The 128,608-nt window shown below is 40.7% G+C and overlaps 1 protein-coding gene across 1 annotated transcript; it reads left to right on the top strand.

Annotated features, from left to right (window-relative positions):
• The first annotated feature begins 29,975 nt into the window (after positions 1 to 29,975).
• ENPEP (glutamyl aminopeptidase) lies at positions 29,976 to 91,261 on the top strand. The gene is made up of 20 exons (XM_087724214.1): positions 29,976 to 30,918; positions 41,767 to 41,908; positions 45,358 to 45,489; positions 50,177 to 50,297; positions 54,277 to 54,431; positions 56,055 to 56,168; positions 57,018 to 57,152; positions 59,873 to 59,938; positions 67,602 to 67,667; positions 68,259 to 68,413; positions 69,864 to 69,943; positions 75,640 to 75,779; positions 75,890 to 75,945; positions 77,142 to 77,292; positions 80,803 to 80,876; positions 83,409 to 83,510; positions 83,613 to 83,783; positions 86,382 to 86,522; positions 88,485 to 88,566; positions 90,703 to 91,261. The coding sequence occupies exons 1-20, from the start codon at positions 30,275 to 30,277 to the stop codon at positions 90,841 to 90,843; spliced, it is 2,868 nt and encodes a 955-aa protein (XP_087580340.1). The 5' UTR covers positions 29,976 to 30,274; the 3' UTR covers positions 90,844 to 91,261.
• The last annotated feature ends 37,347 nt before the right edge of the window (positions 91,262 to 128,608 follow it).

The raw sequence follows: 128,608 nt of genomic DNA on the forward strand, positions 1-128,608 counted from the left end.
GAATGATCTCGCCCAGCGGTTTCATGTATATGTTGAATAGCAGGGGGGACAGAACCGAGCCCTGCGGCACCCCATAGGTTAGGGGCCTCGGGGATGATCTCTCCCTCCCCACCAACACTGACTGCGACCTGTCCGAGAGGTAGGAGGAGAACCACTGTAAAACAGTGCCGCCCACCCCCACCTCCCGCAGTCGTCGCAGAAGGATACCATGGTCGATGGTATCGAAAGCCGCTGAGAGGTCAAGGAGAACCAGGATGGACGCATGGCCTCCATCTCTGGCTCTCCAGAGATCATCGGTCAATGCGACCAAAGCGGTTTCTGTGCTGTAGCCGGGCCTGAAGCCAGACTGGAAGGGGTCAAGATAGTTAGCTTCCTCCAAGGTACGCTGAAGCTGTAAGGCCACCACCTTCTCAACAATCTTCCCCACGAAGGGGAGGTTGGAGACTGGACGGTAGTTATTAAGAACTGCTGGATCCAAGGACGGTTTCTTCAGGAGGGGCCTCACCACCGCCGCCTTAAGCGTGGTGGGGAGGTGTCCCTCCCGAAGAGAGGCGGTAACAACCGCCTGGATCCAGCCTCGTGTCACCTCTCTGCTGTTGGCAACCAGCCAAGAGGGACACGGGTCCAGTATACAGGTGGAGGCACTCACAGCTCGCATAGCCTTGTCCACATCCCCGGAGGCAACATCCTGAAACTCAACCCAGAGATGGTCTGCCAAGTCATTCCCTTGTGTCTCGGCTGGATCTGCAAGAGTGGAGTCCAGTTCCGATCGAAACCGAGCAACTTTGTCCGCCAAGAACTGACCATACTCCTCAGCCTTACCCTGCAGGGGGTTCCCCGTCTCCCTCCTATTTAGGAGGGAGCGGGTTATCCTAAACAGGGCGGCTGGGCGGGACTCGGCGGACGCTACCAAGGAGGCAATGTGTGATCTTTTGGCAGTTCTCAATGCCCGAATATACTCCTTGGTGCAAGCTGTCAACAGTGCTCGGTTCGATACGGACCTATCGGACCTCCACAGGTGCTCTAGGCGTCTCCTCCGGCGCTTTATCTCGCGGAGCTCCTCGGTGAACCAAGGGGGCCTCCGCGAGCCGCTGACCCGGAGGGGCCGTAGTGGCGCAATTCGGTCCAGAGACTCTGATGCTGCCGAGTGCCAGGCCGCAGCAAGAGTCTCCGCCGAACTGTGGCCGAGAGCATCTGGAATAACCCCAAGCTCCGTCTGGAACCAACAGGGTCCATCAGTCGCCTGGGGCGGAACCACCTGGTCGGTTCCTCCTCCCCACGGTGGGGATTTGGCCTCCGGAAGTCTAACCTCAGTAGGTAGTGGTCTGACCACGACAGGGGAATGATCTCATTTCCCCTCGGACCAAGATCATAACTCCACTGCTCCGAGAGGAATACGAGGTCGAGTGTGTGCCCCGCTGAGTGGGTAGGGCCTCGAATTACCTGGGTCAGGCCCATGGCTGTCATGGAAGCCATGAACTCCTGCGCTCCATCAGAGTGTTCACCGAGCGAAGGCAGATTGAAGTCCCCCAGAACCATTAGTCTAGGGAACTCAATTGCTAGCTCGGCTACTGACTCGAGGAGCGAGGGGAGGGCTGCTGCAACGCAGTTGGGAGGCAGGTACGTTAGCAGCAAACCCACTTGACCCTTGAGGTCCAACTTCACTAGCAGGGACTCACACCCGGCAAACTCCAGAGCAGGGATCCTACGAGGAGCTAAAGACTCCCGGACTACAATAGCCACACCACCACCCTTTCCCTGGGCTCTCGGCTGATGAAGCACCTGAAACCCGTCTGGGCACATCTCTACGAGGGGGACTCCTCCCTCCGTGCCCAGCCATGTCTCAGTAATACATGCCAGGTCTGCCCCCTCGTCTACAATCAAGTCCCGGACGAGGGGAGCCTTATGAATAACAGACCTGGCATTTAGCGACAGCAGCCTGAGACCAGGGTCCTGATTGCTCACGCCATCTGACCTTGGAGTGGGACTCATAGGGCCGGAAGGAGGGATCTCTGCGATATAGCGAACCCTCCTTCCCCGGTAATGGCCAGCCCTAAAGTCCCCGCCGTATCTGCCTCTCCCTGTAATGACCGCAATGCTCCGACTCTCTCCCGTGGGTATACTTCCCCCAACCACCCCAATGGCCCCCGCATGCCCCTCCAGGTCCTCCGAATCAGGCATACTCAGACACTCACACAAACAGTCCCCACAGTATAATTAAAACACAAAAAGAATACAGCAGTAATAATACTAAAAGTGGGTCTTTCATACTAACACATTCAATCCCATACACTCAACATACCCGCTTAAAATTGCGCAACACAGAATTTAAATTATGAGTTCCAGAAGAGCCAGCCTCCCTTCCTCCAGTTCCAGGAAAATCCAAGGCCAAAGTCCAAGGTCCGTATTATGTAAAATGGTTGTAGATGGAGGGGGGGGGCAAAGCGCAAGCCCCAGGTATTAACAAGCACCAGCTTTGCGATGTCACACCCTCCAAGTCAAGATAAAGCGTGAAATAATCAACTATAACGGTCCATAGGAGATATAAAGGTAGTATGCAGGGGGGTATCTTGTCCTCCCCCTCTCCTAAAGTCCTGGAAAGGCCAGAGTCTAGATGTCTAAAGTCTACAAATGACTGGAACCAGTTGAAAGGGGGAAGGGGGAGGTGCCAGCTTGGTGCCCAGTTTTTAAAACGCCAAGTTCCTGTCCCTGAAGCTGCCATCCTCTATCACTCCTTTCCCCAAACCAAATGCACCATAAGTATGTACACCATAAGGTGTCAAATGTTAAACAGATGGTCGTTGTTCACATTGGGTGTTCCAGAGTAGCAGTGGTAGCAAGTGGTGGAGAAGGGTAGATTGTTCCAGGCCAATGCCGATGGTCGCAGGCCAGGCAGTAAAGCTCGTATTAAATAAGAACAGGTAGGCAGGCAAGCAAGGCTCCGCAGCAGCAGGGGCAGACAGGGAAAGAAATTGTCCGACACACGGGGGATAAAAGGAGAGGCTACAACGGTGAGAGAGGTAGGCACCAAGGTACAAGATAGGGGAAGGGCGGGCATTCAGGCGAGCTATGATGGTGGTGGCTAAATCGCCGCTTAATTCGCTCACTCAAGCCACGATAATTTCCCTCCTCTTTAACGCGATGGAGATGGTAGTGATAAAGATGGTAATTGCCAATTTCAAATCCCCAAGCTCACCGTTTCTTTTTTCTGAGCTGTAGGTGAAAGTCCAGGGTTCCTCTCCAAGCCCCACGCTGTTTAGGTCGAAGAAGAACAGCGGGGGAGACCCAATCGTGAGAGCGAAAAGCTCAGGCAGCCATTTTTCATCCAATTCCCGCTGCCGCCGTTCCGCTGCTCTGGGGCAACTTCCAGGACCAGGGCTCACCCGATCGGACAGGCGACCACCTGTCACCAGGGGCACCCAGGCATCCGAGATGTTAAAGGACGCCGACCGTCCGTGCGTCGCCACCGTCGCCGCCCTCGCGCAGCTAGATGGTTCAGCTGCTAGGCGCTGTGGAGGCTAAAACAAGCCTTCGGGAGCGATGTTTTCTGAAATTCCTTCCGGTCCTTCAATGCTGGAGGTCTTAAACTCACCCAGAGGCTCTTTCTGAAAACTTTGCGGACTGTTTGGAAGGCTACTCAGTACTTTTTCGCCAGATTACAGAGAGCGAAAAAGCCCGGCCGCCATTCCAAACCCGCACATGCAGGTTGAATTTGCTGAAGGTGTTCCAGAGTTATGCTGGAACATACACACACACATACAAACACAGCCATTTATATGAAAGTTGAGAGTTCAATCCTAGATAGCAGCAGACATTTCTCTCCTAGGGCTCAAAGAAACAAAAATCTGCTGCAAACTCCACGTGGTGCCAGGAAGGGCATCCAGCCAGTAAATGCTCAGCTCTATCCTGTCACCCCGACTTTACCCTGAGTTAAGAGGGTTGTAACCAGAGGTGGTATTCAGCCAGTTCCGACAGGTTCTGGAGAACCGGTAGCAGAAATTTTAAGTAGTTTGGAGAACTGGCAAATAGACTGGCCCCGCCCCTGCTGCCCCCCAGCTGATCTTCTTTTGTTGCCCTGAATAGGAGAATGGAGCTGGAAAGCAGGTTAGTGGGGTGGGAAGTAAATGGGGATTGCAATATCCTTCCCTTGCCATGCCTACAAAACCACACCCACAAAGCCATGCCACACCACAAAGCCATGCCCACAGAACCAGTAGTAAAAAAAATTGAATCCCACCACTGGCCATAACGCTATGAAAATGAAGACTCACATTTTCAAAAAAAAATCGAAACAAAAGTTTATTCAAAATACTGGCAAGTTCAGGATACAAGAACCACTTAGATTTCTGGAGAAAATCTTAATTACTAGTAGGGCAGTATAACAGAGTCATGAAAGCTTATCAACATCATTATCCCACACAATTAAGATAGTATTACTTTGAATCTCCTTCTCACACTTTATCCTTCCTTTGATTGGATGAGTAGAAATTACTGGAGGTATATTACACACACCCTCATTATCCTAGAATGGATTCATAGTTTCCTTGGGAGTCATAAACTTCCAAGCCACTTCCCATTTTTATACTAAAGAAGCCAAATTGACATTACCAAAAACTATAAGCCTGAGAAACTTCCCTGACATACTATTAGTGAGTGTGACAAGTTGCAGCATCCTAAGTCACAAGGAACCAACTTCATAAATAGAAAAGAAGTTGGCAGAAGCTGGGACAAGCAACGGGAGCTCACTCCATTACACTGCGTGAGGGATTTGAACTGCTGAACTGCCAACCTTTCTGATCCATCCTTAATCATGGATTAGGAAAGCCTTATTAAAGATTGAGTTTGCATTCGGTAGCAGTGCCTTTTGCTACTTTGACCACAACAAAAGGCCTTTCCAAAGCTAATCCCAACTAATAGCACTTTCAACAACCATCTTTGTAATGCCAACATCAATTAACAAACAATATTTGCCCAATAGCCACCTGAACTTACACCATATTCCTATTACTTTTTCTCTATTCCCACGGTCTTTTAGTAGTCAGTCACAATCAGATTGCATTTTCATATGCTGCATTTCTCTGTAAAAGCAGAGGACTGGAGTTCAAGTTTTATAGTCTCCCATTTGCTTCCACTAACTGAAGGATTGTCATCTAAATATATTCTTTGTATTCACATTATTCACAGAAACAAACAGCTTTTTGGCTGGATTGACATCAACAATGAATTATTTTATTGGAATTCTGGGGGTAGAGAATTACTACAGTCTACTTAGCTTAGTTGAACCTATCCAGGTAGATGTAAATAATTCAAGATCACGGATATTTCAATCTAAATATTATTTCAAGATGTAATATCCATATTTAACTCTTGGACACTTTTCAAGGTTAGAAACCAGAAGACCATGTATTCTAGTCCTGTTTTAGGCACAAATCCTGGTTGGTGACTTCAGGCAAGTCATTCTCTTTCTGCCTCCTAAACCCAAAAGTTTAAATAATTTAATTAATGTAATAAGCAGAACTTTTCATAGCTTGGAGTGGTTATTGAAAAAACAACAACCCCACAAAAGATATTGATAGATAGAGCTAGATGATAGAAAGACAGACAGACAGACAGACAGACAGATAGATAGATAAAATTGCACCATACCTTTTCCTGTTATAGATACAAATGTTATATTTCTACCTCTCTGTAAATAGTTTTCCATAGCAGTGTAAACAGACTTGATAGCTCAGATCTGACAAGTGTTGCAAAGATTGTAATTATGTAAATGCCATGAAGCGATGAAGGAAGTCAATAAATGTTCCAGGAAAGAAATGTTTAATTATAGTACACACAATTATTAACATCAGAGAGAGATGCACCATTAAATGCCACATTCAGAAAAAGGTGGGGGTATACACGATGAGGGAAGAAGAGAGGAAGGAAACTGCTGTGTTTCAGCTATAGATCTTCTGAACTTAATTATATGCATTGCTAGCCTTTGAATTTATATGGAGAAGGAACTCATTCACAGGTTTTCTAATTTCTGATTCACACATAGTTACTCATATTCATAAAAATGGATTCCTCGAAATGAATGAAAAATACATCTACTTGAGGTAAATAGTTCAAATTATATCTGGGTAGATGATTTATTTATAATTTATAATGGTATATTCTATATCCATGATGGCAAACCTATGGCATATGCGTGGCACAGGTGGCCTGCAGAGCCATTCTGTGGGCACGCCAGCTGTTGCCTCAGCCCAGCTCCACCACTTTCTTGCTAGATCCTAATCTCATTTTTCAAGGCCTGGTAAAAGAACTACGGCAATTTTTTTTGACAAGGTGTGCCTCAGCGCTTTCCACCAGAATTATTCTCTGACTAATATCTGAACCACTTCAAGATGCAGAAATTGTTATGGCGTCATTATGATCAATTTTTAATCCTTTCTGCTGTTCATAACAACCTGTAATTTTGAAAGAAAAGTGCTTTTCTGAATCTCTGGAAAAAGGAATCTATTGATTTCAGTGACTATTCTATTTTCAGATAGCATGCCTCATTCTTTTTTATATGCAAGATTTCCTAACTTTTATGACTTTCAAACTTTGTGGGATTTCAAGCTGAAAGAAGGAGTGTAAACTTGAAGGTAGGATGTGGTGCATATCAAATTAAATTTAAACAAGCATTGCTCTGGGACTGTGAGAAAGCAGCTGTTTTGAATGGATGAGATTTTCAGCTGGAGTTGCCATAAAATATGAACACTCTTCCAGTATTCTTAACAAAGCTATGAGTGCAAACTCCTATAAAGCAGAAGTGGTGAGCAACCATTTGCAGCCCAATTGGGGTGGGGTGGGATGAGCAATTAGACCTCTGTGGACAGGCATGCATAATAAGCCACACTGATATTAAAGTGACAATTTGTGTTTCATGGTATCATAGGCAACTGATGCAATTATGTACTTGTGTCTTAACATCATGACCCAACTGTTTTCATTGGCCTACCAGTCTGCTTCTATGAATCTTAAGGCCTTCAGGGGAATGTATCAGTAAAATGGGGCTGAAATGTTCATCCTATTTTTTATAAGGTGGGAGGCTAATGATGATGATAATGATGATGATTTATACCCAGTAGACAGAATTACTGTTTTGTTGGTGCTACCAGTCAGAGTAAGCCTCTAGTGAGTGAAGTATTTAAAATCGTTGGACAGGAGGCTGTCAGCCATCTCTATATGTTTTTCTTGTATTGATATGACCAAATTATCAAGAGCATCCAAATTTGCATCCCCTTGTCCCCAGAATATCAGCTATGTATAGGTTGAATAGTGTAGATGCCAGAGGTGGTATTCAGCAGGTTCTGACCAGTCTGGAGAACCGGCAGCAGAAATTTTGAGTAGTTCAGAGAACCGGTAAATACCACCTCTGACTGGCCCCGCCCCCAGTTGATCGGGAGGAAATGAGGATTTTGCAGTAAGCTTTCTTTCCCCTGCCATGCCCACCAAGCCATGGCCACCAAGCCATGCCCACAGAACCAGTAATAAAAATTTTTGAATCCCACTACTGGTAGATGCCATTACAAAGACTTCTGGGAGGCCATTGTTTAATCTTCTTATTTATGTTGTCCCCGCAAAAAAGATGTCAGGCTTTGAACTACAATGTTAGCAATGGACAATCCTGAATAGGATTTGCACCTCATATGGCATCTGCTGGGACTCTCTGTGTAAATGGGGTGTAGTATCCTCGTCTCAGTGGGACGGCGGGTCCCATGTCAAACTGTAGATCACATTGTGATTGGCTGTACGCTAAGGACATATACTATCAGTCCAGCCTCCTATTTTTTAAAATGTAAAGAATGCTGCCCTTAAGTGATTAGATGGCCCTAGACATTGGTATTTGAACATAGAACTTTTTAACATTTATATTTTGTTGGGCTCTACTAATCTAGTTAAAATGTCAATATATATTGTTAGTCCATGTATGATATGCCATACACTAAATAAATAAATAAACCCAATAGACATGTTAAGTCTATCACCATCACTGAAATGACAAATTCCATCAGAATACCTCAAATACTCAAAATCAGAGATCAGGCTAACTTCTTCTTATTGGTTTTCAAGAAGATGTTAAAAATAGAACCATCCTGGAAATAATTTGACTAGGTTCATGTACAATGTTATCTTCTTCTTCTTTTTAAATCCTTTACTTTTTCACTATTGTTCATTGCTTCTAAATATAAGTGTTTGGCAGCTTTTTGTAAGATTTAAAAAAATCTGAAAGACCTATTTAACAAAAAGATGACAACACTGGAAAAGAAATAGCTATATCCCAATGGACATCTAACTATCAAACATATCAGCCTATGTTGGCTCTTTGTACAACCCACAATCTGTCTGCAGGAAATTTGAAGAACTGTTTTCTTATCTGTTATCAGTTGATATAATAAATTTGGAACATAGAGAGAGCAATAAAATGCAACTTTATCAGCATTTATATCCTTTAATCAACTCCAGAACAGATGAAGACTGCAAGAACATTTATTACATTTATCTGTAACCTTTTTCGTAACACTAAGTACAACTTCACATTAGCTATAAAGCCATTCAAATCAATCAACTCATGTCCTGATGAAAGCTGTATTATCATTTTTAAATGTCACCATGGGAACTATATGCAATAAGTTGCCTTTAGAAAAGGTAAAAAAGGTTCATTTCAGGATTCAGCATAGAAAAGCTTTTTTCTGTATACCAAAAACTGATATATGTGAGGAATGGGAGACTTTATGTCTAGATTTTTGCATAAAATGGATTAAAGTTGAAACATGTTTTAAATTAACAGCAAAACATTTATATTCTAAGTTGCCAGTGTGGTGGAAAAGGATGGATACTGAATAATATTTATATATTGGTTACATAGTGAGAGGTGGTGGATCAGTGTCTCAGAGCTTGTCGACAGTTCAGAGGTTGGTTCGAATCCCTAGGGCTGTGTAATGGAGTGAGCTCCCGTTACTTGTCCCAGATTCTGCCAACCTAGCAGTTCGAAAGCATGTAAAAATGCAAGTAGAAAAATAGGAACCACCTTTGGTGAGAAGGTAATAGCATTCTGTTTGCCTGTGGTGTTGTGTCATGCCGGCCACATGACCATGGAGACATCTTCAGACAGTGCTGGCTCTTTGGCTTTGAAATGGAGATGAGCACCGCCCCCTAGAGTCGGGAACAACTAGCACAGCGATGGCGAACCTTTTTTGGCTCGCGTGCCATAAGTGGGGGGAGCGCAGGGAGATTGCGCACGGGCGTGCCACACCCATAATGCAATGCGCGACCCCTCCAGCGCGCACGCACAAACTACAGGCATGACCCCCATTTTTTATTCTTTTTTCATCCTCCTCAGGCTCCAGAAGGTTTCCCCCCACCCTGGAGGCTTCAGGGACCTTCAGGAGGCTTCCCTGAAGCCTTCCCTGGAACACTTAAAATGACGCTCCAAGCAAACCGGAAGTCCATTCCCGAACTTCGGGTTTGGCCATAGGGCCGTTTTTTTGCGCTCCGGAGGCTTCAGGGAAGCTCATGAAGCCTTCGGAGGGCCTCCAGCGGGGGGCTCTTTTCGCCCTCCCCAGGCTCCTATAAAGCCTCTGGAAAAATGGCTTTAAAAAGGGTGAACTCAGGGTGAATTCAGCTGGCCAGCACGTGCATGCCCTGACAAATGGCTCCATGTGCCACCTGTGGCACGCATGCCATAGGTTTGCCACCCCGGGACTAGCACATATGGGGAACCTTTACCTTTACAGATAGATAGATAGATAGATAGATAGATAGATAGATAGATAGATAGATAGATAGATAGATAGATAGATAGATAGATGATAGTACAGCTATGACTATGCAATTAAAAACTTTTATGACAATTGCAGTGTCCTGGGATTCTGGGATTAACTTTTATGACAAGCAAAATGTCAGTGTTCCAAGTAACCCATCCAAAGACATTAGAACTCCAAGGCAGGAACGTTCCTCAAAAAGCATGTTTATTGGACACAACATATTGGCACAGCCAGTGAAAACCAACAGTAACAGTTTCCTGCAGTTCCCACGTAATTAAAAGAGCAAAAGTTCTCTCCCCAGGTGTCACAGGTCATATTGTCCAATCAAACAGTTGGCGAGGTCCCTCGACCACTTCTGCCTCTTCCTATTGTCATCTGTTTTGATGACCTTGACTCCCATGGGAGAGCTCTTTATTCTGGCTATGAGATGGTGTAGCTGAGTGATGGCAAACCTTTTTGGCACCAAGTGCCGAAAAGGGAGCATGCACGCATGCACACAGCACCGAGTCCTGAAAAGGGAGCCATTCGCGCTCTCGTCTGGGCCACGACCAGGAAGAGAAGTAGCCCAGGGGGCATGCATGCACTGAAAAATGTACTTCCAGTTTCCAGAGTGTGCAAGCGTGTTGGCTGACAAGTCTTCCGGTTACTGCGCATGCGCCAATCAGCTGACCAGCGCACATGCCCACAGAACAGCTCTTTTGGTTTCCGGCACTGCCGCATGTACAAAGGCCAGCTGATCAGCATGTGCACATGTGTGCCAGAAACCTGGAAGAGGAATGGCTGACGCTGCGCATGCCAGACAATGTGACTCTCTGTGCCACTTCGGGCACACGTGCCATAGGTTCACCATCACGGGACTAGCTATTTGCCCCTCATCCTCCCCTCCCCATAGTGTGTGGCAACTATGAAGCAGCACAAGGTGGCTTCAGCCAGGTTCAATTCAGAGTTGACCCAAAGTCAATATGGAAGCCAGATTCACTTAACATCCATGTTACTAATTTGACAGCTACAATAATTCACTTAACAACCTGGCAAGAAAGGCCGCAAAATGGAGCAAAGCTCACTTAACAAATGTCTCACTTATTTGGGCTCAGTTGTGGTTATAAATTGAGGACTATCTGCACTCTGTCAAAGTTGGGGACATTTTAACCATTTATGGCAGGGAAATAAAAGAAATGTTTGCACACCTGAAGTGTGAAGCTTTACTTCAACCATATTTGTTTTTTTAAAATATGTTGATTCTGCAATTTTGAATGTTTCAGGATCTCTGACTTATAATCAGTCATTTAGTGACTTTGAAATTATGTACTTATAACCAGATTTTAAGTTTCGAAAGCTGATCCCCCACTTCCCCATGGTCACATGATTGCATTTTGGACAGTTGATAATCAGCCTGTATTTATGGCCATTTGCAATATGCTACAGTCATGTAACTGTAATACTTTACACCATTTTTGCCAGATACCCCTGCTTCCCTCGAGGATTCTGGGGAAAAAATTCTGGACAATAGATTACTTTAACAATCACAGTATTCACTTTATTACCAGCATGTTTATTTCATGTCTGCTGCAAAAAATGGTGTAAAATTAGATCAGTCATGTGGGTGTCTCGAATTATGACCATCTTGATATATGATGGAAACTCCAGGTTCCATTAGGGTGATAAGCCAAGGTCTACCTGGCATATATGGCAGTAGCCCCCAACCTTTATGACAGCAAATCGAGCTGCACGTGTGTGCATGCACTGGCCCACCACTTGCGCAAGTCAAGCTGCATGCATGCATGTGTGTGCCAGCCAGTCACTTCTGCAGCCCACTTCCTAACAGGCCATGGCCCGATAGTGGCCCCCAGCCAGGGGTTGGGGACTCCTATGATATGGGATATGCTAAAAAAGTATTTTTTGTCTTTCATTGGTTAAAGTAACTCTGGATATTTGCTCAAAATTGCACTGATATTGTAAAGACTTGTTTTAGCAAGTGAAATACCTTCGGTCTGTTACTATAACAGGCATTGTTCATAAAGTGTGGCATCACTGAGCACCTGCCTGGGCCCATTTGTTTGCAAAGGCTTCTAGACACACTTATTCTTCCTTTGCTGCTATTACCTGTACATCTTCTCTCTTTATTTTTTACAGAGAATAATGAGGAAGAACAAAAGAGAAGAGATGAGGAGATGCTCTAAGTATATACTAATAGTATTCCACCTCTCATGTGAAAGACCAAGACATAGTTTTCTTGTTTGTTTGTTTGTCAAACATATACAAGATAACAAGTATAGGTATTAACATACACATGAACAAAGGAAGTAAATATAGATAAATGGGGACAGTAAGACAGGGACGGTAGGCCTGCTGGTGCGCTTATCTTACCTCTTAAGAATGGGGTGAGGCGCACGGTAGACAGTTTGTGATTGAAGCTGCGAGGGTTTGAGCCTGTAATAACGGAGTCGGGTAGAGCATTCCAGGTGTTGACCACTCTGTTGCTGAAGTCGTATTTTCTGCAATCGAGTTTGAAGCAGTTTACTTTGAGTTTCTATTGATTGTTTGCCCATGTATTATTGTGGTTGAATCTGAAGAAGTCGTTGACAGGCAAGACATTGTAGCAGACTATTTTGTCTACTATGCTTAGATTGGACCACAGGTAGCACACTTCCGGATTGTCCAAGCCCAAAATTTCAAGCCTTGTGGCATAGAGAATTCTATTCTTATGGGGAACATGGTATTTCTTCTGCAGCTAAATTTGCCTAGATCCAATATAATTTTAACACGTGGTTTTCTTTTCCAGCCACACCTTTTTTTCTGCCGTGACCCGTCAAAACCGCACTCGACTAAACCGCGCCCGATTAAACCACGTCGCTGACATCATCAACAGGGCAACAACAGCCAGCGCGGAGAAAGAAGGGCGCTTTAAATAGCGCTTTGAAAGCAAGCCGATTCAACTTAAGGTAAGGGTTAGCTTTAGGGTTAGCTTTAGGGTTAGGTTAAGGGTTAGGATTAGGATTAGATTTAGGGTTAGGTTAAGGGTTAGGGTTAGGGTTAGGGTTAGGTTAAGGGTTAGGTTTAGGGTTAGGTTTAGGATTAGGTTTAGGGGGGTTAGGTTTAGGTTTAGGGGTTAATTTTAGATTTAGGGTTTACAGCGTGCTTCTGTCTCCGCGCTGTTGTTGCCCTGTTGATGACGTCAGCGACGCGGTTTAGTCGGGCGCGGTTTAGTCGAGCGCGGTTTTGTGGTGGAACCTTTTTCTGCCAGCATCTTCACCCACGTTCCTCCCACCTTTCCATAAGAGATCGTGCATATCTGTGTGCATCTTGTTCGTTATTCTCCCATTGTATCATCTCCAGGCATAACCTGCATGTCTGGGTTACCACATAATAGGATGGCAGACAATATTGACTTGTGCTATTCAATCCCACACAGAGAAAGAGAGAGATAAGTGTAAAATGGTACTCTATAGATTGATGCTCTTCTTAAAACCTGTACTTTATGACTACTGTGTAGAATATTGACTGGTTCATGTTTGCAGGTTCATATTTGTCCATATTTGGACAATCTTTATGATGTAGCAAGAGTTACTGCTCCCAGGGAGCCAATTTTGTGAGCTTTCCTGCTGTGCAACAGCAGTCTGGCACCCCCTCACCCAGATTTCACAGCAAGATGGTACATAAATGCTTACCACTATATTGACTTTTCACTTAATTTTATACCCAACCATGGCAAAGCTGCAATTCCACAGAGAAAGACAATTGCAGAGGTTTACAATAATAATGCATGCTTAAGGCCGAGTTCCTGGTAAACATTTTGGAACCATCTGATTAAAAGAGTCAAGGAGCTGATTACACGGAATACTCCATTTTATTCTTCCTGAGCCTTCATTACAGCTGAATGAAAGATAGTCCTGGGGAGTGATATTTATATCTACATTTGGAGCTGTGTCAAAAGGCGTGAAGCCACCATTCACCATAGTTATCTTATCTGTTGCCACATTTCATTTGCTAATGCCCTGAAACTTTGAGATAGTAGAGTCTTTCCTTGAACATTGCACATACTTTTCATCTGATTGAATAGATACTAAAGTAACAATGCAAAGGGTGTGGATTCATTGCCTTGCGGGGAAAAGCTTTTCCTGGTGCCCTTCAAGAGATCATGAACATTGTAAATAGTAATTGCTATTGGGTGCATAATTAATATCAGCAGCATATGTAGGCAGTACCAGAAAATGGTAAAGGACAGGAAGACTTGGAGGAATGTTGTCCATGGGGTCACAATGGGTCAGACATGACTTCAAAACTAACAACAACAAATGTAGGTAGGCCCAGTGGAAAGTGCAATGGCATTGGCTCCAATAATTAAACATGAGTACCAATAATTTATCTCTTCCCCCCCCCCCCCCACACACACACAAAAAAGGTGAGCCTTCAATTTACGTTGCAGGGTTGGGTCCTGTTTGAGACCTAATTCTGTTGATTTGGATCAATGTTGATTCAAATTCTCAGCTGATAGAAAACATACCCCTTCATTAGATTTAAAACAAGCCTGGTGTCAGCTGTGGCAAATCTCATTCTTCCATGTATTTCATTGGGCTATTCTTCAGGAAGGAGAACCCAAATATGTTGGCATAGTGATATTTACAATAGTGTGAGTACTGGCAAACTGAATAACAATGCAGGAATTTGCCCAAAAAAAGAAGAAGTGCTATTTGCAAAATGCAAGCTAGTGTTAAATACAGTTATTGAATATTCACTCATCTTAAATATAGTGGTTTGTTTATCAAATTTATATGGCCAGACATCTCACAAACAGTGGCACTGGGTGGCAGAGGTAAAGGTTCCCCTCGCACATATGTATTAGTCGTTCGTGACTCCAGAGGGCGGTACTCATCTCTGTTTCAAAGCCGAAGAGCCAGCGCTGTCCGAAGACGTCTCTGTGGTCATGTGGCCGGCATGACTAAATGCCAAAGGTGCATGGAACACTTACTTTCCCACCAAAGGTGGTTCCTATTTTTTCTACTTGCATTTTTACATGCTTTCAAACTGCTAGGTTGGCAGAAGCTGGGACAAGTAACGGGAGCTCACTCTGTTACACAGCACTAGGGATTCGAACCTCTGAACTGCCAACCTTTCTGATTGACAAGCTCAGCGTCTTAGCCACTGAGTCACTGCGTCCCCTAGGATGGCATACAACACTGAATTAAAAACAATAATTATATAAAACAATAATAATTGAAAATATAAAAAAGCAGAAGACCCAAGAGAGGATGAGTAACTTTCTTGTTATCTGCAATAAGGGAATCATGTGAAAATGTCACCATTTTTGACCTACTGACGACATAGCCAAGTCATGAAGAACTTGTGGAACATTAACAGGAATGAAGCCAACCTTACTACTGGCGGGGGGGGGGGGAAGGCTCAGTAAGACAGGAGCCATGGCACAGAAGGACTACCTGTGACCTGCCACATTAATTCCCTCACCGAAGGGACCAGCAACATACCTTCTCTACCAGATCTGATAGGGTGGGCAGATATCATTGAGGAGAGGTTGTCCTTCACATAACCTGGGTCCAAGTCATGGAGGGCTTTAAAAGTTAAAGCCAGCAACTGAAATTGAACCTGGAAGCTAAGTGACAACCAATGCTGCTCATGGAGTAGAGGTTGTAATGTCCTGCTCTAGAGATACATATAACTGCCTGTACCAGCTAAAGGTTCCAGATATTCTTCAAGGGCAGCCTCATTTAGAGTGCATTAAAGTAATTCAATCAGGAGGTTACTAGGGCATGAGTGACAGTGAACAGGTCACCCAAATCTAGGAATGGGCGCAACACAAAGTTGTGCAAAGGTTCTCCTAATCCTGACTGCCTCCACTCTTCAAGCAGAAATCATACGTTCAGGAGGACCCACACATTGTGCACCAGTCTTGAGTTAGAAAATGCAACCCCACCCAAGATTAAAGATAGTTAGGTTCTATACTGACCTGGCAATTAGAAGCAGCAGCCAAAAGCCAAGACGCTTAATGTATCCAGGCCCATCAAATCCCAAGAGCAGGAACCTCCTACTGTCCTCACCAATCAACTTTGGGAAGAGAACCAAGACACCCTAAGCCAGGTACCTTGAGCTCCATTAGTCTCAGGACTATCAGAGTACACAGCAAGCACCTTCCCACTTTTGTACAACACACACACACACACACACACATTCACAGATACCGTTCCCCTGCTGCTCCCACCAGCAAGCAGAGAGATCCCTTCAAATTCATCATTGACCAATTTTTCCTTAGGGCGTCACCCAGAGGAAGGAGAAAGAAGGAGGAATCAATCCTCATTCCGAATGGGAAATCCACAGTTCAACTCTCAGATAATTAATCGTTAGATGGAAACTGCAGCTTATTTCCTCCTTGGGGCTATAGGAGGAAAGACAAAAAGGTCTGTAGGAAGGAGAGTGTCCATAATAGTCTGCTACTTTACTATAACACCCCACCACTTGCCCATCCATTGCTCACACCATGACTGAGTTCACAGATGCAATCAAAATGGCAAACTCAGGAAAATAACAAAAACAGCCCATCCTCTGTGTGGCCCATCCTTTAGGCTGCTTTTCAGCCCATTCTGCCAGGAAACAGCCTGAAAGGTCCTATAGAGTGCCCTGAGCAGATCTTCCAAGCAGCAGATCCCTCAAGATCGGCTTAACTGGTCTGAAAAAGTAATTAAAAAAAAAAGACAAATCCACAGATGTGGAAAACATAGTCAGTTTTGTAAATGTGGCCAAGCCACAAGACAGCAAGCACAACATTTCCAGTTCACTCCCTGTGCCCAAATAAATCCAAATTATTCTGACAAATTCAAAAGCCTAGCTTTCATTTAGCTGACACCCCACCCCACCCCAAAAAAACCATCCCTCCAATACAGAGGATAGTAGCTCCATGGCTCCCACTCCTTCTGACCTTAGTTTCCTGATTCCCGGTGATCTCCTATTTAGTATATCATAATAACCCCAAAACAATGAAAAAGGGGTCATGATATCATGACATAAGCTATGCTTTTTCAAATTTACAATGTGATAGCAAATGCAAGTGCATAAGGGATGGAGCTTGCATTCACTATCTCTCTGCCATGGATGCCTATGGGTGAGATCACTATTAGGTAAGCTCCCCGTTGGGAGAGCGAGTATGTTCAGAGAAACGTTGCAAGAGTTGTGTTGGAGAACACACAAACCAGCATACAGAGACACTGCAGTTTAAGTAGGCTTTTACTCTCATGGAAAATAGAGCTATCAGAGTCCACAAACAGTCCAAGTCATACACAGTTAAGACAGTCAGTCATCAACGTCTTTCAGTTAAGGGATAATTCAAATACATAGTCCAGTATCATATAATCAGTTCAGTACTCAATGTTTGCTAACAGTTGCAAAACTTACAATAGCTCACGGCACTTTCACAGCTTCCAAAACACTCAGATCAGATCAGCCCAGGATCTAACAAACAGAGAACTAACAGTCATTCTGGCTCCCTCTTATGGCTGATTGAGGAAAACAGTAACCAATCACATTTTACAGTATGATTTAAAGAAACAGGTACAGCATTGCTATATGATTTATATATTTCCAACCCAACTGTTAGATTATATTCCTAATTCTTTTATTGTCCTAAGGATTGGATGGTGAAAGTTCATATAGTCGTCAGAAGCATATACGTCAAATTTGGGAGGTCCAAACTCAATAAATCTTCATTTACACAAATTTCAGTGGGGAAAAATGATACGCTGAAGCAACAGAAAGCCATTGTTTGAGGGGAGTTGGGTGTTGATTGAGAAAAGGATTACATTTTTTGCCTGTGGACTGCCATGGACTTTCAAGACATCAACATTCAGAATAAAAGAAATTCTTATTAGGGGGAGAGGGAGGCTTAATTGTTCCAAGTATTGTATATCTTAACCTACTACAAAACTTTTTTAATAATAGAATAAGTGCTTCAAGTTCAAGTAAGAGAATAAAATTAATGAAGACAAACTTTTCCTTTTCTTTTAACTCAATGTTAAAGTCTGCTATGAAACCTTCTGTGGAATGCAAGAACATTTGTAATGTTGTCAAGATTCATAGATACACCAGACACAATTATTCCTTGTGAATACTTCTTTTCCATCTGTATAAAACCCATTACTTTTCTACAATGTCCTAATCGAAATAATAGCAGTAATTAAAAAAACAAGAGTTCTTATCTCATTAACAGAGTATCACATAATACAAATAATCCAGAGAAAAGGTTGCATGATTGAAGGAATGAAGGAATCAATGGGCTGTGGGCAGGGGAAGAGGGAAGGAAAGGGGATACAGGCAGGCAGGAAGTTTTGCAATGCTCCCCACCAGTGGACCACAGGGAAACTCAATGGGGAAGCAGCAGGAAGTTGGAAATCATTCCAACTCCCACTGGTTTTGTTTTGTTTTTTTGCTGGCCAATATCTCTAAAGCAATGACCCAATGGAATGTAGGTTGTCTAGTAAGCATCTAACAATGCTTACTTATATCACTACAATTTCGAAGGAATCTTCAGAGGCTCATGTCTGCTTGTTTCACATGTTGGAGCAACATACTGGTTTTTATAGCTAAAGAATACACTACTCTGTTCCCCCCAAAATAAGACCTCCCCAGATAATAAGCCCAATCAGGCTTTTGAGTGCATATGCTAAAATAAGCCCTCCCCAAAAAATAAGCCTTCCCTGAAAATATTGGAACACAGCAGCAGCCATGAGGTGACCACACACACCACTTCCTGCACCTCAAAAATAATATTTGCTATTATTATTCCAAAATAAGGCCAAGGGCTTATTTTGGGGGGGTCAAAAGAAAATTAGACCGTTCTTATTTTCGGGGAAACACGGTAGTTGTTCATATGCAATCTGTTACTGAATAGCTGGATCTGTCATAGTTTCTGTGTTCTATAAATGTCTCCAAAACATCTGGCTGACCATCACTGGAAGAAAAATAAATGGATTAATTTTCCAATGCAGCGGAATCATCGCACTGTTAATTCAGTGAACTTCTTCAAACATAACGTAACTTTGTAAAATATATTGTGAAGATCAAGTTACAGCATAAATCAATTTGCAAGCTTTCAGTTGGAAAACTAGAGTGGCTTTCAGGACATGCATTTAGTTTAAAATCTTTCTATTTCCATAATAACACTGGTTACAAGTGAGAATGATGGCAAACACAACCTGTTAAATAATCCTGTGTTCTCCATAAGTCAGCAATGTTTACACTCTAGGCAGTTCTAAGGATTAATTATTGTTTGACAGCATTAGCAGTCAAGATGAAGAAGTCAGGGGTTCTTTATTTTCCTTCTATAGGAAATGAAGAGCCAGAAGAATATTTACTGTAATAATACTTTTGTCTTTTAATTTTTTTTCTGGATGATCAATCTACATTTCCTTTCCATCTTTACAGGTGTTTAGATGTTTTCCCGCATCACTGAAAAAAGTGAAATAGCCAATTAGTTAGGACACTTGCTATGTGTGTCTGGAAGTAACAGCAGAGGAGGTATTCAGCCAGTTCTGACAGGTTCTGGACAACCGGTAGTGGGCATTTTGAGTAGTTCGGATAACTGGCAAATGCCACCTCTGGTTGGCCCTGCCAGCATCTATTCGCTGTCTCCTGAATCCCAGCTGATCAGAATCCAAGCTGATCAGCTGGGTCTTCTTCTGTTGCCCTGCACAGGAGAACTGAGCTGGAAAACAGGTTAGTGGCATGGGGAGGGAATGGGGATTTTACAGTATCTTTGCCCTGGAGTGGGATGGAAATGGAGATTTTGCAGTATCCTTCCGCTGCCACGCCCACCAAGCCAAGCCACGCCCACTGAACCGGTAGTAAAAAATATTTGGACCCCACCACTGAATAACAGGTCTGAAATTCCTTATTGTTTGCATGTTTTGGAGCATATAAGCAAGGTCAACATTTCTTATGGTTAAGATCTATTTATGTCAAAAAAACCAAGCAGGTCTGGTTCATATAGAATCCAAAACTATAACAAAGTTCATTTGTTTTGTTTAATATATTATACTAGCCAAACCAATGAGGTTGATGGAATCCTTCAAAATAGATTCCACCATATCATGTACAGACAGAAATTCTATGGTTCTTGTCTCATAAATCTATGCCCTCCCCACCCAAAATGTTTATTTACTTTGTGTTACTTGTATACTATCTCTTCCTGAATACTCTAGACAGCAAGCAATTTTAGCATAAAATAATCTCCTTTCAAAAGACCCATATGTACTTTAAAGAGAATTATTTAAGAAAGATGAGACCAAACATCAGCATATATTTGAGAAAAGTAACCTTTAAAAAAGCATGTATAAATATACTTTCCACACTTACATATTAGAGATAAGGTGAAGTTTTCTTCAAGCTGAACTCAGTTCTTGGTGAATTCTTGGATATGTCTCCAGAGCTTCTTGGCAGCAATACAAAAATTATTTGCTTGGGATGTTTTTTGTGATTTCTCAGTTTAGCTTGCAACCTTTATATTCCCTGGATAAGTCCCAGCCACATATTATCCCTGTCTGACCAAGGTTTTTAAGCCCAGAGAAGGCCAGTTAGATGCTGCCACCCACAGAGTTCCATATTAAACTCAATATATTAGAGAAAGTTGCAAACAACAATAAAGAATGCTTACTCAGAAGTTAAAAATGCAAACATGTAAAAAAAAGGATAATAAAATTTACATCAGTTCCACAAATAGTCTCTTTTATTGGTACCAAAGTCATCCAGCTGGCTTTCATGACTAAGACAGAACTAGCATGTGGGCTTCTGCACTACTCAATTAGTGCTTTAATTGTTTGGCCACACTGATTCTCCTGACCGTGTATACTCAAAAATAAATTCTATTAGGTTCAATGGAGCTTGCTCCCAAATAGAAATGTGGTATTAAACCAGTTGAAACTAACATAATTTATTTTTGATTATAGATGTTCAAGTGAGTCAGTTTAGCCAAAAAGTTAAAGCATTAATTGAGAAGTGTAAAAACCCACGTGCTAATTCTTCTTCTTTTTTTTACATTTGTATTAGTTTATCAAAACTAATAAAACTAATATATCAAAATATGAAATATATAGAGAAATTCAAAAAAGGAATAGAAAATTAGGAGGGAAACAATAAAAGAAAAAAAATGGCGTAAAGAGGAAAAAGGAAAGAAAAAGGCACCGACTTCCAACTGCCTTTAGCACGGTAGAAAATAACATTACAACCTCGACTTCTTATTTTTACTTTTACACAATAATATGGTATATATTAACCATTTCTATAACAACAAACCTATCTCATTAGCAAAAACAAAATTTCATTTTTTTTCAATGCAATCACAAAATCCAAAAGCAATTTCCAGACAGATTTTTTTTTTAAGTATATTCTCTTCTTTGGATAAAACAATCAATAACCCATGGGCTAATTCTGTCTTAGTCATAAAAACCAGTTGGATGACTTTGGTATCAACAGAAGAGAATATTTGTAGCTCAGGGTGGAACGGTGAGGTCCTTTGTGCTCTCTGAGCTTGGTTGTTGTCTTACAGATGTTTCATTACATAACTAGGTAACATCATCAGTGCTAGAAAGGAAGGTTTGCTCTCTGTTTATATACATATGGTATATATTTTATATACAGAAGATGATTATGGGCCAGTCATTCTCTCTTGGCCCTAGAAATATGATAATGGTGAACTACTATCAAAAATATTGATAAGAAAACTAGTTGGATTTCTCTATATACTTACCAGATGTCATATCTGACTAGAAGGAACACACCAACAAAATTATATACTGATCTGCAGTGTACATTTGTCATAATCAGAAACTGTGCCAACATTTCAGCTATGTTGGCTGGGATTTCCCCTGCTCATGTTTTATATTTACATTTGAGTCTTTGAATACTTTCAACAATTCTTGTTCTCTTTAAGTATCCATCAAGGGAATGGTTGTATTGCCATTCTGCTTCCCAGCAGTACAAATCATCTAGCATTGTGATTCAGAGCTACTGGAAACTTCTACATTCTTCTTCCTGTTTGAGGTTAAAATGAAATGAAGGAAAATACATTCTAAGTCTTTTGTATTTGTTTATATGTGACAATAGCAATAGCAATAGCAGTTCGACTTATATACCGCTTCATAGGGCTTTCAGCCCGCTCTAAGCGGTTTACAGAGTCAGCATATTGCCCCCAACAACAATCCGGGTCCTCATTTTACCCACCTCGGAAGGATGGAAGGCTGAGTCAACCTTGAGCCGGTGAGATTTGAACCGCCAAACTGCAGCTAGCAGTCAGCTGAAGTGGCCTGCAGTACTGCACCCTAACCACTGCGCCACCTAGGCTCATTAGGGAACTATTGTCTCCAATCTTGGTCTCCAACCTTGGTCTCCAACCTTGGCAACTTTAAGACTTGTGGACTCCAACTCCCAGAGTTCCTCAGTCAGCAAAGCAAAGCTGGCTGAAGAACTCTGGGAGTTGAAGTCCACAAGTCTTAAAGTTGCCAAGGTTGGAGACCACTGTATTAAGGAATTAACAACAATTCTGCGTCAAAGACTAAAAATATTCCAATATTATACTGTAGGGGCAGTTCTTTTAGATTTTAGATTTTAAGTTTATTTATATGCCGCCCTTTTCCCTGGGGGGACTCAGGGCGGCTTACAACTTTAAAAGGGGGGGGGAGACAAACTTTTAACATATAAGACAAATACATAATTAAAACACAACATTCATACTATTCGGGCGGGTTGTAGTCTTAACCCCAGGCCTGACGGGATAGCCAGGTTCTGAGGGCTGTGCGGAAGGTCTGGAGGGTGGTGAGGGTACGAATTTCCATGGGGAGATCGTTCCACAGGGTCGGAGCTGCCACCGAGAAGGCTCTCCTCCGCGTAGTTGCCAGTCGACATTGACCGGCAGATGGGACTCGGAGGAGGCCTAACCGGTGAGATCTAATAGGTCGTGTGGAGGTAATTGGCAGTAGGCGGTCTCTCAAGTATCCAGATCCACTACCATGGAGGGCTTTATGGGTGGCAAGTAGCACCTTGAAGCGCACCCGGAGATCGACAGGTAGCCAGTGCAGCTCGCGGAGGATAGGTGTTATGTGGGTGAGACGAGGTGCACCCACAATCGCTCGCGCGGCCGCATTCTGGCAGCCCCATGAAGAGCACATTGCAGTATTCCAGCCTAGAGGTCACAAGGGCACGAGTGACTGTTGTGAGAGCCTCCCGGTTCAGGTAGGGGCGCAACTGGTGGACCAGGCGAACCTGGGCAAATGCCCCTCTGGTCACAGCTGACAAGTGATGTTCGAAAGTCAGCTGTGGGTCCAGGAGGACTCCCAAGTTGCAGACCCTGTCTGAGGGGTGTAGTTCTGCTTACAAATGCCAATTTCATCTATCAATATGGTCTTGACAAGTTAATTTTATTTGAAAGCTGCCTCCTAGAGAATAGGTTCTGTATGTAGTAGAATGCCCTAACACTTCTTTTTAGACAGTCCAAAAAACAACAACAACCCACTAATAATCTTCTGAATCCAAAATATATGCCAAATAATTGAAGGAGCAGTTGGATCTCTTCCAGTCTGTATTAGGCAAAAGCCTTCCACAGCAGTTGCTTAACCGTGAATATGGTTAACTCCAGAAGTTCTGGAGTAGGTGTAGATGTTGCTGATATAATTGCATCTTTGTTTTTGAAGGAGGATTGTCATTGCACATAGGCCTGACTTTACTCAAGCTTAGTTTCCCACACAATTTCTTGATGCCATAAATGCAGGGCCCTTTTGACTTTTTACTCAGTTTATTAAAGATTTCTATAGGTGCGTATTTAACTTATATGCAGAGAACAACATGAGAAAAGCGAGGCTAGATTAATCAAAAGTTGGAATTAAGATTGCTAGGAGAAATATCAACAACCTTAGATATGCATACGATACCACTCTAATGGCAGAAACTGAAGAGGAACTAAAGAGCCTCCTGATGTGGGTGAAGAAAAAGAGTGCAAAAGTTGGCTTGAAACTCAACATTAGGAAAATTAAGATCATGGCATCCAGCCTTTTCAATTCCTGGCAAATAGATGGAGAAGAAATGGAGGTAGTGACAGATTTTATTTTCCTGGGCCCAGATTTTACTTTCCTCCTGGGGAGGAAAGCTATGGCAAATCTAGACAACATACTAAAAAGCAGAGACATCACTCTGCCAACAAAAGTGCGTAGAGTCAAGGTTTTCACAGTTGTAATGTATGGCTGTGAAAGTTGGGCCATAAGGAAGGCTGAGCGCCAACGAATTGAGGCCTTTGAACTATGATGCTGGAGAAGACTCCTGCAAGTCCCTTGGACTGCAAGGTGATCAAACTAGTTAGTGCTAAAGGAGATCAACCCTGACTGCTCTTTAGAAGGCCAGATCCTGAGATGAAACTCAAATACTTTGGCCATCTAATGAGAAGGAAGGACTCACTGCTAGGATAGATTGAGGGCAAAAGAAGAAGGGGACGACAGAGAACGAGGTGGTTAGATGGAGTCACTGAAGCAGTAGGCATTAGCTTAAATGTACTCAAGAGGATGGTAGAGGACAGGAAGGCCTGGAGGAATGTTGTTCATAGGGTTTCGATGGGTTGGACATCACTTCGCAACTAACAACAACAATAGGTGCACTTGTATGGAGAAAGATAAAAAATGTAGTTTACATCTGCAGTCTGGAGTTCAGCCACATTAAAAGCTTTGTTAGTTGGCAGGCTATGACTCATCCTATTCTATGATTGTTACTGACCATAGAAAGTTCTGTGCCACTGATTTTATCTCTCTTGGAATGAACTTCAAAGGACTGGAACATAAGGAAATTACCTATGCCTAATGTGTCGCATTAGGACAAATGGTTCACACAGTACATCTTCTTGCTCAGTAGCAATTTTTGACATCTGTCAAAACTACAAAAACTCCCTCGGAGGATTGGGAGAGAGATCTTGAGGTTTCTGGTATGAGGTATTGTAGCTCTCTAGTTTGAGAGTGCATAAAGCATCCAAAATACTTTGTACAGTAAAAATCTCTCTGAATCATCAGCAAAATTAGAGAGTAAAATTATAGAATCAGAATAACGTCAGGAACAAAATTGGGACAATTTGGAAAATTCCAAACTTTTCTGGTCTAGTAGTTTTTCATAACAAAAATGTTTCAGAACAATTGTGATTGTTTGGTCATTTGCTTGGAATAAATTGGCTCAGTACCTATTTTAAATTAAGGAAGTTATTCTGTTTTTTTCTGCACATATGAGGATGCAGTATACCTTCTTGGCCTGTTTGTTTATTTATTGCTTGTAATTGGTTTCCTTTGTTTGATACTCAGGTTCACCGGCAAACATGGCATTTTGAAATGGGCATACTTACAAATTATTTAATTAATTTACTATAGAGAAATAAAAATCGCCTTTTTTGAAATTTTAGTCTGATAGTGGTCAGCGATGGATATAAATTCCTACCAGAACAGGTACAGTCTATTAAATTCTTTGAAATATTGAATTTGATGACAAGAAAACCAGGGATAGGAAATCCAGCTAAATGTTAAGAAAACTTTCTTAAATATTTTTTTTCTTTGGAATACAAAAAACAGAATAATTTTTATAGAACAATTGTAACAATTGCTAAGTATTTTCTAGTCACTAATTGCCAATATAACCAACTAAGTGCCAAAGGTTTTATCTATCAATGTAAATAGCTTTCTTGTCATAAATAAATACGTCTATTTTAGATGTGCTGTTTTTCACCTTCTTTCTTCCACTAGTTAATACTCATGATGAGCTGAGAAAGTTTAAGAGAAAAAGTGTGATGAAAAGTAATAGTTTGCACAGTACTTGGGTTGTGTCAATAGACATGCAGTGCTCAGCTTCTAAGATTCTCAGTCATTAGATTAAGTTATCACAATTACTAAGATGATTGAGTGTATTTTGGCACCACAAGTGGTTTTAAGGACTTACGTAATTCTGTATGCTTGCGTAATAGGAGTTTATTTTGTCTTTCTTTATTCTTCTTACTCGTTTTTCCCTGCTTAGAGAATCTGAGAAAAGGGAAACAAAATTCTTATCTATCACCAAAAGTCCTTACTAATAGCAAACTAACACTGCTAGAGACAATTGAATGACTTATCTGTACTATTCAGGTCCCTCTTGTTTGTTCTAGGGACTATGGGCTCTTGTTCACCATCAATTGCACTTCAACTGTTGCTTCCAAAGCATTAAATCCAAAGTGCAAAGGATTCAGTCATTTCTCCTCTTGGTACAATAAAGCCATCTCTCCCAGCTTTGGGGCTGTTGAGGTTAAATTTCTTAAGATTCCAAGAAAGTGTGGTCCAGTATATTTGGAGGAAACCAGATTGAAGAAGACAGTTCCGACGATCAGCTGGCCCAGCTCCCTGCCCCTACCCTATTCTGTCCTAGATTTCTTTCTTTCTGGCTCAATTGATTTGCATGACACTTTTCCACTGTTCTACTCACCAAGGCTGCCTTACAAGGTAAGCAGCTGAGCTTCAAATTGCTGTATTGTGAATGGTGTGCAAGTGTGTTAGGCGTCCACGCAAAGCGCATGATCACCAAATCGGTTGTTAAACTGGTTGCAGCCCACCCTTGATGTTAATGTGATTCTTGTCATTGTGTTTTTTAAATCTATATTTTTCCCTCTAGATTATTGTTAAAATATTACTATGAAAGCCACAAAATGAAAACAAGAACTCATTAAAAAATATAAAGTTATACGCATGAACTACCTATATCCTGGTTTGCAAAATTCATTGGTTACTTTATTGCTTCATATTTCTTGAGCTAAGGATGAAAAAAAGTTAAGGAAAACAAGTGATGAAATATATAAGAAGGTCCTTAATTCTTTGCACCATGCATTTAAATAAGTTTACATCAGAACGGGATTTTCCAGTTTAGCAAATGGATATCATATATGAGCAGTATATTAGCTGTTTACATTAAACTTGGCCAATAATAACAAGTGTAATCCTTTTTTAAAAAAATGATATTTGTCACTGGATTGGCACCAAGATAAGAGTACTTTTATATGCAGGGGAAGATTTTCCTGTATGTCTATGCTTGGGCAAGATAAAAATGCTTACTGTTTTCCAAATTTTACAGCTGTTTGTGCACTGCTATGAATGCATATCAGTTCCTGCGATGTCCCCTCCATATTAGACATGGAATTAATGAGAAAGTGAAGTTCATGTCAGTTTGGAAGCACCATCGAGTTGAATCAGTGGATTGTGTCACAAAGGCTAAGAGCCAGCCTCTGTCTGTTTCTGCTGCCTGTTACTCAATCTTTATAAAATGATAATGTTATTACAATAGTGTATAGTGTGGTTGCATCAGCATAATTTTAGCAGTCAAAGGAGGGGAGAGGAAAAGGGAAGTGGAAAATCTGGATATCCGTCTCAATTCAGCTTTAAACATTTAGTACTTTTTGAAATAAAAAAAATATTCTCCATAATTCTACTGTAATTCTTGCTTTTGGGTGCCCACTTTTGCAATTGGGCTATTTTATCTTAATTTGAAGAGCCTTTCTGGGACACTTTATGACTAGGGAATCCAAACTTTACCCATATTTTGATAGTTTGTCCCGAGGACTGTTGAAAGGCTTATTTCTGTTCAGGTTTTGTTGTGTACTATATAATAGAATGGCTTTTTTTTCAAATGCGTGTTAATAAGCTGTAGCCTCATCATTTCTTACTTGACTTTAAATTAATTCCCAGGACAATATTATACAGCTAGGTTTAGATATGTTTAGGTATACCCATCATGATATTTCTTTTCAGAGTAAGCATTGTTTGGAGAAGAAACAATAAGACAAAGAAATTAAATATTGTGACCTCATGGACAACTTTCCTCCAGGCCTTCATGTCCTCTACCATCCTCTGGAGTCCATTTAAACTCACACCAACTGCTTCAGTGACTCAATCCAGCCACATCATTCTCTGTCGTCCACTTCTTTTGCCCTCAATCTTTCCCAGGATCAGGCTCTTCTCAAGTGAGTCCTTCCTTTTCATTAGGTGGCCAAAGTATTTGAGTTTCATCTTCAGGATCTGGCCTTCTAAAGAGCAGTCAGGCTTGATCTCCTCTAGGACTGACCAGCTTGATTGCCTTGCAGTCCAAGAGTCTTCTCCAGCACCATAGTTCAAAAGCCTCAATTCTTTGGCGCTCAACCTTTCTTATGGTCCAACGGTCACAGCCATACATTGCACCTGGGAAAACCATAGCCTTGACTAAATATATGATATAATGAAATATATGATATAATAAAAGAGCTGAAACTTCTCACGCCAACACCATTAACTCTATTTTTAAACGGTCCTTGAACCCTTCTTTCTACCATGTGATTACACACCTTCACTCAGTGCCCTTTATTCTTTAAGCCTCTCTATTTCTATTTTTTTCAGGATCTAATCTTCCTCCTCCTGCCACAATTCAAAGGACTTGCTGTCAATCCATTACTCATTCATTTATACACTACTTCCCTGTTTACCACCCTGTAGTCCCTATTCAGATTAAAGTCAAGGCATGTGGATGGAGCCGAGCATTTACTGGCCAAATGCCCTTTCTGATGCCATGTGGAATTCACAGCAGGTACTTTATTTTTGCGCTCTAGGAGAGAAAAAACTGGCAATACCTAGGATTGGACTCTCAACCTTCTGAGTGTCTTTACCACTAGGCTACCCTGGCACTCTACTTCCTTCACACACTGTGAAAGTGTATGCACCATTTGTCAAGCTGGGCCTTTCAATGAACCCATAAGAGAACAACAGCTGACCTCTACATAGTACAGGCAGTCTTCAACTTACAACAGTTCATTTAGCAACCATTCAAAGCTACAACGGCACTGAAAAAAGTGACTTATGAACATTTTTCACACTTATGTCCGTTGCAGCATCTCCATGGACACATGATTTATATTCGGATGCTTGACAACTGACTCTTTATGACAGTTCCAGTGTTCCGAGGTCATCCCCTTTTGCGACCTTCTGACAAGCAAAGTCAACGGGGAAATCAGATTCACTTAACAACCGTGTTATTAATTTAACAACTGCAGTGATTCCATTAACAAACGTGGCAAGAAAAATCCTCAAATGGGGCAAAACTCACTTAACAAATTTCTCATTTAGCGATAAAAAAAATTGGGCTCAATTGTTGTAAGTAGAGGACTACCTGTCCTATTAAACATGACATCTTTCTGCAAAATTACTATTTATGAGCAGTGGTATACATTTCAAAGTGATCTCATTTAGTAACAAATTTCCAAGTCCATATTCCTGCAAAACCTTCTGGTTCAGACTCTGCCTCTCAATACAAAAAAGATGAACCTTAATGTGCAACCCAGCTGCCCCGCCCCTCTAATCCCGAGGTTATTCTTGGCACATTCGTTGGAATGCAAGAATAGGTTCTTGGAAATGCGTAGTTTTCAAAGATTGCAAAAACTATTCATGCCTGGGATAAGAATCATTTGCATGTCAAATTTATTTTTCATGCCTTTGCTCTGATGTTTGTAACGTGCAGACTAACCCACAGAAATCATCTTTGCTCTAAGTACCCAAATTATCTCTTTGAACAAACAGTGTGAACCACAAATAGCTAAATCAGACGTGTATGTCCACTGTTTGCTCGGTATGCAAATTAGAGTGGATTCTTGGGGATTACATTTGGCTTCCTGTGTGTAGGGGAAAAAAGAGAGAGAGAGAGAGCCGACATTTACTGTCTGAAACAGACGGTGAAAGAGAAAGAAGAAGAAAAGAAAAGAAGCTGCATTTGCAGCTTTAATGTTCTTTCTATAACCACATGGAATAACAGAGTGTAGGAGAACTGAAAGCAAAGCTCATCCACTTGGAAAACCCAGACAGAAACTTTTTAAGAAGTGGAAAGGACTTTTTTTTTTCAAAATCAAGAAAGTGGACTCCCCCCCCCAACCCCGAAATACGTGAGGTGGAAGTCCAAGGGGAATTCTGCTCATAAAAGAAACTGGATGAGAAAGGTAAAGGTAGTTACAAAAGCTGAGATTTTTGATCAGCGACACCTCTCGAGCAGTGCGCTGTCTTTTAGAAAGTTGCTGACGGAGCTTTGGCATTTGATCATCTCCAACTGCTGATTAACACAGCACTGTTTTATATTTAACTCTGACCAGAGCAGGAGGAGCTGGGGGTGGGGTTGTGCTGCTTATAAGGCAAATCGGGAGCAGCTACAAAGTTCTTCTGTATGCATTCCCTCTTTCTTCTCTCCTGAACCGACTTCTGCTTTCCAGTCATTTTCCTTTGGAAAAAATCAAAGTTTTTTTGGGGGGGTTAACTGTCTAAAAGGGAACCGAGGAGAGAGGCAAGCAAAAGCAGATGAGAAGGAAAGAGGAAGAGACTGCCTATTAAATCCAGCCCTTCAGCCAAAGAGAGAGAAGAGAGTGAGCAAGCCACCGCACTGTTGCTTAATGTGTCTGTTTTAAGTTTTAAGTTTGGTAAGCACAGTGGGAGATGCAAGGAATGGATATTGAAGACAAGTCATCCAAAATGTATTGTATGAGAGGCAAGCACGTGGCCATTATTTGTGGAGTGGTATCTGCTGTGGCCTTAATTTTGGGACTCGGATTAGGTTTAGGATTAAAACCTGAGGTCTGCTATCCTCCAGAAGACAATGGACAAGTGTCAACAAAACCACCCACCCACTCATCCACTACTCCACAAGTCACACCTCCTTCAGAGCCCAGTGTCTTTTGCAGTGCCAAAAATGATGAAAATGGACCCTGGATTAATTTTAGGCTGCCAAACTATGTTCAGCCAGTTCATTACGATTTGGACTTGACTCCTGAGATGGAAGCTGAGGTGTACACCGGAATGGTAAATATCTCCATCAGCTTGAAAGAACAGACAACAAGGCATTTGTGGCTTCACCTGAGAGAAACAAAGATCACGGAAATACCTGAGCTCAGGACATCCTCGGGCCAGGTCATTGCGATAAAGCGTTGTTTTGGATATGAACCGTATGAATATGTGGTGATAGAGGCCGAAGAAGACTTACGTCCTAGCAACTATGTCCTGAGTATGAAGTTCAAAGGCTATTTGAATGGTTCCCTGGTTGGATTTTATAGAACAAGCTATGAGGAGAATGGAAAGACCAAGTAAATCTCTCTTTTAACATTTTTGCACTATTATTTTTCACACAAGGCTCTTCTCTTTCTCTCTCCACCTTACACCTTCTCTTTCCTCACCACAAAACTGTGATCTTTCTTGTGTGTGTATATAACGAATATTAAGGAACCCAATAATGGGATAATGATAAGATACAATGAGGAGAGAGATGGTGGTTGTGGGAATATGGTTTAGTTTTGCTTATGAATTTACCACATATTTACAGAATGCAAGGGCAACAAAATAAGCACGTATCTCTTGGGCTTTTGTTCTATAACTTTCTTTATCTTATTCTTAATCATACTTTTATATTGTTAGACAGATGTTCCAAGACTGGAAACATATGCCTGGTAGTTTAATTTAAATTATTATGATATTATAAATGAAATTCATTATTTATACAATGATGGCCTTGTTTTCGTAGAAAATACATCCAGGAAGCCTTACTTCTCTCCCCCGCCCCCCCCCCACTTTTAATGCACAATTTCATCCGTTTGTTGCCTGTAAGGTATGTTTATGTATAATTGTTTGGCAGCATCCAGATTAAGAACTGACTACTGTTAGGTATGTAGAAATGTATCAGTGGAAGGTGAGATAGGAATCTGGTTAATGCTTCCCAATCTCTTAATCACAATTTCAAAGTGTTGTTGTTTTTGAAACGGGAGTTTGGTAGTGAGGGGTGTCCATCAGAGACATTTCAACATCTGAGTCCATATATGGAAATCATATATATTGGTTTTAAAATAATAACAAAAAGAGGGAAAAAGGAACAAAATGCAAAAACATTTATCATAGAAATAAATATATTGTCACAGAAAAAAATACATAAAACAATAGCTTGTAAGATTTTTGGAAACAATGTTCTCTACGCTGTAAATTTCTACAGCTATTGCTTTCTAAAAAGTAAAAAAAAAATACAACAAAGGAAAAAGAAAAAAAAACATAATATGATATGATATATCATGACAGCAAGCAGTTACGATTCTATACAGGTAGTCCTCTACTTACCACTATAATTGAGCCCAAAATTTCTGTTGCTAAGTGAGAGAGTTGTTAAATGAGTTTTGCCCATTTTACAACCTTTCTTGACACAGTTTTTAAGTGAATCACTGCAGTTAGTAATACGGTTGTTACATGAATCTGGCTTCCCCATTGACTTTGCTTGTCTGAAGGTCACAAAAGGTGATAACATGACCCTGGGGCACTGCAATGGTCATTGATATGAGTCAGCTGACAAGCACCTGAATTTTGATCATGTGACTATGGGGATGCTGCAAAGGTTATAAGTGTGAAAAATAGAAACAGCACTTAGACTTACATACTGTTTCACAGTATTTTACAGCCCTCTCTAAGCGGTTTGCAGACTCAGCATATTGCCCCCAACAATTTTGGTCCTCATTTTACCAACCTCAGAAGGATGGAAGGCTGAGTCAACCTTGAGCCTGGTGAGATTTGAATTGCCAAATTGCAGGCAGCTGGCAGGCAGCAGAAGTAGCCTGCAGTAGTGCATTCTAACCCCTGTGCCACCACAGCTCTTGTCATAGTCATAAGTCATTTTTTCAGTGCTGTTGTGACTGTGAATGGTCACTAAATGAACTGTTATAAATAGAGGACTACATGTACTTATCTAGTACAAATATCATTCAAATATTCATATATTTCTAATACATTTATCTAACTGTCATGTTTTTAACCTACTGTATTTTGTAAAAACAAGTCCCATGTTTAATTATACTTGTCCGTACAAAGTCTTATAGGCACTCCATTCATAGATGGCAAATACAATCAGGTCTTCCATCCATTGAATATATGAGGCCCTGAGTTTATCTTTCCAATGCCACAGTAGCAGCCTTTTGGACATAATAAGGGCACAGACAATCCATTTAAGCCCCATTTTCAATCCAACTATTACCTGGCTGGCAAATTCCATATACTAGGTATGTAGCTTAAGAGAATATTATTCTCTGAATATTTTTAGCACTTGTTTCTCTGCTCAAGTTATTAATGCTTTGATAAATAATCAGATTTCAAAATAGGCTTACTTTTTGCTGCTCCAGAGGCAGTGGTGGGTTTCAAAATTTTTTAGAACCTCTTCTGTAGGCGTGGCCTGCTTTGTGGGAGTGGCTTACTGGCCATGTGACCGGGTGGGAGTGGCTTGCCAGCCATGTGACCGGGTGGGATGGCTTGTCAATCATGTGACTGGGTGGGCATGGCCAACTTGTAAAATGTGGTGAAACTCACTTAACAACGCTCTTGCTTAGCAACCAAAATGTTGGCTCAGAAACTCTGGCATTTGAAGCACGTAAGTCTTAAAGCGGTCAAGTTACAAGACCCTTGCACCCCTAAACCTTTAGAAAAAAAACCCCAGGGACGTTCAAACTTGACAGCTTTAAGACTTTAAGGTTTAGATAAGACTCTTAGGGCGGGGAAATTGGTGAGCCAGCCAATCAATGAGCGACAGGCGGGGCAAGTGTGGTGTGGACCATGCCATGGTGTGGACCAGGCGGGGGGAGGGAGCCGGAACCAGTTCTAAATGGCATGGTAGATTTGTGGAACCTCTTCTATAGAAGAGGTTAGAACTGGCAGGAACCCACTCCTGTCCAGAAGGCTCAGCTAGAATCGATGAGTGGAAATTGCAACATTAGGGAAATTTCAAGCAGGAGCTGTTAGATGATGGAAGAGAGCACTCTGGGGAGGACCTATTAAGCAAAAGCTGAACAGCCATATGTTAAGGATGCTGTGGTTGCAAGTTCCCTGCAGTGAACATAATTCTATCTTGCAGGCTTTCATAACAGGCTGCATTTATGGTAGAAGTTTACAGCATAGAGAGCATTGTTTCTGAAAATCTTACAAGCTATTGTTCAATTGGAAATTCATTTCATCACAGTGAATGTTCCCATATTAAACCAAAGGTTTGGAATTCTTCCGTGCCTAGTCCAGCCTTTCCCAATCTCATGGTTTCCAGATGTATGACTACAACTCGCATTATCCAATGCCATTTGGATATATTGCCTGGAAGAGTGACAGTCTGAGTGAGTTTCATCCTTCATTCCCATGTTTAGTCATAATTGTAAATAGGAAACTGGGGATTGATGAAGCAATGTTAGTACTGACATAGTATTAATCATTATTTGTATCTAAAACCTAGAACAAATAATTTTCCACAGACTGATTCAGATATACACAATATGTATTGTTTTGTTTGGCCATGTTTGTACTGAAATGCTTGTGGAGACTTCAAAATTAGAAATTTGTTTTCTTAATAAAATGAAATTTAATGAAGTATTCAGAAGAATAGGTCAGGCTGAAAATTGTGTAAGTCATGTGGTGCCACAAGCTCTACAAAGACCCTGTTGTGGATTGTATTCTGATTTCTGAAATGCTGTAGAAATGCCTTAAATTGTAGTCTTAATTATTATGTTTCTAAGGTAGTTAGTTAGCACTATCTGATTCCATCCATGAACTCTTTCAACTTCTAGTACGAACCATAAACCCCAGTCTGTATTTTGTTCAATGGACAGAGATTTGAAAATCAGAAGAAACTCTGAACTCTACGACTGCAAGAAGAAATTTAGAGTAAATGAAGATGTGAGGCAGGATTGTGAGCACAGAATCGGTAAAGCAGAATGTTAACTAAAAAAAAAAAAAGCAAGATTGCTCTCATTATACACACGCAGGGTATGTGTGGCCAAGTCCCTCCTGCATGTGACAATTAATGGACTACATAGAGACTGTAGAAGAGGGAACATCTGTTTTATGGTAATCTGCTAAATAGACGAAAAGGAGTTGAAAGGGAAGCCTTATCCATTTGTTGATCTTAGTCTTCCTTTCAAAACCATTAAGGGATATGTACTCAGTAACAGCACCAGTAAAGAATCCTTTTCCCCTAACAAAGCTGTCATACACTTGACAGTTAAGTAATGTAAAAACGTGCTTTCACCACATTTTGGTATGTACTAATGGGTACTTTGGAACATAATTCTAATTTTGTCTACATCAGCCTTCTCTAACCTAGCACCCATCAAATGTATTGAGGCTACAGCTTTCATTATCTTCTTGCTGGGAATTCTAGGAGTTGTAGGGTAAGGAAAGCCTGGACAATATTATTTGGGCGGGATGGTTTAGAACTGTAGGTTTTCCCCAAACCAACTAAGACAAACTACTTACCTATTTAAATGTAGCTACGCTGTTTCCCTGAAAATAAGACCTTCCAGGATAATAAGCCCAATCAAGCTTTTGAGTGCATGCACTAAAATAAGCCCTCCCCTGAAAATAAGCTCTTCCTGAAAATATTGCAACACAGCAACGCTCGCCACCTCCTGCACCTCAAAAATAATAAGACCTCCCTGAAAATATGGCCAAGTGGTATTTTGGGTGTCAAAAGAAAATAAGACCCTGTCTTATTTTTGAGGAAACACGTTACTTGGGACTTGAAAAGAATGTACAGCCTCATATATTTCTTCCATATTCAAAATATCTATTTGTCTTCAGTATTGTGTGTGACTTAATTCATATGTACACATGGAAAGGAATAAATTGAAAAGTATGATTGATGTGACAGAAGGAATCAGTAACAAGGACATGGAAATTATTTGAAACAGAATGAAAACAATGGCATTATAGAGAGCCTGAAAAGTGTGTGGAATTGTACTAATAGGAAGCCTGAAAAAGAATGATTTTTGGAATGATGAAGTGAAAGAGGCTGTGGATGATGAAAAATTTCATATAGCAATAGCACTTAGACTTATATACCACTTCATAGTGCTTTATATCCCTCTCAAAATAGTTTAAGAGAATGATTGCTGACTAAAAAAATAAGAATGAGAAATAGGTTTGGAAAGCAATCACCATTTTTCAGAGCAAGACCTTTCCAATATCAACAGCATTATTATGACTTTGGAAATGGCATAGCATTTTATGAGCTGTCTCTGCTATGGTTATTTACTCCAAATGTAGTTTCTAATTCATTTTCTAACAGGTCATCATTGTTGGGACAATAGTGATAGAGCTAGAGGTCAAATTGGTGCCTGAATTTCAAAATACATTTTTGTATTTTATCAGTAAATGATGAAAATCCTAGCTACATGTTCTAATCAAAGTTTTAAGTCCAGTTTTTAAATTTTAAAGAATTTAAAGAACTGAAGGATCAAGTCAGGGACCCTGACAAGTTGTTTCTTAATGAAAACTTATAAAGCTTCAGAGAAATTATAGTCTATTATTTTTCTTCTTCTTTATTATTTTTTCTGTATTTCTTAGGACCTTCCTTACTTTTATACAGTTGACAGTATTTCTAAACATGTGGTTGAAAAATTAACCAACACTTTGAATTAATTTAAGAGACAAATCTGGTTGCATGTTCTCATCAATCAATTGCTACAATTGGAAATTGTGCACAATATACACAATGCTTTTAATAAACCATAATTCATCTCTATGTGAAAATGTTTAATATTAATTTTGGAAACAGTTTTAGTAGCAGTTTACCTTAGTAACTTAAATTATCTACACATAAATTAATATAAGAAACATCATTATACCAACTTGTTTTAGTAGGTTTCTGGGTGAACATCTGCAGCTCAATATTCCAGATTATTCAAGAATGCTGTTAGATTGCATTTCTTGAGCAATAGACAAAGTTAGACAGGATACTCAAATTGATGAATGATATTATTATGAAATACTAGTTCCTGGCTGTTTTGACAAGTTGTTAAAACTTATTCTAAATACACACAAATACACACAAACATTGAAGGCACTTGAAAGCCCTTAGCAACCTGGTTTTTGATTGCAATCTTGTTTGTTATATGTGTTGATCAATCAATCTGTCTCTCCAACCATCCATCCATTCTCCAACTATTAGAACCAATACGTGTTGAAAGTTTAGCAATATTACTTTTATAGAATTAATTCTTTGTCTAATTTGGACATGGGACATAGGTATCTGATATCCATTTTTTATTCAGATGAAATAAGTAAGCATTAGAGCCAAGGTGGCGCAGTGGTTAAATGCAGCACTGCAGGCTACTTCAGCTGACTACAGTTCTGCAGTTCAGCTGTTCAAATCTCACCGGCTCAGAGTTGACTCAGCCTTCCATCCTTCTGAGGTGGGTAAAATGAGGACCCGGATTGTTGTTGGGGGCAATATGCTGACTCTGTATTTATTTATTTATTTATTTTATTGAAAATTTATATGCCGCCCTTTTCCCTGAGGGGACTCAGGGCGGCTTACAACAGTGAAGGGAAGGGAGTGCAAGACAAGACTTAAAAAGAAAAAAAAAATCGTGATTAAAAGAAAATTGATCATAAAAACACAACATTCACTCAACATTCGGGCGGGGTGAGAGTAATCCTATCCCCAGGCCTGACGGGATAGCCAGTTCTTAAGGGCTGTGCGGAAGGCCTGGACTGTGGTGAGGGTACGGATCTCCACGGGGAGGTTGTTCCATAATGTCGGAGCAGCAACTGAGAAGGCTCTCCTCCGCGTAGTCGCCAGTTGGCACTGACTGGCGGATGGAATTCGGAGGAGGCCTACTCTGTGCGATCTGATGGGACGCAGGGAGGTGATTGGCAGGAGGCGGTCTCTCAAATAGTCAGATCCACTACCATGGAGCGCTTTATAGGTGGTAAGTAAAACCTTGAAGTGCACCCGACGATCAACAGGTAGCCAGCGCAGCTCACGGAGGATTGGTGTTATATGGGCGAACCGTGGTGCGCCCATGATCACTCGCGCGGCCGCGTTCTGGACTAGCTGAAGTCGCCGGATGCTCTTCAAGGGCAGCCCCATGTAGAGCACATTGCAGTATTCCAGCCTAGAGATCACAAGGGCTCGAGTGACTGTTGTGAGAGCCTCCCGGTTCAGGTAGGGCCGCAACTGGCGCACCAGGCGAACCTGGGCAAATGCCCCCCTGGTCACAGCCGACAAGTGGTGGTCAAAACTCAGCTGTGGATCCAGGAGGACTCCCAAGTTGCGGACCCTATCTGAGGGGAATAAATGTTGCCCCCCCAGCCTGATTGGTGGAACGTTAGCCAAATTTTTGGGAGGAAAACACAACAGCCACTCGGTCTTTTCCGGGTTGAGTACCAGTTTGTTAGCTCTCATCCAGTCTTTAACAGCCTCAAGGCCCCGGTTCATCACGTCCACCGCTTCATTGAGTTGGCACGGGGCGGACAGATACAACTGAGTATCGTCCGCATACTGGTGGTATTTTATCCCGTGCCTTCGAATGATCTCGCCCAGCGGTTTCATGTATATGTTAAATAGCAGGGGGGACAGAACCGAACCCTGCGGCACCCCATAGGTTAGGGGCCTCGGGGACGATCTCTCCCTCCCCACCAACACCGACTGCGACCTGTCCGAGAGGTAGGAGGAGAACCACTGTAAAACAGTGCCGCCCACCCCCACCTCCCGCAGTCGTCGCAGAAGGATACCATGGTCGATGGTATCGAAAGCCGCTGAGAGGTCGAGGAGAACCAGGATGGACGCATAGCCTCCATCTCTGGCTCTCCAGAGATCATCGGTCAATGCGACCAAAGCGGTTTCAGTGCTGTAACCGGGCCTGAAGCCAGACTGGAAGGGGTCAAGGTAGTTAGCTTCCTCCAAGGTACGCTGAAGCTGTAAGGCCACCACCTTCTCAACAACCTTCCCCAGAAAGGGGAGGTTGGAGACTGGACGATAGTTGTTAAGAACTGCTGGATCCAAGGACGGTTTCTTCAGGAGGGGCCTCACCACCGCCGCCTTAAGCGCGGTGGGGAGGTGTCCCTCCCGAAGAGAGGCGGTAACAACCGCCTGGATCCAGCCTCGTGTCACCTCTCTGCTGTTGGCAGTCAGCCAAGAGGGACACGGGTCCAGTATGCAGGTGGAGGAACTCACAGCTCGCATAGCCTTGTCCACATCCCCGGAGGCAACATCCTGAAACTCAACCCAGAGATGGTCTACCAAGTTATTCCCCTGTGTCCCAGCTGGATCTGCAGGGGTGGAGTCCAGTTCCGATCGAAACCGAGCAATTTTGTCCGCCAAGAACTGACTATATTCCTCAGCCTTACCCTGCAGGGGGTTCCCCGTCTCCCTCCTATTTAGGAGGGAGCGGGTTATCCTGAACAGGGCGGCTGGGCGAGACTCGGCGGACGCTACCAAGGAGGCAATGTGTGATCTTTTGGCGGTTCTCAATGCCCAAATATACTCCTTGGTGCAAGCTGTCAACAGTGCTCGGTTCGATACGGACCTGTCGGATCTCCACCGGTGCTCTAGGCGTCTCCTCCGGCGCTTTATCTCGCGGAGCTCCTCGGTGAACCAAGGGGGTCTCCGCGAGCCGCTGACCCGGAGGGGCCGTAGTGGCGCAATTCGGTCTAGAGACTCTGATGCCGCCGAGTGCCAGGCCGCAGCAACAGTCTCCGCCGAACTGTGGGCGAGAGCATCTGGAATGACCCCAAGCTCCGTCTGGAACCTAACAGGGTCCATCAGTCGCCTGGGGCGGAACCACCTGGTCGGTTCCTCCTCCCTACGGTGGGGGTTTGGCCTCCGGAAGTCTAGCCTCAGTAGGTAGTGGTCTGACCACGACAGGGGAATGATCTCATTTCCCCTCAGACCAAGATCATAACTCCACTGCTCCGAGAGGAATACGAGGTCGAGTGTATGTCCTGCCAAGTGGGTAGGGCCTCGAATTACCTGGGTCAGGCCCATGGCTGTCATGGAGGCCATGAACTCCTGCGCTCCATCAGAGTGTTCACCGAGCGAAGGCAAATTGAAGTCCCCCAGAACCATTAGTCTAGGGAACTCAATTGCTAGCTCGGCTATTGACTCGAGGAGCGCAGGGAGGGCCGCTGCAACGCAGTTGGGAGGCAGGTACGTTAGCAGCAAACCCGCTTGACCCTTGAGGTCCAACTTCACTAGCAGGGACTCACACCCGACAAGCTCCGGAGCAGGGATCCTACGAGGAGCTAAAGACTCCCGGACTACAATAGCCACACCGCCACCCCTTCCCTGGGCTCTCGGCTGATGAAGCACCTGAAACCCGTCTGGGCACAGCTCTACGAGGGGGACTCCTCCCTCCGTGCCCAGCCATGTTTCAGTAATACATGCCAGGTCTGCCCCCTCGTCTACAATCAAGTCCCGGACGAGGGGAGCCTTATGGATAACAGACCTGGCATTTAGCGACAGCAGCCTGAGACCAGGGTCCTGATCGCTCACGCCATCTGACCTTGGAGTGGGACTCATAGGGCCGGAAGGAGGGATCTCTGCAATATAGCGAGCCCTCCTTCCCCTATAATGGCCAGCCCTAAAGTCCCCGCCATATCTGCCTCTCCCTGTTATGACCGCAATGCTCCGACTCTCTCCCGTGGGCATAATTCCCCCAACCACCCCAATGGCCCCCGCTTGCCCCGCCAGGTCCTCCGAATCATTCATACTCAAACTCTCACACAAGCAGTCCTCACTGATAGAATTAAAACACAAATACAGCTAAATAAAAATAAAAGTGAGATCATTCATACAACCAGACAATCCCATGCACTCAACATACCAGTTAAAATTAGAAAATGATAGGGTTGCGCAGGTTCAAGATAGTATTAAGTTCGTAATAGTCCAACGTAATAATCCACCCTCTCCTGAGGGGGGGGGTCACACCCTAATGGGGGGCTCCACTCTTCTCCTTCTGCTATGCCCCAAAGAAAAGTCCACAACCGGAAGGTCAAAGTTCGATAGTATACAAGGCAGTCGTGTGTAATAAAGGGGAGGCAAAAATGCCTGATGTTTATAAGCAAGAATTGTTCAGTCTTATTCCCCTTAAAGTCCCAGAGAGAATCAGCGGACCACATAGGAGAAAGTCTCTTTCCTAGGGTTATATAATGTCCATAGTCTGGTGGGCCAAGATCTAAAGCTGGCCCCAGCTGCTCAAGGCAAAGGCAAAGGCAAAAGGGGGGAAAGCGATGGTTTTCTTGATACCCAAACCTTGTCCCTACTGCTGCCATCATCTGTTGTTCCCAATATTCCTAATCAACAGTAACAAAGGAATAATCTTAAGGCAGCTGCGATGGTAAATGGGACAAGGCTGGGGGGAGGGAGGGGCGTCCGGACTTTCTTCCTCCTCAGATCGAAATGTCCTATTCAGGGCTCCGTCTTCCGTCCTCCGTTCAGTCCCCTAGCCAAACAAGCAAACGGCCCAGGGACCCTAGGAGTGGACAGGCAGCTGGCAGCAAAGTCAGCCAGATAAAACGGGAGGGGGATGTCCGAGGGGGGGGGGCTACGAGATGGTAAACGCAGGCAATCACCCCAACCACCCCAGCCACAACTCCCAATGGTCTTTAGCAAGTTAATCTTCGCCTTCAAGATGGTAAGATGGTAAAATAGCTAATTGAGCCCCCCAAGCTCTCCGTACCAATCCAAGTCTGTCCCGACCAGCAGGGAGGGGGGGGAGCGCCGAAAAGTTGCAGAGCGCTGAAGTTATCAGCGCGGCGTCGCCTTCACGATGTTAGAAAGATGGTAAGAAGATGGTAAGAATTAATTAATTGAGCCCCCCAGCTCTCCACACCATTCCAAGCCTGTCACGACCAGCAGGGAGGGGGGGAGAGCCGAGAAGTTGCAAACGCTGAGGTTATCAGCGCGGCGTCGCCATCTTCTCTCCCGCGCCGCAGTCGCCGAACCAAGCCGCCGCAGTTCGTTACTCAGGGGGACAGCCACAAGCAAACCGCTTGTAAACCGCTTAGAGAGGGCTGAAAGCCCTATGAAGCAGTATATAAGTCTAACTGCTATTGCTATTGCTATTGTCCCCATTCTTCTAGTAAATTATTCCAAATATCCACGAGTAATGATTTAATACAATCATTTTCATTCTTTTCCAAAGATACATAGCAGCAACAGATCATGAGCCAACTGATGCACGAAAATCATTTCCTTGCTTTGATGAACCTAACAAAAAAGCAACATATACAATATCTATTACTCATGAACGTGACTATGAAGCCCTATCAAATATGCCAGTGGAGGTATGTATATAGACTGTTTCTTGTTTCTATCTATCTATCTATCTATCTATCTATCTATCTATCTATCTATCTATCTATCTATCTATCTATCATCTATCTATCTATCTATCTATCATCTATCTATCTATCTATCTATCTATCTATCTATCTATCTATCTATCTATCTACCTACCTACCTACCTACCTACCTACCTACCTACCTACCTACCCACCCACCCACCCACCCACCCATCCATCTCCTGTCTGCCTGTTAATATATCCTGCAACTTGGATCAATGAGTTAGCATACCCTTGCCCAATCTGGCACATATATGTGTATGTATGCACTTTTCCCAAGGAACTAATCAGACTATGTGCATATCAGTGGTGGGTTGCAGGCAGTATGCCCCGGTACGGGTGTACCGGAGCCTGTCCGGAGCACTGGATACCATTCCGGTACGGTGCTCCGGAGGGCCCACCCGCTCGCCTGAGCTCCTTACCAGTCTTTTAAATCTTTGGCACTTCTGCGCACGTGCACGCTGCACTTGACAATGTGGACGCTGCCTGGCCCGTTCCAACCCTACCGATTGGAATGGGATCCGGAACCCACCACTGGTGCATACCTGCTGTTTGCATGTGGGTGTGGGTGTGGGTATGTGTGTGGTTCTAATCATAAGTGCTGTGTCTCTGTGAGTGCATTTATGCTTTTCTTCTGTTGTATTTCTGTACTTATGTATCAGGGGTGGATTGCTGCTGGGGTCACTCCCAGTTTGCTGTGCGTGCATGCACAATTGCCTGTAAATTGTTCTGCACATGTGGAAAATGCTAAAAAAGGACTAAAACACATGCCGGCAACAGCATGGGTGACTGGGGAACTGATTCAGGGGTGTGGCCAGCCAGCCGTCTCTACCGGTTCGGCAACCCAGTCGCAATTTCCACTACCTATTCACCCAAACCAACATGAACCAGTAGCAACCCACCTCTGTTATGTATATACATTTAACAATAAGAAGTAGACTGCATATTATACATTTTTACTATGCTTCATGAGACCTGGGTATTTTAGAGGGGAAGAGTTGGCAGCATTCTGAACCATTGCCCGCTTGCCTTTCCCAGAGACATTTTGGAAGAAATTTTATCCAAAACATTTTTTTTCTCTGGATTCCCTAGTGCAATGTTTCTCAAACTTGGGGAATTCTGGGTGTTGAAGTCCATACATCTTAAAGGTGGCCAGCTTGAGAATTGCTGCTCTAGCTATTTTGGATCCAATGGCCACTTTCAAACTTGATATTTCTTTTCTTGGCTTTTCCCACAGCCAAATTTGGCCCCTCTGTGTACCGTTTTTGAAGAATTGTCCCACTGGTGGAGACAGTTCTGATCCATAAAAAGAATGACACAATATCTTTTTCATATTAGTACAATTTTCTTTGAATAACCCAAAGTCTGGAAATGCCATAGTGTAAAAGGATAGGATCCAATAGACAACTGTGTGTGATTATATGTAGTTTCAATTATATTGTTTCAGTTATGCTTATGTGTACAGATTATGTGTTGCATTGTGGCCAATTCACACTTGCTATATAACTTCCAGATTTCCCCTTCTGAATATCAATAAGTAACAAGGGGTATTTCTGGTATAATCTTCTATGAATAGTGAACTGATGAAGAGTATTTTTTCCTCTTTCTCACACACAAACACTCCTATTCAATATCATCAAAAGAGTATAATAGGGGCTGACTTTAATGCCTTGAGTGTATTTACCTGGAAATAAGGGCATTTGAGCTCAGTGGGATCTGCTTATCAGCAGGCATCCTTAAGTAATTGTAGTTGGGTTCCATAACCTATTTCTAGAAAAAAAGTTTGCAAATAGAACTTTTTTTGGGGGGGGGGAATTGAAATGAAGTTACTTTGAAGACTTGATGAAATTTCTGGTAAGGTGGACATTTCCTAACCGCTTTTGGAAATTGCTTATTAACCATCTCAAAGATTAGAGATCTTTGAAATGGTAAGTTTCAAAAGTCTTCATCCGGTGAGCTTATCTGCAATTCTGAACAAAAGAAAGATAAGACATAAAGCTTGTAAAGAGTTAAGTTTAAATTTTGAAATAAACAGCAAAACGCTAAGTGAGATTTTGATCTAAAAGCGTTGTAAGAGGATTAAGAGTTAATATATTTTTAATATTTATTTTTCATATAAGATTTTAGAATTAACTTTAAAAAACAAACAACTTGCCGTGGGAAACAGTTTTGTTTTGGCTATCCTGGCTATTGCAAGTCATAACACAAGATAAGTGATGACATCAGAAACTAGATCCTAGAGAGTACTTAAGATTTAAGCAGGATAAAAAAATGCAAGCCTGTTCGTGATGTTAGTTGATGATAGAGCTTATAATATGACGCAAAATGTTATAATGTTGGAAATATTAATGGGGATCAAAACAGGAATTAGTAATTATAATATTGATACTGTTAGTCTGCTTTTGAGGATAGACTATGCCTAATAGACATAATGAAGGAACGGGAGAAGTGGAACCTCAAATGATAAGCCAAGAGAATGTTTTGGATAGGATACTTTACTGGATATGCAAAAGAAAGAGGTTGAAGGTTTTACTGGATTTACAAAAGAGGTTGTTAAAACCTTGACGAAACCCACGTGGCAGAATAAAGACAAGTAAAATTCTACATGAATATTTGATTGAATTAAAGTTTCCATCTGTTGAAGCAAACTGTTTATAGTAAAGGAAAGGATATACAGATGGGTTAATGATCAAGGTTAAAATAAGATTCTCTCCCTCTGTCTGTCTGTCTGTCTATCTGTCTTTCTCTCTCTTTGTCTCTGTCTCTCTGTCTCTCTTGCTCGGTTCTGGGAATCATTTATGACCCTATGATTGAAAACTTTATGTTTTGTGGATGTGCTTATAGATAAGAAATGAGACACATGATGAAGAGATATCTGTTTAACCGTATAGTGAGTGAAGAGTTATTAAATTTGCTTTGTACTTGTGATGAAGATTGTAAGTCATTTCTTTATTTTTTTCTTTTTTTTCTTTTTTTTGTGCACTTTTTATTCTTACCTTCCATTCTTTTTCTTTTTCTCAAAGTTTAGCATGCATTGGTTTCAACTATTGTAATTAAATTCCTTAATAAAAATATATTTAGAAGAAAAAATGTATTGCAAGATAGTAAGAGCAATCAAGTAGGAAAATTCTGCTCAGCAATATTCCAGCAACAAAGAAGAGATAATTTTGGCTCACCTTAAATCCAGAGGACAACAAGATGACAACAAAGAGCTACAGAAAACTGAATTAGATGCATGAATTCATATAGTCCAAGAACATTAACAATGAAAAATATTGAGTTTCTGGATTTCATTCTGTACATAAAAGAATCATAACAGGCAATTGTTTTTTTTACAGAAATGCTTCATCTGTAAGCATTTCGCTTATTTTTTCCATATTTTTATTCCCCAGAAAACAGTTCCAATAGATGACAAATGGACAAAGACAATATTCAGGAAATCTGTGAAAATGAGTACTTACTTGGTGGCCTGGGCTGTGCACCAGTTTAAACACGAAGAGAGAAAATCATCTCGTGGAATTCCAGTAAGTTCTACGTTGGTTATTTTTGCAATCTTTCTCAAGGATGAATGAAAAGCAAACTAGAGCTTTTACCAAAAGTCATATCGTAAGTAATTTTCCCGTGGTTGGGTTTCTCTGTCTGCAAAAAGAGACCATATCATTTTCTGCTCCATTGTGCTATTTCACAAAGTTCTCTTATATCACGTTCTAAAGATTTAGTAAAGACGTTTATAATTTTGAAGCCTGCTTGGCTTTCTTCTAATTATGCAATTATGCTACATTCTGAGAAGATACTTGAAACTATACTTTTATCTAAGATCTGAATGAAACCATGTATTCAGAGTAAGTGTGAAATAAAACCTCAGCTAAATAGAATACATTGTGCAGAATGTCCTAATACTCATCCACCAGCCTTGAGAAGCCACTCCCCTCGGTGAACCACCAAACTACACGACAACCTACCAGCTATGTGTGGTGGTTTGACGAAGCAGATGGCAGCATTTAGCCAAGTTTTGCTGATCAGCACCCCCACACCCTCACCCCCATACCCCACTTTTACTAAGCAGTAAAAGACTCTTCCCTGCTTATTTGGATGGAGAAAGCAATAAGAAAGTCAAGGCTGGGTTGTAAAATTGAGAAATATTTTAGACGAAGGCAAACCATTCTTATATTGACAATAAATATACACACAAATATTGAGCTCTACTCTATTTATTTTAAATGCTTTGCATCTTTTCCAAGGGGAACCATTCCAAGTCCTCATTTTAAGTTTTGTATGACTGAGGTCCAGATATTTTCATGACCCCTATCTTGAGAAACACAGCTTAATACAATACAATAATACAATAGCAGAGTTGGAAGGGAACTTGGAGGTCTTCTAGTCCAACCCCCTTCCTATGCAGGAAACCCTATACCATTTCAGACAAATGGCTATCCAACATCTTCTTAAAGACTTCCAGTGTTGGGGCATTCACAACTTCTGGAGGCAAGCTGTTCCACTGATTAATTGTTCTAACCGCCAGGAAATTTCTCCTCAGTTCTAAGTTGCTTCTCTCCTTGATTAGTTTCCACCCATTGCTTCTTGTTCTACCCTCAGGTGCTTTGGAGAATAGTTTGACTCCCTCTTCTTTGTGGCAACCCCTGAGATATTGGAACACTGCTATCATGTCTCCCCTTCTTTCTATTAAACTAGACATACCCAGTTCCTGCAACCGTTCTTCATATGTTTTAGTCTCCAGTCTCCTAATCCTCTTTGTTGCGTTGCACTCTTTCTAGAGTCTCCACATCTTTTCTACATTGTGGTGACAAAACTGAATGCAGTATTCCAAGTGTGGCCTTACCAAGGCATTATAAAGTGGTATTAACACTTCACGTGATTCTTCTCCCTAATTGCACTTACTCCTGCAGCTTTCCAGAAAGGAACTGCAGTGGAACTCTTTGATGGGGTCTTGAAGTTATTGTTTGCCTCCATGTAGATTAAGCTTGATTACAATAATAAGGTTATTGTTACTGATGTTTTATTATCTTATTAATATTGTGGTTGGTTGGTTTTCTTTAGAATAGAATATAGAATATTCTTTATCAGCCAAGTATGATTGGACACAAAAGGAGTTTGTCTCCAGTGCATAAGCTCTTAGTGTACATATAAACAACAAAGTGGTAAATCAAAATTATCATGAATAATAAGATACAAACAACAAAGTGACAAATCATAAGATACCAATAGGAGAAGGTAATTCAGCCATAATAGCTGCTGGGGAATTCTGGGAGCTGAGGTCCACACACCATCAACTTGCCAAGGTTGAGAAACACTGATAGACTGATAGGAACTTTTACATTGGATATTTTTTACTTTTGGTTTTATTTATTGTGTTGTAGGCTACCACAAATTAGTATGAATTGGTAGCATACTATTTGCTATTTCTAGCATAATTTGTCAAGCCTATGATAGGCTAACATCTGAATGAAAAAATACCATATTTTTCAGAGTATAAGATGCACCAAGATTTTGAAGAGGCAAATTAAAAAAAATTTTTTGCACTCTTCAGACCTCCCAAAAATGGCCCATTTTTCACAAAATGGGCCCATTTTTCACAAAATGGGCCCTTTTTGTCAAAAAAAAGGGCATACATAGCCTTTAGGAGGCTTCTAGAGTGCTCCTGGAGGCTGGGGGGGGGGGAATTGAGCAAAAAATGGCCATTTGTTTGCTCATTTCTGTGCTCCCCAGCCCCCGGGAACACTCTGAAAGCCTCCTAAAGGCTCTGCATGGCCATTTTGGTGAAGGGAGTGGCGTTTCAGAAGTCAAAAAATGCTTTATTCAGTGTATAAGATGCACCCAGATTTTCAGGCTCTTTTTTGAGGGAAAAAGGTGCATCTTATACTCCAAAAAATACGGTAAATAATAACTTCCCTTTCAAATCAAATTTGATTCCATACGACCTCATGGTATTGCTTATATCTGGACCTTGATATCTCCTAATAGATATGTGTATAAGTGATGCATAATGGTCATAGAAAAATTATAGAATAAGAGAGTTGGAAGAGACCTTGGAGCAGGAGACCCTATGCCATTTCAGACAAATGGCTGTCCAATCTCTTCTTTTAAAAAAAGCACCCACAACTTCTGGAGGCAAGCCATTCCACTGATTAATTGTTCTCACCATCAGAAAATGTCTCCCTAATACTAGGCGGGATTTCTCTTTAATAACCTTTCACCTGTTACTAATTCTCCTGCTTTCAGGTAGTTGGAGAATTGGTCAACCCCCTCTTCTCTGTGACAGCCCCGCAAGTATTGGATATCATGTCATCCCTAATATTTCTCTTTGCTAGTCTAGACATACCTAGTTCTTCCATACTCTTTTTCCTTTTCATGAGGCAGTTGAAAAATTGGCTGGAAATTTCAATGAAATAATAGGATAAACCAGTGGTGAAATTCATTTTTTTTTTACTACTGGTTCTGTGGACATGGCTTGGTGGGCGTGGCAAGGGAAGGATACGGCAAAGTTCCGCCCCCCACTCCTGGGGGAAGGATATTGCAAAATTTATATTCCCACCCCCCTCTGGGGCCATCCAGAGGTGGTATTTGCCAGTTCTCTGAACTACTCAAAATTTCTGCTACCGGTTCTCCAGAACCTGTCAGAACCTGTTGAATTTTACCCCTGGGAGAAACTCTTTAATATGTGACTCTGCTTTGGAAGTTCTTTCAATATTAAAATAGAGACTTACATATAGAATGAATCAGATGAGATGACCTTCACAATCCTGTGATTCTTTATTCAAGACTATAATGAACAAACATTTGCTACCTGATACTATGTTTTCAATTCAGATTCACAATTTCTGAAATCAAATAAGACAGAGACCCAAAGTTGTATTTTAACAGGATCCTATTCAAGTAGATTGCTCCAGTGCTTTGATATTGTATCTTACCAAATGTTGGCTTTTTTCTGTTAATGAAGATTACATTAACAAAAAAAGGAGAAAGAATTATATTGTACCTGAAAGCATAAAAAGAACTTTCATAATATCCAAAACATTTTGGACTTTGCATGGAATGATATATTATCTATATGGTTATCTTGATATATTTTATGCTTGTACTAAATTCAAGATGCTGAGAACATAAGTTAATAAATAATTCACAGAGATAATCCTTTATGAAAGGATTGTTTTGTGTCTGTGTGTGTGTCTGTGTGTAGGACATTATTAACCAAGGATACTAACAATATCAATAAACCTGTCAAAATATGCAATTTTACTAATAAAATTGTTTGAAAAAAATTATGACTTATCCATAACTTAATACAAGTAATCCCTGGGTTATGAGCATTCCCTTAGCGAAGGTTCAAAGTTACATGATCAGCGCCCCCTAGTGTTTCCGAATGAGACCCGAAACTACAAATCTTGCAGTACCATGGCAGTTGTTCGCCCTTACAAACAACTACAAAGGGTCTGCAACATTCATCCGGCATTTTGCCGTCCGAAATGGAGCTTCTGAGTGGCTAATCCACCACTCAGAAGATCTGATTGGCCATTCAGAGGCCTCCTCTGGCTCGTTGCAGGCCGAAGTGGAGCCTCTAGGGTGCTAGATAGAGCCAGTGGTTGGAGTCAAATAATTTAACAATAGGTTCTCAGCCCTAATGATTTCTTGCAACAACCAGTTCACCGAACTGCTCAGAAACTTAACCGGTTCTCCCAAAGTGGTGAGAACTGGCTGAATCCCACCACTGGATACGGCCCTCTGAGGCTCTGTTCAGCCTTCTACGGGCTTCCCCCGGCCTGTTCGTCACTCCAATGAATCCTCAAGTTACAAATAGAATGGGCAGGTTCCATTCCATTTGTAATTCAAAGAATACCTGTAACTCCACTTAATAGCAATAGCACTTAAGAGTTATACATTGCTTCATAGTGCTTTACAGCACACTCATAGTGCCTTATAGCACTCTCTAAGCAGTTTACAGAGCCAGCATGTTGCCCCCAACAATCTGGGTCCTCATTTTACTGACCTCAGAAAGATGGAAGACTGAGTCAACCTTGAGCCAGTGGGAAATCAAACTGCTAAACCACTGACTGTCAGCAGTCAGCAAAAGTAGCCTGCAATACCACATTTCAAATGATATCAGGAAGGTTAGCTTTTAGAAGAAGAAGTAACTGAAGAAATATAGTATCAAAGTGGAATTTCTCTGGTAATATCTTCTATATTGTTTTACAGCTTCGCATTTATGCCCAACCACTCCAGCTAAAAACAGCCAGCTATGCAGCAGACGTAACCAAAGTTGTATTTGATTACTTTGAAGACTATTTCAGCATGAACTATTCGCTTCCAAAACTGGGTAAATTTCTGTTTTTCATTTTTAATGAATGTTAAAATTTTGTTTTCAGTTTATATGTTCTCTGAAAATTGTATCTAAGATTAAGTTGAAATAATTGGCTTTTTGTTGTTCACAGTTGTGTTTTATAGGCATATGATTATTGGCCCACAGCAACAAGTATAATCTACTCAGATTGGCAACAGATTTCTCTTTTCAAGCAGTTTTAATCTCATTTCTCAACTAGGGGGAAAGTACGTCAAGCTGAACAAAGTGCAAATAGTGGAAACAATTTTAAAACAGAATCTTTATCTCAGAATAGGCTCAAAGGACCACAGAACATATACACAAACCATATACATTACATTAAACTACATATTTGGCTTCCAAGCAATGTGTATTCAATCGCTGTTGACTCTTCTGCCTTAACTTGGGTATTTTCTGGGTGTGGATCATACATATTGTATATCATTGCCATGTTTTGGAAAATAATTTAACATTGTAGTGCCAACAAGTAATTGAGAAAAATTAACATATCTCAATTGAATTGGATAGAATCCACTTTAAGCAAGTATTTTATGCATTTATATACCTATTTTTATTTATAATTTTGTGACCACTCAATAAAGCACACTTTAGAAGTACTTTCAGTAAATAAAATGGTTACTGTGAGGATGAAATAAGTGTTATCAAATTCTGAGTTAACTGTGATAGATATAAGTATAAAGGAAGTAGAAATTAATATTAGCTACCAGTCAGTGGTGGGTTCGTACTGGTTCAGACTGGTTCGGCTGAACCGGTAATAGCTTGGCAGCCTGGGTCGCTAGAATTGGCAGCGACCCAGGCCTGCAACGCCCCTGAACTGGTTCTCCCGGTGGTGCCATAGGCGCCGTCATCTTGTTTTTTGCTTCTGCACATGCGCAGAATAATTTTAGCTATACTGTGCATGCGTGCGTCCCTGAACAAACCGGCAGTAGTCTCTGCTGGAACCCACCACTACTATCAGTCAAGAAACCCATGTTGAAAAAAATAAAGAAAGAAGATATGGGGATTTTTGAATCCAAAATTCTTGCATGAAGCTTTTCCATCTGAGAAACAAATTGACTTCTAAGCTGGTGGCAATATTGTAGGCCCTCCTCCAAGGATTGTTCTTTTTTTTTAAATTTAAAGTTTTTATTTTTTAAACAAACATAGACAAACAAGATATGTAACATAAAAAGCATCCTCTATTGCGTACAGTGTGTCGATTCGTTACAAGGTTTTTGTGCATCCTTTCCATAGCCATCACTTAAATTTTATATAAAGTTACATATTGTCAATCAAATATATTTATATACATTATTATTATGAGCCAAGGTGGCGCAGTGGGTAGAGTGCAGTACTGCATGCCACTTCAGCTGACTGCTATCTGCAGTTCGGCGGTTCAAATCTCACCGGCTCAAGGTTGACTCAGCCTTCCATCCTTCCGAGGTGGGTAAAATGAGGACCCACACTGTGGGGGCGATATGCTGACTCTGTAAACCGCTTAGAGAGGGCTGAAAGCCCTATGAAGTGGTATATAAGTCTAACTGCTATTGCTATTGCTATTGCTATTGCTATTGCTATTGCTATTATAGTACTTCATTTGTTTGACTATCACTATCATTTTAAATGATAATATGGGTTCATTTATGTTATAATAATTCATTACATCATCTTCAATATATCCAATAATAAAATATTTTTGTATCCTATTCTAAATCATTCTATTATTTTAGTGTTGGTAACATTCTCTAGTAATTTTCAATTTCATTTTTTTTTAATCTGACCACTGATAAAATAAATCCCATATCCTATAAAAAAAATTTATCTTCTTGTTCTCTAATCCTTTTTACATCCTTTTTATGTGAAGTATACTAAATTTAAAGTAAATTTATATTTTGGCATTTCATCACATCATCCTGAAATCATCCAATGGTAATACATCTTTATATTCTGTTCTATATAGAATTGTTTATCTTTTATAACAAAACTTTTCAACATCATCTCCATAGTCCTCACTTACAGTTTATATAAAATTTCATATTATCAATCTAGTGTATATAAATGCATTATTATCATTGTTAATCATTTATTTGACTATAACTATTATTACTTTGTCTTATACATAATACTCAAAATTTAACTAAGTTTAGCTTAATTTTTATTGTGACATTTCATTTCATCATCCTGTATCCTTCCAGTAGAAGTGCAGTCCAATATCTCTTGCCATTTGTAAAATCTGCATTCTAATTGTTTTCTTAATAAGTCTGATGTCGACTTCTCTTGGCAGCTTGTTGTTCATTGCATATCTTGTAAAGACTCAAAACCCTCCATCTGTTCCTTCCATCAGCTTGCCTTTGATTATCACTGGTGCTTCAGCCAAAATTACTCTCATTGTTTCTGCCAGATTTTCTCTCTTTTCTTCTTCCATGTTTTGAAGTCTGAGATAGAGTTCCAGTTCGTCAATCTCTCCTTTCGATATTCCACATGTATCATTTCCCTCCACTCTCAGTTTGCTGTCAATGTCAACAATTTTCTTATCATTTTGTTCATGTTTTTCTGCAATTTTTTGAATATCCTCAAATTTCATCATCGTTTTGTAAATATTCTCAACTCTTCCCTCCATTATTTCTGTTCTTTGTTCTATAATCTCAAGTCCCTTTCCAATATTCTCTGTACTTTTTGAATTTCTAGCATAATTATTTTCAATATTAATTCCTTTAATATTAATTTTATCCTGGAATAAAATTAGAGAAAAACATTACATGAAAATACTGACATGGCTTTCCACTATGGAAGCCATGACACATCCCAATACACTAGATCTATCAAAAATGGTTAGATATAGTGAAATTTTAGACAGCCAAGGGATAGACAGCCAAGGGAATTTGAAAACAAATCCAGAATTAAAGGAGCAAAATATAAATATAGATTGGTGGCCATATCTCCAATCGAGATACAAAAAAGATGTAAAAGAATATGGAATATACACAGAATTACAACTAATAGATAAAATTTTAATTGGCCCAGAAAATAAATTCATAATAAAAATTTACAAATATTTATTAGAAATAACATTAGAAGAAGAAAAAGTTAAAGGTTGCATGATAGCGTGGGCCAAAAACTTTGGCATAGATCTAGTGGATTGTGAAAGAATTTGGAACACAAATTATAAACTAACACGATCAGCAGCACTTAAAGAAAATATGTACAAAATGTTTTATCATTGGCATTTACCACCAACAAGATTGGCTAAAATGTACCCAAATGTGAAGCCAACCTGCTGGAAGCGTAAAAAAGTACAAGGGATTTTTTTATCCCATATGGTGGACCTGCCCAGAAACACAAAAATATTGGACAAAAATTTGGAAATGGTGCAAGAAATTACAGGAGAACATATAAAATACAAACTCAAAATCTTTCTGCTTTCATCATTATTATATATAAATTGTTACAATAATTATCTTCTTTTATTGCCTCTTAAGATAGTTTCTCATGCTCTCTCTATTCCTGTTGAACCCATTCTACTTAAAATTCATTCAGTGGCTAAGAAAATGGACAGACTGGGGGACACATTCATGACGCCATACTTGATATATCAGTTGCAATCTTTCAATTATGTTTTCACTCTTAAATCTAAAGGTTTCCTTGAATGATATGGAGGGTTGTGTCTAAGTTCACTTGGTAGAAAGATAAAATGGAATTCATAGGTATTATCCTGTCATACCCAACTATGAGTTTCTGTATTGGAAGCACAGAACAGGCATTGTCAAATTGTTGAGAGGCAGATGTGCTGTGAAGCAGGCCTGTCAAACTGGCGGCCCACGGGCCGGATGCGTCACATGCAGACCACACCCACCCCACATCCGCAAAGGCAAAAAACATTGTGATAAGTCATGATACATCATGTGATGTGATCAAGTTTGACACTAGAGGGAAATGAAAGAGTTTGAATGCTAAACATGTCTCTTGTTCCATTTAGACAAAATAGCAATTCCAGATTTTGGCACGGGGGCCATGGAAAACTGGGGGCTGATCACTTACAGAGAAACTAATCTCCTTTACGATTCACAAGAATCTGCTGCTTCAAACAAGCAAAGAGTGGCAGCTGTGGTTGCCCATGAACTTGTCCATCAGGTATAGTTTGTTTATTTATTTATTTATTAAATGTATATGCCACCCCTCTCACTATGCAAAGCGCCTCTGGAGATTTACTGAATATTGTTGTCAACATGAAACTAAAGTACATTATTATATTTAAGGAAATTATAATGTGCTTAACCTACAAATCATTTTTGACAGGAATTTTATCTGTTTCCTTCTGAGTTATAAAATAATTAGGTTAATTTGATGTTTCGGATACATATTTCACAAACAGGTTTTACCTCATCCTTTATCAATATTTTATTTTTAGATGGGGTTTACTGTTGGCAGCTGCTATAGCATAAAGCTGTAGCTATTCTTCAGTCTCTGTATTATTCAGCATATATAAATCATGCTAAATTGTAAGTGTTGTGCTATTTATAAGGACTCTTTTCTCTTGGCCTCTCTTCTCACAAAGGAAGGGAAAAGAAAAATGTGTGAAAAAATGACACTGATTTCAAAATCTCAACTTAGCAGCAGAATTTCTTCATCAAGATTGGTTGAAAGACAATGGCTTCCCAACAATATTTACAATACAAGCACTCATTAAAATTGCATCAAAATTAAAGTAAATTCTTATGTTTAACATATTCCATTTTCAGATAAATGTGCTCTGAGAGATCTCATCAGACTTTTAAAGGATAACATTTATGATCCAGTAACAAACATTGTGTTTTCAAAATTACAGTCTCTTTTAATACTGAAATATTTCTATCCACCTTTTGACAAAAGGCTTTCAAAGTAGGATATTTCAGCTAAGGGTTTTATTATCATTTTTAAATGGAAATGCATTTCAAAAGAGTGAATTGAGATGTCATTAAATCACTGAAAAGGAATCATTTCCCAAACTGTTCAACCTGATGATATCTTGAGTACGGTAGTTCCCTTGCTTTGAGTTCTGACTGTGTTTTTTCAAATAAACCATTATTATAAATAGAGCTGTCAAGTTTCACTTGGTAATATGTATCTTCAATATATACCTGTATATACAAGTATTATTGTATTATTGTAAGATTAGAGAATTATGATTAATGTAACCAATATTGTAAACCTTGATTGTAATACCTATATAATATATATACTGCAAATATATTGAAAATGGAAACGAAAAAACCTAGGGCTGCTTATAGTTATATTTATTTAAACAAGATGTTCACAAAGATGGAAGACGAATATGTTGATTCCCATATGATAAATATTTATGCAAAGGCAATCAATATTTAACAAAACTAGCTGGAATCAGGCAAACATAAAGCTTCAATAATAAAGCACCATAATTATAGCTGCTCAACATATGGGCAAGTTACAACAGTTTAGATTAGTATTTGACAAGAGAAAGAGGACATTTTCATTTCAAATGATAGAGTTTTGCCACCCAAAATGTCCAGTTCTCAGTTATTATATATCTAAATGCAAAACGGAAACTCTTGGTGGGGGGGGGGGGGACTGGATTTTTTGAGCTGCGGTTTGTGTTGCCTTTGTGTTATTTTCCAGCAAAATGAGAAAATCTCTTGCACAATATGTAAATAGCTCATTTATGAATGATACATTTCTCTTCTAATTCATTTTCTTTTGTAATGCTGTTTGCTTATTTTTTATTTTTTTTACTTATTACAGTGGTTTGGAAATATTGTGACCATGGATTGGTGGGATGACTTATGGCTCAATGAAGGATTTGCCAGTTTCTTTGAATTTATGGGTGTAAATGCTACAGAAGCAAATTGGCAAATGGTAAGAATTTCTCATCTTGGTATAATTATAAAATATGAACAAAGGAACCCCTGCTAAACATTAAGTATGGCTGCTCAACAGGCGATAGCTATTAGCTGACCTTATTTGAGTTATTTGAGTTCAAAAGCAAGACAACATAAGGTTTGGTTAGTGATTGAGAAATATTCAGGATCTCAGGGCTGTAGGCTAAATGAAACATCCTGGGGAAAAATAGTGTTGAATTGCTGCCAAATAAAGTGAATGTTTTTTTAAAAAAAAACAGGAATTCAGCTTCACTGAGGTATTTTTATTTTTAGTGGGATAGCTTTAATTAAGTTACTTAGCTCTGACATATGAAATTTATAACCGAGGTATCCAACTTTGGCAATGTTAAGGCTTGTGGACTTCAACTTCCAGAATTCCCTGGCCAGCCTTTCTAGCTGGTGAATTCTGGGAGTTGAAGTCTACAAGACTTAAAATGGCCCCTGATTTAGAAGCTTCAATCTATAAATTTTCCTCCTTGAGTTATCAAACTTGATGGTAGAAAACATCTTGACCAAATATTAGCTATTTTATAATATGTAATGATGATACATATGATAGATATATTTATATAATCTTTAGGTAAAATTCTAGAGAATCAAGAAAGTGAGCAACACTAACTATCTCTTTTTGACTATTTCTTTGCTCTCTATGCTGATAATTGGCTATCAATCCAAAACTCCTTTTATCCCATGATAGGTGAAATTGACATGTGGCATGATTTTAGTTATGCTCATTGTTTATCATGCATTAGCCTGCTTTTAGCTAATTAAGTAAATCATTTTGGGGAATAATAACTTTTCCCATCAACTCTTTTTTTCTCCACAGCTGGACCAAATTTTAATTGATGACCTACTCCCAGTGCTGAAGGATGATTCTTTGGTTTCATCTCATCCTATTACCGTGAATGTGTCTTCTCCTGATGAAATAACTTCTGTGTTTGATGGCATATCCTATAGCAAAGTAAGAGCTTAAGTTTCCCCACATAACTGGGACAAAAGAAGATAAACATATTTAGTGTTTGAGCTTTTTTTTTTTTGATCTTGGGGAAAAAAAACATGAGATGAATGTTGTGGGATATGTATATTTTACACTTCTGTTATATGTGTACAGTATATCTGCACTTTATGGTGTTACAGTTCAGAGGCAGGAAAGATAGAGAACTTGGTTTCCTTGAATAGCAGAGAACAGAATACAGCAAGTAGTCCACAACTTGCAACCCAACCAATTGGGACCAAAATTTCTGGATGCCAAGGCCCAAATTTTGATCACATGACCATGTGGATACCGTGACAATTGTAAATTCAAGTACTTACTTGAATTGCAACTCACTTTTTTCAGCACCATTGTAACTATATAGAGAGTGTTTGGGTCGATAATTAGATAACCGTGATACACTACACTGTAATTTTCACCACTTAGTGGTTTGCAAGAGTACAGCTGCCCAAGTCAGTATAAATTATATGAAGTGACGACACACAGGAAATGGCAAAGGTTAGGCAAATTAATCATTATCTTTGTCCTGGTAATGACTTGTGGATATTGTTCCTACCTGCTGATATTTTTTTATAGTGTACTCTCTGGGTCTCTCTATAGCAGGGCTGTCAAACTCGCGGCCCGGATGTGTCACACGCTGGCCACACCCATGCGTCCGGTTTAGCAAAGGGGAAAAAGTCATGATATGTCACATAACGATGCTGTAACAATGCGAGTTTGACACTCCTGCTCTACATTGTATCGATAATGAATGATACTTAGATGAAAATGGCCTTGCCTTTTTGCAATAGCCATGTGTTCCGATCACTACTGGCTTCTATAATTCAGGGAAAGTGGCTATTTAAATGGATGTTCACTTTTATAGTCAGCCTCTTGAATGTGTATTTAGGACTTTCATAGTCAAGGTATGAAAAGAAAAGAAAGAATGGTCTGAAATTTACAACTGATAATGGGATTCTCAGGTATGAAATGTATGTGATACAACCTTCACTTTTGCTTGCACAGGGGTACTGTTGTGGTCCAAATCATATAAGATTTACTCATGACCAGGCATGAATCACCAAGTATGTTTGCTGGACCAAGGCTGAAATCACATGTCTGGATTGAATTGTGGAAAACAAAGTTTGCTTGCAATCTGTTTATAAATGAGGAAGATGTCTTATATCAAATTAGAGTGTTACTCTACTTCTGTCAATGTTGTCTAGGTTGATTATGAACAGATCTCCAGACTCTCCAACTTAGCAATGCCAGTGATTGAATTTGGAACCATCAGTATGCAAAGCATATATTTGCTACTGAACTCTGACACTTTTCTCACGGGATTGCCTCAAGTTGGAATGGGAATGGGGAAACAAAGCCACTGACCATAAGAAATATGTACGTCGGCACAAATGACATGAATGGGCATGCCAAATGGAGCTGGCTCACATTTATCAGATGATATCTTCATTTGGTGCTGATAAATCTTCAATTTTCCAGATGTTTTTTTCCTGTTTCTGTTTTCTGCACCTTTCTGTCCCTCTTGTTCTTTAGAACAGAACAGAATTGAATTGAATTCTTTATTGGCCAAGTGTGATTGGAAACACAAGGAATTCATCTTTGGCGCATATACTCTCAGTATACATAAAGAAAAATAAAATAGAATACATTCATCAAGAATCATAAGATGCAACACTTAGTGATAATTATAGGTTACTAATAAGGAACCAAATTATGCAAGGAAATACATAAAACAATTTAAATTTTAAAGATACAAGCAACATGGTTATAGTCATAAGTGGAAAGAGATAGGTATTAGGAAAGAAGTAGGAGTGTTTAGTTAGAAAGAGATAGGAGTGTCTAGTTTCTTTTTGTGGTTGTGAGGTATCAAGAAGGATACTTCTGTTATTTTCTGTTCCTTCTGTGATCCTGAATTTCCCTTGGCTATCTCCATTTCCCAAACTTCTAAAGTTCCATAGAAGTATGTTCCTAACCTTATCTGAGGTTTAATTGAAACGTTGAAAGTCAGGGAACTTGTGTATGGTTTGAAAGGTTATTGTACCAATGAAAGACAAGTCATTAATCTGTCCACAGACATATGCTCACTTGGTTATAATAATTCTGTCCATCAGTGAGATTTGTATTAAAGTGTTATCCTTGGAACTGAAGTCCAAGTTGACGTGATCTTCATCACAGTATTAATATGCACAAGTAACTGTGGGAAATGTTTCTGAACAACACTATGTGTGTATGTGCTGCCTTTTACCAGCATTTATATAGTGAAGTCTGGAAACTAGAAACTTCAACAGACCAGAATTTTTAGATATGTTGGTTTTTATCAATATTCCCCAAAATGTTTTTTTAAAAAAATCAATATGAAGCCACAAAAATCCAACAAGGGCTTGAGTTCAGTAATTTGGGACTGAATGGTTTTATATATCTGCTTATGTAAAGATAAGATTTCAACAAATGGGTAGGCATTGTTTATTAGTTTTGCTAGTTCTTGGTTATAAGGAGTTTACTACAATATAAAGAATAACTCATACTATGCTTGTATTTCTGGATTGCACAGAAATAGGGAGAGTATACATTATCATTGTGTCTTATTAAGGCAAGCTGGAACAGTTTGTTTACTTTTTGAATACCATGAATACAAATTGGTATATGAAATACTATTTATCAATATTATCAAATCTCTGTCTATCTAGGGAGCATCAATTCTCAGAATGCTTGAAGATTGGATCTCACCAGAAAACTTCAGAGCTGGATGTCAGGTATACTTTCTGATGAAATTAAACTCCAAATGATTAATCATTTGAGCTGTATATATTTTTCTGGGGAAAAAATATTGGATTTTAGTTGTGAATTCATAGACTTTGAGGAATGTGTGTGAATTAGGGGTTAGGACAATCTTCTCTAACCTAGTGCCTTTCACTTGAGTTTGGTTTAAAGGGCCCTGAATTCTTTTTTTAAATGTTGATTTTATTTACAATGTCCTCCCTCCTTCCATTAACATCGCCACAATTCCTGAAGAGGTGATAAGAGCAACTTCCCCCTGAACCCAATTTTGGTCAGAATTAAATTAGTTAAAAATGTTTTCCCTGTGCCCCCAGAAGTGTCAAGAAAAATGATACCACCGTGTTCTTTTCCTAGCTGATCCAAAATCATATGGTATGCTTTTTTCTGATCTTGACTTAGAAGTGGCTTCTTGTCCATGATAACTGCACTAAGCTGTTCGACATTGTAGTTCTTTTCTCATATATAATCTGTGTGAAGTACATCTTGTCAGTTTTGTAGTGGTGCTGGCAGGCCGAGTTGCAGTAATGTTTTATTGATCATGGCCATACATTTGTCCTCAATAATAATGAAAGCCTTGTTGAAAACGTTGGGACCAAACATAATTTCTAATGTTGGATTTTCTCTCTTACCAGGGAGAGCCCCCTTGTGGAGTACTGTGAAGCCATTACCATGGCAACTCCACTGCGTTGTACAGTAGAAACCATTTTAAGACAGTACAGTAGAAGCCATTTTAAGGCACAACAGGCTGTAATACACACCCCAAGGGTTGTTAGGGATTTCTTACACCCACAGTATTGTTTTTCCATAGAGTAAGTCATCTGTGTACCACATTTAGTTGAAATTGTTTGAGGCGTTCCGAATTATACTGGAACACTCTCCCTCTCCCTCCCTCTCTCCCTCCCTCTCTTTCTCCCTCTCTCTCTCTCACACACACACACATTTAGATAGATAGATAGATAGATAGATAGATAGATAGATAGATGATAGATAGATATAGATATAGATATAGAGATAGAGATAGAGATAGAGATAGAGATAGAGATAGAGATAGAGATAGAGATAGAGATATATAGATAAAATGTGCCCCACAAGACTGTAAACATCTAACATTATTATGTGATTTATATACATTAACTATATTATATGGAGCACAAGTAAATTCCTCTTCACTCAAAGCAGCCTAGGCAAGGCAAAAGGTTGGGCAACAATGTTTTAATCCCTTTCAGCACTTCATACTTCTGTCATCTTATGGTCTTCTAAAAACTTCATGGTTCCCTTCTTAGCACAGTCAACCAATCAGTTTCCTTAACAAATTGAAATGTTCTTCTTTCCTATGGACATAACTGATTATTTAATTCAAATATGTCTTTTAAATACTTTACATGAGGTGATATTCCAAACTTTAGTCCATTGTTTTAACTTTCTTATTCTAAAAACTCAGTAAGCTTTTTGCATTCAATTCTTTTTAAATCTTTGTAATTGCTTCCTTCTTTTTATTTAATCTGTCCTAGATTGAAAATACATTAACTCAGATAACTTTTGGATGCTTGTTACACTTTAAATATGTTCCATTTAAACATGCTTTAGGAATTGGATCAGGCAGACCCAATGCCATTTTAACGTACTTCCTGCATGGCTGTGAAAATGGTGTCTTCTTCTGTGGCTCCTGGTACTCTATTCACAGGTCACCCTCAGGCAAGGGTGAGATTCAAAAAAAAATTAGCAAATGGTTCTTTGCCTGGTTGCTAGGTAGGAGTGGCCGTGGTGGGTGTGGCCTACTCAGCCTCCTGCACCATAGCAGGGGTGGGTGGGTGCGTTTTCATCCTTCCCAGGCTCCAGAGGCTTTCCTCGAGCCTCAGGGAGAGACTCTGGAGGCTGGACTTCCAGAACTTCCAGGTGATCTGTTTTTCACCCTCCCAGACCCTCCATGCGGGCCCTACATTTACCTGGCATTCAAATCAGGCCTTGTGGAGATTTCTGGGAGGGGAAAGGTGGGTGGGGTCAACCAGTCTTTGCAACTACCGGTTCAGCAAATCAGATGTAAAACTAGTTTCTGGTTTGCCCAAACCAATCCAAACTGGCTTAATTCCACCCCTGCACTCAGGGTCCCTCTGTACTCTGTGGACTTCCTCCTGTGCCCCCTCCCCAGAACACATGTGGGCAATCTCATGAGTTTTCTTTTTCTAAAGAAACTACCGCATTTTTCGAAGTATAGAACGGACCTTTTTCCCTCAAAAAAGAGGCTGAAAATCTGGGTGCGCCTTATACACTGAATACAGCATTTCTTGCCGCCCAAAACTCCGCCCCTTCACCAAAATGGCCGTGCATACTCTTATGGAGGCTTTCAGAGAGCTCCTGGGGGCTGAAGAGGGGAGAAATGAGGGGGGAAAGGTCCATTTCCCCCCCCCCCCAGCAGCATTCAACAGCACTCTATAAGCTTCCTGAAGGCTATACATGCCCTTTTTTTGACAAAAAATGGGCCTGTTTTCACAAAAAACAGGCCATTTTTTGCTCGTTTTTGACCCCCCCCCAAGAGCACTCTACAACCCTCCTAAGGGCTATTCATGCTCTTTTTGTGGGGCGGGGGAAACGGGCCCATTTTTGCGAAAAATGGGCCATTTTGGGGAGGTTTGCAGAGTGCAAACCTTTTTTTAAAATTTTCCTCTTCAAAACCTTGCTGCGTCTTATACTCTGGTGCGTCTTTTACTTTCAAAAATATGGTTCAGTAGCTCAGGTATTTTATCCAGCTGTCAGTCTCTGTCTCTGCATTATCCCCACTGTTCATAGACATGTGATAGTCTGCCATGTTTCCACCCTGAGGTCCCTGTTCATCTTTATCTAAAAAAAAAAAAACATTTTGAGGTTTGTGTGTGTGTGTGTTTATTCGTAGGTGTAGGTATGCTGGTCTTGTTATATTTGGGTCTTTTCCCGTGTAAGTTACATACATACATACATACATACATACATACATACATACACACACACACACACACACACACACAATACATACATACATACACTTTATCACGAGGGGTCGGACACAGCTTCCCAAATAACAACAATTTATCTCAATATACAGCGTGCACACATACGCACACACACACATACACACCTCTTTCTGCCTTAAGAGTGCTGGTTGAATAAAAACTTTGTTTAAAAGGAAGAACACACATCATGGTGCTACATGCTGCCTACCTTATAAAAAGGGCACCTATTACATAGAGCTGGAACTGAGATCAAAGCAGTTTAAGGTTCAGAGCCTATAATAATATTGCTCATAATTACTGGTTGAGAAATAATGATTGTGCAAGCAGCTGTCTACCTTCTACACTTGATCAAGATGCAATTGGGTAGCATATTTGATCTGTACTTCTGATTCAAGTTAGGAATAAATTCATGAACGCGTCGAAGTGCTGAGTGAGACAAACAGTGCCATCTATTGGTCTAATGCAGAACATTCAAATATGCAGGAAGAGCCAAGAAAAATATGATTTACTTCCAAGGTATCAAACCAAGAGACGACTTCTGGGGCACATGTAACAACTACAACTATAACTACAATTATACAACTACACACACACACACACACACACACACTTAAGGAAGGAATTTTCTGAAACTTCCTCATTGTATATGTACATAGATACAAAAAATTTTCATCTTCACGTCAACTTCCACGTTGCTGCTATGAACACATTCTTAGAAACTGTGTCCATGGTTGATTTCCATCAGAAGAAATCCAACTGCTCCTGTTTTTCCCACCACATCCTCCACACCTTCTGAGATAGGTTACGCTGAGGAACAGTGACTAACCCAAAATTGTTAATGAGCTTCTGCGCGTGAGAAATTTTTACTCTTTCTTCTCTATCATCTTATCCACTAAACCATATGAGCTCCGACAAAGGGAAATATATAACTTTCAATGTCAGCCATGACCATTCACACCACAACTGTTGCAACTTTCAATAACAGCACAACCGAGATAGTGTCTTATCAAGTCTAATTGTGGGAAGAAATGTCCATCTGGGTTCAATTCCAAGTGGGGATAAAGACACTGGAAACATGGAGACTGTTTGGAAAGATGGTTTAATGGTGGACAGGACCACATGGATTTGAAGTCCTGGGCAATTGAGCCCATGGGTGTGTGTGGGTGTGTAAGAGAGAGAGGGGGGGAGGGAGGGGGGAGGGGGAGAGGGAGAGAGAGAGAGAGAGGGAGGGAGGGAGAGAGATTGATTTATACCCTCTCTTGGGCTTTGAATCTTGGTTGAATCTTGCTGGGTGATGAAAATGAAGGGGCTTTGGGCAAGTCCTATTATGGCTTAATGGCATTGTCTGGTTTGGATCTTGAGTGAGGGGTAATCCTATCACTCTGGAGCTGAAGGTCTTTTGTCTTGTAGATAAGCCAGCATCAAAATATCTGCTGAGGCTGCGTTTCTGTGTCCCTTAAGATTTCTATTTCTCTTTTAGGGGAAATACTCTGCCTTTTTCATATTTCCTAGAATATTTCATTTTTCTAGGAGAAGGGTTGGTGCTAACTTTCTACAATACAACGTTCTTCATGTCTCTGTGGGACGCATTGGAATAGCCATGTCCTCCATCCAACCCACAAAGTGAAGAGAAACTTGTCCCAAAGGTTCATTTTTTCCAAAAGACCTCTGGACTTTTATTGGCTTAGAATCGAACATAGAAGAACTGAATAAGCATCTTGGATGTGAGAAGTGAAACCTTTTCAGAGGAACAAAGCCCAAGAAAGTCCAGTTGCCATTTGAAAAAAAAAACACAACCACAACCTGGATGATTGAGAATCTCCATAGACAAGGAAAGAGGAAGGTTTTACTGATTTTCTTGCACTCGGTTATTAATCTGAAGAAGAAATAGAGGTAGTCCTCGACTTACGACCACAACTGAGGCCGAAGTTTCGGTTGCTCAGTGAGTTTTGCCCCATTTTACTGCCTTTTTTGCCACAGTTGTTAAGTGAATCACTGCACTTGTTAAGTTAGCAACTTGGTTGTTAAGTGAATCTGGCTTCCCCATTTACTTTGCTTGTCAGAAGGTCGCAGAAGGGGATCGCATGACACTCTCCCCCCCCCCCCGGGACAATGCAACTGGTCATAAACAGTTGCCAAACGTCTGAATTTTGATCAAGTAAAGGTTGTAAATGCAAAAAAAAAAAATGGTCCTAAGTAACTTTTTTCAGTAGTGTTGTAACTTCGAGCAGTCCCTGGACAAGTTGTCATAAGCCAAGCAGGGATGGGCTGCTGGGGGTTTGCAGGGGTTCGGGAGAACCTCTAGCTTTGATTCTGTGCAGTTTGGAGAACCTCCAAATCCCACTCCTCGCTGGCCCTGCTCACCCCACCCCTGCCCTCCCAGGAATCCCTAGGCAACCCTTTTTGGATGCAGGTAAGTGCAGGGCACACCAGGAGGCTTGGGGAGGGCAAAAAATGGGCCTATTACAAGTTTGGGCCTCCAGATGGCCTCCGGAGCCTGGGAAAGCCATTTTCGCCTTTCTGGAAGCTCGAGGAAAGCCTTGGGAGGGCAACCTTCAACCCTACCATAGTGCAGGCAGCTGATTAGGCCATGGCCACACCAGGGGTGGGTTTCTCGCCCCGTTCCAACCGGTTCGGTTGGAACGAGGCCGGCGGTGTCCTCGCGCATGCGCACGCTGCGCGCATGCACGCACGCACCACGTGCATGCGTACTAGCGTCTGTGCGATGCTCCAGCTGCTCCTGGAGGATTGCGCAGGCGCTGTATGCGTCCTGCGCATGCGTGGAAGCGCAGAATTCGGCAAAACGGGGTAAGGAGTGGGCGCAGGCGGGCGCGCGGGCGCGGGTGGGGGGCCTTCGCCGTTCCCAGAAGTTACTTACTTCCGGGTTCGGCGACCAACCGGATCGCAGGGACCTCCGCGAACCGGTTGAAACCCACCCCTGGGCCACACCCACCCAGCAACCAGACAGAGAACCCCTTGCTAAAATTTTTGAAGCCTGCCCCTGAAGACCAGGACTATCTGAAGCTGTAGAATCTTCTTTGCCACTTTTTGCTTGTGGCCCTGTGGATAAAAACTGATGAAATATGTACCTTTAATCAACCTATCCATTTTTTTTAGTAAGCCAGGCCCGGTGCATCCATAAAGAGCATCCCATACAGCAGACGGTATCCTCACACACAGTTCTTTTTCAAGCTCACCTCTTTTGTTTAAAAGCTGACCTCAGGTAGAAATTTAACAAGAAGGGGGGGAAAAATAAGTTTGAAACAAAAGTGCTGGGTTAGGGTGTTGTGTGTAGAGAGGAGGTAGAGAACACTTAAAAGACAATTCAGCAAAAACACAGCTGTTCCCTGACAATAAAATCCACACTCCAAATCTTGCATGTCTGCAGCATCGGCTCGTTGGTCCCTGAAAGCAAGTTTCAATGCTTTTGAAAGGACAAATCTATTCTTTATCCAGCAGTGACATTGAGAGTCAGCAGTTTTTAGCCGGACAAATGTATTGGGCTGTACATTAGGGCAAAGAGCTGAGAAAGAACGAGAGAGAATTCTAGTTGTGTTCTTTTTTTCTCCTTTTTTTCGGTTGTTTGTTTACTGAAACCTACGCAGTGTGCTTAGATTATAAATTCCTGTCTTGTTTAATGGATGAGGGACTTATTTTAAGATGTGTGTTCTTGAATAATTGAAATAGAAGGTGAAGCAGAGTATTACGAGAGCAATCCCACTTTACCTAAATAGCTTTCACTTGGCGAAATAATTAAGGTCAACGAAAGTAACATTTCTAACTAGGTTTAAATCAAGGGCATTTTTAAAATTCAGTTGTTGTTTTTTGTTCCTCTTGGGGAAAAAAGTATAGACGTAAATTATTTATTTCTGCTTCCTTAATAAATAATTAAAAATTATTCATTTTTAAAACCTCAGCATTGCACACCCATATCCTCAGTGGTGGGATTCAGCCGGTTTGCACCTATTTGGGAGAACCAGTGGTTAACTTTCTTAGCAGTTCAGAGAACCGATTGTTGGAAGAAATTTCATTTTGGTTTTTTCCACTTTACAGGGCTAATCCTGTAAGGAAGGCAGGAAGGAAACATTCTGGTTTTTTTCTAGCCTCATCTTTATTGCCCTACTTACAGAAACTGCCTCTTCGGTTAACCCTTACTACATTATAACAGCTAAGGTGAAGCGTCCATCAATGTGAGAGATGTTGAGTTGGCCACGCCCACCCAGTCACATGAACACTGAGCCACACCTACTCAGCCAGTCATTAGGGCAGAGAACCGGTTGTTAAATTATTTGAATCCCACCACTGCATATCCTATATATCAGAGTGGAATCTTGCAGCCCTCTGGATCTTCTTGGGTGTTTAGTGGGATATGATGAATTGTCCTGAAACATTAAAATCACAACTGGAATTGTTTAGAAAACAATTGAGCACTAGCTACTTGTTTGCCTCCTCCGTGTCATGCTTTATCTGTGTATTGGATGGAGTTTGTCCACTTCACTAAGCCATGTACCATGATCAAAAGTGATCTGGAGGATGACAAGTTATAGAAAGATGTTCTAATAACAATCAATATAACTTGTTAGAAATGTTATGGCAAATGCTAAAGTTCAGAATTTGCAACCTCATGTAATAACTTTGTTTTCCCCCACAGAAATACCTAACAGACCATGAATTTAACAATGCAAAAACAGACGATTTCTGGAAAGCAATGGAAGAGGTATGTTCTCTTTCTTTCCAATAAGTTCATACTTTTCACTAATACCAACTGAGCTTGCATCAGAGAAGAAATAATAATTTAGCATTAATCATGCTTTTCATGTTGTTGTGATGACACAATTAGGAAAAGACAAGGAGAGCACCAATGAATTAAAGAACTATGAATTAATGGTATGCTAATAGAAATTTGAGGCTAATAGCAATTTGCAGCTTTTTGTGTGTGTACTTATCTTCCAACTGCCAAAATTTGCTGGCTAGATTTGTAAAGTAAACAAACTGAAGTAGCCAAGCAAGACTCAAAGAAAAAGTACCAAAGATTGAGCCTCAATTATGTTGTACCCATTAGGCTGGGGTACTAACCAAATACAAAGTTTGATTGGCAGACCAAATGATTATGTTAAAAGTGCTCTGAGAAACCAATCAAAAGAAAAAAAAATGTGCATTAGCACAAGATGTGCCACCAAAACTCCAGCTACAATTTAATATCTGTCGCAAATAAATGAATTGCTCAAACACCTCCTGGACAATTGATACCATCTCTACTTATGATGCTGAACACTCTCCCAGCATGATCATCTATTGTTGTTTTTAGGTAAGTGGAAAACCTGTCAAAGAAGTGATGGACACATGGACCAGGCAGATGGGTTATCCTGTGCTGAAAGTCAATAATTCAAAGTCAACAGTTACACAGCAACGTTTTCTATTGGATCCCAAAGCAGATCCTTCCAAGCCATCTTCTCCATTTAGGTATCTTCTGTTTAACAGTTTGATATGATATTGCTAGACTGGGGAAGTTTGTTTTCTCAATAGTCTTTACCAAGTTCTTCTCACATAGATAATTGATATTGTAATAAAATAGTTTAGTTGACTTTTATTTTAGAACTGGAGAACCTATCAACTTTCTGATGTAGTTGTGGTATAATTTCCATTTTTATGCCAACTGGTAACTGGAATTAATGGAATTTGGAGCCCAGCATTTTCAGAACAAATTGCCAATCTTTGCCTTAGTTAATTGCAGTAACACTATTTTTCTCCCAAATCAACCATGATTCTACAAATCAGTGAAATTGAACCGTGGTGGCGCAGTGGTTAAATGCAGTACTGCAGCCTACTTCTGCTGACTGACTGCTGACTGCAGTTTGGCAGTTCGAATCTCACCAGGCTCAAGGTTGACTCAGCCTTCCATCCTTCCAAGGTCGGTAAAATGAGGACCCAGACTGTTGGGGGCAATATTCTGAGTCTGCAAACCGCTTAGAGAGGGCTGTAAAGCACTGTACCAAAGGTACTTTGTCAAGAGGCAACTGGACTTTCTGGTTTTTCTTGGAAGATGTTTCGCTTCCCATCCAAGAAGCTTTTTCAGCTCTGAAACAGCTCTGGAACAGAGCTGAAGAAAATTCTTGGATGAGAAACAAAATGTATTCAAAGAATAACCAGAAAGTCCAGTTGCCTCTTGAAAAAGCAACTATGGGACAACCATGACCTGGACGTGTGAGAATCTCCATAGCCATGATGAAGCGGTATATAAGTCTAAGTGCTATTGCTATTGATCAATTCATTTCAATAGCTTGATTAGTCATTGCTTTGCTGGAGATTCATTGATTCCTCACTGACAGAGTATCTGTTTGCATTCAAAAGGTCTCTGAAGGAAAGCAGCGGCCCAGTAAGTTTGAGTAAAACTAAATTTGATGGGCAGACAGGTTAGCATGGTAAAGGCAGCCTACATTGTTGGAACTGTTGCTAATTCCTATAGCTGAGCTACAGGTAGTTCTCAACTTACAATCACAATTGACCCAAACTTTATGATACTAAGCAAGATAGTTGTTAAGTGACTTTTGCCCCATTTATGACTTTTCTGGCCACAGATGTTAAGTGAATCACTACAGTTGTTAAGTCAGTAGCACGATTGTAAAGTGAAACTGGCTTCCTCATTTTGCTTTAGTTGGCAGAAGGTTACAAAAGGTGATCACATGACTCCAGGATATTACAATTGTCATAAATACGAATCAATTGCCAAGTGTCCAAATTTTGATCATGTGACCATGGGAATTCAGCAATGGTCGTGTGAAAAAATGGGTATATTGAAGCAAATATTCTAACCAGCAAAACCACAGATGTTTTAATAATATCTTTCAAAAATGGTGGCATTCATTCACTATAAAAATTCTTTTAAAAATATGTCTCCTTTCTGAATTTTCAGTTACAAGTGGAATATTCCGGTGAAGTGGGAAGAGGGGAAAACATCAAATATAGCATTCTACAATAAATCAGCATCAGCAGGTAATCAAACCTAATGGATAGTAACCATCCACAAAGTAAAGATTTTCTTGAATCACATCCATGGAGGGCTAATACCAAAGTGGTTTGAAAATTGCTTTCCTCCACTGAACTGTTTTCTCAAGTTCCAGTCTCTCCTATAGGGTGGAATTCTTTGATGATGTCCCATTTAAGTAGATCCAGGCCAAATCCAACTTGGCTTCCAAGCCTAGAAAAATCAGAGTAAGTGGCACTAACGTGATAGGAGTTTCTTTTGAAAGCACAAGGTTGGCCAAGAGAATTCACCACTTTGAATTCCAAAGAAGAATGATTCTTCTTTTCACAGTTCCTTCTCAGGTGGTAGCAATGCCCCAACTCTAGAGCCTTTCAAATCTTTGATTGAAAGTTTTTGAGATATTACTGATAGCTGTCTGTGCAGGCAGATACCCTATCCATCTCTCTATGAATTGCTTTGCAGTACATAGGATAACCAGTTAAGGTGACTCCAAATCACTCCAAAACTCAAAACAGCAGGGACTCACCTTAGGTATAATGAAGGACTATAGAAGGTAGTCATACCATAATCATTGTCTATGCTGGCCTGTAGCCTCAGTTGGCTATTCATTATTCTTGGTAGAGCTAACAATTTCTTACATTTCTTAATAATGTCATGTGCCTTATATAGGGCAGAATAAAGTAGAGTAGAGTAGAGTAGAATAGAATAGAATAGAATAGAATTCTTTATTGGCCAAGTGTGATTGGACACACAGGGAATTTGTCTTTGGTGCATATGCTCTCAGGGTACATAAAGAAAAATAAAATAAATACATTCATCAAGAATCATAAGATACAACCCTTAGTGATAGTCATACGTTACTAATAAGCAATAAAATTATACTAGGACACAAATAAAACAATATAAATTTTAACGATACAAGCAACATGGTTATAGTCATAAGTGGTAAGAGATAGGTACTAGGAAGGAAGAGAAGAATAATAGTAATACAGTCTTAGTACATAGTTTGACAGAGTTGTGGGAATTAGTTGTTTAGCAGAGTGATGGCATTCGGGGGGAAACTGTCCTTGTGTCTAGTTGTTCTGGTGTGCAGTGCCCTATAGCGTTGTTTTGAGGGTAGAAGTTGAAACAATTTATGTCCAGGATGTGAGTTATTTTCACAGCCCTCTTTTTGACTCATGCAGTATTATACAGGTCTTCAATGGAAGGCAGGTTGGTAGAAATTGTTTTTTCTGCAGTTCTAATTATCCGTTGAAGTCTGCATTATGTATGTAGTAGTTTGAAAATTTCAGTGAATACAGAACAGCACAACTCTCCTGAATATGGAATACAGAATTTAGCAGCCATGCTAGTCTCCAAATAGTGCTAGAAATACTACACAGATTAATCATTTATTTATGGAAGGATTACAGAGCTCTGTTTATAATCCTTAAGATCCTATATGGCTTGGATCTAGGCTACTGGGTTGCTTGTTGTTAATGATTATTCTTTATGCAACAAGATTATATGAGAAAAGTCACTGTATAATGGTGTTTGGCCTGATAAGATAAAGGGCTGAAATCCTCTGGGTTTACACAATAAATTTCTTACTTCGGGGAGTCACCATGGTGACTATTGATCTTCCATGAAGCATCTTGCTTGTCCCCTTCCCCTAATTATGGTCTGTGATACAAATAGGCCCTACACTGAGTTTAGAGTTTAGAGTTTTATTTCATTTGTATGCCGCCCTTTTCCCCAAGGGGACTCGCGGCGGCTCACAACTCAAGCAAGGGAAGGGGGATACAGACAGTTTAACAACAACACAAAACAATACATAGTTAAAAGCGCAACAATCATACCATTCGAGATAGGGGCAACGATTCTTTAGCCCCAGGCCTGTCGGAACAGTCAGGTTTTAAGGGCTATGCGGAAGGCCTGGAGGGTGGTGAGGGTTCGAATCTCCACGGGGAGTTCGTTCCAGAGGGTCGGAGCAGCCACAGAGAAGGCTCTCCTCCTGGTAGTCGCCAGTCGACACTGGCCGGCGGATGGAATTCGGAGGAGGCCTAGTCTGTGGGATCTAATTGGTCTAGTGGAGGTAATTGGCACTGCCTGTCCTTACAGAAGTAATCAATGCAGTTTTTATTAAAAAATAAAATGATAAAACACAAAACGCATTTATAATTCAAATATTAATGCCATGTTGTCTCTTAAAAAGGGAAAGGGAGGGATGGCTTGGTAAAACAGATACTTCCAAAATGCTTAAATGCCAGGGAAGGTGAAGGAGGGGTTACAAAACATGATGCATGTTCCAGTGACACCACAAGATGGCGCTGATCTGTTACAAACGGCTAGTCTAGTACTCAGATCAATCTTGCACTGTTCCAAATTTAACATGGGAAAATAAAGTCATGTTCATCAACTTTCTTCAAAATATATAGCTGGAAAACGTATGTACTAATCCACATTTGGACAGATTTCCTGTGTAAAAATTTTACCTATTTCTGCAGAAACAAACTGAATTTTGATGCCAAGTCCTTCCCTTCCTTTCCCTTTCCCTTTCCCTTTCCTTGCTTTTCGTTTCATCTGTCTGCTGTCTGTCTTGAAATTATATGCATGCCCTACTCACAAGCGCCTCCTGGTGACTACAACAATTATCAGTCAGTCAATCAACCAGAATAGAGTGAAAGGGACCTTGGAGGTCTTCTAGTCCAACCCCTGCTCAAGCAGAAGACTCAATACGATTTCAGACAAATAGCTACCTGGTCTCTTCTTAAAACCTCCAGTGATGAATCACCCACAATTTCTGAAAGCCAGCTGTTCCACTGATTAATTCTCCTTGCTGCTTCTCCTTAATTCTAGGTTGCTTCTCTCCTTGATTAGTTTCCATCCATTGTTACTTGTCCTGCCCTCTGGTGCTTTGGAAAATAAGTTGACCACCCCTCTCTTCTTTACAGCAGACCCTCAAATATTGCAATACTGCTTTCGTGACCAGCCTAGCCCTTCTTTTCTCTAGACTGGCCATACCCAATTCCTGCAACTGCTCTCTGCTATTTTTCCCTGTTCAGATGAAGCAGCTTCTTTTTCTCTCTTTATTCTCTCTTTGGATTCAAAATCCTCCTAAAATATAGCAGAGGGAGAGAAATTGGGGCACATAAGTGACAGAAAAAAATACCTCCCCCAATGCTGATTCTGCTTAACATGAAAAATGTGTATTCCCAGTCTGGCAAGCTAGGAATGCAGGCTGGCATAACAACATGCTTATAGTATTCATTTATCTCTTTATAGCTGCTTCAAAAACCTTACTCCAAAAAGACACTTAGAAAAAAACGATTGCTTTTACTGTTTGATTTTATCTGTGGTTCTGACTTTGTTTTTGCTGAGAATGGGGGGAAAGGGCACAACTGTTTTCACGTCTACATGGTCATAGAGTGGAAAAACAACAACGATTACCCCCACCCTAAATTGGGTAGCTCAACTCCATGACCCGTCAAAACCGAGGTCCACAAAAGCGCGATCGGCGAAAGCACGCATTTGACGTCATCACAGCGCGACGAAAAAAATAAAAAATTGAAATAAAAATAAAATTAAAGCAAGCCAATTCACATAAAGGTAAGGGTTAGGTTTAGGGTTAGGGTTAGGGTTAGGTTAAGGGTTAGGGTTAGGTTTAGAGCATTAGGGTTACGTTTAGCGTTATGTTAAAGGTTAGCGTTAGGTTTAGCGTTAGGTTAAGGGTTAGGTTTAGGGTTAGATTTAGGCTTAGGTTAAGGGTTGGGTTAGGGTTAGGGTTAGGTTTGGGGGGGTTAGGGTAAGGATTTCGCTTTATTTTTACATTTTTCGATCACAGCGCGATGTTTTCGTCGCGCTGTGATGACGTCAAATGCGCGCTTTCGTCGACCGCGATTTTGTCCTCCGCGGTTTTGTGCTGGAACCGCTCAACTCTATCCACTCAAATGCCTTTCTGATGCAACAAAAGAGGGAGAATCTTTCCTTGCATTCTATGCAATAGGAAAAGTACAGGTCAATGCTTTTCATAGACTAGGAAGGTGGTTGTACCTGTTTCTCCATCACTGAGTTGCTGGGTTCAGGGGTGGAATTCCCTTCCCTTCCCCTGATAGAATATAGTCCACCCTGTCCGTGTGTGAATGTGCTCAAAGCATAATATGATTTTTAGTCCAACTTGGTCTCTGCAGGAGGTGTTGCAAAATAATCTCTGATTTCTGCCTACGAAGATGGCAAATCTGAAACTCAGAAATTACTGATGTACGAGCAGATTGATTTGTAGATGAATTACAGACTTTCTGACTTAAAATGAACTCATTCTGGTCGTTATTCTTTATTAGAATAAACCACATCAGCCACACCATGTTCAAATTTATTTAAACTATGGTAATCATAAAAATTTAGCCCTTTTCTTTCCAGCCGTATTTTAGGCTAATTTAACATGCTATTCAATGCCTAAACAGTGATGGCTCAATTTGTACAACATGCAAAAAACACGGGCTGAATTCTTATAAAGAACAATAGCTATCCAAGACTTCTTTAGTGTAGACTAGTAGATTATATGAACCCAGTCTAAAGAAAGCACTTCCTTAGCATTGTTTGAATGCTGTACACCAGGGGTGTCAAATTCAAAGACTGAGGGCCAGATCCGGTGCGTGGGGTACTTAGATCTGGCCCAAGGGGGCACCCTGGAAATAGCGAAGGACCTCTACAGTGCCTCTGCCAGCAAAAACAGAGCTCAGTGGGGCTGCACACAGCCTCCTCAGGCTTCATTTTTGCTGGCAGAGGGCTAACCAAACAGACTAAAATCAAAACTAAACAAACAGAAAAATATTTCCCCTTTTGCATTCAACATGCAAAAAGGGACAGGAAAGGAGAAAGGGAAAGGGGAAAGACAAAGAAAAAGAAGGAAAGATGAGAAGAGAGCAGGGAAGGAAAAAGAAGGAAAGAGGGGAAGGAAGAAGAAAGGATAATAAAGATGAAAGGAAAACAAAGGATTTTGAGGAGGGAGGAAGAAAGGAAGGAAGGAAGGGAGGAGATTATAATGAGGGAGGGAGGGCCTGGGTGTGCTTCCTTGGCACTTGGGCCACCCTAGGTGCCCCTGACACGAGTAACATTGATCTGGCTATGCCCCACGCTGGCCCGTCTCCTCCCCAGTCAATCAGAACCCTGATGCGGCCCTCAATACTCTACATAGTACAGATAGAGTAGGGTTGGAGGCAACTGCATTGCAGTTCTGCTAAAAAAATGTTAGAGGACAAACAATATCCAGATGTGGTTGCTAATTCTGAGGAAACTCCCATAAATCTCCACTATTGATTTGATCAGCTGCCCACATCCAGAGACTCAAAATAGATGAGATGTGAAATGAATGTTGTAGAGGCTGAATAAGTAGGTGCTTGTAAATTATTAGATATATTGCAAGAGGATTTTAGCTTTTTCACTTTTGCTGAGATCCTGGTGAGAATTGTCTAAGGGTAGAAGATTTTTCTCTCTCCTCTTGTTTCCCGCTATTGGAAAGGAAATGGTGAAGTCAGCAAAAATGTTAAATTCCTCCCCATAATAATTCTCTCTGGGTATCTCCCTGTCTGCATTTTTAAAAAGTAGTCCTTTTAAATAAAGTCAGTGTTGTATCAGTTTTGGCTTTTCCTAATGTTTGTCTTTTGTAACTGCAACATATTTGTAACTTTATTCCCTACTTTTTTTGTTGTTGATACCACCACAGGAATTACTATTCCACGACCCAGTAATCCTCCTCCCGATTCTTTCTTGAAAGTAAACAAGGATCATGTTGGTTTTTATCGTGTAAATTATGAACCCCACGTCTGGCGTGATGTAGCTGATATTATGAGAAAGGACCATCAGGTCAGTCTGCTCAAATTAAACGCTGGTTCAGTTTTGGAGATGATTATTCACTGCATTTTAATTTTACCCATCTGATGTCAATTGCTTCTCTCTTTTTTTTTCCTTTTTAGAAGTTTAGTCTAGCTGATCGCGCCGGTTTTATAGACGATGCCTTTGCATTGGCCAGGTAGGTCTCGTAATTAAAGTAAGTAAATGAATGAAATACAATTTGTTTGATGCTATATTACAAGTTAGCTGTTTAACATAATATTACCTCAAGAAACATATGTGAATGGACACCTGCAAATATATTACAATTCATTTTCTTGTTGCTAAGGTTGCAATCCTTTACTTTGCAATAATATCCAGGGAACATAGAGGAACTTACTGCAGAGTAATTACAAATGTCCTTTCATTCCTTGAGGTTTATTCTCTTACTGTCATACTTAGTTCCCAAGAAACTCTTTTTTTGGGGGGGGAGAAAACAGAAGCCATCATTCATCGTTGGATTTTGCAATATAGATATTCCATTAGTTCTAGAATCAGTGAATCTGGAAAGTCTGTACTGTATTTTTTGGAATATAAGACACACCTTTTTTCCTCAAAAAGGAGGCTGAAAATCTGCGTTTTATACACTGAATACAGCATTTTTTTGCCTCCTGAAATCCCGCCCCCTTCACCAAAATAGCCGGGCTGGGGAGGGCAGAAATGAGTGAAAAATGGACGATTTTTTTGTTAAATTTGCTCCCCCCCAGCCCCCAGGAGCACTCTACAAGCCTCCTAAAGGCTATTCATGCAATTTTTTTGACAAAAAGGGGGCAGTTTTCATGAAAAATGGGCCGTTTTTTGCTCGTTTTGGGGGGGGGGCACCCCCCAGGATCACTCTACAAGCTTCCTAAAGGCTATTCATGCCTCTTTTTGAAAATAATGGGCCTGTTTTTCCGAAAAACAGGCCGTTTTTGGGAGGTCTGCAGGGTGCAAAAACTTTTTTAAAAAAATTTGCCTCTTCAAAACCTTGGTGCGTCTTATACTACGGTGCGTCTTATATTCCATAAAATATGGCACTTACTGAATTTGCAATTTGGAATGCTGTTAGTCAGATCTTTAAAGTTTTATGAGGCTGCTCTCCGTACAAACATACTAAAATGTATAGTACATACTGCAAGCTACATGTGATTTTATTCTTATTGCAGTTCCCTTAATCTGTTTTATATAAACTGACGATTAGATCATCAAACACTATGTGCTCATTTATGGATAGAATAACTCCTAACAGATAACAGCAATAATAACTAAATAACTAATTAATAAATAAGTGATAGTCCATTGGATTTAATTCCTAATAGGTTTCTTCATTTTCCTTGCTTTTTATTTCCCCATTAGAGCTGGCCTTCTGAAGTATGCTGATGCATTGAACCTTACAAAGTATCTGCTTGACGAGAAAGAATATATACCATGGCAAAGGGCTGTAGTAGCGGTATCCTATATTGGACACATGATTGAAGATGATACGATACTCTATCCCAAATTTCAGGTAAAGTTCCCTGTGAAATTGAATATACCATGAAAACAACAATAAAAATCTCTAGTCCTCACATTAATTTTCCTTCTGCAATAATGCTGAAGAACTGACTTCATGAATCTGTAGTCATTTTTTTTAAAAAAAAAAAAGAGTCCTACTGCATTTCTGAAATGTATTTGTTGTTAGTTCCGAAGTCATGTTTGACCCATCGTGACCCTATGGACAACGTTCCTCCAGGCCTTCCTGTCCTCTACCATCCTCTGGAGTCCATTTAAGCTTACACCTACTGCTTCGGTGATTCCATCCAGCCACCTGATTCTCTGTCGTCCCGTTCTTCTTTTGCCCTCAGTCTTTCCCAGCATTAGGCTCTTCTCTAGTGAGTCCTTCCTTCTCATTAGGTGGCCAAAGTATTTGAGTTTCATCTTCAAGTTCTGGCCTTCTAAAGAGCAGTCAGGGTTGATCTCCTCTAGGACTGACCAGTTTGATTGCCTTGCAGTCCAAGGGACTCACAGGAGTCTCCGCCAGCACCATAGTTCAAAGGCCTCAATTCTTTGGTACTCAGCCTTTCTTATGGTTAAATATTACAATTTAATCTTATGATTTTTATAATTCATAATTTAATGTATCATTATAATTATATATTATAATTTATTATATTACATATATTTTAATTTAATCTTATGGTCAAATATTATATGACAAGTTAAATAAAGTGTCATGCTATGGAAGGTTCCTGTTCAGAAGGTCTACCTGTCCCAAATTTTTCAAATTTTAGAAGTGTTTGTGGTACTTATACCAATCGAGACAGTCCTACTAAACCCACCAGGTTTTCTCTCTTATGGATGATTGTATAATTGTGAAGTGTGAATACTTGGAATGCGAAAGGCAAGGAAGTAAGATTAGCTTTATGTTGTCTCCCCACCACCATCACTTCCATACGTCCCACAAAAAAAAGTTATATTACCCCACATCAAAATCACAAAACAGCATGTAAGCTTCTGAATTCTGAAGACTTTTGGAGAGCTCTTCATCAGCAGGAAGACGAAAGAGAATTTGCTTCTGTTTTAAACTATGTGCCTGCATGTAGATTTAATCTGGGGCAGAGCAGGACTAGGTGGCCAAAGAATAAATTGGTTTATATGAAATAATTTCAAATTTGCATTTACAAATTTACAAAGGCACTCCGAAATGGGTGATATTAATGATCGTGATAGAAATAGAGAAAGAAGAGGATGTGGAGACTCTAGAAAGTGCAGAGAAGAGCAACAAAGATGATTAGGGGACTGGAAACTAAAACATATGAAGAACGGTTGCAGGAACTGGGTATGTCTAGTTTAGTGAAAAGAAGGACTAGGGGAGACATGATAGCAGTGTTTCAATATCTCAGGGGTTGCCACAAAGAAGAGGGAGTCAAACTATTCTCCAGGGGACCTGAGGTTAGAACAAGAAGCAATGGGTGGAAACTAATCAATGAGAGAAGCAAATTAGAACTGAGGAGAAATTTCCTGACAGTTAGAACAATTAATCAGTGGAACAGCTTGCCTCCAGAAGTTGTGAATGCCCCAACATTGGAAGTCTTTAAGAAGATGTTGGATAGCCATTTGTCTGAAATGGCATATGGTTTCCTGCCTAGGAACTAGAAGTTGGACTAGAAGACCTCCAAGTTCCCTTCCAACTCTGCTATTGTATTGTATTTCCCATTAAAAAAATAAATTCATGGCCTTGATATTTGAAAGCATAAATAGAAAGAAGATGGACAATTGAACTAGGAATATTTTACAGGAGAGAGGGAAGGAGGGAGGGAGGGGAGGAAGAAAGGAAGGAAGGAATGGGGAGGGAGAGAGGGAGGGTGGGAGGGAGGGAAAGAAGGAAGGAAGGATATTTTATTGAAAATATAAAAACCTAAGCTAATTTGTGGAAAATATAAAAATTTGTATGCTATTCTGTAATTTTAGACTTAAGAATGAGATAATTACTTAAGTTTGGGGAATTCTAGAACTTTGTCTTTTCTGTGATACAATGAAAAAGGTCATTCACACATATAAACAACCAGTTGTTAGAGAGATTTAATATCAGCTCCTCTCAAGGAAACAGAGATCTTGTACTATTTCATTGGAACAATGTTGTTTACCCAAGAGAATGCAGACGTTTGGGACAATAGTAGTGCAATTGAAACGTATCCAGTGGGAAAGCTATCTGACTAGACACAATGACAGCAGGATAAGCAGTAACCTGTTTTGCTTCCTGACGCCTGATCTCTTCTAGTGACTTTGCAGTCAGTGTCAAAAGTCCACTTAATGCAAAGTCTCTTGTTTTATGGCCTCAGATTAGCCCTAAAAAAGACCATGTTTTAACTATATCCATTCCCATCTATTCAAAAGGAAGTTCGTTTTTATGAACTGCCATTGGGGTAAGAGAAACTCATCCATATCAATCATAATCAAATTCCTACTGTAATGTTTAATATACTGTAGAGAGTACTAATGTTGATAGTTAGCATAGAAATTGTAATCAACTGTTTTCTCTTGATGTTCTGCTTAATGCTGATGACCTCTAGAGGTTTCCTGAAATTAACACAAATTTATCGCCACGGTGTTGGAAATACAATGCTGCACTAGTGACCTTCTACCATATGTGGTGGGAGTGCACGAAAGCTACGGTTTTTTGGCACCAGATAAAAAAGTATTTGGAAGAGATGCTAAATCAATGGATGGAGTTGAGACCAGAATTATTTCTACTAGGGATCACAAAAGAAAAACATGGCAAAGGTGGACTATATTTAATGCTGCATATTTTAACAGCGGCAAGACTGGTTCTTGTTCTCTCGGAACAAGAAATAATAAATAATATACTGACGTGTGCAGAAATGGACAGGCTGACTCTAGAACTCAAAGACAAGGGTGAGACGGAATATCACGAAATCTGGGACAAATGGTACTGATGGTTAGAAATGAGGGGAAAAGACAGAAAAACACAGACAAGTTAAAAATATTGGTATTAAGAATGTGTAATTGGATATGTATTTGTATGATTAGTAATTAGGGTCAACGGACAGGTAATCTGACTAACTACACACCCCTGTGTAATGGATATAAAATGTAATTGTGGTAATAGCAATAGCAATAGCAATAGCAGTAGACTTATATACCGCTTCATAGGGCTTTCAGCCCTCTCTAAGCGGTTTACAGAGAGTCAGCATATTGCCCCCAACAATCCGGGTCCTCATTTTACCCACCTCGGAAGGATGGAAGGCTGAGTCAACCCTGAGCCGGTGAGATTTGAACCGCTGAACTGCTGATCTAGCAGTAGCCTGCAGTGCTGCATTTAACCACTACAAGATCTAATCACTACATGGAAACATTTAACCAGAAATGTCACACTGTGTCCAATGTTTTTAATGTTTAAGTAATAAAAAAAATTTTTTTTTTAAAAAAAAGGAGGTCTCCTGAGTGTAATTAGACTATTTAAATCTGATTTCTATATAGAGATTCCAACATGAACCCTTATTGCTTCTGTTTTCAGAGTTATTTTGGCAGCCTGGTCAAGCCCATCGCAACTGAACTGAAATGGGAGACTGATGGTGACCATATCAAGAGGTGAAGCATTTGTTTCAACTGCATTATATGCAAACTTGCTTTGGAGCATTGTATGTTGTGTATTATCTTTCAAATGACCCTTAGACGTCCCGCTGATGTTTATCAGCCCTTTATTTGTAGGATCAAAGTTACAGACAAATGAAACCTTGTGCATAATGAGATTTAATCATCCTATTTATGTTAGAGGAAGACCTTGTTAGTTGTTAAACAGAACAACCCTAAACAGCTGTACTAACCAGCCTTTTAATCTGCATATACATGAGACAGAGAGAAAGAATGTGGTGGCGGTGGGGGAAGGTTTGAAGATAGTCTTAAAGCTTAGTGCTCCCAGATAAGGCGCACTATGTTTTTAAAATATGTGGAATTACCTTGTCATATATGGACACTGTTTCTTTCATTGATAAATTTCTTGGGTTTTCTAGTGTTGTTTCTGCATCTTTTCACTGTAAAAAAGAGTGCAGCGCAATTGGTGTAACTATACAATTCTCGTTGACTGATAGTTCTTTCCACCTTCCCTCGCTCTTAATTTCATCATCAACATTGACCCAAGCCTGCCTCCCTAAGCTTTTGATCTACCCTGGGACAATACGATAGGGCATGCAGTAATCTAACATTTCTCTAGAAGGAATATGATGCGATAATCAAATCAATATCCTCCAGTGTCAAAAGTTTCTTTACGTGACAAATGTTTTGTTCATTTTCCAAAGTAGCTGCATGATCAGATGAATCACACAGCAAATATTGGGTTTTTTTCAAGCTTTCCATTCCACAGAATTGGCTTCTATTTCCGTTTCTTTCTCGTCTTGACCTTCATATGACCTGAAGGAGATCTGTAACTGGAATCTGACTTTTTGGTTACTTAAATGGGTGTGCAGCAGTGGTGGGTTGCAAGTGGTACACCCCAGTATGGGCATACCGGAGCCTGCCTAGAGCACTGGGTACTGTTCTGGTATGGTGCACCGGAGGGCCCCCTGCCTGCCAAGCTCCTTACCCGTCCTTTAAGCCTTTGGTGCTTCTGTGCACGTGCATGGTGCGCACAGGCCCTGCCAAGCAGCTGGAGCATTGCGGAGGCTTGCGGAGGCATCACAGGCAGGTACGATGCATGCACGCACTGTGCGCATGTTTGCACGTGCTGCGCCCGTCCATGTGGATGGCGCCAGGCCCGTTCCAGCCAAACCAGTTGGAATGGGATTTGGAACCCACCATTGGTGTGCAACTCTCAATGGGTGTCAAACCTTTATTCAGGTCCTGGAGTGCATACGCTGGTTTATTTACAGGTAGTTCTCGACTTAACAACAGCTCATTCAGTGACTGTTCAAAGTTACAATGGCACTGAAAAAAGTGACTTATGGCCGTGTTTCAAATGTATGATCATTGCAGTACCCCCAGGGCGACGTGATTTACATTTGGATGCTTGACAACTAGTTCATATTTGTGACGCTTATAGTATCCCAGGGTCATGCGATCTCCTTAACAACCATGTTACTAACTTAACAACTATAGTGATTCATTTAACAGATGTGTCAAGAAAAGTCGTAAAATGGGGCAAAGGTCACTTAACAAATTTCTCAGCGGCATAAATTTTGGGCTCAATTGTGGCCGTAAGTCGAGGGCTACCTGTATATTCAATCTAATTGAATATACCTTCCCTTTAAAACTCCTGCAGAAGAAATAATTAGCTTGAATGCATGAAGAAAGCTTCTATAAGTACTGTATAGAATCTAGAGCAGGGTTCAGCATTCTTAAACACTCAAAGAGCCATAAAGCCCCCTGTTCAATTCTGGAGCTGATCAGAAGTCTGGTTCTTCCACCATAAAGTCTCCTCTTAGCACTGTGTCCATTTTTCCCTGCCAACCAGAAGTCCAGTTCCCCCACCATAGAGTCTCCTCCTAGTACTGTGTCGCACCTACCAAGGTGGCGCAGTGGTTAAATGCAGCACTGCAGGCTACTGCTAGATCAGCAGTTCAGCGGTTCAAATCTCACCGGCTCAGGGTTGACTCAGCCTTCCATCCTTCCGAGGTGGGTAAAATGAGGACCCAGATTGTTGGGGGCAATATGCTGACTCTCTGTAAACCGCTTAGAGAGGCCTGAAAGGCCTATGAAGCGGTATATAAGTCTACTGCTATTGCTATTGCTATTGCTATTTTCCCCTGCCGACTAGAAGTCCAATTCCTCTAAGTCTCCTCTTAGAATGCCGTCCTTTTTCCTTTTACCAACTGGTGACAGGGAGACACAGAGAAGGATGAAAGAGCCACATGCAGCTCCAGAGCCGCGGGTTGCTGACCCCTAATCTAGAGGAACAAAGACCATATGGGGTTTCCCCTCCCTCCTACAACAGTTCCTGTTTCAAACTCCACTCTTTCAGACCCCACCCCTCTTTTTCAGAAATGAACTGCCATGTGTCCTTTAGTACTGCCCTTTGAAAGTTGAATGTGTGTAGGTTTAATATGTTTGCATATATGTAGTTTAATACATAAACTACAGCATATTCCAAGCAAATAAAACTTAGTTTTCCTTCGTCCTTTTCTCCAGCCTCCTTCGTACAACTGTTTTGGAATTCGCATGCAATATGAATGACCCACAGGCTTTGGCGAATGCCTCTTCACAGTTTGAGACTTGGATGAATGGAACAAGGTGACTATACATATTTATGTGCAGATGCAGAGGGTGTCCATGAGCAAAGTGGCATGGAAGATAGGCCTCTTTCGCTAACAGTATCATTCTCTCTCATGTTAGGCTAGATGTAAACATCCGCCTCCTGGTGTACCGTTATGGGATGCAGCAGTCAGGTGACGAGGAAGCCTGGAATTATATGTTTCATCAGTACACAACTGCAACATTAGCTCAAGAAAAGGAGAAGCTTCTCTATGGCCTGGCATCAGTGAAAAACATAACCCTGCTGAACAGGTTTCTTTAAATTACCTTTAACTTTCTGTATGAGAGGTATCTGTTTGCTGTTCTTAAACCCTAGTTCCCAAAACCACAAAAAAGGATTGGTGCAGAAAGACAAAGCAGAAACTCTGAGCATTCTTAGTAGGCATAAAAGTTTAGCAGGAAGCAAGTGGTTCTTAAAAAAATCTGTGATTAATCTTCCAATAGATATAATGCTATCTTTCTAACAAGTTTTTCACCAATGTTTTTATACTGGGGACATGAGTTATGGCTTCACATACACAGGGTTGCCTAAAACAATAGTTTGCCTATCCATTTTGTTGTTGTTGTTGTTATTATTATTATTATTATTATTATTATTATTATTAACATTATTATTAACATTATTATTATCATTATTACTGCGTGGTTAATCTTTGGTGAGATTCACAGCCTCTGGGGCTGGTTGGTAGCTCAACAGCTCGAGTCCTAACAAAGGACCTAGGAACTGTTAAAGTAACATCAGAGGATATAAGTGGTTCCTATTATTGTTGTTGTTGTTGTTGTTGTTGTTATTATTATTAAACATCCATCTTGGGTGTGTACATGGTTGGTTCTAGTTATCATTCATATTCATCCAATTCACAGTAACAATATTAGTAATATCTATCACATTTATCAAATTTAAGTAATCCTCACTATATTGTTACCAACAAAAAATGCCTAACTTCTCATCCTTATCTATATCTTCAACTCTATCTTTCTTGTTCAATCTAAACATTTCTCTATTGCGTATGAACAAAATTGGTTCTGGGTATCATTCATATTCATCCAATTCATGGTAACAATAATCTCTGTCACATTTATCGCATTTAAGTAATCCCCATTATATTGTTTAAACATACATTTTTTTAAAAAATGCCAAACATCTGTAAACTAATCTTTCTATCTATTATTTTTATTTATTCTATAAAACTTATGTTCTAATATTTCCCCTATCTCATTTTATTTCTGTCTCTTTCAAGTTTATAATCAAGCTGCTAATGCAGTAGTTTTGAACCAATTTCATTGTATTTAAGTACAATGACAATAAAGATTATACTTATACTGTGTTTTGCTGCCTGTGAAGCAAAGTTCCTTGAAATTGATCAGGTGATTCTTTAATCAACAAGAAAAATAATGGACATCTTCCCTAAATCACCATAAGCACCATAATCTTGCAAACTGAACAGAAAGGGAGTTGTGTTTTGTCCAAACAACCAAGAGGCACAAGTGACTTAGGACAGTGCCTGAATCATAACCAGGGATGAAATGCTACCGGTTTGGATTGGTTCGCCTGAACTGGTAGTAAAACATGCTACTGGTTCGGGCGAACTGGTATTTCCGATGACCAGCTGAGTGACGATCACCTGTGACGTGTAATTTATATTAGCTAGAATCGTCAGATTTCTTGTTTTCTAGCTAATCTAAATCGCGTGGCACAGCGGATTCCCCCCCCCCCACTCCATGCTGTTCTACTTGCCTTTGCAGACTTGGAAGCCTTCAAAATGTTCCTTTTTTAGCACTGCCAAGGTGGCGCAGTGGTTAAATGCAGCACTGCAGGCTACTGCTAGATCAGCAGTTCAGCGGTTCAAATCTCACCGGCTCAGGGTTGACTCAGCCTTCCATCCTTCCGAGGTGGGTAAAATGAGGACCCAGATTGTTGGGGGCAATATGCTGACTCTCTGTAAACCGCTTAGAGAGGGCTGAAAGCCCTATGAAGCGGTATATAAGTCCACTGCTATTACTATTGCTATTGCACGGGCCTGCCTCAGGTGCGCATGCACTAGGGGTGGATTCCTGCCAGTTCTAACTTCTTCTATAGAAGAGGTTCCACAAATCTACAGTGCCATTTAGAACCGGTTCCAGCTCCCTCCTCCCGCCCATCCGGACATCATCAAGATGAAGAGCAAGAGGAGGAATTCTGGGAGTTGAAGTCCACAAGTCCACAAGCTGCCAAATTTGAACACCCCTGGGTTTTTTTTTCTAAAGGGTTAGGGGTGCAAGGGTCTTGTAACTTGACAGCTTTAAGACTTGTGTGCTTCAAATGCCAGAGTTTCTGAGCCAACACTCTGGTTGCTAAGCAAGAGCGTTATTAAGTGAGTTTCACCACATTTTACAAGTTGGTCATGCCCACCCAGTCACATGACTGCCAAGCCACTCCCACTTGGTCACATGGCCGACAAGCCACTCCCACCCAGTAACATGGCTGGCAAGCCACTCCCACAAAGCAGGCCACACCTACAGAAGAGGTTCTAAAAAATTTTGAAACCCACCACTGGCATGCACCCAAATTGCACACTCGGTAGCAGACTCACCGAACCGGTAGCAGACTTCAGAGGATTTCACCGCTGATCATAACCAATGCCCTATTATTCAGAAATATATCAGGAAGGTCTAGTCTAAAGGTTCCTATTCAACATGCTCCTTTCATCTTTCTTGATAGAAGTCTGGAGAATTCTGATATTTGGTGTTTTTTTTAAAAAAATTCTTATGTCATGTAAATTAGGTCAAGAAAAGCAGTTTAAATATCATTTTCTATACTATCCTAATGAAGTGCAAATCATCAGATACAATTGCTTGTTTCGTTTCTAGATTCTTAAATTGCATCAAAAATACCACTCTCATAAGAAGTCAAGATGTCTTCACAGTCTTGAGATACATCTCCTTAAATAGTTATGGCAAAACCATGGCATGGGACTGGGTACGCCTCAACTGGGAGTATTTGGTCAAACGGTAAGTGCTGGCTCCCTAGACACTTCACTCTCTTTTGGAAGTCACCTTGATTTTTGTTGAAAAATAACCCCCCTAAATAGAAGGATATCAGATTTTAACATCTCCACATGCTATCCAAGCTGGAAGATAAATTCCCTTCATTTAGTTGTTTTCTGTTTTATGAAAACAGAACATCTTTAGATTGTTGTTTGCATAATTTAGAAATACCATATTTTTGGAGTATAAGATACACCAAGATTTTGAAGGGGCAATTTTTTTTAAAAAAAAATTGCACTCTGCAGACCTCCCAAAAATGGCCCGTTTTTCGTGAAAACAGGCCTGGTTTTTTTTTTCAAAAAAAGGGCATGAATAGCCTTTAGGAGGCTTATAGAGTGCGACTGGGGGGGGGTCAAAAGTTAGCAAAAAAATGGCCCGTTTTTCACTCATTTCTGCCCTCCCCAGCCCCCAGGAGCACTCTGAAAGCCTCCTAAAGGCTATGCACGGCCATTTTGGTGAAGGGGGCATAGTTTCAGGAGGCAAAAAAATGCTGTATTCAGTGTATAAGACGCACCCAGATTTTCAGCCTCTTTTTTGAGGGAAAAATGTGCATCTTATACTCCAAAAAATATGGTAATGTTTATGTCAGACCTGAAAGCCATCTTTTACATTTGGGCCTTTAGGCCTGCCATATTTTCTACTGTGAGAAACTGTGTTACTTGGAATGCTGACAGTTTAAACAGAACTTTCTCAAGACATTTGGTGCCTCTTCTCGCATCACATGACGAAGAAAGAAATGCATAGCTGCAGATGAAGCTGAAAGAGTATTAAACCTCCAGGGCCTGATATTTGTGATGAGCCATGCTAGAAAAGGGAATTGAACAAGTCAATAGGTCGTAAGTCCCCTATTCAGATTCTGGCTTAAAAAAACAGAATGAGCTATTTCTATGATTGGAATAACCTCTGGATTCTCCTACTCAGATAGTCTATGGAAATATAAAAGGTGAATTAAAACGAAGGACAGAAAAGGTCAATCAAAGCAGGATCAAGCCAGAGTATTTTGTGGCAGCAAATCTTTGGAAGAAATTGTTGGTTGCATCCCAGGTTCTGGCTTGAAGGAGACTCTTCCATTGGTCCTGTGAAAATAAGACGCCCCTGCCAATCACATCATTTCTCCTCGGAATGAAAAAAAAAATGTGTTTTTTGCTCTTCAGTAGCAAGAGGGAAAGAGAAAGATTGAGTTTATTACAGTCAATGACTAATCTATAAGGCATATCACGTACAATTAACTAATAGTTAGTTTAGATAAAGATGCTAATCAAACTACTGTACATTTTACAACAAAATTTGACAAAACTTTTAAAAAACCACATTGCCTGAGTATATCTCCTCTATGGAAACCACAAAATATCTTGGGCTAGCCGCTAGTGCTGTATATGGACTATGCCCGTGATTGCTAACCTTTTTGTTGCTGTGTGCTGAAAGTGAGTGCATGCACACATCCATAATGCAATGCACGTTCAACCCCCCGCGTAACCCTGCCAACCGTGCATGAACATGTGACCCCCCCTGTGTGTGCCCCACCCCTGTGAATACAGATGCAATCTCCCTGCATGAACACGCCTTATCAAGTGGCCATTAGCTGAGAGATGATGATGATGATTCTGTTTCCACTAATTATTTTATCTTGAAAGCCAATATGTAGTAGCCACCACGTTTTGCATGTATAAGGAGTCGCGGTGGCACAGTGGTTAGAAAGCAGTATTGCAGGCTAATTTTGCCAAATGCCAGCAGTTCAATTCTGACCGTCTCAAGGTTGATGCAGAATTCCATCCTTCTGATGTCAGTAAAATGAGGACCCAGATTGTTGGGTGCAATATGCTGACTCTGTAAACCACTTAGAGAGGGCTGTAAAGCACCATGAAGCGGTATATAAGTCTAAGTGCTATTGCTATTGCCAAATATGAATATCTTCTTTTTTCACAGATACACTCTTAATGATAGAAATCTTGGTCGCCTAATATCAAGAATATCAGGCACATTTAACACAGAGCTCCAGCTTTGGCAGGTAAGACACAACGTGGTTTGCTACTGTGCAGCTATCCAATTTTCTAAATATGAAAACTGCCAAGGGACTATTCCTCATTCCTCTTCTAGGTGCACCTATTTAATGAGATGGATATTGATAGGGGCAAGCGATTTCTTGATTGTTGCACTGGCAACTCATAAAAGTTTGCCGAGTTCTGATTGTATAGTCTCCTGACACTTCAAAATAAAACAGTTTTATTGGGCATGTATATAAGCATTAACTAGAATGATAAAACCAGAACAAGAACTTGGTAATGGAAATCTAATAGGAATATTGCTCCTGCCATTTTTTGTGGCAAACAAAATACTACAATACATACAGCAGTACCGGTCAGCTCAAAGCTAGCACAGAAGGCCACTGTTCCCCAAAGGACTACCTGTACAATATAAGCCAATCAACTCTAACTCCCTTCCTCCTCCACAAAACAAAGTAAAATAAAACAATAACAAATCAAGGGAAAAATTTCATATCCAGCCACAAGCCTCAAGTTTGTTGCAACCCTCAAAAGATAGAAAAAGAAAAAGAAAAGAAAAAGAATTTGCAGTCCTTGCTGGCAATAAAGTTTCCTAATCCATCCTAAATGTATTTATTTTCAGGACTTATATGGCCACCTAGCTCATGTGTCATCTTTCTTTGTTTTCCCCATTTGTCAGAAAGTCTTGTTCTTTTCCACTCTTTCTAGTTTTCCTGTAAATAGTCTCTGAAAGTTGTGTGACTCACTCAGTTTAAGGTGGGGAATAATTTAATGTACATGGAAACCAAGAGTAGGGCCTGTACATACCCCAGTACCAGTGGTGAAATTCAATTTTTTTTACTACCAGTTCTGTGGGCGTAGCATGGTGGGCGTAGCAGGGGAAGCACACTGCAAAATCTCCATTCCCACCCCACTCTGTGACCAGCCAGAGGTGGTATTTCCCAGTTCTCCGAACTACTCAAAATTTTCACTACCGGTTCCTCAGAACTTGTCAGAATCTGCTGAATTTCATCCCTGCCCAGTACTAACACATTCCAAACCAAGCAACTCATTAGATATTATTAAGGAAGAAAAGAAATATGGGAAGTTATAACCAAGAATGTTTACAGTCTGTGAATAATCTAACATCTGTGGGGGACATTTCCTAGTTCAGACATAATTATTCTTTAAAATGAAAAGAGGAACGTTAGCAAGTAAGTAACTCTTTTTTTAAAGAAAAAATCAGAACAAAATATAAGTTTAAGAAAAGCTAGACCACTAAAGGAGATGAGTCAATTGCAAGGACTTTCAAGTTTTGCTACTTAAAAAAAGTTTTAAATTCTATAAGGTCCTTGCTGTGTGGGGAGATTTTGCAGAAAAATGGCACTTTCATGAAGAATATCTTGGGGACTGTAAAACAGCTATATAGCAGAGGAGTTAATGATGGTAACATTTGATCATGCACATCTTGTGCATCTGACGTTCAAAATCATCAGAAATCTAAAAGATTGGCTCATTGGTCTTTTTCTATCAGCTAGTTAAGATAACACATCAAACACAGTCACGCAATGATGGGTGAAAGTCTAGTAAAAAAATCAGATGGTGTGAATGGTAAAACAAAAGTTATCTTTGGCTTCAAGAATTCTCCAGATTCCTGCTGATAGGATGACATGAGTCACTTGAACCAGAGTGATTGGAAGGGTCACTTTGAGTTGAGGTGTACATCTTGGTCACTATTTAAGAATGACTTGGTCTCCTCCTTCTCCCCACCCTGGTATTTCTTTCAACCAGTAAATTTTAGCATGACAACCATAATGCACCAAAATTCCAGTACAACAAATCAAGAGTGAAGTTTGAAATCAAAATCAGGTGTGATAAAAAGTGTTCACTCTATGTTGTGTAAATTATAATCTGTTTTGAATTACTCTGATCTGCTTCAGAATTCAGGCTTCATTCCAAAGCCGATGCATAGTGTTAAACTTAGATGCATAACGACCCATCAGGTATAACCAAGCTCAAAGCCTATTTACAAAATATATTTGATAATTATTGACTTGTAGATCTATGAAAAATTCTGCAAACTGGAGATACACGAAACTGTTTGGTCTTCTGAGAAACCAGTTCCATGTTGTTAATATTTGCACATGTTTTATCTTCTTTAGATGGAAAATTTCTTTGAGAGATATCCTGATGCTGGAGCAGGAGAAGCCTCAAGAAAGCAAGCTTTGGAAACTACAAAGAGCAACATCGAATGGCTAAAACTATACCGAGATGACATAGCAACCTGGCTTAAAGATTTATAACAGCCAAACTTTGTATAATTTTGTCTCAGTCCTCATGAAAATTCTTAGGATTTTTTTTTTAAATCGCACCAGCATGTAATTTGCAGAAATACTACTTTTCGATTTTGACAGATCTGTCAACTTTGAAATATCTTAATTTATTGAAATACATATTGAAAATAGCCAAGTCATTCTTAAATATTCCTATAAATGTTTCTAATCTCTTAGAACATTTGTTCACATTTTAATTGGACAAAATGTAAATTGTCATTTGCACAAACATAATTATAGGATCTCCATTACCTTTACGAGCATTACTGATGTTTGTACTTAACCACATATTCGCCACGCTGAAAACGAAACTTTTATACAAAAATATTTATTATTCCATGTGTTCAGGAGGCCCTTCCAAATAAAACTTCAGAGAATCCATTCCAAAGGGAGGGCTTTGCCTCTATTCAGAAAAAAAGATAATGTGTATATATTCTGTTAAAAAATAAAAGCACAATCCAATGTTGGCAGGGAGGAGGGAAGAAATCAGAAAACTTTGAGAGACAGACAGACAGAATAAAGTGATTAGTCTAAAGCAAGGGTGTCAAACTCGATTTCATTGAGGGCCACATCAGGGATTTGATTGACCTGAAGGAGGCAAGATGACTGTGGCCGAGGTAGTCATGGACAGCTCGAGATCACTCATGTCGGGGTGCCTGTGGTGGCCTGAGCACTCTGCCAACAAAATGAGCTCCATTTTTGGCTGTAACAGCCTCCTGCAACCCTCTGCCAGCGAAAGCATAGCTTGGGAGGTGTGCCCACAGCCCAAGGGAGATCTGTTTTCGCTAGCAGAGGCACCGCAGGCCAGTCTGCTGTTTCCAGGGCAATCCCGCAGGCCAGATCTAAGCAACCGGGTCCCCGGATCCTTGAGTTTGACACCTCTGTTTTAAAGTGATTTTGAGAAACCCATAGCTTTGTTAAAGATTATATCTCTGGCAAGAGAAAAATGCATATTCCGAAATTTCAGGTAAAGAATCTTTGGTAGCAGGCTTGATCTAAAAATTCTCATCTTGAACCCTGAAAAGCTGTTATCACTCAAAAGAGGAGCCAGCAACATTTTAATTGGTGGGTACTGCTTCTTTGGCCTTTTTAAATTTTTTAAATTTATTTTTTAACGTCCGGCTCTCACCTCCATGTATCATATAATCTTATATGCAAACACTAAAATCTCTCTCACATTTTAACAATCTTGAAAAAAATTCAGCCATCGGAGATTGGATTTTAACAATGAAAAAGGCTACTATACAATTTTATAAACAAAATAATTTACTCTTTCTGAAATGGGCACTTTATACAGCAGCTGAGCCCTGCTGAGAAAAACAGCTAGGAATTAATTAGTCCAAAACCAAGGGACATGTCTGATATGAAACAATCATCCAGTAGAGCAAATTAAGACCTTGAAATATCTGGATATTGTTTTCCATGTGGCAGGCAACCATAAATCCCATGCCAGCTTTAAGTCCCATTATGTCAGCTTAAATGCACAAAAACAGCATCAACTTTACAATCTTTCCACTTCTCCAAAGGAGCTGAAATATACCTGCAGCATTTTTTTTTTCTCAGCTGAGATCTGAGCCCAGCGTCTCTTTTGAGTTCAGGTTATTTCTTTCTCTTGAAAGAGTTCAGTTCTAGCTTCTGAGATCTAAAGGTAAAGGTAAAGGTTCCCCTTGCGCATATGTGTTAGTCGTTCCCGACCTCTAATGACTAAACCCAATGACTAAATGCCAAAGGCGCACGGAACGCTGCTACCTTTCCACCAAGGTGGTCCCTATTTTTCTACTTGCATTTTTATGTGCTTTTGAACTGCTAGGTTGATGGAAGCTGGGACAAGTAACAGGAGCTCACGCCGTTGGCACTAGGGATTCAAACCGCCAAACTGCTGACCTTACTGATCAACAAACTCAGCATCTTAGCCACTGAGCCATTACTTCATTCCAAATGGGATATTTTGCCTTGAAGCCAGCCTACTTAAAATAGAAAACTCCCCCTCCCCCCAATTTGACCCCTTTAATCATGACTTTCACTTTTCCTGGTGCCAGACAATACTTACTCAACTGCAATGCTATGGCTTTACATGGGCAGCTCTTACCCTGAAGGGCTGTGAATTGCATCAGCAGATCTTAAACAATGGGCTATCGATCAGAGCTGCAATCAGATTCATCAGTTCCACACAGAAAAATATTTTTGAGCTACAATATTTTGCATATTTTCTCTGACCAGTCAGATACCTAAGTTTCATAACGGTTCAAAATTTAGAAAGGCTTATCTAACTAAAGGGATGTGGTGGCTCAGTGGCTAAGATGCTGAGCTTGTCAATCAGAAATGACAGCAGTTACACAGTTCGAATCCCTAGTGCCGCGTAACGGAATGAGCTCTCGTTATTTGTCCCAGCTTCTGCCAACCTAGCAGTTTGAAATGCAAATAGAAAATGTAAAAAATGCAAATAGACTTGGGAATGACTAGCACATATGTGCGAGGGGAACCTTTATTTTATCCTTGACTAAATTTAATGCCCTGCTCCTAAGAAGATCTAAAACATCCTTTTGTATCCATGAGGTGGAGGAATAGTTAAGGTAATGGAACATGTTCTCTTATATTGTCCCTTCTATGCAGGAATTATCTCCATTCTTCACTTGGTTGTTTTATCATTTTTAAGTTCTCACTATCTGATTTAACTTCACTGACCACAGCCAAGAACTCTTCTATAGTTGGTATGGTCCACTGTAGTATCTCCTCTCTTCTTTTACATATTTCAGAATGTTATGTCTTCCTCTTTTACTTTAATTAATTATGATGTTTTGTTTTATTTGCTGTTCTGTGACTGAATAAATATTGATTAATTGATAATAAATATTGATTGATAATTTAATCTGAAGTTTTTATGCTTTTATATAATTGCAGTAATACGCTTGAGAGGTTGTATTTCCAGTCCCTGAAATAATCAGTAGTGTAGCAAAACTATCATCCCCACAAGATAGATCAGACCAGGAAAAAACCAGCTGCAGAAGAAGACTAAACTAGACTGACTAGACTAGATTAGATTAACAGAGTTGCAAGGGACCTTGTAGGTCATCTAGTCCAACCCCATACCCAAGCAGAAAACCCTACCTATACCATTTCTGACAAATGGCAATCCAATCTCTTCTTGAAAGCCAGATGATTTTTTAAAAAAATTACAGTAAAGGCAAGCATATTTAATAACAGAAACTGATTGTTCCTGATCCCCCTCCTCCTTATGACCAATGAATTGGAGAGAAGTTTTCCTGAGTTGCTTCCAAATACTACCTTGCTTTCGGAGACTTAAATCATGTTTTAGCCCCCTTTGCTTATGTATCAGTTCTTGCGTATTTCTATCAAAGTCACCTCTCTTACTCTCAAGTAGACTAGTAATCTAAATCATTGTAATATAGCTTGATATCTGCAGATGTAGGAGAGGATAATCTGGCTACAGTGCCACACACACACACACACAGACACACACAGAGACACACACACACAAAAACACATTTTTCTCTCCTAAAGAAAGCTTTGGGTTGTACAGCCATGTTTTTTCCATTCTCTTCATTACATCACACTGGATCATGGAAAAAGGATGGGCTTCTCTCCTGTGGTGTTCATCGTGCATGGCTTCAGGTGCAAACTGGTACCTAGAATCAATATGGGGAATATGTAGGCATGAATATGTCTGCTCAGTTTATTAGTTACCCAGTTTTAAATTTATTTCATCTTATGTTTTCATTTTGTTTGCAATTCTCAGTATCCTTATGCTGTTTTGGACAATTAGTCTTCTAAGAGACATAATTGTGTGTGCCCTTTTTCCAATATAGGGATAAATACAATCTTCACAACTGTAAGTGCATGATTTTTTGTTATTTTAATGAGCATAGATTAAATCTATTGCATAGATTTGTATACATGCTTTGGACAATCACAATGAGTGTAAAAAACCTCAGAATATCAAAAAGATTATTGCAATTAGTTGAGGCTACATTTAAATGTAGACATAATACATTTTACAAAGAAAAAATGTATTTATTCCTACTTTTTATTCCACACTTGCTGGAAAAACAAACAGATTAAGTAGTTCTAATATTACAAATCAAAATAGTAAATTTCATTAATACTGTTGCAGGTATACAAACTTACATTTTATCATTATGTATTAATAGCAGCCTCTATTGGCAAAAAGAGTCATTGCAAACAATTAACATTTTAAGCTGCCTTATTGTTTAAGGCATAAGAACATTTGGCACATATTGGGAGACATGACTTCCTTGAGATTAGGGACCACACTTAAAAAATGAGCACAGTTCAGAAAAACAAATAAAAATAGTGATGTCTTATATTGTGTATTTCATAATTTCAATGTCACATTAAAAATACAATTTGATTTTTAATGCTTAAAGGGACCCTGGGTGCTACATAAAAGATTTTTTTGGGGGGTGGGTGGGCAAATAGCCTTGAAGTTGTAAGTTACAAAGACTTAGTTTAAATAAACATTCTTTGCAGTATTATGGTATTTACTATAGTTTCATTTTGCTGTTCCTAACTTCAGAAGATCATTATCACAGGCTAATTTTATTTATTAGCATTTTATCCATGAGTAATAAAAACTGGATGTGGTGGCTCAGTAGCTAAGACGCTGAACTTGTCAATCAGAAAGATCGGAAGTTCGGCAGTTCGAATCCCTAGTGCCGCGTAATGGAGTGAGCTCCCATTACTTGTCCCAACTTCTCCCAACCTAGCAGTTTGAAAGCACATAAAAATGCAAGTAGAAAAATAGGAACCACCTTTGGTGGGAAGGTAACAGCGTTCCGTGCACATTCGGCATTTAGTCACGATGGCTACATGACCATGGAGATGTCTTCGGACAGCGCTGGCTCTTCGGCTTTGAAACGGAGATGAGCACCACCCCCTAGAGTCAGAAATGACTAGCACATATGTGCAAGGGGAACCTTTACCTTTACCTAATAAAAACTGAAAACAATGAATAATCAAGTGTTTCCTGTTTAGAGGATTCAGTCTCCTTTTGTGATTGGTTTCAAAGTTCAGCTGCTTATCTCCCAAGTCTGCAACAGTAAGTAGAACAGCAAGGGGCAGAAATCAGCTGTGCTGCACCATTGAGATGAGCTAGAAAGCAGGAAATAAAGGACAGGATAGGGCAGGGAAGGTGGGCAGAGCCAATTGATCGTGGGTGCTACCAGTTTGCCTGGACCGGTCCAAACTGGCTGAATACCACCTCTGCTTGCGATGCTATCTTGAAGAAAAGTTGCCTTTTTGTTTTATTTTTCTACTTAGGATTCTCCCCCATAAGGCGACATAAGTAAGAGCATGAAGTAAATGATTTGTATGTTATTTCCTCTTGCATTCTGCCACTAAAATATTTGGGGAGAGAGTCTGTGACGCATTTTATTTTACCTGGAATAAAGATGTGGACAAATACAAACCAACCTAATTTATAATTTGCAAATTGGAAAACTTGCAGGAGTTTCCCAAATGTTGTCATGCAGTTTCTTGACTTTGGAAAAAAAAGAAATGAGGTGAAATTGCCCATAAGAAAATACAGATTTTTCGTTTTTAGGCTAAATTAATGGAGGTCGAGTTGAGGCCGCTGACATTCTAATGCCCTTCTTCACATGACCATCTTCCTTCCATAAACTCCATAAATTAGATAAACCGCTCCAAGTGGTCCCTAATTTTGCCTCTCATCCAGCAGCCATTCTGTCAAACAGCAACAACAAAAAATATTGAATGGCTGGAGTGGGAGTCGGGATGAGGAAAGGCGAGGAACTGGGTTAAACTCGGTTAATAACATCAATTTACCATGTGCTGTTTAATTGCATTGCAAGTTATCATTGAGTTGTAAGCCTTTAGAGCAGGCCTGTCAAACTGGCGGCCCATGGACCAGATATGTCACCAGATATGTCACACTCAGGTCACACCCAACTTTGCTCCGCAAAAACAAAAAACATCATGGTACATTATGATCCAGCCTGTGCCACGATCAAGTTTGACACCCATGCTCTAGAGGTTACTCCCAAACGTATGTAGGGCTTCTGCAGCCTTGGGACACGAAGTATGACCGGAAAAGGCAAGATGGTTTCTGTGGTACCTGTTTATCATTTGCAACACATATACAAACAGGTGGAGCTTGAACCACAACAATGTGGGAACCATCTTGGTTTTTTTTAAAGACTAATTGTGACCATCCCTACGCGCCCTAGGGTACCATATTTGGGCTGCAAAATTCCTGTCAGTCAGTAAATATTTATTGTTTACTGTATCTCTTTGCTGCCATCTTGTGCCCGCCTGAATATTTTTTTTAGACTCAATATGGTAATCTAGAAAATAAACAATGAATAATAATCCATCGCTAAGGATTGAAATGTTGACATGCACTTTATGGGCTTTGAAAGAAATGAGGAATTGTTAACTGCAATGGAACATGTAGAGTTTTCTGCTGCGTTGTCTAAGATACTACATTGTTAATGCAGTTATTATACTTGTTACAAGAAACCGGTAACTATAAAGAGGCAAAAAATGGCCCTTTCTAGATATTAAAAGTAATTCCTTCCAACAAGTATAGCAGCAAGAAAGACAAATGCTTTACAAATATCATAATGCTGGATAATTGTGTAATTTGTCTGCAAAGGTATCAAATGATTCTTACCAATGCTTCAGATGTAACTTTAAAAAAAAAAAGGAAAAAAAGCCTTAAGCAACAGAGCTAGGATGTCTTTTAATTAAAAAAGAAAAGAAAAAAAAAACTACAGCTGAACTTGTCTAATGAAAAATGCCCTAAAGATTCTATGATTCATGTAATGGTATTTTTTTACTTCAACTAACAACCAATTAAATTGTTTAATATAATTAAGTCAACCCATGAAAGTTTTCTTGCAAAACCAAATCATACGTGATATATATCATGCACAATGGCCAAATTGATTAGTATAAATGCAGATATCTCTTCAATGGTAGGTTTTACACTCTGACGATGTTAGCAGAGGCTAACGAAAGCTAAGTGGGTAATATATTTTAAGTTCCAGAGACTGCAATATCTGTCTCTTCTTCTCTGTGTGTGTCTGTATAGTTTTTTTCTTTTTGTCAAAGCACCTGGTGTGCCCAAATATGGAAGGAAGCATATTGCTTCCCTTTCGCCTTTCAGTCCCACTCCAGGAGCCTTCTAGCAGTCGCTTACATGACAAACTATTTTGTGTTACATTTTTGTTGATAAATAAATGAAGGGAGACTAGTATAGATCTATTTAAGCTATTTAGCTCTCATCAGCTAGCCTTCCCCTTACTGGGATTCAAACTTGGGCTATTTTTACATATTAGGTAGTTGTGTTAAACTCTAAGCCACAAGCTCTCCTTCCTTATCAGCTGAGCCAGGGGACTAATTTAATGTTTTTTTTTCTTTTTGCCAAAGCACCGGGTGTGCCCTGGTGGGGGGGGGGCTCTGGAGCACCGTACTGGAACGGTACCCGGTGTTCTGGGCAGGCTCCAATATGTCCGTACCAGGGCGTACAGCCTGCAACCTACCACTGCTACATTTCCTTCCATAGAAGACCAAGTTCAGATCAAGCAATGGTATGGCTAGCTGATGAGAGCTAAATAGCTTAAATAGATCTATAGTAGTCTCCCTTCATTTATTTATCAGCAAAAATGTTTCTGTGTGTGTGTGTGTGTGTGTGTGTGTGTGTGTGTGTGTGTGTGTGTGCATCAAGCATGGCTGCCATCATCTAAATGCTAGCAAGTGACCCAAATGATAAAGAAGTAAAACAATAGTAACATGTGAACATCATAATCCTCTCAGAGGTGCCTATTGTAAAAACCACTAGCACTGTGAAGCTTCAAAGGTAATCTTCACTTTGACAAAAGTTCAAATGAAGCACCATCTGCAAAGCAATGCACACTCCAAGGTTCTAAGAGACTATGAAAGCCACCAGATTGGCCTCATCTACCTCTGCTTCATGGCTTCAGCAGGTACGGGGAGATTGCTCATGTTTGTGTCAAAGTGGTCTAGCATGACGCAACCCAGAGGTCCACCAAATATTTTCCACTCTCTTTGGAATTGGCAAAGAGGCAAACAGCATGCTCTCTCTGTGGTAAGGAGAAGTGAGTGATCAGGAGGAAGTAAGTTGGAAATCTTCTACAACGTTAGCCAAGGGAGAAGACAAACAGTCCATGCAAACACCCTGCATCTTCTTTGGTAAGCACTGCAGAGCAAGGCTTACTCCAGATGTCTCTCCAATAGTTTTACGCACTGAAGGACTTCAAGGCTGGATGATTTGAGGGCATATTGTGGGTCATCCCAAAGTTAGCAAACCTGGAAGTATTTGAACCAGCACTGGAAGAAAAGGTTCAGACAAATTCTCGCCTGTAGCATTGGCCTGAAGGGTGTTCAGGGCCACTGAATATATTGAGTCAAATCAGATAGGCCCTTACTTTAAACAATGTGAATAGTGTCACTACAGTTCAGTGGTGGGTTCCGGATCCCATTGCAACCGATACAGTTGCAACAGGGTCCAGCGTCCTCCACATGAATTTTTGCAGCACATGTGCACACACGTGCAGCGCGCACATGCATCTTACACTCCAGCGACACTCCACGAGGCTCCACAACTCTCCAGCTGCTAGGTGGAGCATTGCACAGGCACTGTATGCGCCATGCATGTGCACGGAAATGCCGAAGAGTGAGTTTAAAGACAGGTAAGGAGCGCGGGCGGGAGGTAGGTCTTCTGGAGCACCGTACCGGAACGATACCCGGTGTTCTGGGCAGGCTCTGATATGTCCGTACTGGGGCATACTGCCTGCAACCTACCACTGCTACATTTCCTTCCATAGAATCTTTATGCTGAAGCAATTGTAAGTCACTTCACACAGACTTAACACTCCAGTAGACAAACCATGGTATAATCCAGGGGTGTCAAACTCGAGGCCCACGGACTGGATGTGTCACGTGCTGGCCACCCCACTCCCATTTTAGTGAAAGAGAAAAAAGTTGTGATACGTGACGACATGAGTTTGACACCACTGCTATAATCAATATGTGTTTTTCTTACAAGACACAAACACTAGTTTTGAAAAATCCTCTCCGTTTTAAAAATGCTTTGTGGGAGAAGATATTGATATTGATATGAATGATATTTGAAAAAAAGAAAACTAAAGCCGTCTTCAGTTTATCAGGCTCAGGAAATGATAAGGTAGAGGTAAAGCTTCCCCTTGCACATATGTGCTAGTCATTCCTGACTCTATGGGGTAGTGCTCATCTCCATTTCAAAGCCAAAGAGCCAGCACTGTCCAAAGATGTCTCCTTAGTCATGTGGCCGGCATGATTAAATGCCAAAGGCACACAGAACGCTGCTACCTTTCCACCAAAGGTGGTTCCTATTTTTCTACTTGCATTTTTACATGCTTTTGAACTGCTAAGTTGGCAGGAGCTGGGAAAAGTAATGGGAGCTCACTCTGTTATATGGCACTAGGGATTCAACTGCCGAACTGCTGATCTTTCTGATTGACAAGCTCAGCGTGTTAGCCACTGAGTCACCGCATCCCTGTGAATGATAGGTTCTGCCTAAAACAGGTAAATTTAAAGTGCGGTACCTAAAGCTCTATTCATGCCAATGAAAGTATTAGGCCACCGCAATAAAGCAAATATTGCAAATCATATAGACCTCGACTCACAACTGGAATTGAACCCAGAATTATGGTTGTACATCAGACATTAAGTGGGTTGCCATATGATTGCACCTGATTTTATTACCTTTCATGAAGCAACCACTGCAGTCATTCAGAGAACACTGTAGTTGTTAAGTCAATCCATTGTCCGCAATGAACGTTTTTGGAAGTAAAAGTTGATTTCTGGCAAAAAAAAAAAAAAAAAGTAATAAATTGTGGTCATGTGATCACAGAACCCTGGAAAAAAGCCATTAATGCAGGCCAACTGCTGACTGCCCAAATTTCTATCATGTGACCACAGGAGGGCAGCTGTTCCAACTTCAAACCCAGGTCATAAGTAGCTTTGGAAAGGTCTGTTGTAATTTCAAATACTCGCTAAGTGATTGGTGATAAGTTGAAGATTACCTATGAAATGAATCACACAAACTTTTAGTTTTCCAATGCATATAAAAGTTATGTTTACACTACACTATATAGTCTATCGAATGTGCAATAGCATTGTGTCCTTAAAAATGTATATACTTTAATTTAAAAAGACTTCACAGTATTGCTTAAAAAAAATGCTAAGCCTCACCTGAGCCTTCAGTGAGTTGCAATATTTTTGCTGGTGGAGAACTCTTGACAAAAGATGCAATATCTATGAAATGCAATAAAGCAAAGGACGATAAAATGAGGTACATCTCTAATATATGCTGAACTCTTAAATTAAGACACAATTCAATGGCAGTGTTACACCTGAAGATGTCAGTTCTAGTATGACATCACTAGAGGGAGCAATTCCTTCTGAAATATTAGAACTAGTTTAGTTTATAGGAAAGCTTTCAGGACTTACAATTTAAAAAAAATATTATTGAAATAGAGATCTGGGAATGGAAAGAGAGAGAACAAAGATGACAGAAAAAAGTGTGGCACCACAGTATTTAAAAATAAATGCAACGACATGTATTCATGAAGGACTGAAAATGTCCAGTCCTGAAAAAAATTGATTTTGAAGCTGAAATATTTTATGCTATTATACACTTTTGTTTTTCTGGATATGCTGACTGTTGGATTTCATTTCTCAATAGGTTTGTCTGAAGGACCTTGTTCTGACTGGAACTATATTTTAAACTTAATTTTAAGAGAGCTGTATCTTAGTAACATTATGGGGCAGCTTTGTATGAAAGGGTTGATTAAATAAAAATAGCCCACCTTGGAAAACAAAATAAATTCCAAATATCTGACCTTTTTAGCCAACAATAGACTGAAAGTAAGTCAACATTTGCTTTCTAGCCTCTATTCAAATGTGAGGCATTTATGACTACTGTAAACATTCATTTAGGACTGTGGGTGAAGAGACAAGGCCGCAGCTGAGGTAATATGTTGGTTTTACTGTTCAAAATCTTAAATGACTGCTTGTTTTGAGGCAACATTTTCAAGGCTAATAGTCCAACTAACAAGCCTGTTCTGGTAAAGTTTGAGTCTTAAGGTAATTTAATCACATCAAAGACAACTAAAACTAAATTGTCTGAATCTTGAATTTCCCATAAAGAGGGTGATTCTGTGCACTATATTTCCTGAAATTTTCAGAAACAACCAATGTTAAGGTGATATTTTCCATTTAGACCTGACTTGCCCTCACAAATGGATCTGAAAATATTTACATGGGCTAAAACCATTAAGGAGCTACATGTAACTAATCGTATATGCCCACATTTTCTATACAAGGTAACATATTAAAATCTTATGCATGTAGAAAACAGCAAGCGAATTCTTATTTCTTATTTTCTTTTTTATTTCAGAAATAAGAGCCATGAAGTACTGGTATGATCCAGTGGTGGGTTTCAAAAAAAATTTGAACCTACTCTGTGGATGTGGCATCCTTTGTGGGAGTGGCTTGCCGGCCATGTGACCTAGTGGGAGTGGCTTGCCGGCCATGTATTTTCTTTCTTTCTTTCTTTCTCTCTCTCTCTCTCTCTCTCTCTCTCTCTCTCTCTCTCTCTCTCTTTCCTTCCTTTTGTCTCTCTGTCCCTTTTTCCTTTTTTTCTTTCATCTCTCTCTCAATTTTTCTTTCTTTTTTTCTTTCTTCTTTCTTCCTTTCTTTCTCTTTCTCTCTCTGTGTGAGTCTGTCTGTCTGTCTGTCTGTCTGTCTGTCTGTCTGTCTGTGTGTCAGTGGTGGGTTTCAAAAATTTTGGGAACCTCTTCTGTAGGTGTGGCCTGCTTTCCGGGTCCACTGGTGGAACCTCTTCTAACCGGTTCGGTAGATCTGACGAACCAGTTCTACCGAACTGGTGCGAACTGGCAGGAACCCACCTCTAGTATGATCTATCACACTGCAAAGAACAAGAGAAAGGATTTGTCAGGGAAAGAAATAAAGCAGATACTTTTGGGGGAGGAAAGAAAATTAACCATGTTAAAGTTTTGGTTGAAATGAGCTGCTCCTTCTCTAGCAATCTCTTACGTGAAAAGAAAGTCATTTTTCTGGAGTGTTAGGTCTGTGTGAAGTGACTTACAATTTTCATTTTTCTACATAGAGTAGCAATAAAGAGGAGGTGGAAGAGAAAATGGTAGCATTAACACAAAAAAGGGCAACAGAAAGAAGGTGGGAAGATTTGCCATTTGCAAATTCCACCCTCAACAACAGCAGCAAGAAGCTCTTTGTTGGCATTACCTTGATTTGGGAATAGCTCTAAGACTTTTCTATATAGTAGTGGGACCTGTTTACAAAATGAGCAGCTAAAAATAAATTAGGAACATAAAATGTTGCTACAAACAATACTGATCCAGAAAAATCAGTCGCTTGATTAAAAGCAAGGCTGTTTCTTAGGTTCACAACTTTCTTATGTTGATGCTCTTGCTAGGGTAGTCTATAAATCTAAGGTGACAGAGGAGGAAAATTAATATATGACAATTTGCTTTTTTGTTTTTCCCTTCAGGCAAGAAAGAATAACAACTAAAGATTCAAGGATTATGATGAAGAACATGCAAACTGTATGGCTGAATAAAGTCAAACAAAAGATGGGTCTTTAGAGTACTAAAAACATCCAAGCAGTAAAAAGTCACTGTATATGTATATACACACATACATATGGAGTGTGTATGTATGCATGTATGTGTGTGTGTGTATGTATATGTATATGTATATGTATGTATGTATGTATGTATGTATGTATGTATGTATTATGTGTATATATATAAATAAATATATATGACATGTATATAAATATATGACTTTGATATAATATATGACAGCTGATAAGGAGGAGACCTGTGGCTTGATGGCTAAGACGTTTGCCTAAGATGCAATACAGCCCAGGTTCGAATCCCAGTAAGGGTATGGCTAGCTGATGAGAGCTAAATAGCTTGAAATAGATCTATACTAGTCTCCCTTTATTTATTTATCAGCACAAATAAAAAGACAGACAGACAGACAGACAGACAGACAGACAGACAGACAGACAGACAGACATACATACATACATACATACATACATACATACATACATACATATATATATATATATATATATATATATATATATATATATATATATAAAGTCACAACCCCTGGTATGCCCAAATATGGGAGGAAGTTCACTACTTCCATTCTCTGTCCATCAGCTCGTCACAAGAGACCATCCAGACAGAAACCCAATATTTTTACTGTTGCCTTTGGTGTGTGTGTGTGTGTGTGTGTGTGTGTGTGTGTGTGTGTGTGTGAATGTATGCATGTATGTATGTATCTGTGTGTGTGTGTATGTATTGAGGGAAATGTCTTGGATTAAAAACTCTTTTTACCCATGAAGGCTAGGAAAGCTTAAGACCCTTGGTCTTTGTGGGATTTCATAATGGGTCACCCATGAAGAAAGTTGAAGTTGGCAGCTACAGTATGCCATTACAGTCCAATCTTTTTTTAAAAAAAAATTTTTTAAAAAATATTTCTACAGGATTCCCAATGAAAATCCAAATAGACATGAAAGTGACTGTTCTGGTTGATAAGATCTAGAAGAGGGCTAAGGCATACATTATGGGGTTACATTCTTTAAAAAATTGAGAATTTCCTTTGTGCTCTCTGAGCTTGGTTGTTTTCTTGCAGACATCTCTTTATCCAAACTAGATAACAAAATCAGTGCTAGTAAGGAATGGGATTTGTAGTCAGAGGTGGTATTCAGCAGTTCGGACTGGTTCACCTGAACCGGTAACCCCTGCTCCATGCCCTCCTATTTAGGCACATTTTTGAGGCTGAGTGTATGCGTGGAAGGCGCACGCATGCGAACCAGTGGTAACTAAATGTGCAACCCACTGCTGGGTTTACTCTCAATTTATATTCTTGCCCTGTCAATGTTGGGGCAAGTGGCCTTGGGAGTTCTTTGGGCTGTTTACTGTTAGCTTGTTTGGCAGCTCCTGGATTGGGGTATTGTTTACTTCTTGGTTGCTAGTTTGATTTTAATCTTGTTGTTAATCTATGCTCATCTGGGTGCTTGATTTCTGGTGAGGAGGTGTTTTGGTCTTTTTGCTCCTTTTTTTGGCTTGTTGATTGTCTCTTGAACATTAGGCGGATATTGTTTATGTCTATGTGTCTACTGATACCAATTTGTCAGGCTACCAGGAATATTTGAGCATTTTTGGTCTTCTGTCTGCTAGTTGCTGTTCATGGATGTGTTCTGCTAGTTTTTAAAAGATTGGAATTACAAATTTCATTTTGTCCAATTGGCCAGTTCCAGTCAGCTTCTTTAATGATACAATTGTTCTTAACAATTTAGATGGATATAAAGAGAAAGGTGGATTGCTCTCAGGATTGGGGTCAAAGTCAGAAGAAATCACCCACAAATATGGGTGAAACAAAATAGGTGCCTTTTACTTCCAGTAGTGAACCAGTGACACCTGTAAAATGGACAGATAGAGAGAGCTAGAGTCTCTTAAAGAGATAGGATCATATACCCATGGGCCTTGACTCAGCAGCGTGGAAAACAATCTAATTTGCTTTTGAATTATTCAGAGCCATCCCAGCTCAAGTTAGTTTGAGGTTGAAATGATATCAACAAGCCACCCATTAATAGTAACTAATTTCTAGTGAGAGAACTGTGGCACATAGAGGAATAGTAATTTTTATAAGATGATCCTTGCCAAACATTGTGATGGCTTAAAGCATAGAAATGCAAACATTTTAGAAGGACTACTACAGCATTTTGGTTATTTTTCTATTTTTTTTAAAAAAAAACATATTTTAAAGAAGAGGGAAGTTCTTGGTTTAAATAAACAGTTTCTAAGAGCAATATTGTCAGGCAATTGAGTAAATCTTGGGTTGCTGCACCAAAGCAAGACTCGGCAGGACCGTAAAAAGTGAAGTGCAGTGGAAGATCTTTCCCCAAGGCGGTGCTGATCCCAGGCTAAGATACGAAGCCTGACAAAAAGTTCTGAAAAGTTGACAAATGTTGGAGTGAAGACAAATGAACTTGGCTGAGAAACAAGCTACAAGGCTGAAGTACCAATCATTGTCCATACCTAAGTCATGCTTGGAAGGTTTTAAATAAGCAGACCAGATCAGAAGAACTGTTGATGGTGGGGATACTCTGGGTCTTCCTTCCTTCACTTTGTGGTATTCAGTGATTTGGTGATTTGGGGGTTTCCAGAAAATCAGAAGAGTGCTTGAACCTTAAACTCTCTTCATTTGTTAATGACAGTGATGATGGTTACTAATACCGCTGTTGACTTTACATTGCTATAAAAATTATTCTGCTATATTTTATTAAATATATTACTAGACCATTTGATTCAGAATATTTTTCCCTTGTTTTCTTCTTCTAAAACCTAGGTATGTCTTATAGTCAGGTGCATCTTATACTCCAAAAAATACGATAATCTGTGTAACAATGCCACTGGTATTCAACAGTGGCCCTTGCATAAAGCTTTGAACCTCTAGAAATAGGTTCTCATTTTTAGTGTCTGGTTCAAAATCTGAGATCTAAGTAGTTTCTGCTTCCAAAGCCATTCTGGAATCCATCACCTCATCATCTAGAGAAGGTGACATATTTGAACTGCTATTCTCATTCCCTGCCACCCCTCTATTTTAGTAAGGAGTTTAACCAGATTAAAAGTTTAACCAGTTTGAAATACAATGTTACAGCTCCAGGAAAAGAACCAGAAAGTGGTTGTTCAAATGAAAAATAATCCTCATTTGATAACCATTCGTTTAGCAACTGTTTGAAGTTGTAATGGTACTGAAAAAGTGACCATTCCTCACACTTACAACAGTGGTGGATTAAAAAAAATACTACTGGTTCTGTGGGCATGGCTTGGTGGGCATGGCTTGCTAGGCCTGACAGGGGAAGGTTATTGCAAAATCCCCATTCCCTCCCGATCAGCTGAGACTCAGGAGGCAGAGAATAGATGGGGTGGGGCCAGTCAGAGGTGGTATTTGCCAAACTACTCAAAATTTCCACTACTGGTTCTCCAGAACTGGTCAGAACCTGCTGAATACCACCTCTGCTGGCAACCATTGCAGCATCCTCATGTTCAAAATTTGGGCACTTAGCAACCAGCATGTATTTATCAGTGTGATGAATCCTCCGGATGCTTCCCCAGATACCTCTCCAGATGTCAGTTCAGGGGAGGATGAACCAGTTCCTGGCACATCAGGAGGATAGTTGGTCAATGGCTCCAAGCAGCTGTCTGTGAGGGATATGGCTGAAGCACAACAGCAGCAGGACAGCCCTGAGGCATCAGAAGGGGAAAGCATGTACCTGCAGCCGATCAGGGATGAAGAGGAGGAACTGCCTTCTGCAATTGATCCAAGAACACATAGGGCAGAGAAAAGGCAGGAGCACAAAAGGTCATCCAGATTACTCGCAGGGAGAAAGCTTTCTCCTTCTTGATGGGCTGCTGTTTAGTAAAGCAGACAGGTGGAGGCGATGCTGGGAACAATGTGTTCTTTTCTCAGCTGTGTGTTTTCTGGTCGTTGTGATTCATGCCTTGCTTTGGATTGGCATCCTGCCTTGACTTGGAGCATGCCTTGTGATCCCTGGACTTTTCTTGCCTCAGGAACTCTTTCGTATTGTGGATTTAATTTTGCATCTTGGGTTTATTTTGAGTGAGAAATTTTCAAGTGCCTTGTGGACTCATTGGCCAAATAGTATATAAGTCTAAGTGACATTGCTATTTCTCTCTGGACCAGCATTGGTCTTCTCGTGGCTGGACTGAATTGGATCAGTTCTGGGTTTTTGGTGAAGGGAATTTCTGGGGAATATTAATACAGCCACTAAACCATAGTTATGTGTGTGAGTGAGTGAGCAGGACAGCACAATGACGATTGTTCCTGCATCCTGGGGTCAAACAATTACCATTTGTGACCTTCCCATCTAGCTTCCGATAAACAAAGTCAACAGGGGAAGAAAGATTCACTTAACAACATCATTATTCATTTAACAACTGTAGTGATTTGCTTTATTGCGGCAAAAAATTGTTAAAATGGGACACAATTCACTTAGCAACCACATTGCTTAGCAATGGAAATTTTGGTCCATTGTGGACATACGTTGAGAACTACCTGTTTGTGTAAGTGTAAATGTGTAATGTGTAAAGGCATTCAGTTATAGCAATTATGCGCTCTGCTTTTATTCAGCTTCTCTATCCCAATTCTACATCTGCAAATTTGAATAATTGGTTCAACATACCAGTTTTATTGGTTTGGGAATGAACCATATCCTAGGTATATGCATTTTGCTTTTTTATCTTCAATCACTATTTTTTTAATGCCTTCCAAATTGGTGTACTTAAATCGCATCTAGGGAGACTGGTTATAATGAAAATGGAATTCTATAAAATTATGATAGCTTTGCAGCTGAAAAATCACAGAGATTTCAACCATGGCTGCTGAACATCTGTCATGGGTTTGAAGTGGCTTTTGAATGCTTTCAAACTCCCGAATAATATGAATAATATAATGTGTATGAATGAGTAATTTGGACCAGCCTTTCCAGTTTGGTCCCTACAACGGCTAGCTAGAAAATTTGTTGTTGTTCACATATGGCGGAAGAGCCGCATTATGTTTAATCAGATGCCAATTATACTGTATAAATCCCTTCACTGACTTCTATCAGCCACACATGGAAGACTACTGTCCTGCCAAAAGGGTGCAAAAAGACGGCAGAGAAGAGCTTTTTCAAAATGATGGGATCCAAAGATGTGTTTGATCATTTCCAAGGAGGTTCAGAGGTTGGTGGTGGCCATGACTGAGCCACTGAAGTTCTGTTTCTGTTTTTTTAGGTGTGTGGCATGTGTCCAGGTCCCACGTATACTTTCCACACCCCTGATTTTTTTAAACATTCTCTGATCAAAATGCTTTGGAACAGTGTTTCCGCCTTTGGCTAAAGAGCAGAACATCTTGTTCTCCATGCCGTTTATGTGACAACTCTGACGTCTAGCTTTTCCTCCCTGGATCCCATCCTCCAACATAACTCTCGATGCCAGAACTGGATGCAAATCACTCTGACTCCTGGGCTGGAGTAGGTTCCTCCCATTGGACTTAAAATCACAGATACAATGACAAGCAGGAAAAAATATGTTGGTTCAAATTCACAAAATGACAAGTATATTGATGTGATATGTTTAAATGTAAGTGTCTTAATTCTAAGAATGTTGACATGGAGATTTTACTAATATAAGTAGGCACCAGGGTTTTCAAGAATTTGGTTTGGAGAGGAAGAGAGAAGAAACAAAGTTGGTGTGTAATATAAGATAAGATAGCTAAGATAACCTTTATTGTAATTTTTTTACAGTGTAAACAAACTGGCACACTTTAAAAATGAAATTCTGTTGCCTGCTCTAAAAAGAATATATACATATGCACATGCTATATATACATACACACAGCACGCTCACATTTGCAAACCAATAGCAAAGTGAATCCCATTACTCATATATATATATGTATATATGTGTGTGTGTGTGTGTGTGTGTATGCATACATATATATGCATGCATATATACATATACAGTACACATATATACATACATACATGTCCACTTCGAATACACAGCAGAAGGAAACTTGACAGTTCATAAGGTTAATACTACATGGAACAAAGCTGTAACTGAATCTACATGTTGTGCTCAGTGGTGAAATTCAAACTTTTTTACTACCGGTTCTGTGGGCGTGGCTTGGTGGGTGTGGCAGGGGAAGGATATTGCAAAATCCCCATTCCCACCCCACACTGGGGCCGGCCAGAGGTGGTATTTGTCGGTTCTCCGAACTACTCAAAATTTTCATTAACAGGTCTCCAGAACCTGTCAGAACCTGCTGGATTTCACCCCCAGTTCTGCTTCAGACTGTGCAATGCACTGCAAATATACAGTGATTACAATATATCACCACAATCTGCCTGCAAACACTCAGCCTGACTGTTATAGCACCATAGGATGTGTGCGTGCACTTTTATTACTGTACCTGATTCACGTTGTACAAAAATAGACATTTGTTTTGATCATAAATTGTTCAACAAGCTATAATACTTTCTTAACTCAAAATAGAAACCTCCCTGTCCCTGAAAACATGGATGAAGATGCACCGTTTTCCTTCCTCACTACTATGAGCAGAAGATGGGGCTACCGAATGGGTGGTGAAAAGCTGCGTGTCAAATATAGCCGTCATATTTGAGATGACAATTGTGAACTTTGCAAAGAGCCTGAAAGTAACTAATTTTAGCACCATCATTACTGTTAATCTTACTACTTCAGCACTGCAGGGAAATGTGCATTTTTAATGTATTGTTGTTCAGATTTTCAGTAAAAATGAGTCGCCGACATAAAGACTCTTGAAAGTTTTTTTAAAAAAAGAAGTTAAGTAAATGTTGCATTATGTCACTGCCACTCAGAATTTGAACGAGCTATTGCAGATCACTAAGTTTTTTTCCCTTCCTTTTCTTTCTTCCTTTCTTTTTTCTTTTTGATGGCTTACACCCCAGTGCCTATAAGACTGCAGGCCAGTACGTGAGTGGTCATTAGGAGGCACTACTTATGAAAACAATCCAGAGTTCCCTTTTAATATGCTGGCTACATACCTTCTAAAGTTTGTTTGCTTTGCAGAGGGGGTTGCCAATAGCATTGTTTGCTTAAATCCCAGACCATTTTAAGAACTGCACACTATAGCAACAAAGATTAGCAATAATGAAAAAGATGTTTCTGCATTAGGTGAATGAAGTATTATAGATAACCCACATTTAGACAGTGCATATTAACCAAAAGGTCTATGCTTTGGAAAGTTTCCCTGAAGGGTAAATCACCCCATATTAAGACCTCAAATAAAATATACTTAATGCGGATTAAATGAACCTGCTTGGTATTGAGCCAGTCTTAACCTTGTTTGAAGAAGAGTTAAATATAACATGTTCGTGGCACTTTTGATCAGTGTCAAACTGACTGAATATAATCTTAAAATGGAATGGCTAATTTAGATTAGTACGGATTAAATGCTTTAATAAGGGAGCAGTAACCTTCCCAATAGACAAATAATTAAATTACCGAATGTGCATTAAATATCTGTTGTTTAACCCACCAGCGCTAATTAACCTGGTAAAAAAAATATACATTTAACTCCCCCACCCCACCCCCAAGTCTACAGTAAGTAGGCAAGAAACAGCTATGGTAATTCATACTTCAGCAGAAATGTTCTTCTGACATAACAATAAAACAAAGGCTGCTTTCATTCTCACTCTTACTAAGAGTGAGAATGAAACTAATCCTCCTGATTTGCTACCTGTGGGTGGTCATTAGCAAATGACTGCTATGTATTTCAAAGCCAAGATGGTGTTGTATAATGCAGAACTGAGCCAGGACCAAACAACTGTAGATTTATAAACACAGTGACTGACAGTAGTTATAAGGAGTACTGCAAGTGATATTCCACCAACAAAACACCTTTGCTTTGAATGAAATGAATAGGGTTAGCTATTATTCTATTCTAAGGGACAGGTTAATATCATTTGCATTCAGAGTTCGGTAACCTGGTGCTATATTTGCTTGCAATGATGGGAATTGTACTCTAATGCCCCTAGAGAGCATCAAGATGAAGAATGTTGCTTTAATCATGGCATCGCTTGATTGTTTCATATTGATGAGACCTTTTGCTTTATTGTACCTGGCAGCCTTCTGAGGAAGGGTGATGCATAGGCTCCCTAAATTAACACATCAACTGTGAATTGCTGATGACTTCTGCAAAAGAAAACCAGGCTGATATTTGTTGGAGGGCTTAATTGTGTTTTTAAAATTATCTTGTCAATTGGAAATTCAGCAGAAGTTATTATATTTGCATATGAGCTCTAAGGATCATCATTAGCAATGATGGAAGGGGAAGGTGGGAGATTCTGACCAGGTCTATAATAGGCATTTGAGGATCTAACCACGATGGTCCTGATCCCGACATGTACATTGGACATGGGGACGGTGTCAATATTATGGGGGTTTCCCCTCTTTCATTCTGGAAGTGATGGCTTAAAATAGAAAGGCGTGGAAGTCATTCTCTTTTATTGGAACACGGAGGCTAAATCAGTACTGAATGCCCAACACTTTCCACCCTTTCTTAGCCACGTGTGTGGCCCTCACCTTGACCCCGGGCGCCTGGCAGTCAGGAAGAAGGACTACTAACCCAACAGAAGATGCGTCTTTTTAAAAAGATCCCTTTTTTTGTGATCCACCCGACAGAAGGAGGAGAAGGAGGGCTACATTTCGCTGGAGCTAGGGGGCCAAAACTGTCTGCGCAAACCTCTGGCGGATCAGCTTGCTCCTGTGGTGTGTGTGCGTGCGTGCGTGCGTGCGTGCGTCTGTCTGTCTGTCTATCTATCTATCTATCTATCTATCTATCTATCTATCTATCTATCTATCTATCTCTACCTACCTACCTACTTTCATACATACATACCTTATCTATCTATCTATCTATCTATCTATCTATCTATCTATCTATCTATCTATCTATCTATCTATCTATCTATCTATCATCTATCATCTATCATCTATCATCTATCTATCTATCTATCTATCTATCTATCTATCTATCTATCTATCTATCTATCTATCTATCTATCTATCTATCTATCATCTAATCTACTTACCTATCTATCTATCTTTCAAACTTGGGCGGCTGCATGCTTGAAATAAAAGAGCGGGGGTGTTCAGAAAACAAGGAAGACAACCCAAACAACCATTTGGGCGATGGGGTCGAATTGGGAGGTAGCCTGGCGTTTGGTTGAGCTTGAGCGGGATACGTCTTGCAGGGGGAACGCCCTGCTCTTAAACTCCGGGGCTGTTTAGGATTGGAAACGCGTTTTCTCGGGCAATCGGAGGAGAGGTGGGGGAGAGGCGGTCCCCTCAACCCGGTCTTGGAGAGGGAGAAAACGAATAAAAGCGTTGGGGAAAGAGGAGTGGGGGAATGAATGCTACAGTTGCTCCTTCGTCTAGGCTTGTTCCATGGCAAGGTTGACTTGTTCCATGGTTGACTTGTTCCATGGTTAGGTTGGCTTTGGACGAGATGAATCTGTGAACTCCTTGGGGAGTTACAACCCTGTTCTCCGGCAGGAGACACCTCACCTCCGTGAATGCCTCTGAGGATTCCAAAAGTCGCGCTTCTAAGGGGAAAAACGCGAAGTTTCCTGCTCTCTGTCTTGAGGATCTTCATTCTCTCGCGGCAGCCCTAGGCTCATTCCTAATGTTGGCGGGGAGAAGGGAGGGGGACGGGACGTTTACTATTGTTTTCAGTTCGATGAAAATACCCTGGTTTCCCCCCAGATAAGCAGCGCAAGGGTTGCGCTCCAAGTCTCTTTATTCATGAAGTCATTTTGTCAAAGTCAATCCGGAGACGCGCTCATGAAATAAAACTGGCGCTTCTTCCTCGTCTAGTTGTCCTTCCTCCTGTCCCAATCGCCAAGCGGCAGGTGGAGTTCCGCTCCAAATCTCTTCCCGCGTTCCTGCTCCGCAGGGGACGGCCTCGTGGTTCCGCCAGGGGAAATGACAATTTGTCGGGAATATGTCGGGAATGGCGCGGGAGAAATTGAAATCCCTCTGCTGAATCCCGCGCAGGATGATTGGTAAATAAATGGGCTCGAACTTTGTCTCCTAGTAGTCGCTTTATTCTGTTCTTAAAAGTCTTCAAAGGAAAAAAAACCCACAAGAAAGCCAGAAAAAGCATCTGGGCCAACTAGGAAACATGTTGCTGTATCTAAACAGTGTTAATACCACTTTATAATGCGTTCGTAAGGCCACACTTGGAATACTGCATTCAGTTTTGGTCGCCACGATGTAGAAAAGATGTGGAGACTCTAGAAAGAGTGCAGAGAAGAGCAACAAAGAGGATTAGGGGACTGGAGACTAAAACATATGAAGAACGGTTGCAGGAACTGGGTATGTCTAGTTTAATAGAAAGAAGGACTAGGGGAGACATGATAGCAGTGTTTCAATATCTCAGGGGTTGCCACAAAGAAGAGGTAGTCAAACTATTCTCCAAGGCACCTGAGGGTAGAACAAGAAGCAATGGGTGGAAACTAATCAAGGAGAGAAGCAATTTAGAACTGAGGAGAAATTTCCTGACAGTTAGAACAATTAATCAGTGGAGCAACTTGCCTCCAGAAGTTATGAATGCTCCAACTCTGGAAGTCTTTAAGAAGATGTTGGATAGCCATTTGTCTGAAATGGTATAGGGTTTCCTGCCTAGGCAGGGAGTAGGACTAGAAGACCTCCAAGGTCCCTTCCAACTCTGTTATTTCAAATTGTAAACATTCTCCAAAGAGGCGTTGACTTTAATGCGTTTATATCACTTCGATATCTTAAGGTGTTCTCATCTAGAAATACGATATTAGAGATTTCCCGAAGAAAAGGACTGGACGGTTTCCCCCCAGAAAATCCAGGGATATCTTCGGTTTTGGAGCCGGTGTAAGGGGGAACCGTCTCCAGCAATGCAGATTTCCCCTCTTGAGTGACTTCCAAGTCTCACCAGTATCCTCAGCCAAGATGTCTTCTGGCTGTGCAGGCTGGGAGGTATAGTTGACTCTGTAGCTGGCTCTTGAGATGCTCGATGAAGGAGCATCCTGGATCTCCCTTCCCTCTTCGGAAACCTTCCGTTCTCCGCGTTGTTCGAGCTGGAGATAGACGCCCCCACCCGCCCCCCAACCACCTGTGGGCGGCTACGCGAAAGCCCAGCGCGGTTTTTGTTCTGACGGGGGTAAATATTTAGTGGGAACATAAGAAGTCCAATCGAAAAGGCTTAAGTGCATGCCAGGATTTACAAAGCCATTTTATGGGGCTTTTTTTTTTACAAGAATTCGAAAGATTATTCATTTTTATACGTCATATTCTACACCGCCAGGGGTTAATGTTCAACCGAAGATAGAAGAAGAAGGGCGTCGGTCGCCCCCACCTCTCCCTCCGGCCTCCTTGATGGTGGGGCGGATTCTCTTTTGGAGAAAGGAGTTCAATTAGAGGGCGCAAATTCGAGTTGTGAAGCCCCCCCCCCCTTCCGGGCTTGCTCGCCCTTTGCTTGAGTTCACACACCCTCTCTAAACCCGAGTTAACAAACCTCCTGGAATCTTTCCACAAGACGCGACGCAGCTAGGGAAAAACCGCGCGCGGGGATGTCACGATTTCACCGATAGCTCGCGTAATACTCTTAAGACAAAGGTGGCTATGTTCCAATGAAACATTCACGTCGAAGTAACCATGGTTTATTAAAAGAACCCAATATGGGGAGAAGGGGTTGCGCAGTTGATTTAAAAAAGGATTTAAAAGGTAAAGGTTCCCCTTATATGTGTTAGTCGTTCTCGACTCTAGGGGGCGGTGTTCATCTCCGTTTCAAAGGCAAAAAGCCAGCGCTGTCCGAAGATGTCTCCGTGGTCATGTGGCGGCCATAACTATATGCAGAAGGCACACAGAACGCTGTTACCTTCCCACTAAAGGTGGTTTCTATTTTTCTACTTGCATTTTTACATCCTTTCGAACTGCTGGGTTGGCAGAAGCTGGGACAAGTAACGGGAGCTCACTCCGTTATTCGGCTAGGGATTCGAACTGCCGAACTGCTGACCTTTCTGGTCGACAAGCTCACCCCTTCTCAGCCACTGAGCCTTAGATCAATTAAAACTTTAATAATAAAATAGTTTTCAATCCTACTTGAAGATTCCAAGTAGAAATAGACCCTGGTAGGACAGGGGTCGCCAAACATGGCAACTTTAAGACTTGTGGACTTCAACTCCCAGAATTCTCCAGCCAGCTCTGCTCATTGAAATATGAAATAGTGAAACCAGAGTGCTGTGTTTGACACACAATCACCCCACCCCCCAAAAATTAAATCTCACCTCTGTTATTTAGCTGATAAGTTGGTCTGTGGACATGACATTAAAACCTTTTTTGTATGTTTTTCTCCAATGCATTCTTGGTCAACCAGCTAAAACGCAAACGATCACAAGTGGTCCATTTATTGTGCAGTATATTGCTGTTGAAATTTTCAGCAATGATGACAACATTGTGGTGGAGTTTTCATTCCACATTTTAGACCTGGAGGTCTTCAAACTTGGCAACTTTAAGACTGGTGGACTTCAACTGGTGGACTTCAACTCCCAGAATTCTCCAGCCAGCTGGCTGGAGAATTCTGGGAGTTGAAGTCCACCAGTCTTAAAGTTGCCAAGTTTGAAGACCTCTGTGCTAGGGTGTTTTTCCTTTAAAAAAAGGAAAAAAGGATTAGATTAACGCAATGTAACACAATGTGTGTTATGTGTGGTTTTGGCACGTCCTGTGAATGCAGTGTGTGATTTGTACATTCATGTTTCAGGGTAACTGCACAGCCAAAAAGAAAGTTTGAAAAAAAAAAGATGGTTCTTTTAGTCACTTGGGGTGGAGAAAACTTTTTGTTCCAGGTTCTTGGACTACAGTCTTGTCTGTATCTGTGGGTAAACAAATTCCATTGGATTCTCTCTCCCTGAGCAAATGTACAAAAAAACCCAAAACACCCCCCCCCAAAAAAAACCCTGAGGAATTCATTTATTCAGCCTATCAACCTTTGTTCAACTTCAAAACACTGCGGCTTCAGCTGGTGTTTTTTCTGCCTGATTTGCAGCCCAAGTCTCTCCTGGTCTTCAGAGTCCAGAGCCCACAGGGACAAGGGAGTCTCTGGGATGGAGAGACTGGCTGTCGTCCCCCCCTTTCAATTGCCTTTCTAGTTTGCTTCCAGGGAAGGGAGAAAAGAAAACTTTCCCTGGCTCTCCTCTACTTTTATTTCAGTAATAGGGATTGACATCATGTTAGAACCTGCAGCCTATCTGCATTAAGCCTCGTTCTTCGCACAACTGAATCCCAGGGTGCAGTTGTTTAAGGTGTTGAACCAAGACCAGGAAAACTGGCACTCGGACCCAGAAGCCCAACTCACCTTGGGAAGTTCAACTGGAGGACTTAAGTCTTAGGTCCAGCCACTCTTTCCCACTCCTAAGCCCACCTGGTGTGATTGTTGTTATAGGAAAAGAGTGGAAGTGAAATGCATTCATGAGAGATCCTACTCAATTCTTTGGGTGGGATTCTAAGAAAATATGATCTAGGATTTGGACACATCCCCTGCAGGATTCAAGCCCCCCATTACAACTGCTTACTGCTGTAGAAAGTTAACCCCCCCCCCTAGAAAAATGAAATATCCTGGAAAATAGTGAAATGGCAGAATATTATATTTCCTGGATAAGAAATGGAGAAACATTATTTTTAGGCAGGAAACAGACTCACTCCTAATAGCCCCCACCTTTGTCAATGGGCCATGAAAAGACCTGAGCCAGTCTATGTTACATAACAAAGATCTCCCCCCTTCAGCTCCAGGGTGATGGGATTAAGGCATGATAGTATTAGCCCTTTACTCATCTCACCACAAGGCACCTGGGAAGAAGCAATGCTCAACCAAACTTGGACTCAAAGCACAACCTACAGGGTTGGCCCCATGGGAGTCTGACAACCAATCAGAATGCAAGCTCAAGATCAAAGGCCAGAGAGGGCATAAAATCAGGGACTTTCAGCATCTCTGCCCTTTTTCTTCTTCATCCAATATCTGGAAGCATGTGATCACCTTTTTCTGTTCAGGAGCTCAAGCCATGTGATCCTGTCTACCATTAAACCATCTTTCCAAGCAGCCTCCATGTTTCCAGAGTCTTTTTCCCCACTTGGAACTGAACCCAGGAGGATATTTCTTCCAACACCATAAAGGAAGCATTTGTATACTTTTGTTTATTTCTAAACAATTGCTGCTTTACACTGCCATATAAAAATCCCTATTCCTTCTAGTTTGGGGTGGGTGTGTAAGTTCTCTGTAGGAAAGTGCTTGAGTAAAATAAGTCTGAATCCAGATCCATTTAAGAAAATACGCCAAGTAAATAACATTAGACTTTGGCTTACTGGCATTAAGACACATAAGTCATGGATTTTCTGGAATTAAACTATTCCCCAGACATGGCTCTCCACTTCTGTGGTAACACTATACGCCACAGCAAAGAATAAAGGGCACAATCTTTCCTTCACTTCTGATGCTCAGACCTCTTTTTCATTGAACGTGAAGTGCACAAGAGAGCCTGCAGGGGGCAGCTGTTTCGGGTTACTGATGCAAAATCCACCTAGATCAATGTTTCTCAACCTTGGCAACTTGAAGATGTCTGGCTGGGGAATTCTGGGAGTTGAAGTCCAGACATCTTCAAGTTGTCAAGGTTGAGAAACACTGACCTAGATTCTATAGGGGTTCCCAACCAGTGTGTGTGTGTGTGCGTGCGTCCGTGTGTATGGACATGCTTGCACCCCCTGGGGGATGTGAGAAGATATTCCTGTGTGTGTGTGTGTGTGTGTGTGTGTGTGTGTGTGTGTGTGTGTGTGTGAGAGAGAGAGAGAGAGAGAGAGAGAGAGAGAGAGAGAGAGAGAGAGAGAGAGAGAGAGAGAGAGAGAGAGAGAGAGAGAAAACTTGGATTTAGATGTTTCAAAATTATAGTGTATATGCATAATTATATGCATATAATTATTTACTGTTGTAAGAAGTGGGAAAATATATCAGAAGCATTCTAGGGGTGTGGGGTATAGAAAAGTTTGGGGATCCCTTGGGAGCCAGCAGGTTGCATCTAGACAATCTTAGCTGATCTCCAAAAGTTAAGCAGTGCTGGGCCATGGGTGAAATCCAGCAAGTTCTGACAGGTTCTGGAGAACAGGTAGCGGGAATTTTGAGTAATTCGGAGAACCAGCCAGCTGGCCCCAGAATGGGGTGGGAATGGAGATTTTGCAGTATCTTCCCCTGCCATGCCCACCAAGCCACACTCACAGAACTGGTAGTAAAAAAATTGAATTTAACCACTGTGCTGGACATAGCTAGTGCTTGGATGGGAGACCATTAAGAAATCTCAAAATTCTTAGTTAGATTCAGAAGTTGAAAAACATCCCCCAGGAATGAATTGACTGGCCAGTTTTTTATTAAGAACAGAAAATACAATAAAACCACAAGAATGTGTATAAAGACAGATGCAGATTCAGAAAGGAACCACAGAATCTTATTGGATTCTGGAAACAGTCTTTTGGTTCCAGTTATAGGCCTCCAATTCCTACCAGACACAAAGCAATGGCTTGCTTTCATAACTTTAAACCACAGCCAGGTTGCTTTGCATAAACCGTTGTTGTGGTTTATACTTTCCCCATCTTAGATAACCTCAGTTCAAGTTTCTGTTGGATCATGAAGCTTAGTTGAGACCAAGAACTAAGTTGGGATCGGTCCTCTGGTGTCATGTAGCATCCTAACCTTGTGGGTGTCAAGTAACGTTGATTTTTACTAACTTCCAATTAAAATCAAAACCAACATTGAGTCACAGCTAAATAACCACCTAAACATGATTTGCTCTGAAGTTTTACTTCCTCGTTGGAAAAGGACTGTGGCTTGAACCATAAATCCCCCTCCCATTCCATTATACTGAGTTTGCAAGTTTTGATGATAAGCTCACTTTACCCTCCTCCCTCTCCTCCCAAAGCTTTCGGCCCTGCTATTGAAAAATCATGGAGAGGAAGGGATAAAATCAGACAACCATAGAAAAGGGCCTGTCTGCTGAGAGTCAAAAATGAGCCAGCTGACAGAGATTGCCTGCCTTGGCACAATCCACTATGCCTCAGAGTAATCAAGTAGCTGAGCACAGACTGTCTAGCCTCAGGGTTGTGCGAACACAGCCTGCCTGGTTAGTCCAGAGTTTTGCCAACCTAAAAATTAGGGTTAATTGAGGAAACTGTTTTAGTTCACCAAGAAGAAATGTGTGGGGTGCAGACAGGCAAAGGATGTGAGGTGCCGCCCTGCCCTGCCCCCCTTCTTTCCAAACACAGCCAGCTAGAAAACCTAGTTTCACACGGAATAAACCACCTGCTCTTCCATGTCTTCTTCTTTCCACAAGTCTGCTCAAGGCACAAGGGAATATAGGCAGACAAAATATGCAGAGGACTTTGGATGGCACTTCTTGGTAAGAATCTGCAGAATTCAAACCCCACTTCCGAAATCTGAAAGAGATGAATTGTCTTATACTTTCAGACTCACCACAGGACCAGGAATGCTTTAGGCCTGGAAGGATGCCACCTTGTAGGAACTAAGGGTTAGATTAAGAAGAATGAATGGCAGTGTCTGTGCATGCATATATACTCTGTGTGGGTGTGTGTGTTTGAAAGAGAGAGAGAGAAATAGAGGGAAGGGGAGATAGAGAGTGGGAGGGAGAAAAGAAGAGAGAGACAGAGAGGGGGATAGAGAGAGAGGGAGGGAGGGAGAGGGAGAGAGAAAGAGAAAAAGAAAGTGAAAGAGAGGGAGGGGAGATAGAGAGAGGGAGGGAGAAAAGAAGAGGGAGACAGAGAAGGGGATAGAGAGATAAAGAGAAAGAGAGGGAGAAAGAAAGATAGAGGGAGGGAGAGAGAGAAAGAGAGGGAGGGAGAGGGAGAGAGAAAGAGAAAAAGAAAGTGAAAGAGAGGGAGGGGAGATAGAGAGAGGGAGGGAGAAAAGAAGAGAGAGACAGAGAGGGGGATAGAGAGATAAAGAGAAAGAGAGGGAGAAAGAAAGATAGAGGGAGGGAGAGAGAGAAAGAGAGGGAGGGAGAGGGAGAGAGAAAGAGAAAAAGAAAGTGAAAGAGAGGGAGGGAAGATAGAGAGAGGGAGGGAGAAAAGAAGAGGGAGACAGAGAGGGAGATAGAGAGATACAGAGAAAGAGAGGGAGAAAGAGAGAGAGGGAGGGAGAGAGAGAAAGAGAGGGAGGGAGAGGGAGAGAGAAAGAGAAAAAGAAAGTGAAAGAGAGGGAGGGGAGATAGAGAGAGGGAGGGAGAAAAGAAGAGAGAGACAGAGAGGGGGATAGAGAGATAAAGAGAAAGAGAGGGAGAAAGAAAGATAGAGGGAGGGAGAGAGAGAAAGAGAGGGAGGGAGAGGGAGAGAGAAAGAGAAAAAGAAAGTGAAAGAGAGGGAGGGGAGATAGAGAGAGGGAGGGAGAAAAGAAGAGGGAGACAGAGAGGGGGATGGAGAGATAAAGAGAAAGATAGGGAGAGGGAGACAGGGAGGGAGACAGAGAGGGGGATAGAGAGAGAAAGAGAGGGAGAAAGAGAGAAAGAAAGAGGGAGGGAGGAAGAGAGAAAGAGAAGAGAAGGAGGGGAGAGGGGGGGATAAAAGAAGAGGGAGACAGAGAGGATGGTAGAGGGAGAAAGAGAGAGGGAGGGAGAGAGATAAAGAGAAAAAGAAAGAGAAAGAGAGGGAGAGGAGAGGGGCAGAGGGAGAAAGAAAGGGTGGGAGGGGTGCAGAGAAAAACCTGGGAATTTTACCCAGATGAGTAACCAGGATTTTAATAACAAATCTTTGAACAGCTTCCCAAAACTTACTGACCACCTGATCTGTTTGGACAACCAGTCCCAGGACACTCCACTAGTTGGACACTTACAAGCTGGACATTTGGAGAGGTGGATTCCTGGTTCTTCTGGAATGTTGAAGGTAAACACGAGGCTCCCTAGGCCTACACACCATACAAGGCAGCTTCTCAGCTGCAAGCTTTGCTCAAGGGAAGACTAGGAAGAAGACCAGAGGGGAAGGATCAGTCCCAAAGAACTGAATTTGGAAGTTGGGGGGAGGAGGAGGAGGAGGAGCCCATTTTTGGGAGGGGTTTTTAAAGTCCTTCACTTAACTCCCCTAAAGAGCAGTAGACTGGGTTCAAATGGTGGGCAAAGACACAGGCCAGCTTAACAGTGCCCTGCAGATAGCAGCCATAGTTGCATGGTCTAATGGTTCACATTTATTTCAAACAGCAACTTTGGCATCAGTCACCACGGTGGGACTGATGCCTATTACGAAACGGTATTCTGTATTCTGGGATCCTTGCTGTGTTTACTCAAAGGGGAATTTCATGAAACTCAACTGTTCAGTGTGGGATCTGTATGATACCATAGTCCAGTGGTGGGTTCCAGATCCCATTGCAATTGGTACGGTGCAATGGGGCCCAGCGTTCCCCACATGCATGTGTACAGCATGCATGCACACATGCACAGCGCGCGCATGCATCCTTGCCTCTGCGACACCTCTGTGACGCTCCAGCTGATCGGCGGAGCATTGTGCAGGCGCCATATGCTCTGTGCGCGTGCACAAAGGTGCCAAAGAGCTCAAATACATGTAAGGAGCTCAGGCAGGCAGGTGGGCCCTCCAGAGCACCATACCGGAATGGTACCCGGTGCTCCCGGCAGGCACCGGTACGCCCAGGGCGTACCGCTTGCAACCCACCACTGCCATAGTCTACAACTGAATTGCTTAAGTTCAAAGCCTTTATTGTACATACCGAGTATAAGACACACCTCGCCCCCTAAAAGAGGGTGGAGATGTTGGTAAGTCTTATATACCGAATACAGCCATTTTTGGCCTCCCGAAGCCATCCCCACATCTCCTTTTTGTGAAAAATGGGTGAAAAATGGGCCATTTTTCACAAAAAAAGCCAGTTTTGTCTTCCCCCACCCCCCCAGAAGCACTTTTCAGACTTCAGCAGGGCTGGGGGAAGGAGAAAATGCCCACGTTTTGATGAAAAATGGGCAAAAATGAGCCATTTTTCACCAAAATAGAAGTGTTTTGCCTTCCCCCAGCCCTGCTGAAGCCTGCAGAGTGCTCCTGGGGGCTGGGGAGGACAAAAACTTTTTTTTCTTACTTACCTCTTAGAAATCTTGGTGCGTCTTATATACCGGTGTGCCTTATAGTCCTAAAAATACAGTAATGTATGCAACGAGATTGGTTGGAACTCCCAGATGCTTCTTCCATCACAGCCAAAAACCAGCCTGGCTAAGGAAGTTTAAAAGATAATGTTTCATTCAAACCCGCTCAGAAATCAACTGCTGAAATCTAAGTCAGGAAATAAATATTGAACTCAGTTGAGAAAAAAAGTATATTGACCCACTAAGTGACTGGGATGAGAATCAGTGGTGGGATTCAAATTTTTTTACTACCGGTTCTGTGGGGGTGGCTTGGTGGGCGTGGCATGGGAGGGCTACTGTAAAATCCCCATTCCCTTCTGATCAGCTGGGACTCGGAAGGCAGAGAATAGATGGGCTCTCTGTTGCCATTGCTGTCATGTTTTTTATTAGCTTTTCAAGGTCTTTGCCGATGTGCAGAACAATTTAAAGTAAACTGCACATGCGCAAGCAATGTACGCCTGGCATGCATGCAAGCAAAGCGCATACAAAGCGAACCAGTACCAGTGCCGGTAGGAACACAGCCCTGGGAAGCATACTGTAAAATCTCCATTCCCTCCCCACTCCAGGGGAAGGATACTGCAAAATCCCCATTTCCTCCCAATCAGCAGGGACTCAGGATGCGAAGAATAGATGGGGGTAGGGCCAGTCAAAGTTGGTATTTGCCGGTTCTCCAAACTACTCAAAATTTTTGCTACCGGTTCGCTAGAACTGGTCAGAACCTGCTGAATACCACCTCTGATGAGAATGCCCTATTAACCCTATTGGGCATTAAAATATCTTAGTTTTCTTGTCTGATTGGCTAGAGTGGGTCTAATAAATTGTCTAAGAGTTTCTGATCAAATTTGGGAACTTGGGCTTAGCCAGATAACTTGAAGCTTTGCATTCCATCCTGGCTTCTGCCTGCCATGGTTCCAACTTCTTAATGTTTCTTCAAAGCTTAAGGAGCCTGGAAATTTCCAGGGTTTCTATTTGCCCAACACCAAAGTTGCAGTATGGAACCAGACGGAAGTTTCATTTAGGCTGAGCATGACAAAGTTCTTTTTAGTTCCAATTAGCAAATTGAGTGTGTCACTTGCCAAAGGAAAATAAAATAAAAAGTCTGAGAAAGGTTTAAGATGATGAAAAGGATTAGATTTTTATCTTCCTTTCAGCCAGTTTAGTCATCCGTCTCTGGATTAGGACACTTTTCTGTGTTCCAAGGACATTAAATACGAACAAGTTGAGGAAACCAGTTTTATATATACTCTGGGCTAAAATGTGGTTGCAGCAGTAAACACTGGTGAACCAATGTGCTTCATTGTACCTACTCGTTTAGTAGAGTGATGGAGCATATAGCAACCTCTTGTTTTATTCACTGTGAAGTTACAGCATGTTCTGAATTGTATTCACAGTGAAGTTAGGATACATTCTCTGGCCTTTATCCCAGTGAATAAAAGTATTCACTTTTAATGGGACCTGTATACTGCACGAGTCAAAAAGAGGGCTGTGAAAATAATTACAGACCCCTCACATCCTGGACATAAATTGTTTCAACTTCTACCCTCAAAACAATGCTATAGGGCACTGCACACCAGAACAACTAGACACAAGGACAGTTTCCCCCCTGAATGCCACCACTCTTCTAAACAACTAATCCCCACAACACTGACAAATTGTCTACTAAAACTGTATTCCTATTATTCTTCTCTTCCTTCCTAGTATCTATCTCTCCCAGTGGGGAAATTCAATTTTTTTTACTACCGTTTCTGTGGGCATGGCTTGGTGGGCATGGCAGAGGAAGGATACTGCAAAATCCCCATTCCCACCCCACTCTGGGGCCAGCCAGAACTGGTATTTGCCAGTTCTCCGAACTCAAAATTTATCTAGAACCTGCTGAATTTCATTCTTGATCTTTCCCCACTTATGACTATAACCATATTGCTTGTATCTTTCAATTTATATTGTTTTTACTGTTCCTAGTACGATTTGATAGCTTATTAGTAACCTTGACTATCACTAAGTTTTGTATCTTTTTATTCTTGATGAATATATTTTATTCTCTTATGTACACTGAGAGCATATTCACCAAAGACAAATTCCTTATGTGTCCAGCCATACTTGGCCAATAATGAATTCCATTCTATTCTAAAAGTGTACCTTACCAACTTATATTGTAAGAAAACCTCATGTAATCTAATGAGATTTTAGTTAGAATTGAGAGTTGAGAGATACAGCCTAATGTCTATTTCCCTGATGGTGAAACCAATAGAACTCAGAATGAATGACTTTCTAGTTAGCAGATCAGGGGATGGATTGCATAGCTAAGAAACGGTTTTCACTGACTAGGAAGAAAACTTGCAGTCTTAAAAACACTTTCCAAAGAATGTTATGGTTATAAAATACCAGACTACCACTAGAGGTCATCAGATATAGAAGTTCTAGGCAACTACCATATTTTTTGGAGTATAAGACACACCCTTTTCCCTCAAAAAAGAGGCTGAAAATCTGGGTGCATCTTATACACTGAATATAGCATTTTTGCCCCCTTCTCCAAAATGGCTTTGCATAGCCTTGAGGAGGCTTCCAGAGTGCCCTAAGGGCTGGGGAGGGCAAAAATGAGCAAAAAATGGGCCGTTTTTTGCTCAATTTTGCCCCTCCAGCGCCCATGAGCACTTTACAAGCCTCCTAAAGACTATTCATGCGTTCCCTTTTTAAAAACAAAAATAGGCCAATTTCCACGAAAGACAGGCTTTTTTGGAAGGTCTGCAGAATGCAAAACCTTTTTTTAATATGCCTCTTCAAAATCTTGGTGCGTCTTATACTCTGAAAAATATGGCATATTACAGCATTGAACAGTCATCCAGATTTTTGCTATGGTAGCAAAAATTATGGTATGATAGCTTTTGATTTTAAGTTACATTTAAGGGTGGGGACCTAATGTTAACAATGGTACCTCAAGATACACTATATTGCCAAAAGTATTCACTCACCCATCCAAATAATCAGAATCCGGTGTTCCAATCACTTCCATGGCCACAGGTGTATAAAATCAAGTACCTAGGCATGCCAACTGTTTTTACAAACATTTGTGAAAGAATAGGTCGCTCTCGGGAGCTCAGTGAATTCCAGCCTGGAACTGTGATAGGATGCCACCTGTGCAACAAATCCAGTCGTGAAATTTCCTCACTCCTACATATTCCACAGTCAACTGTCAGCTGTATTATAAGAACATGGAAGTGTTTGGGAAAGACAGCACTCAGCCACAAAGTGGTAGGCTACGTAAACTCGTCCAACATCAGTGTGTGACCTCACAAATGCACTTCTGGAAGAATGGTCAAAAATTCCCATAAACACACTCTTAAACCTTCCCAGAAGAGTTGAAGCTGTTATAGCTGCAAAGGGTGGACCAACACCATATTGAACCCTCTGGATTAGGAATGGGATGTCACTTACAGTAAGTTCATATGTGAGTAAAGGCAGGTGAGCGAATACTTTTGGCAACATAATGTATATGTCCCAAACACAACTTGGGTTTTTCCTAAATTAGCCAGACTAGTTCATTGATGGAAGACCAGGATGAAATACTGACCATAGGTTAGATTGGGCAGGGGGAGAACCATGATCAAGGTCTTTTATATCATTGTAAAGAAAACTACACTTTCATGTCTATGAAATTATCCCTCTGGAAGAAGACTCTACTTTTACTTTTTGATATTCCAAATCCTTATCTCTGGTATCTTGGCTTTCTTACTTGACTCCTTACTTGAAAACCTCCATGGAAAGTAACCAGATTATTATCATATACATATAACTGAGCCTCGGAGAAAAAAAATCTCGGCTATTGAGTGCTTAGTTTGATTTGAGAACAGCTGTTTATGGAAGTTTCCAGACTCTATGTAAATATTGATAGTGATTCATTATCGTGATAACATTATTATTTGCTCTGTTCATCCAGCTACCAGTTCAACCTGTTCATTTGCTGGGAAGACAGTTGTAACAGAGTGGATGCTACCAAAGGGCGTGTATGACTTGCACCAACATCTTAGGGAAATCTGGTCTCTATCTCAACCGTTAATAGCAACACAGAATCAATCCAAGAATGAACTGGAGGATTGTGTTGAAGGTCACACAGTAGTAAATGAATGAAACATTACAGATGGACTTGTGCTCCTATCAATGTTTGCTCCTTTGCAAGTCTGCCTCATTAGTGGGTGGGGTGGGGGAAGGAATGAGAGAGTAGCAACACGCATAACGTGTACCTCATCTTGTTTGGATGCCTATCTATTGAATCTGAACTAAAACTGTACGCAGTGGTTCTGTTTTGTGTGCTTGCATCTAGATGAACATTTGTTTAGGACAGGGGTCGGCAACCTTAAACACTCAAAGAGCCATTTGGACCCATTTCCCGCAGAAAAGAAAACACCGGGAGCCACAAAACCCTTCCCGTGCCTGACTATTTCCTGAGCGGCCACAAAACTAGTATATGTAGTTGAATTAAACATTCTATTTTTTTTCTGAAACTTTTCTTTTCTTCGATTTATCCATGGTTGGCCTACCAGGGGTTGAAAACCTTAATAAATCACGTCCCAGCGAGTGTCACACATTGACGGTTTTGATACATAGTTCGAGTGACAGGGAGCCGCAGCAGATGGATGAAAGAGCCATATGCGGCTCCAGAGCTGCGGGTTGCTGACCCCTGGTTTAGGACAATCTTTATAGGCATATTATATTTGTGCTCATCAAAATTTAGATGAATCAAAACGCTGACCCAAAATATATGCGTGCAGTTTAAATTCATAAGGGCACACTATGTTCCAAGGTGGTATTTGTCACAATTAACCTGCTTAAGAAATAAATGAAAACATTGTCTCTTCCCACCAATCCTGCTTTTGTAGCAAATTCCTCATGCGATCCTGCCATTACTAAAATAAATTCCTGGAATTCTTCCCTCCACTCTGCAGCGTTTTTTGTTTTAATGGTAAATTGCTCTTTAACTCAGCCAAGGTTGAGTATTTAGCAGCATACTTTGCCATGAATTCCAGAATACACAGTAGAAGAACTATTTGGGCACAAAAGGGATATGTATAAGCCCAAAATATAACCTTAATAGTCAATTTTTAAGGGAGTGGGGAATATTAAACTGAGTTTGGGTTTTGGCTGTTTGCAGTACCAGGTGAACTTAAATGAACTTCTTTAAGAAAGAAGTCCTACTGAACATAGCAAGACTTACTTCCAAAAAGTTAAGGAATTGCAGACTTTATAAATTCCGTTGGTCGATTAAAGATCACAAGCCAGACAAAGGTACAATCCCTTCCTTCCTTCCTTCCTTCCTTCCTTCCTTCCTTCCTTCCTCCCTTCCTCCCTCCCTCCCTCCCTCCCTCCCTTTCTTTCCTCCTTTTGCTAATCTATTTTGCTCTTTCTGTCTAGAAATGCTAATTCTGTTCTCGATCTACAGATGCCCAAACTTTTTCCCAATACCCACCCATCGTTGAATTCAGAGTATAGCCACATTCAGACAACCAGCACCTTCGGAAAGGCTCCATGCCTGGGGGGACAAAGTCGGGGAACTAAAGAGTCCAAGGCACGGCTCTACTTCCAAGCTGGAGCATTTCCAGGCCTTGCACGCGCACTGGGACGTGCCCAGCTGTCCCTGCCTCCCTGTCTGCCTGCCAGCCAGCCAGGGCTTCCGGGGGATGGGCGAAGAGGAGGCGAGAGCGGCGGGAGAATTGGTCTCCAGACTCAAACGGGTGGGAGGGGAAAGGAGAGAGGAACTCTGCCCCCCCCCCCGCACTTTTTTGTGGATTGGGATGTGGATTCCAAGCCAGACAGCCCTGTTTGTTCACACGCCGGGGCTTAACTGTGGGGATCTCGCTGGTGTTT

The sequence above is a fragment of the Thamnophis sirtalis genome, unplaced genomic scaffold (assembly GCF_051295495.1).
Source record: "Thamnophis sirtalis isolate CommonGarterSnake01/CBP01778 unplaced genomic scaffold, rThaSir2_p1.2 scaffold_10, whole genome shotgun sequence".
Lineage (NCBI taxonomy): Eukaryota > Metazoa > Chordata > Lepidosauria > Squamata > Natricidae > Thamnophis > Thamnophis sirtalis.

What these genes read in the sequence shown, in the direction of transcription:
- ENPEP (XM_087724214.1), top strand. Translation starts at nt 30,275, where the DNA reads ATGCAAGGAATGGATATTGAAGACAAGTCATCCAAAATGTATTGTATG. An exon ending in CTATTCGCTTCCAAAACTGG is followed by an intron (nt 50,298 to 54,276) that starts GTAAATTTCTGT and finishes TGTTCCATTTAG; the next exon opens with ACAAAATAGCAATTCCAGAT. An exon ending in AACATAACCCTGCTGAACAG is followed by an intron (nt 83,784 to 86,381) that starts GTTTCTTTAAAT and finishes TTTCGTTTCTAG; the next exon opens with ATTCTTAAATTGCATCAAAA.